This window comes from Leuciscus leuciscus (assembly GCF_965113295.1).
Source record: "Leuciscus leuciscus genome assembly, chromosome: 3".
Taxonomy (NCBI): domain Eukaryota; kingdom Metazoa; phylum Chordata; class Actinopteri; order Cypriniformes; family Leuciscidae; genus Leuciscus; species Leuciscus leuciscus.
This window is the reverse complement of record NC_138727.1, coordinates 46,929,246-47,073,424: the sequence shown is the minus strand read 5'-3', so window position 1 is coordinate 47,073,424 and position 144,179 is coordinate 46,929,246. Positions and strand designations below refer to the sequence as shown.

Here is a 144,179-nt window from a genome sequence, read left to right as displayed (position 1 = left end):
CTAAGCAGAGCCGATCCGCCCTATACGCACACTACGCAAGCTGCGTAGGGCCCCGCAAATTACTCAAGGCCCCGCCTCCCCCTCGTGTCAAAGCGCGTCAATCAAAGTTTACAACATCGTTGAGAAATGAGAAAATGAAGCGGAACTATCCTTCTGGTCACGAAGAAAGAGGAAAAAACACTATGCGAGTGAATTGTGGGAACAGCAATCAGGTAGACTGAGTTTGCTTGTTTATAAACTGCCGCTGGGAAAAGATAACCGCGTCGCACGTTAACATGCGTTCATATGCGCGTGCACGAAATGAAACGCGCACTTTCCAAAATAAACTACAATAGCGGGATGACAATCCTCATTATAGGCGTAGGCACACATACTTTTAAAACAAGACAATGATCATCTACTCTCCAAGTCAAGGTTAAGTTACAACTCTGCAATGCCAGATGGAAAACAATGTATTGGCTTTATAGTCTATATTGCAATTATATTGCGATTTTGATTGACTGGACATACTGGTCAATATGGATGCACATCCCTCAGTAAATAATAACCTTCAAGTATTAAGTATTGCTGTTATCATTTAAAATACAGTGACATGCTGTGGCAATTTTAGCTAGTTTTATTCATTCACAGCACAGGATGCATTTGTGATTTCAAGAATTCAATTTGTTGTATTTGAAGTGTGAATACTTAATATTACACATATACCTTTATTATATTACCTTTATAATATTATTACTCAGCAAGTAAACAAAAGCGTAAATATCTACGTAATAAAATACAAATTCTGATATTGGGGTTCCAATCATGCACTGAACCTTGATTAATTAACAAGGTTAATTCTTCACTGTTTTCCAGCTGTATATACAGTTTTATCATTGCTTTTGTTGTCAGGATTAGTAACTTGCCATTTTGTGACATTTGGAGTTCATTTTCTATAAAAAATCTTATTGGCATTGTGTATTGTCTACAAGTATTGAGGTCTCTGCATTCACATTATGCTTAACATCTGACATGTAGATATGGTGTCTCGCAAAACATCTATAGTATAAAGTACATGGATTTCCCAAGTAAAGCACATACCATAAATGTGTGGTATAATTTAATATTATATTGTTTGAGTGAAATGTAATGCAAAGGAAATTTCAACTAAATTGATACTACCCAACCTTTTACTAGCCAAGTTAAAATACTTTCACCTAACTTAGTTAAGTAACACTTAATTCCATATGTGAAATTAACTTAAAAAATATGCATGTGAAATAAAAAAAAAAGTAAATTTTACTTATTGTTTATTTAGTGTGAGTCAGGTAGGAGGGCCCCTTAATTTTTTTTTGCTTAGGGCCCCAGGGAGGTCAGGATCGGCTCTGGCACTAAGCATTTTAACTGTGAACAGTTCACAATGCTCGCACTCTCCTGACTCCAATGCAGCGATCGCATGCTCCTCCCCCAAACACACAAAGCAGTAAGCGTGTGTATCCAGTTCTGACATAGGACGAGAACATGGAGGGACACAGCGCTTACTTTGCTGACTCATTTCTCTTTTTGACTTTTAAACTCTTTTATTAGATCGTTCAGAGATGAGAAGGTGAACAATTCTGCAAACTGCCAGATGTAAAACTAAATAACTCCTAACCAAGATGTGTAGTAGACAGAGAGGAAATAGATGCTTGCACACCAAACACAGAGAGGTCTCTGAAAACAAAAGACCTGACGATGCACCTGTGGCTCATCTAATTATAGCCTTGTGTCGCAGGTGCGCGCCAATGACGTCACCGACCGAGGCTATATTACTTCCGGTCGATTCCATCGACGTGTTTGCACACTATATTCACAGCATGTCACGATTAAAGACGTTCCCAATGCACTAAGCAGCGTAGCATCGATAGTAGCTTTTGAAAGGGAACGCAAAGTTTCTCGGGGGACCGCAAAAGATTTGGAAAAAAATTATTCTCCCATCCTACATTTTTTTCCACCACCACGTCCCTTTAGGGGCACCGTTTGCATGATGTATCTCAACCGCAGGAAACTTTATTTAATGAAACATTCCTCATAGGGGAGACTGGGTATGGTTGTAACATGGGAAGAGTTCTAAAACCACCAATTCCATCAATCAGGGATAAGCTATGATAATTTCATTGTTTAGCCACATCCTCCCGGATCCTAAATGAATGGTTGTCAAGGCTGGAAATAGGCACATGCAGATTTAATAAATAAAAAAGTAATGCAACTTTGAAAAGTGTTAACTTACATCCATCCCCTTGCTAACAACTAAGAACAGTTTGTTTTTAATAATTTTGCAGAATGCCAAGAAAATGAAAAGAAAGACAGATAGAGGTGTGCCTGCCCACTTTTTCTTTTTTTTAAAGCAACTAATGGGGTTTCAAAGGAGGGCAGATCAGTTGTGAAGACAATGCTGAAAGCCAGTGAAGAGAATTATGAGAACGTAGACAATGAAAACTTTTGTGTTATTTGTATAGAGCCATTTGGAAGCTCAAAGCCAAAGGAAGTCTGGGTAATCCCTGCTACAGACAGTGTGATTTCAGCAATCCTGTAAGATCATTACAAATCACACTGTACGACATGGATCTAATAAACTTGGGTATGACATGCATGTAGACTGTATGATGATGACATTGAATCGTAGGCTACGACGGAAGTTACTATAGAAGAATAAAACGTCATCAGCTTGTGCTAATGGTAAAGAAATAGAGCAAGATAAATCACACTTTGGCAATTGTGATTTTTATGTGCACTGAAAAAAGAGGAGAATATGGATGCGGTCAATGCTTGGGAAAAGAGGCCAACTTGACATGGCGATTTTGCAAATGGAGCTTGAGGTAAGTAGTTTTAAGTTTTTGTGCCATGTCGCGTTGATCAATACACCATTTCATGTTGCTTTTTTATTGGCTAGTCAGTAAACGTAGGTCGTAGCAGCAAACACACTGTAAGTGCAGGCAAAATTATTGCAGGCTATCTTTGGTCGCAAGACCTCTCTCACTGTACGACCACCACTTAGGAGCCACAAATCACCACGATTGGTCATCTTTCGTCTAGGACAGCCCAAAATCTAGGCATAAAATGTGCCCTATGCAGTCTCTGGGCCCACCAAGCCTGCACGGTTAAAAACTTTCATTTGTCACCATTGTGACTGAGAATTAGAGAGTTTTTGTTAGCCCTAAAAAAACATTTCTTTACACAGGTACACTGGAGTAGAGTCTTAACTAAGCATAAATATCGTTAAGGAAGTTAGTTGTGGTAGACTAATTTACACACACACATGCACACACTCCTCAGTCAAACAGAAAGTGGATATGAGTTATGGTCAGTCATAGAGAGAGAGAGGCATTGTTTTAGATTATTCTTTTTGGATTGTTTCAATAAACCTGTTTTTGACGCATATTTCATGGTGTGGCCACTGTTTTTGCTTCTTTTGACTAATTGTTACAACTTGCCTCAGAAGTATATGTTACAACCTATACACCGGGCACGGTAGTGGGGTGGGTTGTAACAAAGGCACACCATGTATTTGACATTAACTCATAGGGGCTGTGATATTCTTACAGAGGTTTGAATTGGTGCCTTTTGTAGTAAACAATTGTGGGTACTTTGTATAAAAGTTTCAGCACTATAGCTAAAAAAAATTCTGTGAGTTAAGGATACTGAAGTAAAAAGTGTTACAACCATACCCGGTCTCCCCCTACTTTAGGTGAATTTAGTGAATTCCTTTAGTGAATTCCAGTCCGAAAAAAATTGACTGCATAACCCCAGCTCAAAAACATTAAGTGACAATTCCAACACATACCCACGCAGCAAACCATTGCAAAGATGTAGGCTTGTCAAATTTGTTGTCCTCGCTGTCATGCTCATGACGCACTTTCTTAGGAGTGGCTCTTTTTTGTTGTTTTGCAAGCGTTGACATTTCATTCAGGAAGTTCAGTTCTAAAGTATTGTTGCTGCTGTCATGTTTTAAAATAACAAGAAACTATATCAAACTTGACTAGCAGGATACTTGTATCGCTTTTATTTTTTATTAGCATATCTTTCAACTAGACTTTGAAAAGGTGATACACAGGCGCATGACTCGAATGCAATGAAGGGGTGTCCAGATTATACCAGTTAACATATAACAGTATAATTGGCCAAACAGTAAGAGATCTCAGTCTTTTTGACTTCAAGGTCCCCTCATTGTCCACAACAATATTTGATAAAATATTTTAGAGCTTAGCATAGCTTGAAAGATGTATTTATTATAAAAAAAAAAAATTCTTAGCATCACTCAGAGTTCACAATACAAGCTTAAATCATACGAAGTGCTTGTACTGAACATGATACTGTGATATCTATTTTGTTTTTAGTTCTGTCACTGTATGAACAGATCTCCTGGGCACAAATTTGCCCATTTTCTTTGAGATCATTTTAATGTTATGGTGGATGGGTGACCGCTGGAAATTCTGACCTATGGAGTTGATGTTGATATAATATAGCTATTCTGCCACAGAAAGATAATATTTCAGATCTCTACATTTTGTAACCAACCTGCAAAGGTACAGTGGCCTACTGTGAAAAGTTTCTGGCACCTGTCAAAAACGCCTTAAAGGAGATTTTTTTCTTACAGGGGCTAATATTTGCTAATGAGCATCACCTGCGTGCCACCCTAATAATTTTAATAATTTCTTAATTTATATATATATATATAAACCTGACAAAACAGTACACAGTATAACTGAGTGAATGTGTGACACATATCTTGTCCTCGCCTTAATTGTTCACAATTATTACAATAAACAATACATTACAATAAACTGGTTTCTCTTTCATTTAGAAAGATAGAATGTGTAAAATGCGAAAGGTAAACAAACCCTAATGAGCTACTTGTATTATTAAATTCAACACACAGCAACAGTAAATTGGTAGAGTCACATAAGAAATTCCCACAGTATATATATATATATATATATATATATATATATATATATTCATATACAGTAGGTGAACTGGATGAAAGATGAAATGCAAAATGTAGGCTGTTTCAAAACCTATGGTGCTCCCATACACGTAAATATTTTATGCAATGTCTATGATGCCCAAAAATCCACAGGTTTCCCCTCCAAAAACCAGCACAGAAAGATCAACCCTGTGGTTACCAGCCGTAACCACTACCCCTGGTATAGCCATATGCAGGCCAACCAAGTGACACATGACATGTCTATCAATCCCCATAACCCACAATTTAAACCATAAATTGAACAGATTGGGTGATAAATTGTTAAAGCTTCAGCTCAAACCTTAAGCAAACCCTTTCCCCATTCCACCCCAATCTGAGAGAAAACAATTATTTTATGATCTTTCAAATTTTTTTCAATTTTGTGTGGTTCTCCTAACCAACCACATAACATACAATTTTTAGAATTGAGCAAGAAGGACCACTCCTAATCATCAGTGAGTAAGCAGATTGTACAAATTCATACGAATTATCAATCACCTCCCCAAAACCTTAAATAGTTACGAATTGCCATGATAGTGTGTTGCCTATTACTGAATTTTAACAAAAATTCACATCCTACTTGATAAAATCACTGGGGTTACATAGCATTTTGATGTTTGTTTGTTTTCTTATGTGACCTTGTTTCCTGTTTGCACGTGTTCAAATAACCCACTTGGCCTTTTCTCAAATTAGCTTGAATCCGTTCCAAAAGAGGGCAGGCTTGACTTCTGTGTGATATGTAATATCACTGGTAGGAGATTAACCAAACCTAAACCTGGCAACTTGCATGAAAATGACAGCTCTTTACTTGTCTGAGCATAATTTTTACTGACATAAACACCTGTATTAATCACAATGCAGAGAAAGTCATCACAAAGAAGCTTAAATTCAAGCATCATTTCTAAGGAACTCGTAATATTACCACTGAACCTGTACCTACATTAATTTGGTGTGAAAGTGACACTATAGGTTGTGTAAAGTGATTCAACAACAGCAAAGAATGTAGCTCAGGAACCTTGTGACATTCCTTTCATCGTGACATTTGATTGTAGGCGTTCTATTTTCAACAAATTGTTACTTAAGTTCTGAATCTTTGTGCATCAGGTTGTCAACACCTTGTGATCATTTGAACTTTTATACCGCCTCTGTTCACTTAGAGATCTATAAAAAAAAATTAAAAAACGCCTTTCATAATATGCTGTATTCCCTGCAGGGTCCAAAATGAACTCTAAGTGCCAAAAGTTATTCAAATTTGCCTTTGGTGAGTAAAAAAGTAGCTATAACTTACATTACACCACTAAAACACGCATGTAAAGAAAGGTTTTTTCTTTTAGAGGCATGATGCTGTGAGTGACATAATGACAGATAAGTTGGGAGATAAGGCAAAAAAGGTCATTTTGGCATATACTGTAAAGGTGGTTTTTTTGTTTAGTTTTTTTAAGCACAAAAGTGGCTATAGATCAAATGTGACCCTGGATCATAAAACCAGTCACAAGTCGCACGGGTATATTTGTGGCAATAGCCAACAATACATTATATGGGTCAAAATGATCGATTTTTCTTTTATGCCAAAAATCATTAGGATATTAAGTAAAGATCATGTTCCATGACGATATTTTGTAAATTTCCTACTGTACATATATAAAACATTTATTTTTGTGAGTGAATGCAGCACAATCGCGAACATAAATTGACAACTTTAAAGGCGATTTTCTAAATGTTTCGATTTTTTTTGCACCCTCAGATTCCAGATTTTCAAATAGTTGTATCTCGGCCAAATATTGTCATATATAATGACAACAAACCATTCATCAATGGAAAGCTTATCTCAATTTTAAAACATTTTACCCAACTGGTTTTGTGGTACAAGTTCACAAATGAACAATCCATCAAAAGATCTGTGCTGCAACTCAAGAACATAGAAAAAAAAAAAAGTTTTGTTTGTGATGTTGCACTTCAAAGCAGGTATGTAAAGGACAGGAGTATTATCTGTCAGAGCACCTGCCACTGATCTGAATCTCAAATAGATAAGCACCTTCCCTGTTATCAGTCTCAGAGAGCATTTGGTGTATTCCAAAAAAAAAAAAGGAATACAACAAATGTTCTCTGAGACTGATAACAGGGAAGGTGTGCCAGTGAGGAAATAGATTTTGTCGGTCTGTAAAGATGCCGTGAACCCCACATGTTGGATAAAATCAGTGAAAAAATGTCTAGTCTTGTTAAACACTGAAAGTGCTGAGAGTTTAATTGTGGCTCAGTGGGTATAGCACTGTCATCTCACAGCGAGGAGGTCCTGTGTGGAGCATGTTTTCCCTCGCTGTGTCCCAATTCAAAGGCATTCTTCGAGGGCCGCATTTGAAGGCCGATTGCTTCACTATGGCGCAACGAAGGCTGTCTCTATTCAAAGGCTCCTTCCGACAAGAACAGTCCTGTGTAGGCTAGACCGTCCCATTTGACAACGCTCAGTCCGACCTTCGAAGGCGTGGCCTTTGAAGTCAGAGTACCTCTAATGATGTTGCCTTTGAATTGGGACACAGCCCATGTGTCCAGCAGCCATATCACCCTGTAGCCCAAGACTGGTTGCCCACTGAAGCTAAGCAGGGTTGAGCCTGGTCAGTACCTGGATGGGAGACTCCTGGGAAAACCAGGTTGCTGCTGGAAGAGGTGTTAGTGACACCAGTAGGGGGCGCCAGTATAGTGACAGGGACACTATACTGTCAAAAGAAAGCGAGGTCCTGACTCTCTGTGGTCATTAAAAATCCCATGGCTTTTTATAAAGAGTAGGGGTGTAACCCCCGGTACCCTGGCCACATTCCCTCCATCGGCCATTGCCAATCATGGCCTCCTAATAATCCCCATCCACTGAATTGGCTCTATCACTCTCTCTCTCCTCTCCACCTATAGCTTGTGTGTGTGTGTGTGTGTGTGTGTGTGTGTGTGTGTGTGTGTGTGTGTGTGTGTGTGTGTGTGTGTGTGTGTGTGTGTGTGTGTGTGTGTGTGTGTGTGTGTGTGTGTGTGTGTGTGTGTGTGTGTGTGGTGAGCGCACTGGCGCTGTTGTACTGTGTCTGCCGTCACATCATGTTGGTTTCCTCCGGGTTTCTCCCACAATCCAAAAACATTCAGTATAGGTGAACTGGAGACGCTCAGTTGTCCGTAAGTGTGTGTGTGTGTGTGTGTGTGTGTGTGTGTGTGTGTGTGTGTGTGTGTGTGTGTGTGTGTGTGTGTGTGTGTGTGTGTGTGTCCCAAGCCATGTAATGAGGAGGGTTGAAGAAAGACCTGGTGACCTACCTCGGAAAAATCATCACCGAGAAAATTCATGGACAGTCTCTCACGTATGGTGGGAGATGGCCCATAAAATCACCAAGAGTCAGATACAACTGAAAAGGTTCATGAATGAATATTTAATAAAGTAACTTTCATTTTATTGGCCACGGGGAGAAAATACAGTGTCGTTTTTAAAACCAAATCTGGAAAAAAAGTCATTCTCTTCATTCAAACTCCAATTTAGCATCCTCTGGCATGTGAACTTCCTGGGCTTTTTTAACAACGAGGAACATGATTCTTTTTTTCCTCTCTTATACACATCTAAAACAGCGCATGTTGGTCTTTAAACTCTAAGTGTATTTAAAAAAGCTCTTTTTAATTGTGGAAATATTAAAATAACAGCAAAGAAAGAATCCTTTGATGATTATTAAAGCTGTTAAAACAACTGACATTTATTGGATAGTAAAAAAGCACTTTACTACAGTTAACTGCTATATTAAATTTTTTTTTATTGGAGTCAGGGATTTATGGATCTTCTACTGTACATGCTTGTTTGCTCTCTCATTCAACATCTCAATTCTGATAAATGTTTTCTGACCTTAGAATTAATATGTTTTCAAAATTCAATTCATTAATACATGTTCTGAGTCTTATTTTGAGCAATTAATCGGTGTGGATCATTCCAAAGAAAATACATATCATTTTATTCTTCAATCACATTATATCTTCCTTTGCCTCAAAAATATATTTTTTTCCCATTTTTTTTTTTCCAGATGACATTATGAATCCCTCTTATTTTTTCAACACTTCTGCTCAATTCTGGTGACTCCCACTTTTTCCAGTCAATTTCAGATAGAAACAGAATCCGCGTTTCCAGTACAGATTTGCACAAAACTTTTGCTATATTTTCTAGATGTTGATAAAAAAAATATTGCGAAATGACGGATTTTCTATTAACATATGTTATGCGACTAAAACATATTTTTTTCCTCTCACGATAAGTCATTCCAAAAATCATGGCAAAGGATGTTGGTAGGTTTACGTATATACCAGTCACCGCACTAGCCATTATTTTTCATCGAAGGAGACCAGGTGTGTTTTCCAAGCTTTAATAGCAAGGAAAGCCCCTTATATCTGGGAGCGGCACGTATGAGGTGTTTCTCCCTCATGTCTGCTTCAAGGTCTTGATAAATTGTGGCATTTCTTTGTTGTTTAGAATCCAGTGTTCCCGAAATACTTTTGTCTTTTATAAGTTTAATGAAAAACTCTTTCTCGTCTTCTGTCCAAACATACCGCTCCTTCTTTAAATAATAATCATGTGACTTTTATGTATGCCAGGTGACCTGTAAATGCGAAAAAACTTGTTTCCATTGCAGTTTTGCAAAATATTCCTTTTTCTAATTGCCTGAAAAACCACCTCATGCGAGCGTAAAAACTTTTTTGCGATATATGGGAGTTTTTGCGAAATTGAGCCATTCCATTGGGCATATTTTCAATTCGCAATTTCAATTTGAAGGGTAATGGAAACGTGGCTAATGTAGTTCTAATATTTTTTGAATATCCCATTTCATTTGCAAATACAGCAGATTACAGGAGTAAAATGGTGAACAGTATTTCACATTGACTTGTGAAGTGTGTAATTTCAATACTATTTGCACTACAGCGGCGCCAAACACAAAACTAGTTAAAAAAAAACAGTGATTATTACTTTAGAAATTCTGTTTCCGCCACAGAAATTACACACTTTACCTTTAAGGTTCCAAGGTACTTTGCAAGATGTCCTGCCCCGACATGCCAATTGAAAATCCCTTTGAGTCTCTCTCTCTTTCTACTTTTCTCTCCTTCTCCTCTTTTTCTTGACTGCTACACCCATCCACTGTAATGTAATTCATGTCTTCCCTATACTTAAGGCTAACCACAGGCCTTCCATACCATGCACTGTAGAGAAGACTGGCTTTGCCACCATAGACTTCAGCTTTCATGTGCAAACACTGTGCTGAGGTCCAAGAAATACACAGTGTTTTTCAGGCAATCGCAGCAGTGCATTGAATGCTAGACACTTTTGTCTTTAAAACCTTCAAAGTCTTAAACTAATAACTAGCTGTTGTGGGTGATCCCTAAGATGCCAGAATATCCAGGTGTTGTGCAGAATAGGTAGTCCGCACTTATCTCTTCTGCATTATGAGGCAGGTGACTTTGTAAAGTTCTGCACATGTGCTGCTGTTTTTGAACCATTAGCGTGATGCGATCTGCCCTCATTCACCCTTTACCGATTGAGCACGCAGATTAAATTGTGTCAGTATAAAGTGCACAAGCTTATGCATGTGTGTTCGTGTGTATGTGCAGGCATGCAATATTGAAGAAACACCTCCCCAGCTGTGAAAACAAATGCCACATCTGGCTGAAGGTGATTAAGGACATTTGCAAAAAAAACATGCATATGATAACACTTTACAATAATGTTCACTTTGCTAACATTAGTTAATGCAATGGATTAAACAAAATAAAAAATAAACAATAGTTTTTACAAGTTCCATATTTTGATGATACCCAATGCATTAACCTGTCCCTGAAATAGAAATAAGACAACGGCAGGTTTTTGTTTCATTCTCTTGCCGTTTCTATTGTTCTTTTTACTTTCATTTCTTCAGAAAACTGCAGTGTTTGATTACAGTATGTTCGTTTGATGTTGTTTCCAGTCTCTTGTTTAAAGGGATGGTTCGGAGTAAAAATCAACCTAGGGTCCTTTGCACCATGACCTCGAGCCAAACACCCCCAGAAGCCTTTATTCCCTTGGATGAACATTATTAAAGTTAGAGCTTATTTAGAGAAATCAGCCAGATGACTACATCCTTACTCATCGCTTTCTGCCAGGACTTTTACGGGCTTTTCCCAAATCACGGAAGTGACCTCGATGTCCGGGTTAGCAGTAGCATGAGCCGCCAGGCAAGTGTTATTTAAATAAACTCCTGATGTATTTACAAACTTTCCAATGCCTCGTTTTATGAGTACAGAACCTATTTGTACTACTGTAGAAACTTGGTACCATTCCGGGCATTATTAGTGGGGTAATTTACGAGAGACAGCCTAGGATCCATTAGCGCCTGCACTAAGTCATCCGGCTGATTTCTCTAAATAAGCTCTAACTTTAATAATGTTCAACCAAGGGGAAAAAAAGCTTCTGGGGGGTTGTTTGGCTTGAGGTCATGGTGCAAAGGAACCTAGGTTGATTTTACTCCGAACCATCCCTTTAATGCCCCATCTTTGTTTTCTTTATTTGCAATTCCTTGTGTAATCGCAGACAGGGAAAGAGAACAGGTAAGAACTGCAACACTTAGTCAATTACTGTAGGCCTACATAATTTGTCCTATAAGCAGAATTCCTATACGTATGCTATCCCGTCCAAATCGACCATCAAGAATTTCGTAATGCTCGTTCACGTTTCAGTAAAGATTATTTAGGCATATTTCATCTTGTGTAAAATGGCCTTTAAAAATAACACCAGTTTGTGTTAGTCCCATGCAAACTGACATGCCATTAATAAATCAGTAAATCTGCTGTGAGTGACACATGTCCACCCTGTGACCTAGTGTTTGTCAAGTTGACTAAGTGTCTGAGGTGGACGTTGGTAATTGATTAGAATAGAAGACAAAAATATGCACTTCATAACTTGACCGCCCTGATTGGATCTGTTTGGAACTGTTTTTTCAAGTGCTTATTGGAAAGATGTAGTGTAGAGGAGGATATTTAAACTATGTGTGTGCATGTGTTGTTTCGCCCGCATTTCAGGGCATTTTTCCCGTGTTGTTATCTGTAGAATGTCAACAATTCTGTTGCATTTTGATAAATGCTCATGTTTCATAAATTAATTAGCGCTTATATTTTAATGGTAAGTTAAGTATGTGTTGTGTAACTGCAATGTGTCAATGCAGTAGATACACCCATCTCTGTCATCGGCCATATACAATACACGACCACAGTAACAATTACTTTACAAGTCCTGAAAACTAATCCTGTCTCAACGGGGCTTTACTTTGTCTTTGTTTTGGCATATTGTATACTGTAAAAATTCACTTGTCACTGAAATCGGCTATGCTGTAATACATTTCTTTATACCATTATCTTTGGGAATGTCATTGCATTCCAGTACCGAAATAATATCCTTATTGTATTCACTGCCTCTGGCTTGCTTAGTTGGGAACACTTAATATTCAACAATATTATTGATCTGACTGCACTGTAAAAAATGATGATCAAGAAGTTATTACAACATATGGTTTTACATTGCTTTAACTCATCAAAATAAGTTAAGCAATTTTCAACTTTTTTTTAATAAGTTATTCAAGATTCAACTTTTTTTTTAAAGTTAGTTTAATGTAATTCCAAGTTGATTGTACTTAAAAAATTAAAGCAGCATTTTTTTCTTTACAGTGTGAACTGAAACTGTTGTATGAGAGCTGGACGATGGCATCACTGTTTTCTGCAGAACTGCTTTATAGATGAAATGCACTAAATTAATAATTGACTATCTTTACAACGCAACTGAATCAACAGTGACTGACTTCAGCTGAACAACAGCCAAAATGCATCATTTTCCTGTTATCACTGTAAAGCTGCTTTGAAACAATCTGTATTATATAAAGCCCTATATAAATGAAGGTGACTTAACTAGACTTTTGACCTAAAGGAAAGCATTTATCCTCAGGTTATTCCTGTGAACACTGTCCCTGCATTTAGTGTTCAGTAAGTCAATGTGACTGACAAGCATCTTCTAAATGGTATCTCAAATAGATGACGCATAAACAGCCAGTTGGAGGCAAAATACCATGCCTTCAATAAATTTGACAAACCAAAAGAAGTTTTATTTTTAATCTTGTGTAACCAGTCTGACCTGTAGCAGTGCATAGCTTTGAGCGTGCGAACGATATACTGACACGCTCCGAGGTTGCCAGAGTTCAGTAGTAAAGAACTGGTTTGGCAGCTGTATATATTTTGACACGCATGATGATATCAGCTGTAACTGATTCCTCTCAGATCAGTATTGCTTATTTGAGATCTATCAAATATACTGTGTAATAATAATAAAAGCCCTTTTAAATAATTATATGGTTTGTTTTTCAACTGTTGTCTTGTTGACAGCTCTGGTATGTTTTCTGTCAGCAGGATTAAGCTTGAGCACTTGCACCACAAAATAATGATATAATTTTGTCTTGAACTATATACGCTGAGTGGAAAGGTTGCCAGGTCATCAGTCAAGCGTATGATACGTGTTTGTGGGTGGCAGCTCCCTGGTGGTCTTCCTAAAATATGTAGCCTGAAACACTTATTAATTCGTCTTCAGAACTGCCTTTTTTATCCCTCATGCAGACAATGGTTATCTCATATAGGTTTGTGTATGATAACCCAAACTGATAACCTAAACTGACAATGCTTCATTGTAATCTGGGTGGATTCTCTGGCCAATGTCTTACCAATATCTCTAATATCATGGTCCCTACACTGAAAAAAACAATAAGTAAAATTTACTTAATTTTTCTTTGGCAAGTTTTTGCACGAATATTTTTTAAGAAAATTTCACACGCATATTATCATTAATTATTCAAGGACCAGTGCATGATGGGAACACCATCAGAAAAGTTGAGTAATTTTACTTAATTTTATAACGTTGATATTTACGCTTTCATTTCTACACGCTTGAATTGAGTACTAATATAGAATTTACTTAAAGGGATAGTTCACCCAAAAATGAAAATTCTGTCATCATTTGCTCACCCTCAAGTTGTTTCAAACCTGTATGAATTTCTTTTTTCTGCTGAACACAAAAGAAGATATTTTGAAAAATGCCCATTGACTTCCCCAATGACTTCCATAGTAGGAAAAAAAAAAATACTATGGAAGTCAATGGGGAAGTCAATGGGCATTTTTCAAAATATCTTCTTTTGTGTTCAGCAGAAAAAAGAAATTCATACAGGTTTGAAACAACTTGAGGGTGAGTAAATGATGACAGAATTTTCATTTTTGGGTGAACTATCCCTTTAAGTAAATTCTATATTAGTACTCAATTCAAGCGTGTAGAAATGAAAGCGTAAATATCAACGTTATAAAATTAAGTAAAATTACTCAACTTTTCTGATGGTGTTCCCATCATGCACTGGTCCTTGAATAATTAATGATAATATGCGTGTGAAATTTTCTTAAAAAATATTCGTGCAAAAACTTGCCAAAGAAAAATTAAGTACATTTTACTTATTGTTTTTTTCAGTGTAGGGACCATGATATTAGAGATATTGGTAAGACATTGGCCAGAGAATCCACCCAGATTACAATGAAGCATTGTCAGTTTAGGTTGTCAGTTTAAAAGGTCAGTTAGGTTGTCAGGTTGTCAGTTTAGCATTGTCAGTTTAAAACAAATTACATTGTTTTTTTCTGTAGTATTTACTTTACCACAAAATCATTTGTATCAGTGTATATAAATTTCTTGTGTCTCCTTTAAATGTAAATATATGGGAATATTTGCAGATTTTTTTGTCTTGAAATGCTTGCTTAGAAAAGTAATAAAACTAAAACTCTCTATTAAAGTTCTAAATCCTCTTCTACAGTCTTAAAAATAAATCTTCCAAAAGGGGGACCATTTTTTACTTCTACTTTGACCTTTTGTCACTGTTAAGAACCTTTTGTGCGATGGAGAGGTTTTTCATGAAGCCATAGATGCCAATAAAAAAACTTTAATTTTAAGAGTGTAGGTCTAGAAAGTTTGTTGTAGACCCGTGTGATAGCATTTCCAGAATAATGCCGAGTCGATTGCAGAAAAGCCATGAAACAAGAGATTATGTATAGATAATTGCAATGCTGGGAGAGTTAGCCTGGGCTTGTTGATTTCATTGTTTTTGTAGAATCAACATGCTGTTGCCTGGAGCTAGAAGAGGTTTTGAGTCTAGAACTGTCCAGAATTGCTGTAAAGTCTTAATGATCCCGTTTTATGACATGATCGTGAGTTTGTCACGGGGGTGCTGTGGACAGAGTGTTTGGCCACTGTCAGGCAGTGTTGTTTTTAGCCTTGCTGCAGGCTCCGTAGAGTCTGGACCATAATGACACCTGTCCTGCAGCGTTAACAAGAGTAAAGATTGTCAACCAAAGTAAGAATGTGTTGCCAAAATCATCATTTTTTTGGGACAATTTCGAGACTGGCAGAAAAGCATCTGTAATTGTGAGGGCGATAGTGCATCTTTTTCACCAAAAACCCATATTTGAGCTGCACAATTCAGTGAAAAAATATATATATAAATATATAATTACTGTTCCAAACTCCAATTAAAGGGATAGTCCACCCAAAAATGAAAATTCTGTCACCGTTTACTCACCCTCAAGTCCAAACCTTAATTTCTTTCTTCTGCTTCTGTATTTATTTTTCATAATATGGTGTCCATCAACTGTTTACTGACATTCTTCATCTTCTTTTGTGTTCAGCAGAAGAAAGAAACTCATACAGGTTTGGAACAACTTGAGGGTGAGTATTTCGGGTGAGCTGTCCCTTTAAGAGTTGTGTGTATAACAAAGTAAGTCTGGTTGAATATTTTCTAATTCATAAGGGGTCCATAGAAAATTTGAGAGAAAACACTTTTCAAATCGATTTTAGAAGTTTTGGGGGGAAATCCTGACAAGATGTTTGGAGGGAGATTTTTTTGGTCAAAGTATTTAGCAGCATCTCTCTGTAAACCTAATTTAGAATAATATTTATTGTGAAATCTGAATTGAAGTAAAATAGTTTTTCTTATAGTCTACAGTAAGTAAATATAAGTAAATATTGTCCAGACAGTATTTTAATCATTTGCTTTTGTTTTATTACAACAATAAATAAAAGTCAATTATTTGTAAGTCAATTGTTGTGTTTATAATACCACTCTTGCTGTTTGTATTTCTCTGTGCCCTAGTGAAAAAAAAACTACACCAAAATGTTTTTAAAATACATTTATTTAATACTTATATTTTAAACTTATTTCAGTACAATAGTACAATTCATTAACATATTTACTGACATATCGCTTGAGACTTACTGATATAAATATAATAATCAAATTATAATTACAGTTGGTCAACTTCTTCATTGCACAATGCACATTTCTTAATATTAAGCCTAAAATGTGTTTTAATATCACTACTATTAAGGACAGTATGATCACTGTATAAAATCAGTCTTTAAATGCAAGATATTTAAAGTGTTCCTAAAGTATAGTTCAATTTTAGCACAATCAAATACAGTTACGTACATTATACCTTTAGTTGTGCCTTTTCCTTTCCAGAAAACTAAAGTGCATCAAGTACAAAATTATTTATTACAATTTAGCAGACTTTATATACAGTGGGGAGAACAAGTATTTGATACACTGCCTATTTTGCAGGTTTTCCCACTTACAAAGCATGTAGAAGTCTGTAATTTTTATCATAGGTACACTTCAACTGTGAGTGACAGAATCTAAAACAAAAATACAGAAAATCACATTGTATGACTTGTAAGTAATTAATTTGCATTTTCTTGCATGACATAAGTATTTGATACATCAGAAAAGCAGAACTTAATATTTGGTTCAGAAACCTTTGTTGGCAATTACAGAGATCATACGTTTCCTGTAGTTCTTGACCAGGTTTGCACACACTGCAGGAGGGATTTTGGCCCACTCCTCCATACAGACCTTCTCCAGATCCTTCAGGTTTCGGGGCTGTCGCTGGGCAATACGAACTTTCAGCTCCCTCCAAATATTTTCTATTGGGTTCAGGTCTGGAGACTGGCTAGGCCACTCCAGGACCTTGAGATGCTTCTTACGGAGCCACTCCTTAGTTGCCCTGGCTGTGTGTTTCGGGTCGTTGTCATGCTGTAAGACCCAGCCACGACCCATCTTCAATGCTCTTACTGAGGGAAGGAGGTTGTTGGCCAAGATCTCACGATACATGGCCCCATCCATCCTCCCCTCAATACGGTGCAGTCGTCCTGTCCCATTTGCAGAAAAGTGTCCCCAAAAAATGATGTTTCCACGTCCATGCTTCACGGTTTGGATGGTGTTCTTGGGGTTGTACTCATCCTTCTTCATCCAAACACGGCAAGTGGAGTTTAGACCAAAAAGCTCTATTTTTGTCTCATCAGACCACATGACCTTCTCCCATTCCTCCTCTGGATCATCCAGATGGTCATTGGCAAACTTCAGACAGGCCTGGACATGTGCTGGCTTGAGCAGGGGGACCTTGCGTGCGCTGCAGGATTTTAATCCATGACGGCGTTGTGTGTTACTAATGGTTTTCTTTGAGACTGTGGTCCCAGCTCTCTTCAGGTCATTGACCAGGTCCTGCCGTGTAGTTCTGGGCTGATCCCTCACCTTCCTCATGATCACTGATGCCCCATGAGGTGAGATCTTGCATGGTACCCCAGACCGAGGATGATTGACCGTCATCTTGAACTTCTTCCATTTTCTAATAATTGCGCCAACAGTTGTTGCCTTCTCACCAAGCTGCTTGCCTATTGTCCTGTAGCCCATCTCCATCTTGTGCAGGTCTACAATTTTATCCCTGATGTCCTTACACAGCTCTCTGGTCTTGGCCATCGTGGAGAGATTGGAGTCTGTTTGATTGAGTGTGTGGACAGGTGTCTTTTATACAGGTAATGAGTTCAAACAGGTGCAGTTAATACAGGTAATGAGTGGAGAACAGGAGGGCTTCTTAAAGAAAAACTAACAGGTCTATGAGAGCCGGAATTCTTACTGGTTGGTAGGTGATCAAATACTTATGTCATGCAATAAAATGCAAATTAATTATTTAAAAATCATAAAATTTTTGTTTTAGATTCCGTCTCTCACAGTTGAAGAGTACCTAAGATAAAAATTGCAGACTTCTACATGCTTTGGAAGTGGGAAAACCTGCAAAATCGGCAGTGTATCGAATACTTGTTCTCCCCACTGTACATGTATCAATTTAGTTGACCAAAAGTACAATTGCAGGGTATTTATATTATAAATATGTAAATGTATTTGTAGTATACTTAAAAAAAAAATTTGTTTATGTATTTCAAATAGATTTTGGTATATATACATATTTTTAATGTATACAAATTTACATTTCAGTATAAATGAATGTATTAAAAATATTAAACCTCAAATATGGTTAGACCTTTGCACGGGTCCCCTTCTTAAAATATAAATAACTAAGGCTATACTTTTTATTTACAAAGTTTGAAAAACCCTGGTTTATTTGTTATTTATTTTTATGTTATTGTCATATTGCTTATTTTATTGGAACTACAGTCAAACACAGTCTAAAAAGTACTTTAAAATGAATATTCTAGTGTAGTGTGTGTGTGTGTGTGTGTGTGTGTGTGTGTGTGTGTGTGTGTGTGTGTGTGTGTGTGTGTGTGTGTGTGTGTGTGTGTGTGTGTGTGTGTGTGTGTGTGTGTGTGTGTGTGTGTGTGTGTGTGTGTGTGTGTGTGTGTGTGTGTGTGTGTGTGTGTGTGTGTGTGTGTGTGTGAAACTGAGGTGATTGTGATTTGCTAAGTTTTAAGTCACCAGAGACCAGATGAAGGAACAGACTGTCTCCGCCGAGTGTGTGGCCTGCAGGACAGGTGTTGCTCACTGACTGACCTCTTCATCTCCACTGCCTATGTAGGAAAGTACATGCCATAAAAATACCCGAGATAACATTTCACTATCTCTCTTATGCAGTAAGAGCAGTGAACTTTGACCTGTTCTTTTCTTATCCGAAAATAAAACAAGCTCTCTAACTCTCATCGATTTAACAGTACTTAATGGATTTGTAACTGCTTAGGAAAGTCATAAATGCAATTTGAGGAAAAGGGGTGGGACTCGGAAGGCAGGGCGTGGATTCCCACTAAACTGGTGGGAGATGAATGGGTAACCCTGGTCACCCGAAGCTGCACGACTGCGAGACTCCAAGCCTCCAAGCCAAAGAAGTCATATCAGTTCAACAAAGAGAACATGACAAGTTATAATTCGTTATGTTACTTCTATGGATAAGACATGATCGCGCAAATATGCTGTGCATTTGATTTAGTGATTTTAATGCGTGAGTAAATCTCACTAAATGTTCAGTCTTGCAACCAAAAGTCACTCTTTTACATTTAATACGGCATGATTCCTCCGTTTAACGTGTTATGTCTTGCGAAGCAAAGACACTCATGGGATGTTGGACAACGAGTTTCGACTTCGGACACCTGAAAGCGCATTCCAAGGTGTCCGTGTTCTTTACCATGATCCTTATATTCACCTATTTATTCTACTGTCTCACTGGATACTGCGATTCCATGCCGAGTCCACTGTACGTGCATCAGAGTTTCAGAAGCAAACTTTTCCCAAAGGAAGGGAAGAAACTCCAGCCGGACGCGCACGGGAACGGCTCCGTCGTGCGCGAGCTCCTCGATCAGGACGCGCCAGACGTGGAAGATGAGAAGCGGCAGCGAGCTTCAGGCTATGACACTTACAGCAATCTTTCTGTGTCAAACAACTTCGGGACTAAAGAGTTTCCTCAGGCGATTATCATCGGCGTGAAAAAGGGGGGAACGCGCGCGCTTCTGGAGTTCCTGCGCGTTCATCCTGACGTGCGAGCAGTGGGCGCAGAGCCGCACTTCTTTGACAGGTTTTATGAGAAGGGTCTTCAGTGGTACAGGTAGGTCTGTCAATAGTGTGAATTATATTATCGCTTTATACTAGGGCTATAGTGATTATCAAAACCAATAAACGTGTCAACTTTATTATGCAGCCATGAAAGATATCACGCGCTTGTTGCATGCATGGACACTTATTACGGCACACGTGAAACATTATGAATGCAATAGGCTATAGGCTATCCAGAGTAGTGGCATTTTTCTTAAAGAAATATAGCACAAGCAAACTTATTTGCAGACTCTCTATGCTGTGTATAATACAGTGAGAAGTGTTTTGAATCACTTTACATTGAAGCATCAACGCCACTTGCATAACACATTACAGTACCATTAACTGCAAAATATGGTTTGTTTATTTATTTATCCAGCATGTAACAACTACGTAGCTACTACGTAGCAACCATTCTCCCCTTGCAACTGCATAGCAACGTGCTAACAACCGAAACCAGTGCCCTGGCAAGTGGCAACCACCCGTTCTAGTACACTGGTGCTTGAAGTGGGAGATGCAAAAAAAAAAGCTATAGATTAAAATACAAAAGTGCCAGTTCTGCATTATAAACCATCACATCTTATCACGGTCTTATCTGACTGTATAATCACTCCCTATGATTTTGATTCTTTGAGACTGCAATTTTCTTTATCCAAGTTACCCACTTAAAATGTTAAGAGTGGTAATTAAGTGAGCCACCAGATGTTTTAAGCCCAATTTTATAACAGACATTGTAATTTATCTAGATTGAAATGCATATCTGAGGCACATAAAGTTTCTGTCGTAAAGTCTTCCAGCCGAGATCATTGGTTTAATTAACTCCTCTAAAGAGTTTTCACACTGAGACTTCTTATAAAACTGCATGTTTAGACTGTCCATCAAGCAGTTATACGTGTGTCTGCATGATCAGCAGTTGATTCTTCCTCTCTATTTGAATGCCACTTGGTTCATCACCTGTCAATAACCGGCCCAGTTTAGAGTCATGTCTCATCGGCAGGACATTCAGCCCTCTGTCAATATAATGTCTGTGGATTGACTGTCTCTCTCATCTGTCTCTCATCTCATCCAACCTGAAATCAGACACATGGGAATCATATCTGAAACACGTCTTTCCTACTTTGGGCCTAAATGAAATTCTGTCATTATTTACCCACTATCCAAACTCGTATGCTGTTATATTTTTCATAGAACCTGAATGGGTTTGGAATGACATGAGGGTGTGTAAATGATGATAGTTTTATTATTTTATTATGGAGTTAATAATCATAGACATGGGCCGTTTATGATGCATTTCTTCTCTGCTGAAGACAGCTATATCTTGTGAAGCGACTTTGAGGCTTAGCCTGATGATTTCTCTCTCTTTCACGCACTTGCACACACATTTGTTCCAGCATGTGGTGACAGCCTTATGTAAACAATCTACCCATGTACGGGGTTTTTCTAACGTATAATTCAATATCAGTCTTGTCAACACCACTGTTATTCTGTGTGTGTGCAGATGTGTAATGACAGCTGAGCTATTGTGCATGCCAGCTGGAAGCCCTACATGGAGGAGTGTGTGTGTGTGTGTGTGTGTGTGTGTGTGTGTGTGTGTGAGAGAGAGAGAGAGAGAGAGAGAGAGAGTGACCAGGTCGTCATATACTTTACTCATTAAAAGGTCATGACTGTGTGAAATATTGTACATTGTACATTAAAATTGTATACATTATATACAGGTGTTTAGTCAAACATTTTATTTTCATTTACATTGTTAACTAATAGTAATCTAAAATGTCGAAATAGTCTATTTTCGTAATCGTATTTAAAAAAAATCTTCGAAAGTTTGTAAGTATTAGTTATTAATTATTAGTAGTAACAAATATTAAATCGTATTATATGCAAATCAAATCAATGTAATTATATAATAATTATAATATTTATAAATGTAATAAATTAATTATGAATTAATAACAAATTATAATATATAATTTATAAAATAACTATAATAACTGCATAATTTATTAAAGAATCGTAACTTATTTCTATAACCTGAAGATCATAAAAACCTTCTGAAAGCTGTTTCTATATTTTTTATTGCTACTTTTTTCTCATGAATTGCTAATATGTTCTGATTAACATGTCCATCCATTACATGTTCTTTAATTCTGTTCATTAATCCATAAAAATCCTTCCTCCCCCACCTGACTCTGGTAGCACCTTTTCATGGCTCCATAAATCACTGTGTGGAATAAAAGTCACCTCCCAATCAATGATGAATGCAGACGTGCTGATTATCGATTCTTCCTTAACCAACTGTATTGCACTTAGGCATAGAGACAGTTAATTAACCTGTGCATATTCAATCTTGCTGACAAACTGCTGCTGCCTTTCAGCTCTTGAGATTCTTTATGATGCTCCAAGGTGCTTGGCTATAAAGGTTTATGCTTTAAGACCTGTGTTTTAAGAGAATACTCTTTTGTGATAGATATAGGTTTACCTTTTGTCTTGTGAGTGCTGTGTCACAGAAGGCTCGTAGAAATGATGAGGAAAGATATTTATTATTTAAATGACTGAAGTTGATCCCTTAAGCAGACAAAAGTAGGTTTTAGAGTTGGTGTTGGCATTATACTTATGCTAAAAGTGGTCAAAGTAATTTGATAAAAATATTACAAAATAATTATTTGATTTAGGCTATGTATAATTATAAAATATTAATCATAAAAAAAATTGTATATATTTAAAATAGATTTATTTAATTTGTTGATTTAATTTATGTAATTTCTATTCTGTATATAATTACTTATAATTACAAATTATATATAAATAAATATATAAAATTTGTAGATTTCTATAAAATAGAATATATATGTATGTATATATATATATATATATATACATACTATTTTTATATTATATATAAAATATAATATTTTATATTATACATACTATTAATTAATTTATCAATATTTTATATTTTAAAAACGATTTATTAAATTCTATATATGTATGTATGTATGTATATATATATATATATATATATATATATACATACATACATATATACATATATTTTAATAGTAGGCCTAAACAGTTTTTAAGATATTAAACATTTATAAATAAATTAATAGTATGTATAATACAAAACAAAACAGTATTCGAATTATATATATATTATTAAATATTTCATAATTTTAGATAGAAAGATATTTATTTTGTGCAAATTTGCCATAAAATAAATTCCAGAAGAAATGCCTTAAAACAACAGTTGATATTTAGGCAGAATTCCAACAAACTGTCTTAGAAAAAGCACTCAATCTTCAGCACATGTTTCTTCTGTTAATCTGTCCCTGATGTTAATGAATACATTTACATTTTGCATTACACATTCAATTTAGATATTAAAGCCATACATTTCACAGTGTCAGAGTGCCGATTTGACAGGCTTGATTTCCCATATGACCCGGGTCTCTAACATTAAACTAGCCATTGATTGATCAGGGCTGAGGGTAGTGGTGTGGAAGAAACCATCAGCGCTGCAGAACAGAGATAGATGAGTTATCTATATCCTCAGAGTCGTAATGAAGAAGAACAGTCAGGAAGCAACTGATGAAAACCATCATGTCCCAAAACAATTTGTTGCACCAAATGCAGGGTCTCTTGATAATAATTATAGGAGATCTGTTTATATGTGGCACTAAACAATCTTAACAGATCTCAGATATAAAAAGAAATTGCATTGGAAGGGAGGCCTAGACTTATACAAAATAAAATTAAGGTTTTTTATTGGAATTGATTGTTCCCGTGAAGAATCCATGGAATCTTTCCACTCCACAAAATGTTCTTTATAGTGGGGGAAAGGTTCTTTAGATTGTTAAAATGTTCTTCACACTAAGAAAAACATAGTTCTTTTAAGAACTGCTCACTGAAAGGTTCTTTGGGTAACCACAAATGGTTCTTCTATGGGATTTCTGGGAAACCCCCTTTTTGGGAACCTTTATTTTTAAGAGCGTTTCATTAACTTAATAATGTGATAATCACAGGAAAAGGTTCGGGAAGCAATTTCAGCTGCTTTGCAAGCTTCCGCTATTTTGCTCATTTCATCGGCACGCCCTCTCTTCAAAACCCCGCCCTCCAAATGTACTTAAGCTAATCCTGTCAGCAAATCTGAATATGCAAAATCACGACTGACAGAGAGGGTTTCTGATTGGCTAGCTTAATCGACTACAGCGGCCGTTATTTTTTTCTTTCTGTGTGTCTTTCATGGACACACCTGGCTGAGTTGTAAGTCTGTGAGAAACGCATTTAGCTTTGCTTTGCTTGTGAATTTTTTTTATTTTTTTTTATTTTTTTTTATGATGTGGTTAGCAGGAGAATAATTTCCTAAGGAATAACTTGGAGTGGGTATAAGTTACAGTCTAGGCCAAGAGAAAGAAAGCTTTGGCTTGTCCCAAGTTGTTCACCAACCCACAACGGCATAGATAGTTGTTTTTGATGCGTGGCTTCTCAGAAGAAATGCCTCGTCTTCTACTGCTGAAATAAAGAGAAAAGCCCAGTATATCCCTCTTGAATACTTCCAATAAAAAAGTATGATTAATCAGGCAAAAGAAAAAGTGGTTGAAGACACTAACCTCTGAATTGTGCAGCTGCAGTTGTTCTTCTGCGACTGACTGTTAAAGCTGCTCATACGGTGGGCTGTTAACCAAGCCAGGGATGTGGTTTCCTCCAGGCCGGTCTTAAAGCTTCATTATGCTGCTACACACTCCATATTGAGTCACTTAAAATTCTGTGTGGTGCATATTTGAACAGATTTCCATTGTACAATCTGTTTTTACTTTTATATTCCTGCATGTGTGCATTGAAACGTCTATAGGAGCTACAGAGACGCTATCTGGTCACATATAAATTTACATCGGTTTACTATGTAAATGTAGTTTTGCTCTTTGGCTTTGGTTCAGTCAGCAGTTACACATTTGTCACAGAAACCGTATTCATTGCACACACCACCATAGCATATAGTTCAATGAATACACACTGTGCCAGGTCTTTTTTCCCCAGGGTCCTCCTGCCAAATTTATACTGTAAATTTATGTCAGGCGTTTGTGGGCATTTAGCAATGTCCTGATACTGGATGATCTCCAGAAAATGTGACACATCCTGAATCTCAGATGCATAAAGGATACAGTACTGCTTATACCTTTTAAGGCTAAACTTGATGCGACTAAGTTTTGTGGCTTTATTTTAGGTTTAATCTTCTGTTTGTGCAATGCTGAATGTCAATTTTCATTGTTTTTATTGACTGGTTCCTGTGGTTGCATCCAGCAATTAAAAAAAAACATTAATTTAACAACATTAAATGTATAACATAAAACCCTTATGTACTTAACTGATTAGAAAAAACTAAGAAAAACTATGAAGAAACAGTTATTTCAACAAAAAATACATCAAATGTGAAGCGTCACGCAGAGAATTGTGGGAATGTCAATTTACGTTTTTTTTTTTTTTACTTCCAAAAATCTTACATTTCACGGTATTTTACTGTAAAATTACACTAAATTAAACAGTTTTTCACTGTAGCAGTTTTACAGTCTTTTACCGTTAAAATCACGATCATTTTTTAAAGCTTTGGCCAGTTTTGCTGCCCACCAGTAACATTAGATCATCCAGCAAAAGCACATAGATTGTACTTTTAATGATATCTTATTGTGTATTGTTTTATTGTTATATGTGTATTTGTATAACTATGTTGGCCAGGACACTCCTGTAAAAGAGATTTTAATCTCAGTGAGGTTCTCTCCTGGTTAAATAAAGATTAAATAAAAAAAAGAAACATAAAAATTAAAAGCACCCACTCTGTCCACCAGTGATCTGCAGCCGAGGACTTCTTCCTCCTCGTTGTTTCCGGTGACTGATCCTTAACACAACTTCAAACACTTAATATCTAAAAAATTTCAGCCAGTCTGTTTAGATAATTAGGAGCTTCGGAAGTAGATTTAAAAAGCAGGAAGAAAAGGAAGCACATCCTGCCAGGGCTTCAAGAGACTGATCAGGAGGATAACGTTGGATTTGCAGTTCATTGTTTTGATGTTTTAGAAACGTTTGTGTCATAAATGTAAATTTATCTTCAAATTAAAAAAAGTTTTCACCCCCCACCCCCCCCCACACACACACATTCTGAGCACCATGGTATCATTGTACGAATACTTTTTGGTCCTGAGACTTTCACAGAAGATATCCATGTTTTAATATTTAGACCACTTCTTTTATTGATTGCTATCAGGATGTGAAGAGAGTTTCAATCAATATAACAAAAACTGTTTATAAAATAAATTGCCTATACACTTTTAACTAATATAAGATACATACATACATGTACACACCCGAGAAAAAAAATAAACTAAATACCAATTTTAAGTATACTCTCTCAACCCTGGCAACATAGATCAAAATGATTCAAACAATAATTAATATGTGTACAGCTCTGGTTTGTTTTAAACCAGCTTAACCACCCTTGTATAAGGCTTCATGTCATGTACTGCTTTAATTTCAGTTGGCAGCATCTTGCAGAGTTGGGAGCCCTTTTGAGAAAAGCTCTTTATATTATATAATTATATGAGTCATTACTTAAAGTAGTTCACAAAAAAAAATGTATGAGGGTTTTTGCTTTTGGGTCTGGCTGCTCATTAGATGCCACTATCTGATAAGGTAGAATCGATAGGTATTTTAGAAGGAATTTAAGAGGAGGGAGTTGACAGTGTCTTCATCTTTGGGTGTGTACGTCCTGCTACTGCTTCACAGATAAACCCACGCAAACACACACTCTCAGCAGCACCACTGATTTTCCCACATGATAGGAAGGGCAGTTAGTTTCTCTCTCTCTCTCTCTCTCTCTCTCTCTCTCTCTCTCTCCCCCCCCCCCCCCCCCCCCCCCCCTCTCTCACTCATACACACATCACATCACATCACATCACAGACACACACACTCAAACTCACACACACACACACACACACACACACACACACACACACACACACAGAACATTCTGATTTGCTGCTAGTCTGTTTCCTGTTAATGCAGGACCTTCCTCTCTCTCTCTCTCTCTCTGTCTCTCTCTCTCTTTCTCTCTCGGATGTGAGCGTTTAAACCTCGGCTTCTCCCTTGACCTGTGGCTTTCCTGCGATGCCACACATGCAGAGTCAAAACCTGATGTTTCAGCGCCCGCTGAGTGTTTCTTAAATTACAATATTTGACTGCTCCGACGTTGCTCTTTCACAGCTTAATAGAGAGCTCAGTTTGTTTCAGATGCAGCATTCCTTTGAAGAAAAGCTCAGATCATTTTTGCCTTGAGTTCATATTAAAATCATTGTCAATAGTGACACAGAAAGTCTAGAGGGGAGATGTGCGATCACTAGGAGATCTGTTCTCAGGAGATAAAACTAAGAAGTCTCTATTTCATGTAATTGATGTCTAAAAGAAACAATTGAGGCGTTTAAGAGGACTCCTCTGTCATTCCTCTTCCCTAAGGGCTTGTTTTGTCTCGTGTTTTCTGTCCGCTTGCATGTTCGTGCAGTTTAACTTGTTATTTCCAGCTGACATTTAATTGCTTCCCACAGTTTCTAGAAGCTTCCATTTGCTCTGTAATGACAAGCCTGTGTCCTGAATGCTTTCTCAATAAGAAGGTCCTGCCGTCCTCCAGCACTTAACCGAGCGCTGCAATTACATTACAACCCATTACATTTTGTTTCCTTTTTAGCATGGGCTTTTTTTGAGTTTTAATTGCTTCCCAAAAGTTACGATTTTTGTTTTAATTTTGTCAATTCAAATATATTGGACAAAAGATCCGTACTGGTTTCAGGCCCATGGTGAGCCCTTAATAGGAAGCAACTTCCTCCCAGAGACTCATTGCTGCCAGATGTGGCAGAGATCCTACGGGAACATCCCGGGTCACTGCTGCCAGACACAGGGGGGTCTTCAGTCTGGATGTTTTCCTCTGATAATGGGAGAAGGGTCATATCCGGTGGTTCATGTAAATGAGGGAGAGATGATCCCACTCTGTTATGACGTGTATAACGCAAACAGCTCAGAGGAAAAGGTAGAGTAGGAAGAGCTTGTCGTGTAATCAGGCATGACTTACCGCTCTTTGTTTATTGTCTCTTTTTTATAGTTCAACATGTTTTTGGTTCAAAAATTTATTTGAATATTTTGAAAGTAACCCACAGAAACCTAAACCAAACAGTGGTGGTCAGTCAGTATATTTATCTGGTGTCCAATATGAAACCATGTTCTTTTGTTCATCTTTTTCAGGAATATTTTGAGGTTTTTCTCAAATCAATCTATCTATCTATCTATCTATCTATCTATCTATCTATCTATCTATCTATCTATCTGTAGCTGATTATGTAGCAAAATACATGCAGTTTTGATTATCAGGTGAAATTATTTTGTTGCAAGGATCCTTAGATATGTTAGGAAAACAATGTTACAATGTAGTTTTCTTAAAATTTGTAAGACTTATTTTATAATCCAATGAACGCCAAACAAATTGAGTTTGTTGATATTTTGAGAGGCCATTTTTGCACCAGGCCACCCGCAGCCGTGCCTTCTGTACTAGTAAACAGAAATAAATTGTTGCCAGGTTCCGAGCTGATAAGCTCACATGTACACCCACATTCCCAGCCCAGATGCTAACCACTAACTCTGCGCTGGGTGTGATCAAAACAAACAGCATGGATGCTAGCCGCTTCATCGCCCTGACAACCGCACAGGTAACGGCAGCTGCTGCGAAGCCACCCGATAAAGAACAAAACACACGAGCGCACAACTGGCGAGAGATCAAAGGTTGTCGCTGGTTAGCTGCGTTTGCAAACCTGGCCAAAATGGGGGCTTTATCTTGCTGTGCTTCTTTGGATTTGAAGATCAAATGGATGGACCAGAGTGTGTGGGCCATTGGCGTGAATTTAGAAAAACCCAAACTATTCGCTGATTACCAGGTTGCTCTCCCCAACGTAAACATGATGTCAACAGACACGGCCAGTGCCATTATGGATACCATTAGCTTGATTACTCTGAATTAAACAAGCACTTAGCTGAGTGTACATAGCCAAACAGTGCTTGCACTTTAGATGCAGGGTGAGGATGACAACATTGACATTAACCATGACACTGTGAATACAAATTAAAAGGTTTGCATGCTTGTAATGCATCAAGATCACATCTCTAAAAGTTGGCACTGGGAACATGCGTCATGTAAACATACTTGAAACACTTTTAAAGAAATTTTTTTTTTTAGAGATTTTTATTCCCTATTGTGACGTATATCTGGATGAAACAGCTTCCCGAACAAGAAAAAATACAGGGTGGGACTTGATTTTGTCCATATATGTCAGAGTCTTAGGCAACTGATTGGATGGTTGTGTTTTGCTATTGGTCGATCTCATGTGAGTGACAGGTTGCCCCGCCCTCATGTCAGTAAACGCATCATCAGAGGAGAGAATTAAGGAGATTAAATAAGAATTGATTAAAGGTTACATGGACAGGAAGTTTTTTTTTAAATAAATTAAGATGTGCCCAGATAAATTATTTATAATAAATACCACGATATTCCATTAAAGATGGTGATTTTAACAGACTAAAAATTAACATTGTTTGAACAAGCGCAGCATGAAGAGTCTTCAAAAATTCTCCTTAAATAATAACAAACTTTTGGATGATATCAGAGTAGATAAATAGTGTCACAATGTGGTGATTTTTGGTGATCTGTTCCTTTAAAGAGCATTGCAGGTCAAATAATATGGCAAATCCAATTTCTCAATGTTGTCCTTCATTCTATTTCACAGTCAGCAGGCCACTGGCATAAATAACTCTGATTCTTATCTCTGTGGTAAAGCTCTCGAAGAGAAATATGATTCTTATTAGAGTTCAGTATTAGCCTCATGGCATTGAGATGATGGCCAGCCTCAGAGAGAGAGAGAGAGAGAGAGAGAGATCGCTTTCCAAACGCCATCCCAGACTAATGAAGAGTTAATCTACTACATATGTTCTCTATGGAAATAATGAGAGTTAGTGTAGAGACTTTTCCATTTGATGCTGGAGCTATTGGACATTCATCGAGGAGATTAACTGAACCTTATAATCAACAAGAACCGTAATATATTTATACTTAGTTATATTTATTTATTTTTATAAATTATATATTTTATATTGTTACTTATTACCATCTTAGAATAAATCATTATTCATTTTTATAATATATTATAGGCTACATAACTATTAACTGTATTTTACAGGCTACATGCATAATGCAAATGATTTTTGCCAAATTTGGTGTAGAAACGATTTCACTCACAAATTGCTAGAAAATTTCACATTTAATTACAAAGAAATAGCAACAATTTTGAAGTAAGCAATAATACTTGTTTTATTTACAACTTCAAACATTTATTCCACTTTGTGGTAAAGGCAAACTTTTAAACGAGGATCTCGCAAAAATCATCAAATCAGCACAAAATGTGCTCAGGCGTTCTGGGGACGAAACCCATCAGGAAATGACTGCTAAGAGCTGTTATGGTTTCGTCTTTTCTTTCTTTTATAGCAACTCACCACTCCCTTCTCGTTCATTCCACTAGGCTGGTTTTTAATAAAGTCAACTTTAATGTTTATTTAACAACACTTTGCATTACTCAGGATAGAGTGAGTAATTCAACAGTGACCTCATCAGAGAAGTGCTTGTTTTATATTTGATAATAAAATGAACATCTTTCATCATAATGAACTGAACACTTGTGACAACTTCATCCGCTGGCGAGAGCTGAAAATGGTGGCAATTATCACGTCTCCAGAGTCACTTTTAATAAAGTTTTTCATTTAGCAGAATTGCTTAAAATTGCAGTTCAATATTTAGTTTGGACGACATAGGTGAAGCTACACATAGTTTCTGTCCCAAAACCTATTTAGCTGCCTATTTAGACGACATTTATGTGCACTCCAAATGCAAATGCTGTTCTGAAAGCCAGCATAATTATGATTTTGGACAGATTCTAATGCAGCATCCCTAAAGGCACAGTTCTTTCAAACATTTAAATTCTGTCATAATTTCTTTCATGCTCATGTCATTCCAAACCAAACATGTCTTACTTTTTCAAGGTAAGTTTGAGTTACACAAAAAAAAATATATATAAAAAAAAATGTGTAAGTCATACAGGTTTGGAACAACATGAGGTTGAGTAAATAATGACAGAAAAGAAAAGACAATAAGACAATCCCATAATGCATACATATTTTTTTTATACTTGTGCCTTATTAGAGTGTAGCTTTATCAACATGCTTAAGCCAATTTTAGCGGCCTTGGTTCTGGAAGCATTTTCCCATTCATTTTTTCATTCATTCATTTATTTTCATTGTCTGGTTGGTGGAGATTTCTTTCCTGGAATAATATTTTTAAACATGATTATTATAAGTTGAAATAATGTAGACTGATGGCTTCTGCCTAAGCATATACCATCGTTTAACAACCTTGTAGCTTATAGTATGTCTGTCTCTTTAACGGTTTATAAGTTATGGTTAAAAATCAATTCCCGTATGGATAAAATGAATGGGATTTTTACTTCTGGAACCCATTTTGCACATTTCACATACTGTGGCAACTTTGGCCCGTCCTCAAAGAACATTTGTGTAAGTTGGGTATTTTTCTTCTTTTTTTTCCTTTTTTTTTTTTTTTGCTGTACGGCCAAAAAAACATGGTATGGATCAATATCAACGCCATAATAATGTTTGAATGAAACCTCAGGAGCTGAAGCTCGACACATGCTCTAAGTGGTTGACCAATTACAACAGACCGGGCAGCTGACCAATCAGAGCAGACTATGCTTTTCAGAGAGACGGCTTTAAAGAGACAGTAACTAAAACAGATCATTCAGACAGAGGGTGAAAAGAGGTGCTGCAGCAATGTATGAGAAAAATCATGTAAATGTATCTACCAGACCACAAAAATAAAGTTATAAACTTGTAAATGAGCATTATACAAACACTTTAAAACTCTAATGCATATTGGCAATATTTAGGTGTTTCAAACCATTTAGTGACCTCCATTATGACACTTTCTCTACTTTCTCTTTCTGTAGGAACCTAATGCCTCGTACTTTAGATGGCCAGATCACTATGGAGAAGACACCCAGCTACTTCATCACACGTGAAGCCCCTTCCCGAGTTTTCTCCATGAGCCGCAGCACCAAACTCATCGTGGTGGTCCGTGACCCCGTGACCCGGGCCGTGTCAGACTACACTCAGACTCTGACCAAAAACCCCGGCCTGCCATCTTTCCAGAACCTGGTCTTTAAGAACTCCACCACGGGTCTGATCGACACGTCCTGGAGCGCCGTGAGGATCGGCATCTACTCCAAACACCTGGAGAACTGGCTCAGGTATTTCCCGCTTGCGCAGCTTCTCTTCGTGAGCGGCGAGAAGCTGGTGACGGATCCGGCGGGAGAAATGGGCAGGGTGCAGGATTTCCTGGGACTCAAACGAGTGGTGACCAATAAGCACTTCTACTTTAACCAGACTAAAGGTTTCCCGTGCCTCAAAAAGCCAGAGGGGAGCAGCAGACCGCGATGCCTGGGGAAGACGAAAGGAAGACCGCATCCGCACATCCCGCCGGAGGTGCTGCACAGACTCAGGGATTTCTACAGGCCTTTCAACATGAAGTTCTACCAGATGACTGGCCAGGACTTTGGCTGGGAGTAAAGAGTTGCAGCCAGGACCCTTTTTGATAATGCAGAAAGCTATGAAACTGTCTATTGATTTTCAGCACCTTCACAGTGTGTACAGTCAAAGCTCATGGTGCATATTGTGTCCTCTGGCCCAAAAAGACAAAAGCCTCTTTCACACATACAGTCTTTACTGGTAAATTACCAGTAATAGATCGTGTGTGAACAGGACCTTTTAAAAAATACCGGTAAATTCCCTTATTTACCAGTAATACACATACTCTGTGTGAATGCAGAATGATCATTATGATCACTTACGAGAACTCTGCTTTGGCCCAATCATAAAGTTCTAATTGAGATGACGTGATTACTCAGTGATGTTTACAGTAAGCTGTTTAATAGTTTTTCTATTTAAATATGCAATCATCTTTGACCGTTGCGCCATGTCTCTGACCCGGCCTTCTTTTCTTTTCATCAGCGCTGTGGCTCTGCAGTTGGATACTATTATGTGCATCTTGTGTTTTTAAGAGCAAACATGCTTTCTGCTTGATCATCCCCTTAGGCCTTTCACTCAGACATCAACAGATAGTGAAACTAAAGCGCTTCTCCTCATGTGGGCGGATAAAGACAACTGCGCAGCGTTTAAAGATCACTTCCGATGATGACTGACATCACAGCATTTACCGGTATTTTAGTGCTGATGTGTGAATGGTCTCTTACCGGTAAAAAGCCGGAACGCCATTGCTTGTGTGAACAGCATATTTGTGTACACTGGTAAAGTCATTCTGGCAATTTTACAGTAATTTACCGGGATTGCTGTGTGAAAGGGGCTAGTAAGAAGCAAAAAGTCAAGTCACTTTTATGTATATAGCCCCTAAATGCGAGAGAACGCAAAAGCATTGAAATATATTTTTCCCTCCCAGTTCTTATTTTTTTTTCAATCACCATGTCCCTTTTAGGGGCTCGAATATAGCGCTTTATATAATACAGATTGTTTTAAAGCTGCTTCACGGTAACAGAATCAATGGTGCAAACTTCATCAAATATATATATTAAAATTCTGATGTAAAGCATCTTTACAAACTGTTAATTCAGTTCAGAAGAGATGCTTTACATCAATTTTTCATTGTAAAATGAGTTCAAATCAGCTATAAGCAGCTCAGCAGAAGACAGTGTCAATAGTGTCGTTACTCAGCTCAAGTCAGTTCAAGTTTTGTTCTCAGAATCAAATATTAAGTGTCTTTTAAACCCTAAATGAATGCATTGAAACATTTTTACTTCCTCACTCAAACACTCCTCATCATTAAATGGATTTAAAACAGGCATGTAACAAACGTTAAAGACTCTGGGAAAGAGGAGGCGGGAACCGGCGAACGTTCAACATAAACTTTAATCACCAAATAAACAAACGGAAAACTGAAAGTAAAACATAGAAACATGATAAAACACAGCATAAATGTCCCAGGCCTGGTCCTCTCTCGTCCTTCACTGTCGTCACTCGTCCCTTTATCCTTCAGGAGCTCCTCCGTGGGACTCGAGGCCGGTGTGTCGCGCAGGTGATGCTCAATAACACTCATTAAAGATCCCACGGCTCTCTGCCTCTTTTAGGCATTTTCATTTGCATTTTCCATCTAGTTTTTGTTTGCGTCTGATTCAGCTGAGTATGATCTCGAACTGACTGAACAGAATAAGGGCTCTGATGTCTACTGCCTAAACGCTCCCTTATTTCACATGCCCATAATCATACTGCTCAAAACACATTTGTTCTTTGTGATTTATTGCTGCCAAAAAGAGAAAAGCTTGGATGTTGTCATTCAACCACTGTTATGTAACAGACATGAGACATAGAGGAAAGAAAAAAGAGGGAGGGAAGCAATAGAAATGTACTATACAAACTTTTATTATTTATTTTGTGTGTTTTTAAAGAAATTGCCAGCTTCTACAAGAGATCCTGTTTTACAGTAAACAGGATTGGTTTAGATTTTGGATCATGCAATTGGTTTTATGCCATTGTTTGTTTGTTTTTTGTTTTTGTTTGTTTTTTGACAGATGATTATTCGTATATATTTCTCTTAGGATATGGTTTCACAGTGAATTAGAGCTATTTATCCCGTCTTATTTTAAATAGTTGATTTTCTCAATAATTATACAGGGACGAATACTGGACTATGCATTATTCTTAAGACAATATCTGCTGACTGAAAACAAAGATCTGCTTCTGCTGTAAATTGCTATTATTTATATTTATGAATGTAAACATTTTTTTTTGGATTTGTCAGTGTCCAAATATATATTGAAATCAATGAGCAGCTTTTTTTCTACAAACATTATAATAAATAAACATGATAGGAACAGTTTATGCACACATTTTATTCATTTTACTGTTCTCTGTGATCAAATATAGCTGAGGTTTGTAATTGCTGATTAATTTAACAGAAGTTTTACAGTTTATAGAGATAATGTACAGTAGAAAACATTTATATTCCCAAGAAGCGCACATATAAATGTGTGTGTGTGTGTGTGTGTGTGTGTGTGTGTGTGTGTGTGTGTGTGTGTGTGTGTGTGTGTGTGTGTGTGTGTGTGTGTGTGTGTGTGTGTGTGTGTGTGTGTGTGTGTGTGTGTGTGTGTGTGTGTGTGTGTGTGTGTGTGTGTGTGTGTGTGTGTGTTATATACATTTCTAAACTGTTTTCAGTGTACCAGTGACGAAAATGGAAAGAAGAAGATGTAAACGAGTGTAGCTGTCAGTGCCGGCCAGGCTAAATGTGAAGTTAACATTCTGAAGCTTTCTGATGTGTAAGCAATCAATTTGCAAGGGTCATAGAGACCTTTAGGATGGTAATCTTTGACCCTTGACTCCTGGATGACCTCCCACGCCATGCCATATTAAAGCGCTGACCACCAAAGCCGGCCACACAGACCCTTTTCTCCCACTGCATTAATGTTACCGATCGAGACACAGACTCTTCATTCCTAAAAAAATATCAAAATCAATAATTGTCTGTTTAAGTTTATAGTTCCACTGCGGTGTGCCATCATCCATTTAGTCCCCCGTCACTATGATTTAATCCAGATCGAGTGCTGCTCGCTTCCAAACACCCATAAAATGTTATTTAATGGAGGATTTACAGCATTTTCCAAATCCTGATAGATTAACGTGGCTCGTGTGGGTTTATATGAAGACGTGGAGAGCCTAAAGCATGATTTAATCTATACTGAAAAGACACACAGTTCCCTATTTAGTATTTCTTTAACATTATCTTTTATCCATGCCCCGAGCAACAAAAAAATGTTTTGAGGATTTTGGGAAAGTTTGGGGTCAGTAAGATTTTTTTTTTTTTTTTTTTTGGAGAAAAAGAAAGTAATACTTTTATTCAGCAAGTATGCATTAAATTAATGAAAAGTGACAGTTGAAACATTTATAATGTTACAAAAGATATACAGATAAATGCAGATAATTTAATCAAAGAATCCTGAAAAATAAAATGTATCATGATTTCCACAAAAATATGAAGCAGCACAACTGTTTTCAACACTGATAATAATCAGAAATGTTTCTTGATCATCAAATCATCATATTAGAATGATTTCTGAAGGATCATGTGACACTGAAGACTGTGAATGTAATGCTGAAAATTCAGCTTTGATCACAGGAATAAACTACATTTTAACATATTTTACATTAGAAAAAAGTGACAATTAACTGTAAAAATATTTCACAATGTTACTGTTTTATTCTAGGTGAAAACACATGCACTTAAATGTCTTTCATGCTTTTCATCAGTTTGAAGTTACCTGAGGTGTCTATTTATGAGAAGCAATCTGAAAGAAATGCAAACGATCATCTACTCATTTCATAAAATTGGCTAAATTATCAAAAGTTCAGGATGACAGCAGTCAATGTGTGGTCTCGGAGGATGTGACTAAACAGACACAACCATCCTGGGATCTGAAGTGACGTTCTGATGTTCTTGAGAAAGGTGAAATGCTGTTCTTTGTAAAGTTGGACGTGTAAATACAGTCAATGAAAGAGCACTTGGTTGGCTAGAGGAGAATAAAAAGAGCATCATTCAAATCAGTGGCACGGGAATCAACACCCAAGAAAAATAAAACCGCTATTTCTGCCTTGAAACATAAGCCCGGTCTTCTGTCTTTCTACTGAAATGGACTTGAGGAATGTCTTTGAGTGCTTCCCTCTTGTAAAGTCTTCTTTGTGTCCCTTTGGCCAGAACCAAATCAGCGAAAGCTGAGATGTTATCCTGTTCTGCAGCTGACTGACTGCATTCAAATGCAAACAGGCTTCGCTTCGGCCTCTTCATCTCATCAGACTCTCTCTCTCTCTCTCTCTCTGTGTGTGTGTGTGTGTGTGTGTGTGTGTGTGTGTGTGTGTGTGTGTGTGTGTGTGTGTGTGTGTGTGTGTGTGTGTGTGTGTGTGTGTGTGTGTGTGTGTGTGTGTGTGTGTGTGTGTGTGTGTGTGTGTGTGTGTTCAGCTCTCTCTTTGTGTTTCGTGATGGCTGATGTTCAGATCTTTCTGTCAGAGCTCTGGACTACAGCGAGATTAGTGCTAAAATCTCCCTCAGATTAAAACTTTTCAACTCCTTGGCATAAAAAGAACAACTGGTGACCCTGAAACTAAAGGTCAAGTATCAGCATTCAAGTGTTGGAGAGACTCTTAAGTACCTAACACACTGATATTCATGATATTCCTGTCGACAACCACACAAGAGTTCAGACTATCCATCAGTTTGTCCTTGCAAAGCAAAACTGTCGAATGTGAAAATCAGTTGGCAAATCAATTAAAAGCAGATTTATTATAGTTAAATAAAGCGAACCCCCCCCCCCGATTTTTCAGTATGCCAAGGAAAAATTTCTCATCATTTTTTTTTTTTTTTTGCTTTTCTTGATGTACTAAAATAACTAAAACAGAAATAAAAATTTATTAAATGTATATTTAGACATGTTAACAATAATAATAAAAATGACAAAAATCAGCAAAATTACTAAATGTTCAACTAAACGTTCTCATTTAGCTCTCAGAACATTTAGCCTCGTTAAATGTTCAACTAAAATGTAAAAAATTAAAAATAAATTTTTTAAACTGTTGATACTACTACTAATAGTATCTCAATTATACTAAAATAACATTGATTAAAATAACAGCCAAAATACAATTTTGTCATTACTTATTGTATATATATAGTAGTAGGCTATATAGTAATAATATAGGTAGTAGCATACTGTATGTATGTGTGTGTGTGTGTGTATATATATACACACACACACACACACACACAGTAGTAAAAATAGTAATATATAGGCATATATACACACTTTAAATATTTTATTTGTCTCGGAAAGACTTTTAAAAGCAACTACTGAAGTCAAAAAGTGATTTAAAATGGTGAAATACCGTAAAGAAATTGTGACCAGTTACTGTCCAGAGTTTAGTTACATGACCTAAAAAGGTTTCCTTTACACATATTAATATAGATGTGTATTAATATAAATTTAAACCTTATACTTTGAGGTTGAAATATAAATAAACATGTAAGAACATTGCAGAATGTGCGTTCTTCAAAAATTATTTTGTGTCCCATGAAAGAAATACCAGCATGCGGGTTTGTAGCGACATGAGGGAGAGCAAATAATGGCAGAACTACTCCTTTAAGGATATGCCATGCAGAGTAATGTACATCCGAGCCATAACACCACCCACACACAGCAGCACCTCAGTCAGCTATAGTCACGTGACCGTCCCAGAGTGTCACGGTGACCTTTGAGGTCAGGGGTGAAAGTGCATTCCTAGCCTCCACTCGCGTCCTGCTAACACTATTCTCAGAGTGACGTTCAGCTGCTCGGCTCGTGTTGGTTCACTATATATGATGGATTATTTACAGACGCCATGCGACAGCACGTTTAAGATGATGATGAGATGTTTCAGATCTCTCATATAGATGATTTAGAGACAATCACTTGTTCTAGACATGCGCAGGAGCCACAACATGGCTTTACTTCATTTTATATGATCTTAAAAATAAATACAACTTAAAAGTACAGAAACACAATAACATCTGCAACTTAACTTGAGTTGTTTGTCTGTGCAAAATTTGCTGACATGATGCCAGAATGTTCTGAATATCCTGTTAGGTGCAGATTTCAAAATGTTATCCGAATCTTCCGAGATCTTGGATTTCTGCTGTAATGATGAATAGGCTTGAGTTTGTCCAGTTGAAGCAGGCCATAGATCAGCACAAGGTCCTGCTAGTCTGAGAACGGTCCTACTGTTGACCTCTGACCCCTCTCATTAGCCGTGGCCATCAGCAGAGATTCATCTTCTCTATGTTCACATTAGAATCTCTCTCACTGCTGCTCACATGACCATGATAACTCAATTCAAGACCACTTCATTGCTCTTATCATTACACATCAATGTACACATCAACAATAAATGTTCAAGTATAACTAATAGCTTGAATATGATTTCTGTATTGTTCTGTGTTGTTTTAGTATCACTTTGTTAATATTTAGAATTAGATTTTGTTGTTATTTTCTGTATTCACTTTAATTTTAGTTATAGTTTTAATTATTATTATTTATTTATTTATTGTCTTTATACACTGTAAAAAAATAAAATACAATTATATTTATTTTAATTTTTTGCATGGGCTTTTTTCTTTTTACTTACTCCCAAAAGTTGAGATACATTTTTTTTAACTCAATTTAAATACATTGAACAAATCAATTGGATAAACACAGTATATTATGTATAGTTTATTAAAAAATTTAATTAAAGTTTTTTAATACATTTTTATTAGTGCTGTTAAATCGATTAATCTTGATTAATCACATCTAACAAAAGTTTGTGTTTATTTAATATATGTGTGTGTGTATGTATATGTGTGTGTGTGTGTGTGTGTGTGTGTGTGTGTGTGTGTGTGTGTGTGTGTGTGTGTGTGTGTGTGTGTGTGTGTGTGTGTGTGTGTGTGTGTGTGTGTGTGTGTGTGTGTGTGTGTATACAGTATGTGACACACATATATTATATAAACACAAACTTTTATGTTAGATGCTATTCATCACGATTAATCAATTTGACAGCACTATTTTAAATATATAATATATGTATGTGTGTGTGTGTGTGTGTGTGTGTGTGTGTGTGTGTGTGTGTGTGTGTGTGTGTGTGTGTGTGTGTGTGTGTGTGTGTGTGTGTGTGTGTGTGTGTGTGTGTGTGTGTGTGTGTGTGTGTGTGTGTGTGTGTGTGTGTGTGTGTGTGTGTGTGTGTACATTCATACACACACACACACACATATATTATATATTTAAAATAGTGCTGTCAAATTGATTAATCGTTTAATCGTTCTATTTTATTTTATAAAATGTTTATTTTGTTTCAAGTATATATATATTTTTTTATGGTTTTAGTTTTATTCGTAATTTTAGTTAATGATAATAACCCTGGTAATAATAATCGACTCAAATGTGTTATGATTCACCCCTTAAAGTCAATCTAATCTGAAGTATTTAAATGTGAAGTACAAAACATTGTAGGGTGAGACTTGAATTTATTAATCAGAAATCGATTAGATCTTGAAACGTGAGCTACTGATAAAGAGACTGAAAATAAAAAAATTCAACAAATGTTTTAGGTTCGGAATAATGTGGCCGAAAGAACGCGCAAAAAGCCCAGAAACATAACCAAGTTTGATTTCATGTTGACTTGAAGTTATTTCAAAGGAATAAAACACAACCATCTGCAATATTTTCCCAAATACCTCTCATAACCAAACGAGCCATATGCTTTAGCTGTTTGGTGGATCTGGCACCATAACAGACCTGAAGTAGCTGTTTCTGACAAAAGCACAAATTGTTTCCAAGATCTCTTAGTAGGAGGGTTGGTCTCCCTTCCCAACACCTAATAAAGCTCCCAGCTACGCTATGATCAAATCAGCAGAACTCCCAGTATAGGTTGGACCAGAACTGGCGTCTGGAATAGAATTTGGAACTTTTGATGATCCAGAACGGTTCCATTTCATGCCGTCTCTTCATATTTGGGCATGTGTTGGACTCCACATTCAAACAAACATCAAACAAAGGTCAGATTGTTTCGCTCACTGTAAATTTTTATAAGGTTTCCATCCAAAAATGAGTAATGTCTATAAACAAAACAAAAGAAGTTCTGGTGGGTTAGTAAACACATGCCATACCTCTGTAATTATAAAAACCTGATCACAAGAACAACCCATCATCCGTTTCTGTCACTGAAAAGGCTTTTCTGTGATGGCAAAGCTGAATGTTGCACAAGAAACATTGCTTTTTATTATCAATGTTAAAAACAGTTTTGCTGCTTAAAAATTTTGTTGAAACCAGGATGCATTTTCCAATAGAAAGTTCAAAAGATCAGCATTTATTTAAAATAGAAACGTTTTGTAATATGATAAATGTCATTACTGTCTCTATTGATCAATATAACGCAGCCTTGCATTAAGTCTGGCTACATGAGACAACTACGCTGCAAATGACTTTCCATTACCAAGTGAACGATGACGGTAAAGAGATTAAACTGAACCCATACAAGTGGACGCCATTAGAGACTCCAACCAGACACGCTGTTCGGTGATTCTGTTGCAAAGCCACTGTTGGTGTGAAGTGACCCAAAACCAGGGGTGGAGAAGCTTCTGGATGCTTTCCATGACCTCTGACCTTATATCAAAAGCCCCTTTTGGCCTGAAAGCCATGGTTTGGCTGATAACAGGAGACTACTCGGATTCATTAAAGAGCAAGCAGGCCCGGGACAATGTGTGCGTCAGAGGTTTCTGTGGTCATGCGTGAGTAGTTCAGTTCCCTAAAGACGCTCAATTCCCTGTTCTGTGGTCACTCTGTGTGTGTTTTTCCTGAATTAAACAGTGGTTCCTCTCGCTGGCCAGCTGTATCTTATCTGTGTGTCCGTTAACCCCTTTTACCCCACATCCTGCGCTCTACACCCCTCACCTTACACACACGACACCTACACCTGCCCCTGATACAGCAACACAAGAATTGGCTACAATGTTCTGTGTCATTAAGGAAATTAAAAGTTCTTTTTTTAAGGAAATTAATACTTTTATTTAGTAAGGTTGCATTAAACTGATCAAAAGGAACAGTAAATAAATGTATAATGTTACAAAATATTTCTATTTCAAATAAGAATAAAGAAATGTGTCACAGTTTCCAAACAATTATTAAGCAGCACAACTGTTTTCAACACTGATAATAATCATAAATGTTTCTTGAGCATCAAATCATCATATTGGAATGATTTCTGAAGGATCATGTGACACTGAAGACTGGAGTAATGATGCTGGAAATTCAGCTTTGATCACAGGAATAAATTACAATTTAAAATATATTAAAATAGAAGACATATATTTTAAATTGTAATAATATTTCACAATATTACTGTTTTTACTGTGTATTTGATCAAATAAATGCAGAACTGCAAACTTATTTAACCCTCCAATTGTATTCAGGTCTGTCTTGACCCGGAAAAGGTGCTTTTTTAAATCCATAAAAAAAAAAAAAATTGACACACATTTTTTTAAATGAAAATAACCATTTAAACTCGGTCGGTCCATTTTGCCCCGAAAGTGAACTGTGGCTTTACACTTGAGGTTTTGCTGTTATTATTATTATTTTTTTTACTTCAATAAGTTATAGATTTGTCTCAAATTTGTCTTCTGCAAAATTTATTTAGCCTCTTTCCTAAACTCACATATTTTTTCCTTCCCACTGGGAGTGCATTTTGTTTATAAACATGACACATTATAATTCTGAAATTAAAATAAAATGACAAACAAATTAATATATTAATGTGTTTGAAGAGCAAAAGTTAATAGACCAAATAGTCTAAATTTGAAAAAGGAAAGAGGGTAAAAAAAAAAAAAAAAAGTCCACATTTCACTTTGCTGCCACCTATTGATGAACTATTGCACCATGAATAGGAGATTCAAACTGTTTATCGTCATCATTTTTCAGATGAAAGTCTATGCAGGTAAAATTTATATATTTAGTTTGAAAACATTTCAGAGTAATATTGATGTTGTTTTGTTAGAAAAATAATTTGTAGGTTTCATACATTTTGAAATATAAAAATTCAATTTTTTTTTAAAGCATTAGGAGGGTAAAAATATTTTTTTAATATTGCAGTCTAAATTTTTAAATGGTTGGAAATGCATCTCTCAAACTGTCCGACTAGATTTAAAGTAGATCTGCCATATGGTACATAACATTTCAGCATCAATCTTCAACAACATTTGGCGTCCAAATTCACATATTTTCACTCTGGGTGTGATTCCACACACACACAACAGAGAACTATGTGGGAGTGTTTCAGGCAGCTTATGAATGTATAAAATAGAATAATGCAATGACTCATCTCATGTATGACATGATGGACATGATCAGAGCCAAATCTTGAGTTTTCCATCCTCTCTTTTCATTCCGAAGCCTGTTTTCAGAGGTTGAAGCTGTTTGCATCATACTCGCATTTAAAGGGTAGGCCTAACTCTCGCCAAAATGCACCCTAGGGTCTTTTTGTTAATCTACCCGAGGCGAACTTTCGTTTAAAAGCATAATTAGAATGGAAACTCCACATTTAAGTTTGACCGTATTTTCGTTTTCGGTCAAATTACCTTTTGAATGGGAGTGCTTGGGGCACTTCTGTGATAGCATAAAAAAAATCCCTATTTTTAAAACACTAAGAAGGCTCGACACAACATGAAACTTTGCTCGAAGTATCACCAGGGGCTCTTCACATGAACTCGAGCATTGAGAACATTGTTTGTGTACACAGAGTTTACTAAAAAGAAAGATTTTGAACATCTAAAATATCCTTTTTGCACTATAAATTACCTTTTATGGGATGGAAAGATTCCATGGATGTTAAAGGTATACTTTCTGGAACATTAAAGAAGCTTGATTACAGGGTGCACATTTATATCAGAACTCCAGGAAACAAAATGTTGGCAAAAGGTTCACCAGATAAATAATTTAGCGTTTGAAAGATTTTCAAAGTTTTGTTTGAGGTTGGCAGCAGTAAAGATGGGTTTTGAGAAACGATTCACTTAAGACATTTTCGAGAACTTGACAAAGACGAGGTGAGCCGGAAAATGAGACCTGCTGGCTTTTAGTGACGTGTTTCGGTGCTCATAAACATCACAGAGCAGATAATGACTATGTAGAGGAAACATAAGTAATAGATCGGAGAGAGTTTTGGCTTGAAGCACAATGGAGTGTTACTTTAAATGCTCCCTGGCTCGGAAACTCGACCGCTTCGAACAAAACCTGATTAGCATTTGACTTCCCTCCTCTGCAGTAAAGTGAATTCTTAACTCACCCCAGCCAGGTGTTGTATGGTAGGGATATGCCTCGTGAATGTGTGTGTGTGTGTGTGTGTGTGTGTGTGTGTGTGTGTGTGTGTGTGTGTGTGTGTGTGTGTGTGTGTGTGTGTGTGTGTGTGTGTGTGTGTGTGTAAACCCACCTGCTTTATTCTGATCAAGAAAAGGTAACAGGATAGTCCCATTCAGACTCACTCCCTCGGGTGTGTAAAAGACTCACATTCAAAATGCATCTTTCCTTCAGTTGTTTTAATGGTCCATTTCACAACTTCTTCTACTACAAGAACCCAAATTTGAAAAAATTTACAGTTATAAATTCAGCAGACACTTTTAACCTAAGCGAATTACAAATGAGGAACATTACAAGTGTTTTTATCATAAGAGCCAACAATTAGCAATAGCCTACACAAAGTTTCAAGTGTAAGCTACTTATGTAGGCTACAAAAAGTGGATCTGAAATGCAAAAAAAGAGAACTACAAATAAAACGAAAACTTTAATAAATGAAAGCTAATTCAAAATATTAATACACAATACAATAGTAGATAAATAATTGTAAAATAACACATTGGATGTCAGTGGTGATTTTAGGAAAGAAATGAAAGACTGTAGAATTCAGAAACCCTGGTTATTAGCGACACCGGTGGCCGTTAAGTGAACTGCAACCAGAAACGTGTTGCTCGTGCTCGTATTAGTGCACATCTATCGTTCAAGAGAATGAATGTTATTCTATGCCCCCTATGAACAAGGCGAAGATCTTTTTAGCTAAAAAGTACAAATAATTTGGAAATACCTTTGCAGCAATATGCTAGTGAACATCCAGATGCTGTTTAGAGCGACGGTTATAAATAACAAAATAAACACAACAAAAATGACAGCTGTGAGAAATGATGTGGAAATATTTGCACCAGCTCTGTGATTCAACGTTATCATGTCGACAGATGAGCTCATTAAAATTAGACTGTATAATGATAGTTTGGTTATAAAGTATTTGAGATTACTAGCCATTTCGATGGCTATGTGTGAGACTAGTTTGAATCAATCCCCTTTCTTTGGCCTTTCATTGACATTACAGTCCAGAATGGCTCTTTCTTCATTATCCTGAACACTGGATTCGTTTTATGAGTCGTAGAACAGAATAGAGGCTCTTGGGATCATAAACGTCGCATCCTTTTTATTTTCCCAGCAAAATTGTCCCAAATTCTTCACATAAAATCAGTCTGGCTTTCATAGACAACCTAGGAAGTCGGAGAAAGTCTCGTTTTTTAAGTTTCGTTACAAGCTGTACACACATTGGCAATAAAAAAGTGATTAATACATGAAAATTCTTACATATAGCCCCTTTAATTATTTATAGCCTATGTTTTGAAACCTGTAGGTGGCGCCATAATCACATTTCCGTGGTACTGTCCAAATAATAGCAATGATTTAGACAGTTTCAGTATGCAAAAGCTAAACAATTTAAAATAACTTCTTATTTTGAATTTTGACTTTTTTGGGAGGTTTTATCGAGTAATTTATTTTGGTGTAGAATCAAAAACAACAACAACTTGTCAACATCTAAATATAGCCTTATACAATTAAAGGGATAGTTCACCCAAAAATGAAAAGTCTGTCATCATTTACTCTCCCTCAAGTTGTTCCAAACCTGTATGATTTCCTTTCTTCTGCTAAACACAAAAGAAGATATTTTAAAGAAGGTTGGTAATTAAACAGTTGCTGGTCCCCATTGACATCCATAGTATTTTTTTTCCTACTATGGAAGTCAATGGGGTCCATCAGTCGTTTGGTTACCGACTTTCTTCAAAATATCTTCTTTTGTGTTCAGCAGAAGAAAGGAAATCATACAGGTTTGGAACAACTTGAGGGAGAGTAAATGATGACAGAATTTTCATTTTTGGGTGAACTATCCCTTTAATCTAGATGCTGTCTTGTAGCCTATATGGCCTTCTCATCATGTTTTCTGATGTGTTACACTGCGAATGTTTTGTTATAACAAATTTTCACCTGTTTCATTTCAGAAACAATCTGACTAAAGTCAACTGAGTGACTATCTGACTGAGTCAATATGAATTAAGTTGAAGAAAAAAATAAGAATTGCATTATTGACATAAAGTCAAGAAATCAGAAAAAAATAAGACATAGGCCTACAATAGATGGCCAATATATGGCCCTTGATAAATCCATCCTAGCCTAAATAATCATATAATATCTCATTTCAAAATCAGAATCAGGATTTTAGCCCATCGATCCATCTCAAACACGTCTTATTACCAACAAGACAAATGCAACGTTCATCTATCAGATCTGTCACATTAAATCTGAATCCAAGTACCTCAATACATATACATGAAGATAAACTGTTATGATGCGATATATTCTGCGGCACACATTTATAGTCAGTCGGCCACTTAATATCCAGAACGCTTGCAGAACGTCTCAGAAATCAATGAAACTGTACAGGGTTTAGTGTAATTTTCACCACAGCTGGCCAGAATAGATGCATAACTCGGGCATAGATGAGAAGAGATGGAGTATGGGATCAATACGGAGCTGAAGGAACAGGTAATAATATATTGATGGGTTTTATGTGAGGTCTGGAGGGATGGGGGCAGGATAAGACTCAAAGCGACATAAAATATACACTCTTAATTTTTTTTTAAACTATGTAGAAGCTTAAAGGGTTTTGTTTGGTGCTTCATACAGGCCTATAGAACTTATTTGGCATAAAGCGTTCTTTAAAATGGAGTCTGGAACCCTATGGGTTCTAAATAGAATTTTTCAAAGAGTGTAGCTTTCGCCATAGTGGAGATATATCTGATCTGTATCCTCTATTTCAAACTCAAATGATGATATTCAGAGCTTTATATTTAGTGGTTGGAATTTGGGAGGCTCAGCCTGTGAGGGAGATCTTATACGACAGTGATTTATTTATCAGTAATAAGCACATCTGGCCATTTATGGTCCTTCATTTCTGTCTATGAGAGCGAGCCTGAGCCAGTTGGTATGAAATCAGCTTTTGGCTCCTTGAGCATTTTCAGATGAATACAGTGCCCTTATTGTTACTGGAATCGTCTTTATGAAATTGGTACAACACGAATTATTTATTTTTTTAAATGTATAATTTCATGAAATGCCTCCATGAGACAGAATAATTGAAAACATGCTGAAAGGAAAGACGTTCATTGAATTGTGCGGACAATAAAGTATTGAACAGGGTCACATGTCCCACATTACGACACAGCTCACTGTACTCTGAATATAATGATTGCCAAATGCAAACTGTAATTCATTCTGAATGAGCTTGCCTGAAGGAGTAGCCTATGTGTAAAGACGATGACAACACACACAGTATATGGTCCAAAAGGTCCAAAACGGAGTTTTAGCATTAAAAAAAATAAAAAAAAGTAAACCAAAGAAAAATCATACAGTGGAAAAGAAATATTTCTAGTGACACTTATCGTGTGATTCTTTATTTTTATTTTATTTTTTTGTACAGGCAGTTAGATGTTCTTGCTTCCGTTGGAGCTCAAGACTATAAAATAATAAAAAATCATGTACATATTTATACTTCTCACTTCTCAAACTGTTATAACGCTTATTGGTGCATCAATATTAACTTGTAAAGGAAAAGGTGGTTTCTTAAAAAAAAAAAAAATTCACTATTTTTTCATGAATGTTTTTTAACCATTATAATAATTATATTTATTAAATATTATACAGGGCCTACCATTTTTTTTAAAGAAATCAATCATTTTAATCTGTAAGGATGCATTCAATTACTCAAAAGTTACAATAAAGACATTTATAATGTTGCAAAAGATTTAGATTTTGAATAAATGCTGCTCTTTTGAGCTTTCTATTTATCAAATACTTTTTTTATCACGGTTTCCACAGAAATATGAAGCAGCACAACTGTTTTCAAGATTGATAATAAGCATCAAATCATCATATTAGAATGATTTCTGAAGGATCATGTGACACTGAAGACTGGAGTAATGATGCTGAAAATTCAGCTTTGATCACAGGAATAAATGACATTTTACAATATATTAAAATAGAAAAGCGTTATATTAAATTGTACAATTATTTCACATTGTTTCTGTTTTTACTTTTTACTTCAATTTTGATTAAATAACTGCAGTCTTGGAGCATTAGAGACTTCGTTCAAAAACATTTAAGAAATTCTTACCAACCCCAAACTTTTGAATGGTAGTGTAATATTATTCACAACTAAACTGAACCAGAAGATGTTGAAGGCCAGACACTGTGTGAATCCCAGCTGGCTTCTCTGTCACTCAGGTTATGTTTGGTTCTAAGAGGACTTAAGTGTAAAAAAAACCTGTATTGAAATCATCAGTGACCCTTGGCCTCTGCAGAGAAGAAGAATGTCAGAGGAACATTAATATGGCCTGGAAACTATGCCTCTTTCCCACATGGCAGTCAAGGTTATGTAGTCCAAATTAGGCAGAATTTCTGGATGGGTGACTTTAGATTCCTGATGACTCGTGCCATTAGCTTTGTCTATTGTTCAAATTTGTTTTTGGACTTGTGAAATAAAGTTTCAGAGAATTAGTCAAACAGCTTTTCTTGTCTGAAAGACGATACCTGTTAAAGCTATGTCAAGCCTATATTCGTGGAGCAACAATCTTTCATTGTTCCAAACCTGTTTTAAAGCCACAGCAGGATTACTTAATATTTTACCCTGTCTTATGCTGATAATAACCATATGTTACAGGATGGAATAAGAAACCCATAGTGATTTAAACAGTTGACATCTGAAGAAATTACCTGTACTCCATTATTTGACCAATGTATGTATGCATGGCACGGATATGACTTTTCAAATGGTAGTATGCAGCATTGTTATCGACTGACCTCACTGACATTGCATGTTTTAATTCAATTATCGTTTCAGAAATAACGTGACAATTTAATGTTTAAAAAAAAGGTATGCCTTTTCATTATTTTTCCAGAAAAATTATAATTACAAACAGCTTGTGCTTCTGTTTAATGTTATGGGATGCCATTATATGTGGCCCTGCTGCAACTTGGGTTTTGCGGGACAGAAAATGGCGCCTCCTTTTGGTGAACAGCACAATTGCAGTGTTAATATCATTTAATGGCATAGAGCAACTAAGAGGTGGACAAAGTACACAACTTCCTTACTTGAGTGAAAGTACAGATACTGGTCAAATATTACTTTGTAAAGATCTATTTTTACTTAAGTAAATGTACAGATGTAGGCTACTCGTTTTTAAAAGTAGGCCTACTTAAGAATAAAAAATTAAAAGTAAATGTCAATGCATTGTTTTATTATTGTTGCATTGTTGTATGTAATACTTACCGTATCTTATGCCTCTGAATCTATGCCTGCCTACCTACCCTTATATCAATATCAAATTTATTTCTAACACAGTTCCAGTTGTGGGATTGAATGTGAGATTGAGTAAGTGCACTCAATAACGTCCACAATGGTTCGGGAAAATAGTGACAAATATTCCCTCAAATAGTGCCCTATTTAAAGTTGTTTGGCTTTTAGTATGAATATGTTAGCCTTACTGTTATCTATAAGCTAGTGTGCTAAATAACAAAATTCGCATTTAGAAGACCAAACCCAACGTTGAAAATGAAAATCAGGTTGATGTCAGAATCCAACGTCAGAATGACATTAATCTCCAACGTTGGACAGACGTTGTATTGTGTTTGAAAATGAAAATAGAGTTGGCATCAGAAACCAACATCAGTCGTGTAATGACGTTAACCCGACTTTAATTTCCAACGAAAATCATCCACTGACTGACGTTACTAGCCTACTTTCTACTCAAGGACCTTGACAGAAATGTAGTGGACTAAAAAGTACGATATTTGTCTTTCAAATGTAGTGAAGTTGAAGTAAAAGGTTAATAGGCTACGGAAGTAAAAAACAATACTCAAGTAAAGTAGGCCACAGATACTCAAAATGTATACTTAAGAACAGTCCAGAAGTAAATGTATTTAGTTACTGTCCACCTCTGAAGAGCTAATGACGGGGTAGCCAAGATGTTTATAGTTTTCATTAATAGAAAAAAAAAAAGTCTGTTTGAGTACATAATCTCCTCAAATTCCCTCTGAAAAGCACGTAGGCTATGGCCCATGTTGTCAACCTCTTTGAGTATGTCATAGGTTTATGGTCACGCTGCCATCTAGTGGAAATGTATGGTTATTACAGGGACAAATGCACTTTTCAACTCACTTGTTTATAATTAAAATGTACATGCACATTTGTACTAATTGCTAAACCAAATGAAATTATGTCCATTTGAACTAAAGGGAACTATCAGAGCAGCTATTATTCTAAGGCATCTTATGCGGTCAGAATTCTAGTATTCCTAATCTTAGGCATTTTACCTGATCTATTCATCTATCCGTCTCGATATGTACTGCTGCAAGAAACCAAGCAATGAAATTGATTATGATTAGATCATCCCAGTGTTTAACCAGAAGCCCCTTGCAAAGGTGCAAAGGTCATGCAAAGGTAAGTGCAAACATAGTGTATAGTTAAAGTTAAAATATTCTAAACATTAATTCATATAGTCGCTGTTCAGCAAAAACCTCATATCTCAAAATTTCGTCGATTTTATTTATTTCATAAATCATTACTATTGGTCACCCTTTACGTCTCTCTGTGTGTTTTGAAATATTTAACCAATGAAAAGTATTAAAAAGCGCTTGTGACTAAACCTCGCAACTCCATTGGATCATCAGACTGTCAGTCAAACCTTAGAGCTGGTAAGTCCCGCCCATCCGTAAAACCCCAAGTGGACCTCTAGGTTGAAAAATCGTCAATGCAAGTGAATGGGAGAAAATAATTATTTTCTGGTCCCGTTTGAATTGTGCCATGAATGTGAACATATGTTGTCTGTGAATTTTTTATATAATTTTTCATGTTACGAGTTTGACAGTATTCTTCGGCTAGCAGTTGTGGAAAAGACATAACGAGAAAGACTACATGTCGCCTATGTGACGTCACCCCATAAAGTTGACTTACCCGTGGTTTTCGCCAACCTCAACGATTTTGTCCTCTCCGTGAAAGAAGGCGGTGAAGTTCCCCAAAGACACAGCCATATTTAGCGGGATCCGTGAGCTAGTGTCCGTGTGCGAGTGGTGGTGACGTTTCAAACGCGTCGAAAGCAGCGAAGAGTTACGTCCACAAAGTGCTTTCACACAAAGTCTAACCGTATCAAACTTCTACCCGCTAAATTGTAGCATTCTTTACACGAAAAATTATATAAAAAATTCACAGACAACATATGTTCACATTCATGGCACAATTCAAACGGGACCAGAAAATAATTATTTTCTCCCATTCACTTGCATTGACGATTTTTCAACCTAGAGGTCCAGTGGGGTTAGCGGAAGGGGCGGGACTTACCAGCTCTATACGCTGATTTCACGCAGCCGCCATTTTGAAATCGAAAGTGAGGCTCCGGTGGGAAGAACCCAGGGGGGCAGGGTTTCATATTATTTAGAAGTTTCCCCGGGCGCCGCCATTGGCTAGCGGACCATCACCTGCTGTTAGCATCCCATTGACTCCCATTCATTTTGGCGTCACTTTGACAGCGAATAACTTTATATCTGAGGCGTTTAAAGACTCCATTTGTCCATTATTTATTTATTTATTATCCACCCAGTTTCTCTTGGTACAGCTACTAGTAGATAGACGGGTTGCTCACGTCACATCTACGTCGTCAAGCTCAGTTTGAGTCTGCGCAGTACGCTCAGCCATCAGGAAGTAAGTGCTTCTAATTGACTTCACTTGTCTCCGTTGAATCCAAGCGGGAAGGAAGTCGACCGGAAGTTGAAGCCGGCCGCGTGCCACCATCTTGTAGCAGAACTTCACCTGCTGTTAGCATCCCATTGACTCCCATTCATTTTGGCGTCATTTTGACAGCGAATAACTTCACATCTGAGGCGTTTAAAGACTCCATTTGTCCATTATTTATTTCTAAAGAAACACGACAATGTATAAAATGCTCCATTACCTTGTAGCTTATGTTATGGCCCCGTAGAAGCAGTTTTTGTAAAAGTAGGCTAACGATTGCGTCATAACCACGCGACTCTCTGTCGCACAGTAGAGAGATTATCGTATGGACAGGAGGAGAAGCTCGCGGGCAATCGGGGAGACGTGGAGGCAAAATGACAAAATAATTCATCAGAATACCTAGCAAAAGTTTCTCCTGCTCCTAGCTCATGGACACCTCCTACTCTGTCTCTGCAAGATTCGGAAGGGAATGATTCAGATTTCTCTTGGCACAGCTACTAGAAGACAGACGGGTTGCTCACGTCACATCTACGTCGTCAAGCTCGGTTTGAGTCTGCGCGTCAGGAACGGAAGTCCTAAAAAATCGCTAAAAATGGGCTTCACTTGTCTCAATTGAGTTCCAATGAGATGGCTCTGTCCACTTCTTATACTGTCTATGGTTGAATCCAATGGGGTCGCTGTGTCCAGTTTATATACTGTCTATGGAAGAACCCCGGAAGTTAAGATAACTTAGAATACTTAGTTACTGGATTTTTGACTTTTTGACCAACAGACCCCAGAATGTTCGATCAGGCTCCAACTGCTCCACGTCCATCACACTCAACACTGGTGTACCACAGGGCTGTGTGCTAAGCCCGTTTCTCTACTCCCTCTTCACCTCCGACTGCAAGCCTGTGTATGGATCTAATTCCATCGTCAAGTTTGCGGACGACACTACGGTGATTGGTCTCATCAGCAACAACGATGAAACTGCCTATAGGGAGGAGATCAATCACCTGGCCACATGGTGCACTGAAAATAACCAGCTCCTCAACATCACCAAAACGAAGGAGCTCATCGTGGACTTCAGGAAAGTGTCAAGAGGCACACACGACACCATCCACATCAATGGAATGGCTGTTGAGCGTGTCTCCAGTTTCAAGTTCCTGGGGACCCACATCTCGGCGGACATGACCTGGACTACCAACACCTCCAGCCTGGTCAAGAAGGCTCACCAGCGCCTTTTCTTCCTGAGGACACTGAGGAAGAATCAGCTTTCCTCCACTATCCTGGTGAACTTCTATCGCTGTGCAATTGAAAGCATCCTGACCAACTGTTCTACAGTGTGGTATGGGAGCTGTTCTGTTGCAGAGCGCAAGGCACTGCAGCGGGTGGTGAAAACCGCCCAGTGCATCACTGGGACTCCACTACCTGCCATCGAGCACATCCAGAGGAAACGCTGTCTGCATCGAGCTCGCAGCATCCTTAAGGACTCCTCTCACCCAGCCCACAGACTGTTTTCTCTCCTGCCCTCCGGCAGGCGTTTCAAGTGCCTCCGGACCAGGACCAGCAGACTAAAGAACAGTTTTTTCCCCAGAGCTGTCTCTTTATTAAACTCTAACCCTCATTGATCCCACTCCCCTCATATACTGATTGACTCTCCTCTCCCTCCTCACACCTGCCTCCATTTTGTTATTTGCAATACTATAATGTTCATTTGCACTGCTGACTGTTATTATAGTAACAACTGTTTACATATGCATCTTGCACTACTACCTTGACTGGAATATGCTCAATTTGCACTGCCGACTGTTTATTTACAGTACCGACTGTTTACATATACATTTGCAATACCGTACTTTAACTGTAATATGCAATTACTTTCCACTGCACTTTCACTCGGATAGCTTCTGTCCAAACTTTATTTGCACTACTTTAAATCCATTGTTATACTGCTCATTTTAGCCTAACTTATACATATATCTATTTGTAAAATTCTGTTTATAGTAATAGCCATCTGTATATTATTCTCACTTCTGTTTAAAGTAACAGCCATCTGTATATATATTCATAGTACATATCTATCTGTAAAATTCTGTTTATAGTAACAGCCATCTGTATATTATATTCAGTACATATCTATCTGTAAAAATTCTGTTTATAGTAATAGCCATCTGTATATTATATTCAGTACATATCTAGCTGTAAATTCTGTTCACAGTAATAGTTATCTGTATATTATATTCATAGGACAAATCTATCTGTAAATTTTTGTTTATAATAGTATTCAACTCTATATTTATTCAGTACTTATCCATGTTCTGCACTTATGGAACCACTGTATATCCTGCACTTGCTGCTATTGCACTTCTGGTTAGACCTAAACTGCATTTCGTTGCCTTGTACCTGTACTTGTGTAATGACAATAAAGTTGAATCTAATCTAATCTAATCTAATAAACAACAATGCCTTGGATTACCAACCTGAAGCTGCTGCCGCGATTTACACTATTGGATGTTAATATTCAATATAGGATATGTATATAGTTCATTCCTGCTTCTTTTTTTACATTCTGAATTATATATAAAAAATATATTTTATTTATAAATGAATTTCAATGTATATAGTCTAAAGTATGAAAGAAATGTATGTACATTTTTAGAATTGACACAACATCATTAAACACAACAATACGCCATCGCATTCACGACTCTCCTGTGATTAAAGGCGACACTTCCGGTTTTCTTCCCACCGGAGCCTCGCTTTCGATTTCAAAATAACGGCTGCGTGAAATCAGCGTATTGTGAATGAAATGCTGCACGTAATTTGGAGCGAGATTTCTTCTTGTTCACAATATTAGGGTAAATAAATAACTGTTTTTTATATGCATAAGTACAGCGTTTTCTTTACTTAAGAAACACTATATAAAAACTAATGTTTTATGTATGTGAGGAGCGAAGAAGAGTGTCTTGTCATCGAGTCAAAGTCTGTAATAGCCTGTGTGTAGCTGCACTTCATTTTTTCCAAATGTCCAGGGAAAAACCCTGAGTGCCCGCATAGCTACAAACTTTATAACCTGTATAGAAGAATCATTCCCTCAGAAATGTTTACTTCTGCCTTCAAAGACAATTAAATAACAGTCCAATTGCATGCGTAATATAGGCTTGTCAGGCTTGGTACATCAGAGTGTGTAGAAATGGTTTCTTGAAAATGAACTGTCAGCTATTCACTTATGTGAGATGAATATCTGCTATGGTGTTAAGCATGAACGTCAAGTGGAATTGTACACTAAGAATTAATGAGTCACAAATGAGCCACCAAATGAAGAGAAGAGGAATCTATAGCAGTACTTGTTTTAATAAACACAAAACAATGGAGATAATCTACACTGGAGAACACATTGTGCAATGCAAGACAAAGAACTGAATAAACTGAGTGCTATATATAAACAGGCAAACAAAGGGAGCTAAATGAAACACAGGTGAACTTAATTAGGGACTAACAGACTATTATGGTTGTAGCTCAACAAGAGTTCCTAAAAGAGCAGCCAAAAGAGTGTGATTTTTTTTTTTCATGCTTTAAAAAGAAGAGTACATATTATTGAAAATAAACCTATAAAAAATATACTTAAGTGGAAGAATGTAATGTTTTCAGACTTAATTTTCAAACTAATCTGGTTGTGCTATTTTACTTAATGCAACTTCCATTCTCAAAGCTCCCTGCAACAAAGCTTTGACATTTTATCAAAAATATTACATTCTTAAACCAAACGGCATGATTTCACTGAATCCACTCTTCATTGTAGGCTTTAAAGATCAACATGGAGAAAATCATCCTAATATTCCCTCTGATATTGCTGGCGCTGCATATACAAGGAGGAGAGTTCTCCAAAAATCCAGTTTGTTTGTCTGCTGAAGCTCCACAGCCGGAAGTCGTGGAGTTCGACAACACAATCTATGCCACTTGTGAAGTAACTCCCAGCCCCAATTTGCCACGTAACCAGCCAAAGATCTTTGGGGTAAATCCTCTTCAAGCAGCTCTTCCCCAATGGAGATTTAGAAGTCAAAATCAACCTCCGTGGTTTGCCTGCCAGCGATCGTCAAGAGCATGCCATGCACATCCATCAGTATGGAGACCTCAGTCAAGGCTGCATCACTGTTGGTCCTCATTATAATCCAAACGGTGTTGACCACCCTCATCATCCTGGAGACCTGGGCAACTTTGCTTCCGAGCAAGGAGTTATAAGGCAGTTCCTGACGCTTCCAGACGCCAAGCTCTTTGGGCCTTTTTCCATTCTGGGACGTGCGGTGGTGGTTCATGAGAAGGAGGATGATCTGGGAATGGGTTCAGATGAGGAGAGTAAACTCAGTGGGAATGCTGGAACGCTTATGCGTCATCAACCTACACCTTTGTTATTATAAGAGTTTAGTAAGCCTGGTTAGTACCTGGATGGGAGACCTCCTGAGAAAACCAGGTTGCTGCTGGAAGAGGTGTTAGTGAGGCCAGCAGGGGGTGCTCACCCTTGGTCTATGTGGGTCCTTATGCCCCAGTGTAGTGATCGGGACACTATCCACCTTATTCTGCTCTAAACAATGCGCGCTGCCATGACGACGACTCCGGTTGCCTACTTCCGGTTCGTAGCGCTCGACCGTACTAGTAGCGAGAGAATGAGTTCAGGATCCACATGTGCTGTTGTTGGTTGTTTTAACAATTCAAAGAAGATTTCAAACTTTTTAGAAACTGAGTGATTCGAGCATAATATAAGAAGGAGAGAATGCCCATGTCCGGTTCCATATCAGATACATTCAATGCCAGAGAGTAGACGTTTAGAGTGGTTATCTGCGTTAAAACTGAAGAATCCACCGAAAAAGGTATATGTCTGTTCGCACCATTTTGTTGACAAACGCCCCACGGATGACCATCCCAACCCGGAATTATACCTTGGATATGACAGACCAGTGGTGAAGAAGAGACGTGCAATTGTTCGTGTCGAATCGACAGGTGAGCCACTTTTCATGTTGAATTGTGTAACTTAGCTGGTTAGCGATAGCACCACTTCACAGCTAACCTAGTTAGCTAACTTACCTCCGATTGTTTACATTTTTACGAGCTCCACCGGCCTGCTACAAAAATGTTCGTGTTGTCTGTGGGCAGTCTAACCTACATTTTTATGAACAATAAGCCCATTATGAGTAAATGTGTTAAAAAAAACATGGCCATTAATGCCTTTGTCCACTGAATGTTACTGTAGGTTTAGTGCTATGAACTCCACTGAGGGCTATCGTAGAGCTAGCTGCTATCGTTATGTGGGCCAGGTAGTTGTTAGCCTGAGCGAGGAAGAGCTTCCATCACCATTATCATAAGCTTTTACTGTAATGTTGTCAGTGTGAGAAACATGGACAGAAACTGTAGAGTTTAACTGTTGAGTGTGTTGTGAAACACACATTGTCCTGTTTACTTGTATTTGTGCCATGTTTTATTTTTATTTTTGCTTGTTTGTTTTTTTATATATTCTTGTGTTTTTATTTTGTACAGCGACCTTGAGTGTCCAGAAAGGCGCTTTTAAATAAAATACATTATTATTATTATTATTATTATTATTAACATGTAGCCTATGTGCTCTCTTTTTACAGATACAGCAGAAGTGACAGACCAGGAGGATGAGGGCATACCTGAGGTGCCACAATCATCATACAGCACTATTTCCACCCAGTGGGAAGATCCATCGCTTTGGGACCACAACTATGGTGAACAGCAGGGTGTTGACGAGACGGCCAAAGATGCCACAACACAAACTGAAGATTTCAGCTACTCCATGCTTCAGAGTGATGCTGATTCGTTCCTCTACACTGGAGTCTCACTGGAAACCTTCAACTCTCTTGTTTCCACCTTAGATGGATTTGCTGAAAGGGCTTTTGTTTTGTCAGTGCGTGACCAGATACTAATGACACTGATCAAATTGAAATTAAATCGTGTGCTGGGTGACCTTGGTAGGCAGTTTCATGTGTCTCAGAGTGTTGCCAGTAAGGTTATCTCATTCTGGATTGATAAAATGGAGGAGGTCTTGCGCCCTCTTATTATCTGGCTCCCAAAAGAAACCATTAAGGTCACTATGCCAACTGCATTCAAGGAGTGTTTTCCCAACACTACCTGTGTCATTGACTGCAGCAAAAGTTTGTTACAGAAGGCGAAAAATCTTGATTCTAGAGGGGAGTCCTACAGCCATTACTACTCGCACAACACAATCAAATACCTTGTTGCTGTTGCACCATGTGGATTAATCATGTTTATCTCAACTGGATATGGAGGACGTGCCAGTGACAAATATATCACTATGAACTCTGGTATCTTGGACTATTTAAAGCCTGGAGACGAAGTCATGGCAGATCGTGGGTTCTTGATTCGTGATTTACTCTTTGAAAAAAGGGTCAAATTGGTTCTTCCTGCTTTCACTAGAGGGGGTGCGCAGCTAACTGAGGAACAAGTCACAGCAACTCGCAGGATTGCAAATGTACGGATTTATGTTGAGAGGGCAATCAGGCGACTTAAAGTATACAAGATCTATCTCAAGTGATACCAATAAACATGAGCCCCAAAATTGAAAAAATCCTCAGAATCTGTGCGGCCCTCGCCAACTTAAGGGGTGATCTCATCCGTGAGTGATAAGTGACAACAGTGATGTTCTGAGGTTGAAGTTGCATCTGCGCACACACACACACACACACACACACACACACACACACACACACACACACACACACACACACACACACACACACACACACACACACACACACACACACACACACACACACACACACACACACACCCTTTACACATCTATATAAATTGCTCCTGTATATTTCATATTGACACTCGCTGCCTTTTTTTTCTGTTTATATTTACTTTGTATAATATTTTTTTGTTATTCTTTGAGTTTTTGTACAATAGATTTGATCAGATTTGCATTAACAACAAATTGTAAAATTTTACATGAACAACATTCTATATTTGTAAATATTCACTTATGTACAACAATACTTATGCTCAGCATTTTTAAATATATGTAATTGATTGTGTAAAAAATGAGTTTTAATACTGTTAACAGCAGCAGCACTTTACAGTTGTTTTGTGATTTGAATAAAATGTTTCTGAGCGATATTTTCTATGAATTCATTATGCTCATGTATCTGTTCTGCAGTTTCAGTCGCTGACCAACAAATTCATCCACAAGCTGGGGCAACATTGTTGAGAAATAAAATCTCTCCAGATATCCTACCCTCTCCAGAACATAGGGCTCATCAAATGGTACAGTGAACATAACTGTGTCATTTGGGCTCCAGATAAACAACTTGGCCATCTTCAGACCGGCACAAAACATGCCTAATTGTACCTGCATGTAATATCCTCGGCTACCTGTTTTCTGAAGTTGTGGTACTCCATCTACTAGCTTGATATCACTGCAGTTATGGTCAAGTTGATCCAAGAGGGTAGAATGGAGTTTACTTGGGATGGGATATTTATTTCAAGTAGGACAGATGAGTCAATTACCCCATTTGGGCTGGCTGACAACCATGGCTCTGTGACACTAACAACGATGCCGCTATGTGTAATACTCATGCCTTGCTCTCGAAGTGCATTACCAGCAACCACCTCATTCTCCTTACATAATTTGTGGCATAGTTGCCACGAAAGGAGGGGTACAGGTGCTCTGCCATAAACTTATCAGGATTGGTGGATGCTCTAGAAGGAACCTTTTTAGCTGAACTTGCAGTTATTCTCAATTTTCTTGCATTGTGCCACAAATCAGAAAAACTCTGCTCTCTTGTTTCAGATTCTAAAGTAGAAGCCTGTGCACTGCTCACTTGAACATACAACTCATAGAAACTTGTACATGTCTCACATGTGAGATCAGAACCGGCATGAGTTTGATGGGGTCTTAAAAATCTTGCATCTACTGCAGTATTTGCAAGGCTACAGGGTTGCACTACTGGTTTTGCACTGTAACACTTGCCCAATAGACTGTTTTTTAACAGGAAAAGTGGCTTTGTTGGGTCTTTGTCTACATTGTTTATAAATTCTGCATGTGACATATATTGTGGAGTGTTTGGTAGTGGCTGAGCATCTGACACCCTAATGCTAATTTCATCCCCTGCCCTGTGGTGGCTGAAGTTTATGTCCCTCAGTCGTTTTGGCTCAATGTTCCTGACTGTCCCTGTATTCCACCTGCACTGCTCATCTGTACATGCAAGCCCTGTCTTCCCGGTAACTGCATTTTCAACCTGTCATGAGCACATTCACCTAATACGTTACCAGAGTCTGATCTATATCCATTTGCCATGTGTTTCGTATTGTGTCAACCCCACATTGCTAAAAAAAAAAAAAAAAAAAAAAAAAACATTCATCAAAAATGATCTGATCACGTTATTTTTATTACATCACAGATAAAAACAAAATGAATTTTTCTTTTCTTCATACCTTCCAAAGGATAGCTGCTGCATGACTGCACGATCTCCCTAATCCAGCAATACATGAACATCCGACAGTCTCTATCACCCCCGACTGCTGCAGCATAACCCAAGCAATAAGTTTAGGCTGGTTAGCACTTTGACTCCTGTCTCTACCTCTGCTTTTAAAAAGACATAGTCTTCGTGCTTCAGTAAAGAAATGCGCCCGACTTTATTACTAAAGAAGTAATTGAAGGCCTCAGTGCTTTTGTAATTGCGCATCTCCTCACGATCTACACCCTCCGAAAAGATAAAATAATTAATAATGTCAATATGGCTAACTCCTGGCCATAGCTTCATGTCATCCACCCAACCTGTCAATTTTGAGGGGTGTGGCACTCTGATACGGTCGCCTTCACAATCTTTAGAGATTTATTTTTTACAAATTTTTTATAAGTATAATCGCTTGTAGAGACTTCCGATATTTTCTAATCCTCTTGGGTGGGTGGGTGGGGGGAGGGGTTTGGGGTGGTGGTTACTCTGTTGTTGCTGTGGTTCTTTTTCTTTTTTCTTTCCTCATTTAGTTATATGTTGGAAAGGAATGTGTAAAAGATAAAAGTGCAGACAAAGTTTTCTCTTTTATGCTTGTCTCTTTAATGATTTAATGTACACTCTCTTTTTTTTTGTCTGTTTAATACAAATTGTTATTAATATATATATATATATATATATATATAAATCCCAGGATGTCCTTCGAAAAAGAGTAGGGGTGTAACCCCGCCATCCTGGCCAAATTTGCCCCTTGGCCTCTGTCCATCATGGCCTCCTAATCATCCCCATATACTTATTGGCTTCACCACTGTCTCCTCTCCACCATTAAGCTGGTGTGTGGTGGGCGTTCTGGCCCAATATGCCTGCTGTCGCATCATCCAGGTGGATGCTGCACGTTGGTGGTGGTTGAGGATATTCCCCCTTCCATGTAAAGCGCGTTGACTGCCCAGAAAAGCACTATATAAATGTAACAAATTATTATTATTATTATTAAAATGTAGATGCAGAATATAACGCTTTAAAATATGGAGACAATTTAAGTTCATTTACAGTGTTTAGAGAAAACAGACAGAAAAAAAGTTTTACAATATGGTTACCATTTTAAATTTTCCTCTTATTGAATTTTTGTTAGCCTATTTGTTGTTGCATGTGTTGTAGTTCCATTGTAATATGTTGTAGAGTTCATTAAGATATCTGATATTCAAATTTCGTAACATTTCATGTCAACATAACATGTTCTAGTTGTTTTGAACTTTACACATGCATTGAGTGAACTGATGAGTATTACTCATCATAGCCAATCTATGTGCTTTTGGGTCTGTTAAATATGCTGTGGAATATGTTTGTGTGATGTGTTAATAAATCATGTGTTTTTAAGATCCAGGATCATTTTTGATAAATTAGGGATGGGTCACATTACCTGAAAAGAAATTTGTCTGTGCATGATCTCAAAATGTTTATTGGTATATACCTTGCAAATAACACATATCAACTGTATTCAAAATGAAATATTAAAGTCGGACCTTAAAGTTAACAAAAGTAATAAAAAGAAATAAACATCTATGTACAGTATCTAAATGACACGTTTAACAAAAAGTGTCCCACCTTACCGGCATTCAGTCTACTAAAAGGGGATTTTAACATCGATGCCATGTATGTTAATGACGGACAAATCATGCATCTCTGATATTCTCCGAAATTCGGTAGTCAAAATCCTGTTAACTCAATTTGGCCTTGATTTTGGTAAAATGTTTATACTGTATAGTGACACGTGCAAGTGTCTGACCTTATATAAATTCACTCATTCATGTAGGTTCTTTCTTATTTGCTGTTTTGTAGCTTTGAACTTGAAACTGTTGTGTTTCTCCCCTGATATTTTGGCACCATGTTTTATGAAGGCCCACTGGTTTGAACATTTCTGGTCTCGCCCCTGGTTGAGATTCACTTTGAATTCTTTCTGTTATAAATGTCTACAAACACACGACATCTGTAGGACCATCATGACCAAATAAAGCGCTCAAATTCCATCCGTCTCCTTTGCTTCTCTCTCTCTCTCTCTCCATATCCAGCATCCTCTCCTTGCCCTTCTTGCTTAATTTGTTATTATTACTTAAAAAAAGTGTAGGTTTGGTCTTAAAAATAGTGAAATTTGGGCAGAAAATACAAACATGCTTAACATGCTCTTTTGAATTAAACCAAATGCAGCAAAGAACACTTCTAAAACCTGAACACTAGTTTGGACCGACATAAGAGAGAGACAATAATTCACATTTTTGTTATACTATTCCTTTAGAGCTCTTCTGACCCCTGCCAGCAGTACATTCACGCTCATGATTGGTCAGACAGTAAAGAGGCCTCAGCCAATGAGCAGCAGACGTGTACAGTATGACACACAAGGACAGAGGGGCATTTAAAAGATGGAGGGGGTCAGAGCCGAACTCCTGCATCACAGGACTCAACTCTACAGCAGAGACCATGAGCACCCAGTTCAGCAAAGGACCCACATTCGGACTCTCTGCTGATGTCAGGAATAAGGTATGTGCCAGCGTACAATGTTCTTCTGTGTTAAATTAGACATTGTTGTTCATCAACTTTGCCCAACATAGTTTATTTATTTGAATGCATTTAAAACAATACAATTGTATGTATGCATGAGTAACCCAAATAAAATTATATTTCATGTGTTCAGAAGAAATCCAATATTCTATTGGAGAGGGCAAGTGTAATAATAATAGTAAAGCTTTTAGAACAACATTGAAGTGTAAATGATAATGATTCATTCAATCAGAGTCACAAAGGGAATTTCCAGTCCAAATGTATTGATTCATAAAAGAGGCATGAATTTAATTAGACGTTAATCTATTAATTTAAGAATAAAAAAAACTTCCCATTTTGGTACTGAGTTGCATAACAGCAATATCTCCCAAATATGTATGTTTTTGTTACTGAAGAATATCTAATGTCTGAATACCTAATGGGAAAAATGTGTCATTAGAAGATGATTCATATATGGTTCAGTGACAACATCTATTTACTGATGTCATGGACAATAATATCTACATTATAGTTGTTGCTGTTATTATTATTATGGTAAAGTATATGGACAAATTCTGAAGGGCAAAACTGTTACCTTAGTCTAATAATGCATAAATAACTTTTTCCCCCCGCAAACATGCATAACATGCTTGCATACATAATGTTAGAAAAGCATTAGGTTAGCAACAAATAAAATAGTTAAAAAGCACTTATTTTACCTTTTCATCGCTTGAATGGCAGCTGGCACAGAAGTACGACCCTCAGACGGAGGAGGCTCTGAGGACGTGGATCCATGAGGTCACAGGTCGAACGCTTCCTCAAGACTTCATGCAGGGACTGAAGGACGGTGTGATCCTGTGCGAGTGAGTTTCAGCAGTCAAAGATAGTTAGTAAGCTTTATTTTAAGGAGTTATGAAGACTCAGTGGCCTGGTTTCACAGACAGGGTTTAGATTAAGCCAGGATTAGGCCTTAGTTCAATTAGGACATTTAAGAAGCTTTTATAAACATGCCTTTGAAGAAAACATTGCTGGTTTGTATCTTGAGACAAAACAATGGCACTGACATATTTTAAGATATTTTAAGCTCAAACATGCATTTTAGTCTGGGACTAGGCTGTGAAACTGGGGGATTGGGAAAAATTCCTTTGCCAGGAAAGCAGAAAAGAATAAACATGTCACAAAAAGAGGTTAATTATCACACAAAAAAACCACATAATTATAAATAATAATTGAGATGGATTAAACAGAAACAACAAAAGCCAAAACTTAAGTTGATATATTAGGTCAAGGGTAAAAATGCAAGGGTCACACTGCACTCATAACATTTTTGAGCTTGGCATAATTGCTCTTATATGGTGTTCGTCCACTAGGCTGATCAACAAACTGCAGCCTGGATCCGTTCCGAAGGTCAATCATTCAGCCCTGAACTGGCACAAGGTAGTGTGTATATCTGCAATGTTTGAATCTTGAGGCATCTCTTGCATTTGCTCCTAGTCATAATTGTGTGCATACTATGTTTGAGGGTGACTTCTTGGCTTTCATGTTATGAAATGAAATGGAAACTACTTGCCAAATTTTTTGCCATTTTAAGAATGCGTTATGTACTGTTTAACTCGGAGAAATGCAGAGAATGTAGACACTGTATGAGTGTACGGAAGTGATTTACTCTCTGCTACAGTCTGGCTTTCTCTTTCGTACTGTCAAAGTGGTTATTGATTTACAGCGCAAATAGTTACAGTAGATACAAGAAACATGCAATTAAGAGTAGTCTGCATTAACAAGGAATGCAACTCAAGAGTCAAACTCATCTAATGAATGGACTGTTTTACCTCATTAACTCTAGTCTGTTTATAGTACTTCAACTGTAGAGCTGACCTACAAATACTATATTTCCAGACATGGCATAGTAGTTTCTATGAGACAAGAAGATTTGGGAGAAATTTGGACTTTTCCCAGAGATGAATCCATCCCTAACTTGCTTTTATTTCCATCATTTTTATCTATCCCCTCAATCTCTCTTAGTTGGAGAATATTACTCACTTTGTGCGAGCCATTGGTGAATACGGCCTGAAACCATATGACATGTTTGAGGCCAACGACCTTTTTGAGGACATGAACCACACCCAGGTCCAGGGCACCCTCATCACTTTGGCTGGAGTGGTGAGAAAAACTAATAAAACTCTTGCACCTCATAAATTCTACTATGGTTTCGGTCACCACAACAATTGGCTGTCCCCTCAAACAGTGCCCAAATTGTAGGGTATAGGGGTGTATACTGGGGTATTGGTACTGTATGTAGGGTACAGTACCAATTTAAGGGTGTAGGGGTGTAGGGGTATAGGGGTGATTTTGGACACAGCCCTTAGACATAGCTCTCAATTTAGTTAAGCTGGTTAAGCTGGTAAGCTGGTAAGCTGGTATATAATACTCATACTTAAAAATATTTAATACTCTTTCTGCCTTTCTGTCTTTTTCCATGTTCTCTTTTCTTCCAGGCCAAGACTAAAGGCTTCTACACAAAAAGTGACATCGGTGTGAAGTATGCTGCAAAAAAGCAAAGGAAATTCAATCCTGACAAGATGAAAGGAGGGGAAAGCATTATCAGCCAACAGGTCACATGACAAATACTTTGAAAAAGACGTAACGTAAACGTAACATCCAATTACACAGAAATGGAAATTAGTCTAAACTTGACAAATATCAAGAGTATGTAAATTAACTATTTGAATTACAGTTGCATTTGATTTAAATGTATGGCCCGGTCCTGCAGCTACTGTACGTAAGACACAATAAACAAATAGGTAACAGTTTATTTCAATAGTCCACTTCAGACATTCTAACTAAAAGTAACTTTGCAACTACATGTCAACTAACTATCATTAGAGTATTAGTAGACTGTCTGCTTAATATCTGCTAACGCTTTATTTTGGTGCTCCCCAACAGACATTCTCCTGACTATAAGTAACTTTGCAACTACATGTCAACTTATTCTCCTAACCTGAACCCACCTAACCCTTACCTAACAGTCTACTAGAGTCGACATGTAGTTGCAAAGTTAATTGTAGTAGTTAGTACTGTAAAATGTCTGGAATCATTTAGTGAATATGTGTTTATGAATATATCAGTTTTCAATATATATATATATTTTTTTTTTTTTTTGCTGTGATGGCAAAGCTGAATCTTCAGCAGTGTCACAAGATCCTTCAGAAATCATTTTAAAATGCTGATCAAAAAACATTTCTTATATATAAAACATTTCTTAATATTTTTGTGGAATCCATGATACATTTTTTCAGGAAATTGATGATTTGAAAGTTTAAAAAAAAAAAATTTATTTGAAATAGAATAACTTTTTTAATGTCTTTTCTGTCTCTTTTGATTAATTTAACGGATCCTTGCAATATAAAAGTATAAAAAATGTTTAAACATCTTACGGACCCCAAACTTTAGAACAGTAGCCTACTAAATATACTATTTCTCATCTGATTCACAGATGGGCTCCAATAAATTTGCCAGCCAAAAGGGCATGACCTCCTATGGAACCAGACGTCATCTCTATGATCCCAATATGGGCATGGAGAAACCAGCGGATCGATCCACTATAAACCTCCAAATGGGCACAAACAAATGCGCCAGTATGGTGAGGGCACATTCTGCATTAATGCCAAAATCACTGCAATTATGAGATGAGCACTCCGTTCATGTCCTCCTTTGATATTATGAGTGCCAACACTCATCACAGCTAAATTAAATACATGTGTGGCTTTATTGCTGATGGCAGTAAAATACTTTAATCACACTATTAATTCACCTCTTGAAAAATGCGGAGGAATTCAGAAAGCAACATTGGCTATAGTAAAATAGTATGTCTTGAAAGTTCATTTCAGAACTGTTGCAATTGCAATATATTTAATATATTATTAACTACACCTTTGTCCTGTTGTAGGCTGGAATGTTCGCTCTTGGCACGGCAAGACAAGTGACGGAAAAGAACGTGAATCTAGACCCGGTGGACTCGACCACAGTGTCTCTGCAGATGGGAACCAACAAAGTGGCGTCTCAGAGCGGCCAAACTCCGATGGGAGGCTCACGTCTAGTGTACGACCGCAAATACTGCGCCAAGCCGAATGAACAAGACGCCATTGACTTCCTCAATTAATGCACTTTGCTATTCAGCATTGGTAGAGAATGTGCCTTTCTCCTGATCTCAGACCAGCTTAACTAAATTAAACGATCATCTTTACGTGGATGATGTAGGGATACATTTTCTCTCCTTAATTAGAAAAACATTTAAGCTGCTCTCTTGATTAGTTTAAAGGGGATCAGCTTTAAACCCCTTTAGGGGATCTACCACACAAAATCTTCTAAATTCCAAATCAACTTGTTTAGGTGCTTCATTATGGATCAGACTTAGTTCTTTATATTCCTTAAAATTGTATGTAATTGGTCTTTAGTCTCAGAATATACTGGATCAGAAAAAGTAAAAAAAGTTGATGGCGATTGAAAATAAACAAAAGACGATCAGTCAGTGCCTATAGGTGGGAAAAAGACTAAGTCTTAAACAACAACGAAGATGTTGATGCAAAGGTAATGAAAGTATAAAATGGTTATGTTATTGTTAATGTTCTGAAGTAGGGTCAGGACAAGACCTTCTCCTCTACATTTGGTGCCTTGTCATCAGTTATTAATTTACATTCTTTAGGATCATTAAAGGTACACTATGTTATTTTTCTCCATCTAACGGTTAAAAAAAATGCATGCATTTGTGGAAGAACATTGTTTTGGTTGTGCTTCGGCTCTGTGTGACTTCACAAAAGATAACGCTTTACAATGAACTCTGTTAGAGAGAATTTATCTGTTCACTAAAATACATTACCTGTCCAGTAATAAAAACACCATTATCTCCATGTCGATTTTAAAACATTTAAAATCCCTCAGTTCTCACCATGTCCGAAAAGCCAAGCCAATGTTGATTCTGGTTTTATTACGAGCTCTGTCGCGTTCTCTTATTGCCAGCAGACTCTCCTCTGTTCAGCCATGGTTCAGCTTTTTTTTTTTTACGGGCGATTCCCCGGTGGTTTGAGATTTATCTGCTCCATGTCAACCTTTCTGGCTCGTTGTAACAACCTCTGCCACTCCCACATTATGCAGCAAAGTAGCCGGAGCAACTTTTCTCTATTTATGGCTATGACGAGACGTATGTATGCAACCTCCTGTGAAAACCATCCCTTCGGGTCTAAAATATAAACACTTATGCGTTCCAGACAGCTCAGAATTAGGATTTTCCCCATCTCATTATTGGAAATAAAGCCTCTCAAAGTCGGACACTCGACCTGTGAACTCGAGGTCCATCGTTCAGGCCCGACCTCAGTGAGACGTCATTTGACATCACTTCCAAGATGTCGGCAAGCCCTGCTTTCAATGAGCATAAACATAAAAAACAAACTTTAACATTAGACTTTAAGTTTATGTAATAATACCATCTGTGATTAATACCTTATTTTTGGCTTTTCGTCAGCTTTTTCAAAGCGATTTTGTGTTGTTTTTAGTTCTGTTTTGCCATAATTAACACAAAACATGCTCTGTTGAATCGTGGCGACATCATGTGGTCAACATGTGAACGTGACGTCTGGTTGCCTGGAATTCACTGAGGTCTGAAGTGGGACATTTGATTTGGGATATTCCCATGTCCAACCTCGTCTGGGACGCAGCATTATAATAGGCTTAACATTTAAGGGGGAGACAGAAACACGTTTCTGAAGGATTGATGATCTATGGACTCATTTGTTGTTAATTGTTTTTAAAGTTGCATAGTGTACCTTTAGAGAAAACATTTTTAATCATTCACACTGATGTCTGTTCAGATATATGTTCAGAATATACACCATTGTGTAAGTATTAAGTAAGTGATGCAATGTTCAGAGGAAAGTGTGAAAGCATTTGATATTTGATACACTTTTGATCTTTTCAACCTGTGCTCGCTTGTCTGCTTATGTGAATTGAATCTGTTTATTATTTAGTGTTTAAAATGTCTCAGCAGAAAGAAACCAAGATGTCTTGGCAACTGCATATATGTTTTGTTTTTTGTTTTTGTCACAAAAAAATGCTTATGAAATAGAACAGCATTAAAGAGAAATATTTGGCCTACTTTCTGGGTAACGGATATTTCATTAATATTTTCATTAACAGATGCAAAAACATCTGTGTCTTAGTCCTATACTGTTTTATATAAAGGTATCCTTAAAAGATCTACTGACAAGTACATGATACAGTGTTTGATATGGTACCATAATATTGAATGATATTGGACAATGGCATCCTGTTACTCCAAGGCTCTTCAGTAGGCCTACAATGGAATTGCCTTAGTAAGTAAGCTATGTCCATATGGTACCATCTCCAAAGAACAAAGTAATTATATGGTACTTTTTTGTCAATTTTCTTTAGAATTCTCTCAAATTTCCCTCTTCTGCATTTTGAATATAAAACATATTTTATAATAGATAATAAACATTTGAGCAAATGAATGTGTCCTCTATTTTTACTCTGTGAAAATCAGTGAATTTGTTGTGTCATAAATCTTCACTAGTAAGGACAACCACTGACGTTAAAAGTCTCTGCAAGGGGCGGGAACAAATTTGCCCATTTTGTGATGGGAGGTCCGACTCGTTCATCAGTTTAAAAGAACCACATACAAATTCAGTGAATCGTTTACGCCGTGACATCACCACATGTTCACCGCTTGTTCACGTGACACTGCCGTGTAGGTATTGTGGCTGGCATTTTACGACCTAGACTTTTAATAAACATTGGAGCATAGCTGCTGTTTAGCCCTATAGACCTTTCCCCCCTTAAGTTGATAACATAAAATAGAACTCAAATAGCCTACAGCCAATTTTGTATTTACATCAAACAATATGGGCTACTAAAATGTCTTTACATATTTTAAGTGAAAAAGGTCTTGCTCGGTGCAGTAAACAGTAAAATTATATTTATTAAAACCAACGCGTTTCGAGACATTTTTTTAAATTAAAGTAGCCTAATAAAACGCCGGTTAAATCATAAATTCAATCCAATATGCAGTACTAGTCGTACATTTTCGCTCTTTGAAAACATGTTGGAAAGGAGTGTCTGTAAGTTGTTTTATTCGAGAACCTCGCGAGCCGATTCGAAGCGATTAGTCCGAACGTGTTGAACCGATTCATTGAAAAGATCCAACTCACAAGAACCGAATTTGCATGTGATTTGCTTTAGGATTCAGTGTCACTTGAGCTCGGCAGACATGTACCAGCAGGTATTATATCAAAACATTCACACATTTTGTGCTATAAATGTCTTTTCGTTCCTGGATAAATGACAAATATGCTAACAAGTACAAGTTTAATTGATCATATTAGTCGTTTTTCTCAATCGCGACCACGAGCGTCAAAGTGTAAGAGAATCCGTGTTTGCAGTTAGCTTTCAGACAGTTAACGTTACGTTAAACATTAAACAACACTGAAACGCGTTATTGTACATTCCTTGGACATTTATGGCAATTATATGAAAGCCACAATTCAATATTTAATTGTTACATTTTGGAGATTAGCATAAACCTGCAAGAATGATCATTGAATTATTAATTAGCCTAACGCTTCAAATTATTACACAACCCTGTGGAATACTTGCTTCTCATTGGTCACTCACGTCAATCTGTGGTCTAATATTTTTGTTGAATGAACTATTATTGTCACTGGTAACGGACTTCTCATATAACGTGTCTATCTATTAAAATACATAAATTGACATGACAAATTCTCGCATAAATATTGTTGAGTTGAATTATTTAATTAGACAGAATGTTGCCATTGACCAATTACAAACAATTATTCCAGTGTAATAATTTGTAATAATTAATTATCCATGGGTCAAAATTTGTGTTGGTGGGCACCGTCCATGCAGGGTCTGTCCCCCCTGATGAGAGGGCCCTGATTTGCAACAATGACTGGCTGGTTGTTTATGATCCCAACTGAAACGGTAGAACAAAAAGTTCAGGAATGTACCGTCTTTATTACTTTTTTTGTTCCTAAAGTGTAATACAATGCTGCTTTACTTTTCTAATCCGTTCTTACTCTGTGTGTATTCTCAGATGTCATTTAAAGAGCTGGTGAAAGTATTAGGGCTGGGAGCCGTAGCTGTCGTTCTGGGTGTGGAGTGGTTAGACTGGCTGACGCGGCGTCTGAGAGTCTCTCGCGGGCCCCTGAAAGAAGTTCTGTTCTTTCCTTCACCCCATGTCTGTGTCGAGCACCTGTTCACACGCCATAGACGCTTCCCCTGGTAGTTTGGTCCACTTTTTCCTAATCTAAATGTATAATAATGTGTAAAACAACTAATTTCTCTTGCTTCTTTCGGCCCTCAGTGCATGTCCCCTCCCGCATGGCATTGAGACGTCCTTCTCCAGGCTCCTCGAGCATCTCCTGTCCGCACGTGCGTCACTGGACCTGTGTGTGTTCTCCTTCTCTCACATGGAGCTGAGTAGGGGGATTCTCCTCCTGCACAAACAGGGAGTCATTGTACGAGTCGTTACGGACAGAGACTACATGACCATCACTGGATCTCAGATCGGCACCCTCCGTAAGGCAGGTGTGTGTATAAAGAGAAATGCATAAATCCCGTAGCAGTTCATGGCGGGTGGAGCTGGGGAGGTAGAGGGGTTTAGAGAAACACTGATGGCTCGCTGCTGAACCAGTTTACAGCAAACACTGAACCAGACTATTTAAATGTTGAGCAATCAGTCTCATTGGCTTCAGGATCCGCAGAGGCCAATCAGTTTGTGTCGTGTATTTAACTAATGTAATTGCCTGCAGATTGCATGTAAAGGACCTATCAGACTGCTAGAAGTTAGTATACACAGTATATATGTCTGTGTGTAAATAATCTTCAAGCCAAAGAGTTATTTTAGTCCTGAGCATTACTAAAAAATGTAAACAAATGTCTCTGACTTTTTAAGAGTTTATTCATTTTCATTACTCTCCCAGGCTAAAAAGATACCAGAAATGTTCAAATTCCCTCATATTTCCAGGTTTTTAGTGACTAAGTGAACCTCATTATTTTATTTAGCATGGGCCTGACCTCACAACTGTGGTATGCAGTATGAAATTATTTATAGTCAGAACTTGTACGACTGTTGCAAAGTGGTAAAACTGTCATTCATACCTAGATTACAACACCAGCACAGCTTGCACATGTTCTGTCTGGCTCAACCTTTGTTATTTCAGTACACACACTGCTGTAACTTCTGCAAGCTCTCACACCCAGGCTACTGCGGACTGTGAGACTCACGGCCTGACGCATTAGTGCCGAATTAAAGGAGCTCTAGATGATTCACACACGGCGGGTTTGACAGATGTTTATAAATCGCATCTGTCGTTAATTTGCAAGTGGATTTGGAGCTAATTGATAGTTTCCCATCTGTTTGTTTTCACCTCTGTTACAGGCATCTGTGTGAGGCACGAGATGAGCACAGCTGTTCATATGCATCATAAGTTTGCATTAGTGGATGGCAAGAAATTGATCACTGGCTCCCTCAACTGGACCCTAACCGCAGTCCAGAGCAACAAAGAAAACGTCATGATTACAGAGGAGCCGGCGCTCGTCCAGCCCTATCAGCAGGAGTTTCAGAGGCTGTGGGAAGCCAATGATCCGACCAATCACAAACCTCAGACCAAGTTGAAACCTAGTTTTGTGATTTCTGACTGACTGACTTGTTTTATGAAAAATGTTGTTGTTTTTTTGTTTTTTTTAAATAGCAATTTTCATATTTGGTTCAATATGATTACTTTACATTTTTTTCAAAGATGTGCCCTAATTAAAAACTAGTTAAAATAAAATCTGCTCAAATAATCCAGAGCTCTGCTTCTAAACACCTAGTGTGTAAAACAAGCTGAAACCTGTGAGTGTGTTTCATAGCCATGCTTTTGATTGCTCAATTCCAGATGGCGCTCGCCTTTGTGTTCCTCTTTTGTGACTAGATTTTAGATAAGCTTGTTTCTGTACCTACTGTATGTACATATCACACAAAATAATAAATATCTTTAAATTAAAAATGTTCTGAAGGATTTATTTAAATAAATAATAATTTACTCTATTTGTGTTAGCTTGTAATTGAGTTCAAGCCGCTCATAAATTGTTGATACTTTTACATTTATATATATATACACACACAAAAATGCTTAAATCACTAACATGATGAGATTTTATACTAAAAAGAACATTAATTACATTGTTAATTTAAAAATTCAAAACAATTGTAGTTTTATATATAATATATATATTTATGTAGCCTAACGTAAAGTAATATTTTAACCAGGAAAATGTGGCAACATTAAGTGTAACTGGGACAGGAATTTACATTTGATTTATTTAAAAAATATGTGTTAAACATGTTAAAGTCTCCTATTTCCTCAGTAAATGTATGTTTTATGTTTGTCAGTTGCCGTTATTTTGTATAGTAGCCTAGTAAATAAGTGTAAATTTAAAGTAAATTTGTAAGTCTATCAGCGTTAAATTCTCTTTCTTAAATGGACATCGTGTAGATTCATAACAAATTGTGTTAATAAACCTTACAACTGTCGATCCTGTTACTTTTTTCCCCATTTTGTGAGACTGCTAAGGGCAGCCGTTTAACAGAATGACCCGTATGTAAGTGGCAGATAATAATGCTGAGTGTGTCTGACTGACTGGAGACCTGTTGATTGGCTGCTCGTGGACGCTCGCCAGGGCCACTAGCTGATCTGGGAACAGCCATCGCCTTTTCGACGAGCCGTCAGCACAAATAAAAACTGGTCGACAGCCAGGTCTCTGCAGACATCAAGCTTCTGGGTTCGCAACGCCCCTCTGAAGGGAAGGGAATACTCGGCTTTTAAACCGACACGGCGAGTGAGTGAGCGGACCATTTCCAGTGTGTTTTGCTGGAAAAGTGAAACTGGATCTGCGAAGACTGGATGTGCGAAACCAGCTGAGCAAACGCGCAACATCAACTTTATAAAGAAAAATAAACACCTCTAAGAAGAGACAAATAAGGTTAGTCACCATATTATATTTGTGCCCGAAGGATACGCATTTTTCATTAATCGTTTACAGTAGTAGAGAGATATATGAAGATGTCCATATGGGAGCAAGACTGGAACTGTTTCAAATATCTCTATTTATTCCCTTTCAACCTCAGAATTGAGTTATTGATGACATGATCATATTGATATTTTCTGAGTGTGTAAGCTGATGTTGTGTTTGACAGATCTGTAGATTTCATAGTTTAGGGTGTGTGATGCTGTCTGTGTCAGCCAGCATCAGATCAAATCTAACTTGTCATTTGATCTTGATCGTAATCTTAATCTTAGCCTGCATGCGCTACAGGGCTTACATGTAATTTTATTTCAAATTGCAGTGGCACAGCAGCATTGTGTTCATTCATGTGTGTAAGGTGTGTCATATCCTGGTAACTCCCTCTTCAGGTAATTTACAGGTGTTAATGTGATCACCTCTTTCTCATATGCTTGAGCAGGATGTTAATACTTGATCAGGAAGGTCTCTGTCGTTTTTCTTATAAGCAAATGGGTGTTTATGGGAATAATTTAGGGTGAATTCAGGTTGATTGGGACACTTTTCAAAGTCATCTCAATGGCTAAAAGTGTCCAAATCACCCTGAATTCACCACATGTCATTATTTACTCATCATAATGTTGTTCAAAAACTGTATGGTGTTGTTTTTGTCTGTGGAACAAAAATGTAAGGCTTTTCGAAGAGTCTTAAAGTGTTTATGTCTGTCAAGCTCAAAAGGGGCCATAAAAAGACCATAAAATACTATAAAAGTAATCCTTAGGGTTTATTAATTTGTATTTCAAGTCTTCTGAAGTGATACAACAAAGTTTTCTGTGACAAAGAGGCTGAAATTTAAGTAGTAAGTTATTCACAGAAAATCTTCAGTTATACATACCAGTTTGTTGTTAACTTACTAAGTAAAACTATAGTGAAAATCGTTTTTGTTCATTGAAATGAAGCTAAAATAAAATAAAATTATATAATATACAAATATAAAAAAAACTTAATTTTAAGTTTAAAAATTAGAACTGAAAATAAGTATAAGTTGAAGCACTAAAATGACTAAAACTGAAATAAATCTAATTTATAAATGTCAATATAAATCTAAATTAAAGCTAAATTGGACAAAAAACTAATAAAAAATGAAAAAAAGCACATAAAATGTCAAATAACTGCATCATACAGTATCACAGGATATCTACACAATAATGATAGAATCTGTATTTTCGGGTGAACTCTTTCCCCTATTCTTATTATGTGCTTCCCACTTTAAGCACTGGTTTCTGTCCAGAATGAATTGTGCTGAGCTGGTCTCTTCTGTAATGGCTCTGAATCAAGGAAAGATCCTCACTCAGCATGTCTGATGCGCAAAGAAAGAAAGAGAGAGATAGATGACAGTGCAAAAAGAATACTTTAACTACATGACAGAGAGTATCAATGGGGCTTTAGATAATGCCAGGTACACACTGCACGATTTAGCCCCAATTTTAACAGTTTTGTGGATTTTACTGGTTCAGTTTTGCTTGGGGTCCCCCATTGGTTTAAATTTCTTTTAATAGGTAGGCCTACTCTCTTTAGCGACTGATTACAATTCCTCCAATTCCTACATTATAACGACCATTTACAGTATATCTCTATTCGTTAGCTTATATACTAGCATAGCATATAGATAAGTGATTAGCCTGATAGCTTAGTTTATACATGCATTTGCACTTAGCATACATATATTCTTAATCATCTTTAATGTAATTAGGAGTTAAATTAAGTGTTAAATGTCCAAATATTTCAGTTATAAATCAAACAAATTAATGATGTTCAATTATTCACTTGATAGGCTATTATTATTATTATTATTATTTATTTTATTTATTTATTTATAGAAATTACTTTCAATTGGTTCTATTGTGCACTAATGTGTTTTCATACGCATTATATAGTAAGCTATGCGAATTGTAAATTAATATCATTCATATACTTAGGATAATCATTAACTAACTGTTTGGGGAGACCTGATTTCGAGGAAGGACCCGATTTGTCATGACACCGGCTAGTTTCGTCTTCTCTATGACATCACGCACGTCGACGGCAAGCAACGATTGGTTGGGAAGAAATGTGTTTTCCGACATGTTTCTTGTCCACGACACGACAAGCGTTTAGGAGTCAAGATCGCCTAATCTGACACCGTGACTACTGTAAGTAATATACAAATATTGTGTAGTCTGAACCCGTCATTAACGGCAGTACGAACTGACGCCGATATCTATGTACTTTTAAGGTGACCAGCTAAACTAGCTAGTTATTTTTATTGTTGGCATTTTAATTAGATTTAAATGTTGTAAATGTTAGTGAGAAGAAAAAGAAAAAAACTTTTAGATATCAATCTGCATATGCGATAGACATCAGTTATGTTCGCGTCTTTGAAGGTATCTTTAAGGTATCTTTAGTAAAACAGCTCTATATTTAACGAAGCACATATAAAAGACCTGAACCGGAAGCGATGCAAGCTGTTTTACAAAATATGGAAGTTTGTTGCACAAAACTCCCATTGGCGACATCAGCGACGACTTACAGCCAATGAAATTTCAGGGGGAGGAGTCACAGACCTGCAAAAAAGCATCAGCAAACACGACTTCTGCAAGCAACCAACCTCTCCTTCATATTCCTCCTTTTTCTTTTTCACTGCAAATCAGCGCACAGACAACTTGGATTGCAAGCTTCTCGTGGGATACCGATTTTAACAGGAATAAATCCAGTCTCGCACGAGAGTTTGTAGACCAGACAGCCAGCATAAATAAGCAAAAGGGTCACAGCATTCTCAGGGCCCAACATATGAAGGTGGTTTTCTTCTGGTTAGATTTGCTGGAGGGTTAGACAACCGTCATTATTAACCTTCAATGAAATTGGTGATGACATAGCTTGTCTCTCTTACATTTTGACTTTTCCTCCGCCCCTCTAGATGGCGTCGGCCAACGATACCCGTAATCAGACGCAGGTGCAGAAGGATGTGGCCGATCAGAATTTTGACTACATGTTCAAGCTCCTCATCATTGGCAACAGCAGTGTTGGAAAAACTAGTTTTCTGTTCCGTTACGCTGACGACTCCTTCACCTCTGCGTTCGTCAGCACGGTCGGCATCGACTTCAAAGTCAAAACGGTTTACCGCAATGAGAAGCGAGTCAAACTGCAGATATGGGTGAGTGTGGAAGATGAGACATTAGAGTCGTTTATGTAGCTTACATGAGGATGGTGGGTAGTACCTATATTTCTTAATTTAAAGTCTAGACAAAAAATGGTGTGCCATATTTTGAATTAGTTTTTTTTCTTCAATGGCATATTATTGTGGTATCAACTATTTTAGATTTACCTGCCCCTTAAATGACACATAAAAACAAAACAAATTGTGACTGGATGTTTTAAACATTGCTCTGGTATTTTTTTCTCTCTCTAAGTGGCCAGTTTTGGGTCAGAATAAGCTTTAAAGTAGACCAGACTTCCAAGTGCATTAGTGTCTCCCACAGTGGCATTGGTTTTGGAAGTCTTTTTTCCATAGGAGTTATGGTTACTTAAAAAGGCCAGTAGATGGCGATGCCACTTTGTAAAGAAACACTATAGACTGAACAAGTCATAGATATCCATATAAGGCTAGATGTCTTAAGGCGGAGTCCGGCGGCCATCTTGCCACAGGGAAGCTTTCTGGCGAGCTCTGTGGTATCTGATGTAAGGTGAGTGATCAGCACGAACACAAATCCTCTTATCTCGCTGAAATCTTGACGGATTTACAAACGGTTTGGTTTCTTATAAACGTTATTAACGTGGCTATAATTCCGAATGCTTGAACATGTATGTTATAATTGTTCATATGTAGCCTATGCAGTGTCATAACTACATCTCTGACGTTTATAACAAACCAAACCGTTTGAAAATCGGTAGAAAATTGAGCAAGTTATGGTTATTTAAAAGTACATGCACCATTAAAACACAATGTTACGAGTGAGCGAGCTCCCTGTGGCAAGATGGCCGCTGTGTGCTGACGTCGACCTCCATTGGCCAGCAGCACGGACGAGACATCTAGCCTTTATTATATGATATCTATGGAACAAGTAATACGCAAGCACATGACATCACCGGGGTTTTTTTACAAATTCGTGTTTTTGTAGTTTACACAAAGTTGATAACGGTATCGTTTTCAAAAACGTGCACTTTGAATCCCGTTTTCAAAAGTTTGCATTTTCAGGCCCCCAAAATGGCGTTGTTGTGAAATGAACGGCAAAAATGCATACATTTTTTTTATTTGAAAACGGTATCATGTAAACGGCCCTTAAAAACTAAGATACTAAAGGCCCGTTCACACCAAGGACGATAACTATAAAGACATCGTTCTAAAAAAAAATCTCAATATTAAAAAATAGCAAAGTTCACAACAGCTATAACGATAACGGCACAGAGAAACGATATCGTTGGAATCACATTCAGAACGATTTTATCCAGCTGATGAACGACAAAAACATAGACAGCCATTCAGAATCCATCCTGCTGTAACGAGCTCGAGCATTTAAAGTGACAGAATAAACGCGTTGAATAAACAGAACAATATCGTCTGCTGGTGTGGACGCTAATATAGTTATCTTTGTAGTTATCCTTCATGGTGTGAACGGGCCTTAAAGGCTTTAGTGAGGGCACAATCCCATGAAGCATTGCAAATGACATAATTGAATTGAAACGACAGATAAATATAAAAAACTATTAATTTAAAGATGTTGCTTGTGTTTATAGAAACTTATAGAAAACAAATTTTCAAAATACGTATACGTCATTCACAGTAATTCGTGGGAGTGAGCGAGCAGCCGAGCACTAAAGAGTTTTTTTTTGCCGGATTTGCTAATTCTGACTGGTGGAGATTTCTCTGCAGAATTATGGGTATTGTAGTTTTTCACCAGCAAATCCCACCATTATACATAATTATTTTAACAATAAGTTGAAATAATGTGGACTGATGAAAAAAATTGTATACCATCAATTGACTACCTCATATAGCTCTCAGTAGGGCTGTCTTTAAAGGTTTTTAAGTTATCGTTACAAATAAATTCCCCTATGGAGAAAATGAATGGGATTTTTTCTTCCGAAGCCCGACTGTTGCACTTTAGTCTGGCTATATGAGTCTTTGGTGCAATGCTTTTAGTTGCCAGAGTTTAAATGCATGCAGTTGCAGTTTCATTGCAGGTATATTGGAAGAATAATGTCAGTGCTTTAAAATCTGTTATTATTTATATTTACAGTTTGAGCCAGAAAAGAAAGACTTGTTATTGCCAAAGTCGAATGTTGTGAAAAGAGGATCCACTAACCACGTGTCAGTATGACTTAGTAATACTTTGATCAAGATAATCTAGGTGGTGTTTGTGTGTTTGTGAGTGTGTGTGTGTGTGTGTGTGTGTGTGTGTGTGTGTGTGTGTGTGTGTGTGTGTGTGTGTGTGTGTGTGTGTGTGTGTGTGTGGGAGAGAGAGAGAGTGAGAGCAATGATGGTTAATATTACAAAACATTCAGACCAACCCAAACCAGATGGCCCCATCATTTGATGCTTTATTTGTGGGACACACACACACACACACACACACACACACACACACACACACACACACACACACACACACATACACAGGGCTAAATCCATTTTGAGGGAACCTTTAGAAAATAAAAGCCATAAAATCTAATTGGTTGTGCTTTTTGACCGTCCAGACCAGCATCCATCTGCCTTCTGCACTGAATCACTAAATCAATACTGAGACCCAGTGCTGCCAAATAATTATGATCTGGTGTGTGTTTTTGTGGCTGCATGAGTGTTTTAGGTCTGTTTGTTCAATTCTGTAAATTCCGATGTTTTGATACAGTAAGTTTAGTTGTTATCGTTGTTGTTCGGCAGTTCACAGCCGCAGCCTTCCTCGACAGAGGAAGCGACAGTACTTTCTGTTGATGAAAGGAAGTGGGTGAGAACGTCTCAAGAGGTGTTGAGTAGCATTTTCCCAGAATGCACTTGTGTGCTGATAACCCACCATAGAACAACTCAGCTCTGCTTCCAGTAATCTGAAATTGACTAGAATAGAACTAGAATAGACTGTAATCTAGATTTACATTACATGTGCAAAAACTTGTGGACACAATGCTAGGATTGTGGGTAAGTTGCCAGGACGTTGCTATGTGGTTTCTTGGGTTTTCTAGGTAGTTGCTAGGGGGTTGCTTGCTTGCCCAAGTTAGAGTCCACCATCAAGTCAGATGATATTCTGCCTTCCCAGGTATTAATAAAAAATGTATAATACAGCAAGTGAAAATTGTAAGTATGATTGATTAGAAAAGCCGAAGGAAAATGATGTCATGTCAAGGCTGATGGCACAATCCCAATTGTTGAATCAGATTGCGCTGATGCTTTTATCATACATTAGACCAGAGGTTCTCAACTGGTTTTGCTTCAGGACGCATATTTTACATTGGATATCAAGTGGTGAACCCAATGTGCTACCAAAAGTATTTACCGTACAAAAATTCATTTGCATTGCATGAAAATGTGATTAACTGAGAATTCATACTGTCTCGTCGCCGGTTCAGCAGCCAATCAATCGCTTCTTACGATCTACTCTCGCATTTATTGGGTCCTCCTCCTCCCCAGCACCACCTGACTAGATCTGCCACAGGGTCTCTTTTGTCTTGCAGCAGCACATTTTACTATCATATAACCTTAAGGTTTAAGCAGTAGCAGCATGATTTCTTCTCTGTATTTCTTTTGGGAGCAGATCATTTTGGGAGCATCGCACTTTTTCCCAGCGCTACCTGTAGCGAACCACTGGTTTCAGTAAAGGCCATCTTCTGTCGTCAAGATCCCAGAGCGTAGTCCAAGCCTTGTGATGTGTACATGTGTGTGTGGTGTATTTAGTGGGTGCGGAGGAGCCACATTGCTCTTTACTAAGTGTTTGGAAATGTTTAGTTAATAATCAGTCATGTTTTATTGACTATATTTCTATAGCAGTGAGTAAGAAGTAAACTAATCAAATGGTATTTGTGTTGTATCATCTCCATACACGTTTATTAGACTTTCGGTTACAATTTAGACATTCTACTAGTACTAACTATAAGTAACTTTACAATTACATGTCAAATAACTCTCATTAGAGTATTTGGAGACTGTTGGGTTAGGGGTTAGGGTTAGTATAAGTTGACAGGTACTTGCAAAGTGACTTATAGTCAGCAGAATGTCTGTTGGGGAGCATCAAAATAAAGTGTCAGCAGATACCAAGCAGACAGTCTACTAATACTCGAATGACTGGCAGTTGACATGACAGGTAGTTACTTATAGTTAGCAGAATGTCTAAAGTGGATTACCAAAATAAATGATCCATTTAACAGCCAAAATAATCTCATTCTTTCATGAACTTCAGGAGACAGTTCAGAGTTCAGGTCAAGACCTCTGAGATGGAACAACAAGCCTAAATCCTTATTTTAAGAGCTTAGGGGTGTTCAAAACTAGCATCTTTTCATGCAATATTTATTGTATGCTATATAATAGTTTGCCATAACATTCTGTAGCAGTCACCAAGAAAAGAAAAAAAACCTTGGGGATTTGGGATTTTTTTATTATTATCTTTTATTATAAACTCTTGGGACACTAAAGTGTACCATATATTTGTTGAAAGTACCATATACAGTATGTGCGTGTTCTCATTTGCATGTACTCTCTCTCTCTTGTTTACTTTAAGGAGGAGTCCATCATTTAAAGGCAAGGGCGAATGTAATTTGAGGCATTTCGCTATGAAGGAAGAGCAAATATTACGCATTACATTGGGTTAGTCATCACAGTGTTCTGTAGATTTAACTGCTGTATTGACACAGTCATGGACATTGAAGAATCATTTTCTGACTTTAAAGGTTGCTTTCGGATCAGAATGAAGCGTGTAAGATTGCATAGGCAGAAATGGTTCAGTTGTCTTTGTTATAAAGTTAGTCGTGTGTGTGTGTGTGTGTGTGTGTGTGTGTGTGTGTGTGTGTGTGTGTGTGTGTGTGTGTGTGTGTGTGTGTGTGTGTGTGTGTGTGTGTGTGTGTGTGTGTGTGTGTGTGTGTGTGTGTGTGTGTGTGTGTGTGTGTGTGTGTGTGTGTGTGTGTGTGTGTGTGTGTGTGTGTGTGTGTGTGTGTGTGTGTGTGTGTGTGTGAGAATTGCAGCTAGCACATCTTATCTCTGTTGAAAGAAGGGGCTGAGGCTTTTGTTAAGCTCCCATTAGTTTGAATTCAGTTCATCCCTTAAATACAATACATGCATATATACAACCCTCTAACAGCTGCCCAAACCAAGAGTTGCCATGGGAACCTACATAGGTGAGGTCAGAGCACTCTAAATCAAGTCAAGGCTTTTCAGTATCATGGAAACTAATCAAACGTTGCCTAGTTACCAGATTAACATGACTGTTAACCTCTAAACCCCCTGAGTCTGTTTCATTTGCATTGCATTTACTTGAATAATTAAGTTTCTTTTTTTACTTGCACTTAGACATGCATTAACAGAAATGATCAAATATTTAAGATATGTTTGCATTAATGGGTTGGTTCACCCAAAAATGAAAATTATCCCATAATTTACTCACCCTCAAGCCATTGTAGGTGTATATGACTTTCACTTTTAATAAGTTATATTAAAAAAAAAATGTGGGCCCTTCCAAGCTTTATAATGGGAGTGAATATTAGTAACTGAGATTTTGAAGCCCCAAAAAGCACATCCATCCATCATAAAAGTAAGCTTTGCTGCCAATATAAAATTATCTAACATTGTCAATATCGCTGTGATTTTTAATGTTTAATTTTATTTGCCCATTAAGTTTACTAAAGATGTAATTAGAGTAGCTGTGTCAGTAATTGAGCATTAAAACTATTATTAAACACATAATTTGCTTCATCACTCAAAATTCTTTACATAAGTTTTACATAATTTTACATGTAATAAAGTGTTTTATTAAGTATGAATGTATATATATATATGTGTATGTGTGTGTTTATATATATATATATATATATATATATATATATATATATATATATATATATATACACAATCACGTCACACACACACACACATCCTATTTATTTGAAGTCTTTCAGCACTCTGCTGAAATATTACATTCTTTTAGCAAGAAATAACAGCAACCAACCATAGAGAAAAAATTACTCGTAAAGTTGACAGACTCAATGATGCATATAAAGCAATGGATGGTTTCTGCAATCTATATGGTTTCTGCTATACGGTGTTTTAGTTGTTTAATGGCTATATTTAGGATGCTTGTATGTTGTTTCTCAGGACACAGCAGGGCAGGAGAGGTACCGAACCATAACCACAGCGTATTACAGGGGGGCCATGGGCTTCCTGCTAATGTATGACATCACTAACCAAGAATCCTTCTATGCCGTGCAGGACTGGTGAGTTTACTTTATTTATAGTCTTACATGGATGCTAAGGTCCCAGAGTAATAATAATTATTTTACTTAAAACCAATCTGCTATGTCTCTAGGTAGTAACTCAAAGTGAGAGTGACTGAAATGTTGTGTGTTTCTTGTTGAAGATCCACACATTTTATAACGGCCACAAAGGCGCTCATGAGCATGTCAGTTCAAAATTGACTGTGTGTGTGTGTGTTTTCCAGGGCAACTCAAATTAAAACGTACTCGTGGGACAACGCTCAGGTGATTCTGGTGGGGAACAAATGTGATCTGGAGGACGACAGGCTGGTGGCCACAGAGGACGGGCAAAGACTGGCTAATGAGCTAGGCATGTTACAGGATAAAAGACAAGCATTGGACACACACACACACACACACACACACATGAGCCTATAAATAAAGAATTGAGCATGCAAGGGTCCAGAATTGACCTATCGGTAAGCCCCTCCCCTCAAACGCAGATGAGCCAATGGCAGTTGAGTATCAGTTGCAAGGGGCCGGAACTCGGACATCTTTAGGTTTCAGCGCTATAGAGAAACATTGGAAGATCCAAAGCTCTCATCGGTTTTATGGTGTTTATGCTACGAAAATGGTAAAACGATGTGCCTGGGGTACTTGTGACACTGATTCCAGGTATCCTGAGAGGATGGGCATGGGTATTCATGTATGGAATCACTGTACTGTGCGTGCATTCGCCAGCGCATTTAAAAGTATGATAAGAATTACGCGAACGGACTGCGAACAATTATCTGCGCAATAAGACAAGCGTGGTTTATTTATAATATCAATGATGTGAGCACAGTAACCTGGATCCCTAAGGATTCAACCCCAATCCCAAATGAAGACAAAAACTTTCATTTTCTGGTTGTCATATACTCTCATTAAGTTACAATTAAAGTTAGTGAGTCCATGCTAACGTACAAACCTACAAACCTAAAAAACATGAACAGTAGGTCAAAAACAGCCATCAGCGATCGTGACGACCGTAACATGAGGCTTCTCCCGCTTGCATTGTGATCTGTAAACCCATTAATCCAAATTAATCGTGTTACGTACCATATTTATTTTCAAATCTTGTATATATCCCTCCATGGCATGAATGAATGCTCCTCGACTAGAGGTGGTCCTTTTGTGTCCAAAATCAAACAAAAACATCTTGGGACAAGGTTTTCACACTGATGGCCGTCATTGTAAAACAGTTAGCAACTCTGTTTGTTTGTCCGAGATAGCAACAGTAACTAAGGAGGGCGGGGCTTACCAATAAGTCAATTATGTTTTGTTTGCAATCCCTCCCAATGAATTGATGGATGAATTTTACTGGCTAAACAAATATTTCAAACTTGCTATGCCATTATGCATTATTTTTTTTATATATATGACATTTTGTTGCAAATACATTTACATATACAAAAATACATTTTTCTTTTTTCACATAAAAAATAAAATAAAAATCATACAGGTTTGGAATGACATGTTCACTTGCATAATGACAGAATTGTAAGTTTTGGAGGCGAACCATTTTAAAGCCAAGTTCTACTCTCTTTCGGCGCTTGGCGTGTGTTAATTTTGGACCCTGTGCATGGCTCGTCACCCTCTGAATTTCCTCTGTGCTGCACAGCCTTATTTGGACAAAAGAAAAGACAGGAAGAAATGCTATGAATGATGCAGGCCTTTCAAAGTACAGAAAGTAAATGTGTTGCTCAGAGGGTGTACACTGACATTTATTTCTCAATAGATGTTAGATATAATGAGTTATGACATATGTAGTGGATGACTATTATAGATTTGATGGCGGATATAAAACACACACATGCACAATTGGATCATAACTGCAGTAATTTTTTTGTTTCTAGCATGTTATATGTGTAGCAACAGTTCTTCTAACCCTACTTGATGGATTGTGAAGCTTTCATTTCTTAAACAAACGTGAAGGAAGACACATCATGCTCATATTCCAGGATGACAATGTCAAGATTAATCAGGCTAAGATCAAATCGGCTCCTCTGAGTCCAGACCTTAAATTCATTGGTAGTCTTTGGGATGTGCTGGAGGAGACTTTACAGAGTGCTGGACCCTTGCTTTGTCAATACAAGATCTTGACCAAAAACTGATGCACCTCTTGATGGAAATAAATGTTATGATGTTATGAGGTACATACATTTTTGGTACACACTCCATCAATTAGAGTTCGAAGAACTTTTGCCAAACATATAACATGCTAGAAATAATAATCACTGCAATAATGATCCAATCATTGACGCTTAAAGGGATACTTCATGATTTAGCATTAAGCTTTGTATTAGTAGAAAACCTGTAGTATTTTCGAATTACCGTGCTTTCCACCCTCATATGAATGAATGAGGCATTTATATATCACACGTCTCATCCGAAGGACTCATATCCCCCTGAGACGAGAGATTTATGCATTTTTTGTCTGGAAAAAATCCTCCGATGACGTAAAAATCGTCATTTTGCGTCATCGGAGGATTTTCTGGCCAGAGGGTAAAGACTACAGCCAGAAGGAGGGGCTGTCCCGCATGTTCTCAACCCGCCCATAGAGGGTGGGATCTCACTCACAGAATGTGCACAGTATCAGCCGTCTTTCTTTGGAAGCTAAGCTAGCAGGCTCTTGTTCTGTGGAGAAAGCTGAGTAGTAGGAGAAAGCTGAGTAGTGGGGGTTACCATCCTCTTTTTCCCGGACATGTCCGGCCGTCGAGATCGTCCAGAATGTCCGGGATTCGGCTTTTGCTTTCTGCAGTCGCCATTCATTGTTTACATGCACACCTTTTGTTTCAGTCTAACTGAATTCATTCCGATTTGTGAATCTGAATGTAGTGTTTACATGAACGCATAACAAGTGATCGGTCAATGTGCGTTTTAACATTGCTAAGAAAATTCCCGCTCCTCCGTGAGAGATACGAGACCGGTGCGTCTCAGTAATGATGCCACCGGCCTCGTGCCGTTCTCCCGCGCCCCTCAGCCTCGTCCTGCTCACCACAGTAAACATAATGAATGGCGACTGTAGAACGCAAAAGCCGAATCCCGGACATTTTGGGCGATCTTGATATCCCGGGCAAACTCGTCACGGACACTCACTAGTAGCCTAACCTTGTTGTTTTCAACTGCGCTCTCTAACCGGGAGGTGTGGCCTCGTAGAGCAGCGAATCAAGTGCATTCTGGGAGTTGTTGTCTTTCATCCACATAAGCCAAAAATACATTTTCTGGCTTTTCTCAGTCTAGAAAACTCCAAATTCAAAAATTTCTTCACATTTCTTCTACATAAATGACCTATTTTAAATACACATTCATCTTTTCAGAGGTGAAGTATCCCTTTGAGCATTTGCAAGGGCAGTGTGTGTGTATATATATATATACATAAAATAAACACATTATACTTTATATAGAAACATTGATTTTGTAACACTAGAAGATCTAACAGCTGTATTTGCAGATGTTTGTGAGGTTTGTTGGCATTTAATGTTTTAAAAATCAATTATATAAAAGCTTATAACTGACAGTATATGGGAAAAAAAAGTATTATAGAATTTGCGTTTCGTTTATTAGAACTGTTGAAGTCGGTATGAAACAGAATTTTTCTACAGTATTTCGCCAAAAAATAAGAATAGTTTATTTTTATTTCATGGTGACTTTAAACAAAGGCAGTAAACTAATGAAGATGGAGAATGGGAAGCTCCTCTGCGTCTGTCAAAATAAAAGTCCCACTTCAGATTCTTAAAAGGCCAAACAAAACTTTAATGGCAAAAATCAGCTGGCCACTAATTATATGTGTAGAATGTTTTTATTCTACTTGTAAAAATTATATTCTTAGGTTAATAAACTATACAATTTTATTCAAATCTGATTTTATTTCATATTTTGTGTATAACTCGAGATACCTCCTCTTCTGTTTCTCTCTTTCTCTGCCGTCTGTTTGCAGGCTTCCAGTTTTTCGAGGCAAGTGCAAAGGATAACATTAACGTCAAGCAGGTGTTTGAGCGGCTGGTCGACATCATCTGCGACAAAATGAACGAGAGCTTGGACGGAGACCCCAGCATATTAACCAATCACAAAGGCCCAGTTCTTCAAGACACGCCCCCTGATGGACAGAGCGGCTGTGGATGTTAATGATCCTCTCTCAACAAACACTCATACTTGAAGGCAAACATTCACACACATGCACACACTCCCTCTCTCTGTCTCTCTCTTACTCACACGTACACCGGAAGAAAAACTATTTTAAGCCAGTATATAGTATGAAATGCCAACCAAGCAGTAAGAATCCAGCATAAGCCCTTTAAAATGAATAATCAACATTTCAGTTACATGAACAGGCCCCTCAGGGATTGAATGAAATGGGACGGGTTTCCCTTTGCGTTATATGTGGCTGCTAATACATTGAACTGTGATGAGAAAAGCTGGGAAAATACTGCATGAAACTGCAGAACAGGATTTAGAAATTCACATGCCAAAGTTTCAAACTACACCAGTGTCTGTTTACATCATGCTCAGATAAAAAGCATTTGGTCGTCAGTGTGTGAAGTAGCTTTGAAACGTATATGGATTATTTTAATGGATGCAAGGTTATGTTTTACTTTAATATAGGTGATAAAACATTTTAGGACTGCTCTGGAAATATCCAGTCAATATGATATCCAAACTTCATAGTTTTTGTTACTTGTTTCAAAGAATGTCCTCAACTCAGATTATATTTGTCTTTGGCATTTGCTTTGAATGCAATAAATTTGCTTCGCTGTGGACACTAAAAGAGACCCTGAAATTACTAATCACTTGATCCTCTGATTAAACCTGGATTCTAGTCGGTAAAGGGTCATGCTTAGGTCAGGAAAGTTAACTAAGTCACACAAGTTGGTTAAAATAGGTTACGAAAAGTTAATAATTGTGTGTGTGTGTCTATATATAGACACACACACACTCCTGGGACAAAAAATTAGCCAAATTTAAGCAAATGTACTTTTTTAAAAGCCATTGCTGTCTCAGAAAAACATCAGAGACTAAATAAAGTTTTTGGGAGAATATGGGAAGTTGTGTGTGGAGCAATAAATCACAATAAAACAAGAGTTGCATGGTGATGCTCAAGAGCGGTGTGTTCGTAAATCTGCTGAGAAATATAATAATAACTGTATCTCTACCGCACAGTGAAGCATGGAGAAAGATGTCATTGTGTCATTAAGTCAGTGCTCCTGCCCAAACTGCAAAGACAACCCAGAAGTGGCTTGAGAACGAGTCCATCAGGCTCATGTTTTGTCTAGATTTGAACCCTACACTGTAAAAATAAAAGGTGCCTGGAGGAACCTTTTGGGGTTCTTCACTTTGCCACACCGGCGGAACCGTCTGTAGATCCTCTAGGCACCCTTTAAAAAGGGGCGGTTCTCTAAGGAACCACACAGGTTTCCTGAGGAACTCTTATATAAGGCACTGTGTGGAACCACTCTGGGTGCCTCCAGGAACCAAATTTCAATTTTATTTTATTTTATTTGTATTAAATTAATTTCATGTTGTTACTATGGTTACCACCATTAACTTCTATTATAATAAACAAACTGAACCAAATACAAAATAAGAATAGTTTATTACATATTTTAGATCCATTTTAATACATACACTTCCATGCACTTGAAAAAAAAAGCTAGTAATAGATTAATATCAATGAATACACACACAAAAAAAAATAGTATAAAACATAAGTAACATGAATAATCAACCATGTGTATACAATAGGCTACACAAGAAAAGACATCTCAACAAAATGCATGGAAAACACATGTTCCATGTAATAAATCAATGTAAAAAATTACAATTTTGACTAATTAAAAATGTCCATCTTCACTTAATTTTAAAACATGTGTTTCAATCCGCTTGTTAAGTCTGACGTCACTGTTTCCAAGTCCAAAAGCTCTATCAGATGCCAAAAACAAACAACAAACAGTGCTAATATACACTCATTGTGCTGTAATATTCCTGAAAATTAGGATCCTAACCTTTATCTCTATTCCGAAATCTCAGATGGTTAGTTATTCAGCTATTTTGAATCATAAAATGTTGAAGTCTGGGATGCCGTGAGACTGGAGACTGTAATGTACACTATGCCTTTTGAAAAGCTTAAATGTGTGACTTGAATCAACAGTTCCCATAAATAGTTGTTGAGTATTCTCAATATCTAGAAACAAGATAGAGAAAGTAGAAGTAGAGGCTTCGACCCGGAAACAGTATTCCTTATGTCACAACAAGCAGAAAACATTTTCCATTTTAACAGAGTTAAGGTGCAGTAAAATGATCTGTTGTTCTGTGAATGTTCACTGGTGAATTCAGTCATTTCAATAAGAATCCACACGATCAGCAATTTTGTCTTTTTGCCTGTGTAATTTCACGAAATTCACAAATGTGATGCACCTTTACTCGCTGCAACATAAAATGCAATCAATTATAAAATCTTCACAAGGGACACGTGAGGTACTTAACGAGTTAGAAAAGTGAAAAGGTGCATCAGCTTCATTTTCTGTTTGTTTTTCTTCTTTTCTGGTGGATGGTCCAGGCACTTCAGTGATTTTCAGGTCTACAGGAGGATTTTTATTCTTGATCAAACTTGTATTTCAGCTTACCGAGATCCCTGCAAAGTACAAAATTTACTGTTAGTAAGGTTATTAAAGTTATTAAATAATTTCCTCAGCCTTGTGACGTTCCAAACCTGTTTGACTTTCTGTCTGTGGAACCCGAAAGCAGATCTCAGGCATAATGCAACCCGTCACCATTCAATATCACTGCATGAAACACAAGCATAAATTTTTTTTGTAATTCATTCAAACTATTCTTATGTACACTTGTCTAGTTCAATTCAATGCAACAATTTATGTAAAAATTGTTAAGCTCCAAAAATGTCCCAGAAAAGATCCTAAAAATAGTCAATGAGTTCACAACTCATGTGTTATGGGTTGTGTTGTAAGTCTTCTGAAGTCATATAATAGCTTTTTTCTTTTTTTTGTCGAAAAAGACTAAACTTTAAGTTATAATTCAGGGTTCAAATGTCTTATATTCAAATGCATATGATTAAGGTATAGCCTATAAAAAAATGCATAGCATTATTAGCTCCAAACCTGTGATATTATTTTTCTGAGTAACATGAATGAGATTTGAGAGCATGAGGGAAGATTTTCAGAGAATAACTTATTAAAAAAGTACACAGTCAAACAATACAATTTTACACAGAGAAAGTTCATAGTAATAAAGTACCTGCATGTGGTGTACAGGTAACTTACTGTAATTCAATGTTGCCTCTGAAATGTTCAGATTATTTTAGAAATGTACTGGTTGTTCTGGGGAAACAAAAGAACAAAGCTGATTATTCACAACATAATATTTATTGACCAGTAAATGGCTTTAAAATGGTATTTGAGAGAATGAGGGCACCTGTAGTAAGTAAAGTTAGGCTAAACAAAAACAGACCAAACTATATTAACCTGATTTTGTTATTCATAACAAACGCCAATGACGACAGCAGGAATCAGCTAAATTAGTTAGGCTATATCAGAAATTTGAAGACACAGTTTTACAGAATATGTTGAATTGAATGACTAAATCAATCTAAGACAATAAGTCAATAATTTCCATTTGTTCATTAACTTACGTTAGATCAACGTAGTTAGCATCGCGGCTAAAACCTTCATACCAGATACTGTGCAATAAACGAGTGGTAAACACTGTAAAAAAGTAGTAATGTTTAATCAATTTAGTTTATATATGTGTGTTTGAATATATAGTGAGTAGACTCTGTATTTATATTTATTTGGCGAGTTTACAAACCTTGTAACGGAGAGCCGATCAAACGTCGGAAGCTTTGATGAGAGGACGGAGCCGTTACCCGATGACGTCGATCAGCTGAGCTTTGTTGCGCGCGAGCAGCGCGAGGATCACTGAAGCGACGACAGCAGAGGAATAGCAGCAGTTTCGTGACAGAATAAAACTTTTCTCCTCCTAGTTCTTCTTCTTCAAATAATAATTTATGAAGAAGTAGGTAAAAATTATTATTTTATTACTATTATTTATTCAATAATAATTAATGAATTCTTCTTATTAATATTATTATAATTTAGTGTTGTTGTTTAAGGTTTAAATTAATCAACAAAATAGGCCTATAGATACTAAATAAATGTAAGCTACCCAGGTGAAAAAGACGTAGGCTACTGTTAAATGTATTAAAAATGCATTAAAGTATATTTGTATTGTAGGCCTACTAAAAACACACTCAAGTACATTTTTAATAGTACGTCTTTTTTCACCTGGGTATGTAGGCTATACTGAATCAAACTTAAGTAGCCTATAATAATAATAATAGGATAATTTTCTCATTTTGGCCTCACAGAACCATTGGGTTCCTCCAGATGCTGGCTTTAACATAAGAGATCTTCCAGGAACCACTTAAATGTTAAAAGATCTTCCAATAACCCTTTTATCGCATTCAAGTTCCTCTATTTTCCCCCAAAGCACTTCGAGGTCTCATGGTAATGAAAAGGTGACTCCAGAACCTCTGAACTAAATACAAAGTGCTTAAAGGATCCCATAAGTTCCAGCAAGAACCTCAAAGAATGCCAATGCTCCTCCAGTAACCCTACTATAGGAGAAAGAGCTTTGAGGCACTTAAATTACATTTTGAAGTTCCTTGAGTATCCGACAGGATATTTGAGGCTCCTTTAGTTTTTACAGTGTATAGAGAATATTTGGTCTCAAATTAAACTCATACGAACTGGGAGACATCTTTCAACTACTTTTTTAATCCATTAGCATGGAGTGGAACAACACTGACTCTTCTTCCTGTAAAACGCTGTCTGCAAGTTGAAGAAAGCTATTCTGTGCCAAGTTACTTTATCTTCAGTATTTGTGCAATTCTTGCTAATTTCCTGACCAGCGATTTGTGATTAAAAAGATTAAGACCATTAAAAGACCACTAAATATTTTGCCTTGTTTGGCTTGTCCCTTTTTTTCTTTGCCCATACACACACACACAAACAAACAACACACATTGATTAATTACAATAAAGCACGTATATACACACATATATATGTACACACACTCACACAGACATATATATACACACAAACCACACGCATTGATTAATACCAATAAAGCACATATATACACGACACATACACACACATATATATGTGTGTATATCTATATATATATATATGTGTGTGTGTGTATATATATGCTTTATTGTTATTAGTTTAAAAAATGTGGCCTCTTAAAATTTTGCATTTCATCACATATCCAAAATACCAAACCAGGTAGCAACAAATGATGCATGTGTCCTTCAGTGTAGTTTGTGGTAGACTTTTCCCCTACACACCAGGCTTAAGTTTACCTGGGTCGTCTCCTGATCGAGGTTTAATAATATTTGTCCTCTAGCGCATCTCCTAACTCACGTCGGCTGAGTTGGTCAACGTCTTGACCCCTACGAACACTATCACTTGAGAATATAGATCTCTAGAGAGTTTCAGAGAGAATCCCTCCGACAAAAAGAGTACAACAGTTTTTATTGAATAGATGCATGGAAAAGGTGACATGATTCATTACATCATTTTTCTACAATATGATTGGTGCTTCATATATATAATTCAGCAAACCCTTCTGTTACTAGGTAGAAGTAAATCTGGATTTCTTAATTACTCAAAATCTTTTATAATTTTAGATTCATCTGTCTAGTTTAATTTCCCCTTTTGTTATATTCGGACATGATTCAGACGCACACCCTGACTTTGGCCAAAGTGTTGGGGACATTTAGGTTTCAAAAGCATATCATTGCTAATCCTGCAAAAAAATAAATGTTAGTTATAATTAATTAAATCATAGGTTTTTTTATATATATATATAGTTCATTATTGTTGTTCATTAATATATGAGTTTGACAACCAGAAATAGGTTTTGTCTACATTTTGACCAATAAATGTAACAATACATCATATTTTGAAACCTGAAAAACTTTGTTGTCAAATGTTTAGATTGAAAAGTGTGCTTGTGCTATTTTTCTATTTTAAAATAAACAGCTTGGTTATATTTTTTTTAGATATAATGCAAGATATAGCATGTGCATTTTTTATTGTGCCTTAGGTGACCAAACACTTGTTGTGGCTCCTGTATATGTACTGTGTCTGCTTGCATGCACAAATGTGAGAGATCACAGATACATGTTCTTCTGATGATCACTCCTAATAGTTCACATACATCAAGTAAATCATTTATGAGGGTAAATATCAGATGAAGAATACAGTCCATTTATCTACATTTGCTGTTGACCTGCCTGTTTTTGGGTCAAAGACGAAAAGGGTGTTTCAAGTATCAATTCTTGGTGTAAACGGGCTTTAAGAGTCCCGTCCTAGCTGGGTCTGCATTTACTTTTGGGCTTTTTGCCATTTTACAGTCCATTTTATTCTCTATTCAGTTTAAGAATATACTGTATAAAGATATACTGAATATCCTATTCAGGATTCAGTATAATGGATGACACTTTGCTGTAACAGAATTTGCATTACACTGAATGACAAAAACTTTACTCTGAATGACGAAACTTATACTTTAGCTTATATTGCAGGCCATCAACTGGCCACCTATATCAAACAGTGAGCTTGACCAGTAAAGTTAGTCACATTATTACACAGCCAAATATATTTTTTTAACTTGGTATTTTATATGTGTATTTAAAGATGTAATGGCAAAATCAAAGTCCGGACCATTACACTACAAAGTTCACAGAAGTTATTTGAAATATTAAAGTAGACACTTGCATTTAACTTGGTTTTTATGTATCTAAAATTACTTTTGTAAATTTAATTTGATGCGGACATCAAAATGGTGACGTCTTTGTACCTTTGTGGTTACTGTGAGTGCAACAGAATTTCCTTTGCATGAACCTTGTTCATTGTTGGTGGTGAGCACTTAACACTTCTAGAAGAAATGTGTGTTTGCGTGAGTGTTGCATGAGTATAAAAACTCTATGAGGGTGGATGTGGTGAGAATGTTTGAGAGCCGCTAGAACAAACACATCTATCCTAACATCATCTGGAACTGTTTGATACTGCTGAAGGTCCGTCAAGCCGCATCCCATTGATGTGAGTATGTCTTTCTGCCTGTATAAAAAGTTTGGATCCTATAAGGTCCCTCAAATGAGAGTTCCCTTGACAGAAAAGGAATTTCTTTGCCTGGATTTGACATATATGTGAACATTATTTTGTTGTATTTTATTTTACATTATTTATATATATATATATATATATATATATATATATATATACAGTATATATACAGTATATATATATATATATACACAGCAGGAATATGTAGGCGAACTGAAAAAAGGTGGGAAAAAAATAGCAGTTCGCCTACTTGTTCCTGCGGTGTGAAAAACGACTTTTTTTAGAAGTACAAAATGTCCATGTTGTCTCAATTAATATGAGCCTATAAACATCTCCATGTATTATAATCATAAAGGATGGATGGATGAAACATTTTTTTAATTGTGTTAGAATTAGTTTCTGATGTGTAAAATCACTGAAGGAAACTGATTGACTTATGTCAATTACCCTAAAGATGATCAGAAATCCACCTAAGAAAATACAAAGAACACCAGGGGAATAGCTTAAAATCTGTAAATGAGAGCTAGTTCTGACTTGAGTAAAGCTGAGCTGAACTGAATATGGCATTTTTTTGGTAAAAATTAACAAATTGAATGTACTAAACTAAACTAACATAAGATGTTCTTGTAAATTAGTTTCTGATTAATGGAGGGGAACTGAGATTTCTTATTCAACTATCAAACCTTAAAAGATGGCTGAAGGTGCCAAGGAGGAGGAAGAAATCTTGTGAAACATAATCACAGACTGAAATGTCAACAGGAAGACAATGGGTTAGTTAGTCAAAGGGCATGTGGCGCTCCACTTACCCATCACGACGTCCACACCAACGCCAGCCGACTCTGCGGTGGGCCTGTGTTTAATAAAGTCATGATGACTGATTTAACGGAGTAAATGCACACTTGAGTTTTGTTTATTAACCAATTAGACTATAAAATGTATTTGTTAGAAAACCGCCCAAATGACCCCAAAACAGCCCAGATTTTGCTCAACCGCCCAGGGTTGCCAGGTACCAGAAAAATTTCCAGCCCAAAGCCGACTCAAACCCGCCCAAAAGGAATGAAAACTGGTGTGAGTTCATTATAGAATGCGGTTGTCACTCCCGTAAATAGCCGAACTGTGTGTGAACGTTACCGTATTCGAATACAGGACTGACAGCCGTATTCTGCTGCTGTGTGAATGTGACCAGCTTCTCCACTGCAAGTAAATGTCATCTTAAAGGGATAGTTCACTTTGAAATTAAATTTTGGTATGTTTTAGCTTATCTCAAGGGCATCCAAGATGTAGGTGTCTTTTTTTCCGCAGTAGTTTCAATTTTGATATTTTTAGGTCAAACCGTTCTTGTCTGTCAGTCATATAATGCAGGTCTATGGTCACTACCTCAAAGAGCATGCACAGAGTCCAAATTAAAACAATTCCCCGTCGTCCAAATTAAACAATTCCCTATCGTAAGTACACATTGATGGCCTAAGACACGAAACGAGCGGTTTGTGTGAGAAAACGAACAGTATTTATATCGTTTTTACCTCTTGAACACAGCCACGTCCAAGTGATCTGAGTGTGCGCTCGCATCCTGCTGTGTGACGTGTGCATAGATATATACATATATAGATATCGCCTTGGCTACGGTTTCCAATGAACTGCAGTAGCCAAGGCGACATCTAGTGTATATATCTATGCACCAGTCTGCGTACACGTGACGTCACACAGCAGGATGCGCCCGCGCCCTCAGATCACTTGGACGTGACTGTGTTCAAGAGGTAAAAACGATATAAATACTGTTCGTTTTCTCACACAAACCGCTCGTTTCGTGTCTTAGGCCATCAATGTGTACTTACGATAGGGAATTGTTTAATTTGGACGATGGGGAATTGTTTTAATTTGGACTCTGTGCATACTCTTTGAGATAATGACCATAGACCTGCATTATATGACTGACAGACAAGAACGGTTTGACCTAAAAATATAAAAATTGAAACTACTGCGGAAAAAAAGACACCTACATCTTGGATGCCCTTGAGGTAAGCTAAAACATACCAAAATTTTATTTCAAAGTGAACTATCCCTTTAAGGAGGAACATGTGAGGTGTGATAGCAATACAAAATATATCTTGTTGTAATATCATTCTATAATCGATCTATCGTTCTATCTGTCAAGCTTCAAAGGTTTCTAAACTTTGAAACAACATGCAAAGTTTGTCTAGTTTTAACTGACACTTTTTTTTTGTACCACAGACCAACAAAAACAAAACCATGAAGGTGACAGGATGTTTAAAGCTGGCTTCCACCTTCTACGGGTTCCTCACTGTAAGTACGGTGGATATTTAATGGTTGATTCACTGGAGGGACCATAGTTGGGGACATACTTTATATTTTTAATCCACAGATGGAGAAATCTGGTGATGAATGAGCACTTCCGAATAAACAATTTCTTTTTCTCTTTCGCACACTGTAGTTGAGTGGAGGCGGGACTGTAGGACTCGGTATATGGTCACAAATGAAGAAGAGCAAGACTGACTTGTTTAAAACGATTGATGTTGCTACTCTTGCCACGATCATGTCGATGGGCGGCCCGATGCTGATCGCTCTGGGATGCGTCCTCGCTCTGATGGGTGTGGTTGGTTGTTTTGGCACTTTGAAGAAAAAAAGATGGATGCTCTTGGTTGTGAGTGTTTTAAAGTGTCAAGCCATTTTTCTGACTGACAATTTTCAGAAAACAAAAGGTATTGTAGAGATTCAATTTCTTGACGTAATTTGTCTGTTCTTTTTCAGTTTTTCGTCATTGTGCTCATCATCTTCATTCTCCAGGTCCCCATGGCAGTGTTTATCCTCCTCCCCAAGAATGTGGTGAGAGCAAATGAGACACAATTTTCAATGAAGGCTGGCAAAACATTATTAATTGTGACTGTGAATCAAGAAGACAAACACATTTCACTTTTTAAAAAAACCAAATTCAGATTTGAAGCAGAAATGAACCCTGTGCCAACCACCCAGCAAACACAGAAAAACACAGTATTTGGTTCCCGTTTGGTAATTTTTCTGGTTATTACGTTCAAGGAACGTCCTTTTTAAGTTTTCTTTTTTTGCAACCACAACATAACGTCCCCAGAACGTTTCAGGGTGGTTATTTTTAAATAGTTAACATAACTTGAGAGTAAATATGATTTCAGATATATTTAACACCCTTATTAAAGAGAACATGATGTTAATCAAGTGTTTGTTACAGACCAAAAGAAGGACAATTCAGTGGTAAAAATGTACTGATATACTACTTTAAGTCAAATGATTTTCTGTAAAAAAAAAAAAAAAATCATATTTTAAAAATCATAGATTGTGTTATATGGTGCGAAAGAAACTTAAACTCGGGGCAACCTGTCTTATGCATAATGTTCCCATAAGGAACGTCTATATTCAAATGCTTCCTTTGCTCGTTAACAGAAAGAAAAATCTTTGAGCAGCTTAGAGGACAAATTCGTTACAAGCCTTCAGAAGAACTATAATCAAGACCTTTCGATCACCAGCATATGGAATGAAACTATGACCAAGGTAAGACAGTCATGCATGTCAGCTGTGTGTTCCGTCTAATATTACAATGTTCATATTTACAAATTTTAGATGAAATGCTGTGGATACAAAGGCTATGATGACTTCACAAATTCAACCTTTGTAATGAAGCAGTCATTATATCCCACACAATGCTGTGGTCAATATTCACCATGTGGAAAAGATAAAGCTGCGAACGAGGTACTGCCTATCATGACCAATTACACAGCAAAAAGTTTACAAATACATCATTTTCACGAAACTCCTTCATTCCTGTTTTAGAATGTAAAAGGCTGCATTTATGTGCTGCTGAATGAAAATGTACCCATTTCCGGAGCTTTGTCCTTTCTGATCGGCATTATAGAGGTAATATGTGACCCTTGACCTTCCCAAACTTTGAACAATTAGAAAGTGGGAAATGGTCCACTGCAGAATTTTTTTATTAGTTTATAACCGATTTGCATGATTCGATTCAAAGATTGAAATTGCGATTGTATTTTTAGTTTGTTTTCTGAGAGTTTTTAATCAGGCATCTTGTAGGCCTATATTAGTATATATAGTATATATCAGCTGGGATGAGTGTTTTAAGAGAGCATTGTACTCAAAACAGCAATCAATTATTGATCATAAATGATATTTATATTCAACTTCAACCCTGTTTTCCAGATCGTTGCCCTGATAGTTTCCCTGAAAGTCTACCAATGCTTGGGACACGTACCTGCCGTCTTTGAAGATAATCTGTGATAAACTGCTTTTTATAAATGTATATTTTTGTTTTATTATTTCATTTATAATACAGTTCCTTCAGACAAAAATGACATTTTGTGTGAAAACAAAGAATTTGTTTTTCTTAAAAATATTACTAACAATCATCTACAGAAACTTAGTTTCAGTTTTACAATGTCTAACAAATATATATAAAAAATTTGCATCGCTTATTTTGCTTTAAAAAATGCTTATTTCATTTAATAAACTGTTTCTTCATTGTTTGTAACTTGACAATATAATGCTATTACAAAGAACAGCTGTTAATACTTTCCTTTTAATAAAAATGATTAATAAACTTGATAATGAGCTCATAAAACCCTGTTGTGCAGTAATTCCTGGTAAACAATTATATTAATAACTTCATTATTAAGAGATATTTCTGTTCCTAAAGTAAGCCTACAAATCTTTCTGCTGCTTTAACGTTTATTCATTCTGTAGTAAACTATATACTGTAAATATAAAAACTGGTTTATGTTTACTGCATATTTGTATTTGCTGTTGTTTCTTTTGCATTACACTTTATTTTAATATATATAATCACCAGTCTTACAATGCAGCAATACTCATAAGGATTATTTCCAACAGTTCAAATCAACATCAAACCTAATAATCATCTGAACGCTATTATTCATATTCATAAGAGAGTTGCCTGTGTCATTCTTTCACATTATTTTCATATTTTCAAAACAGAAAACTAAGTCTTATTTACCACATGTTGCTATTTTATGTAGACATTCACTCTATTTTCAAGAAACTAGGAAAACTAGATCAGTTTCAGTGCTGATTATCATTGTTCTGTCACATGATTACTTTATCATAGCATTCACTTTCAGAAGAATCTAAAAATACATTTTTTAAATAATCTGCCAAGTATTATAATCCAACAAATTACAGACAAGTGCATCCAAACCTTCTGGTTGCATGTATCAATATGAAATAACACAAAAGCGATCATGTTACTCAAATATTTGGTCACTCCTTGACCTTACTCGACCCTGTGACCTCTGACCCTACACTCACACACTGACTTTGACCATTAGAAGGCAGCCATTATAGCATCTGCTCTCTTACTGAATTCTCCGGAAATGCTGAGACTTCAAGCGACGGGACAGTCAGTAAAGACACTGCTTCTACTTTGCTATTGGGTGGATTGGGTTTTGGTGTCATGACCTTTGCCGGGTCACGGATAGGCTGGAAAGAGTACAAGTCGGGTACAGAGCGGTTGGTGGTGTTTGAGGAACAGAAATGAGAATTGACTCGTCCCAGAGCGAGAGGACTCTTCCTCCCTGCTGACGCCTGCGCTGTGGGCGGTGGGATTTTTGGCACTAGTGAGTCTTTCTCCAGCATCCTCTCGTTTTTCTCCTCACCTCTTCCATCTTGCTGGAGGAACTCCACACCTGAGAGCGGAGGACAGGTGCTGACGGGTCCTCCAAAGCTGCAGATGGTGCTCTCTGTGGTGTCCAACCCGAGTCCAGACGGCACGGAGCCGGCCGTTCCCGCGCTCTCCTCTTCCTCATCCTCATCCTCAGCGTCGGAGAAGGAGGGGTCCGGACTGACGGAGCGGGTCAAACGGTGCAGCTGGGCGGAGGTGCGGCGTAAGGCTCCGCTCATGAAGCCTGTGGGAGACGGGGAGCCGAGGAGCCGGTTGAAGAGGGCGAGGTTGTGGGTCCTCGTCACGGATTCCTCCAGGTTCTCGGAAATCTCCTTCAGAGGCTGGAAATGCATCTCCTCTTTAGGAATTCTGGGGGATTTGAAATGTACAAATTATTTATTTCAACAAAATTGTCAACAAAATATTTCTAACAAACAAATTTAGTTTTTGAAAGAAGTCTCTTCTGCTCACCAAGGCTGCATTTATTTGATTAAAAATACAGTAAAACAGTAATATTGTGCAAATTTGATGACAATTAAAAATATTTTGTATTCCTGTGATCATTACTCCAGTCTTCAGTATTCAGGATTATTATCAATGTTGAAAACAGTTGTGCTGCTTATTTTTTCAGGATTCTTTGATGAATAGAATGCTCAAAAGAACAGATTATTTTTCTTTACAGTCACTTTCGATCAATTTAATCCATCCTTGCTGAATAAAAGTATTCATTTAAAAGAAAAAAAAATTTGTCTAGTGTAATGCAACAAAAAATGCACCGTAAATATATAAACCAGCATTGGATTATTTTTTTTTTTCACTTTTTTTTTTTTTTTTTGTGCAAACTATTCCTTTCAAAATCATAGTTAAATGAGTAGCAGCTATTTATGACTGTAATCCACCATGTTATATTTTCACACAGCAATCCCGGTAAATTACCGTAAAATGAACGGTAATGACTTTACCAGTAAATTTACACGATTTCACACAAGCAACGGCGTTTTGGCTTTTCACCGGTTAGAGACCATTCTCACATCAGCACTAAAATACCGGTAAATTCTGTGATGTCAGTCATCGGAAATGATCTTTAAACGCTTTAAACGCAGTTGTCTTCATCCGCCCACATGAGGAGAAGCGCTTTAGTTTCACTATCTGTTCAATTTGACAAAAAATTTACGTCTAAGTGAAAGGCGTAAGGGGAAGATCAAACAGAAAGCGTGTTTGCTCTTAAAAACATGAGATGCACATAATAGTATCCAAAAGAACCGCAGAACTGATGGAAGGAAAAGAAGGCCGGGTCTCGAGTGCAACAGGTTGAAAAAGCTCAGAGACGTGGCGCAACGGTCAAAAATGTTCATTTAGCGCATATGTACATAGAAAAACGATTAAAAAGCAGCAGAGCTTACTGTAAACAGCACTGAGTAATCACGTTATCTCCATAAGAGCTCTCTGATTGGCCCAAAGCAAACTTCTTATATCAGCACGTTCTGACTTCGTACTCATACCGGTAATCTTCATTCTGCGTTCACACACAGCATCATACCGATAATTTACAGGTAATTTTACAACATCCCTTACTGTTAAATTGCCATAACTGATCTACCGATATTTTTTGAAACGGTCCTGTTCACACACAGGTTGACGATCTCTTAACCGCCGGTAATTTACCAGTAAAGACTGTATGTGTGAAAGGGGCTATTGTTTGCAGTCGTGATGAGGGGTACAGTAAACTGTCTGGCCTGAAAAGATGAGTGTATCTGTGTTTGGTGAGCACTGACGCCATGTCGAAGGTGGAGCCTTGGAAAGAGGGTTTGCGCAGCACGAAGAGCGTAGCGGCGGTGTACGGCGGACGAGGATTCGAATCATTCCAGTAACGATCTCGCTCCATCACGGGCAAATCTCCATACATCTCATCCACCGCCATCATGGACACCTTTTAAACGCATACAGAGAGAATATCTCAATAGTGACTGTGTGTGAAACGAATATATAATTTGATGTACTGTAAACAGCAAGTAGCACCTGGAAGTTTCTATCTATCAACCAGTTGGACTCAAAGTCATCATCATCCTCTCCAAATGGATTTATGAGCTGCTCTGCCACCTGAGAAATAATTACACAATGACACAAACAAATATTGATTCAATTAGTCATGGAATGATACTGGGTTCATGTTTACACTTGTGGGCGGGGTCATATATGAAAAGGGAGGGGCATCTAGTTAATATTTAAATTATATTAGGGATTCTGATTCCTGACCTTCAACCAGCCAGCATAGAAAAAGAACTGCAGAAGGGTGAAGATGGGGACGTAAAGGTCAAGGTCGTGACCCGGGTAACCCTGACCCGGGTCCAGAAACTGACGGCCAATCAGACACACCAGGAAGAAACTGTACACTGCCAGACTCACAACCTGCGGTGGAAAAAAATATCAATTATTCCATTACATGCCATGAAAACCCTTTCAGTCTCTCTCATCTGAAGCATGTCTCTGACCTGTGTGTAGACCAATGGTATGCTGATCATGTCATAGTGAAAAAGCATGCTGCACTTCCCTCTGAAATTGTTCAGCTCCTACAAAAACAACATTGAAAAAAATGTGATTTATCCTTTCAAACATGCACTTCGCTTTTACACTAGGCATCGAATCTTTTGATTTGAATGTTCTTACTTTGGTAAATACTGTCATGTAAAACCTGCAAAGATCTTTTGAACGTAGTTACCTCCAGTAGAAGTTTATAAGTATTATCATCTTTGATTCTGCCGTCACAGCGGGCGACTGCGGCCAGGTTAGTGAACCACACACACGGGACCCAGTACTTGTTATAGGGAGAGTGTAAACTCTCAAACTTCTTACGCTCTTCTCTTGTCATGAAACCTAGAAACAGACAGATGTTATTCAATGTCAGGTTTCTATGGAGGTCAGTTTCTGCCGGAGGATGAAAATATAAAAAAGGTAATTAAGATCTTTTTTTAAACTCACAATTTTGACTATTTCCCACAATTCCAAGTTTATATCTGGCAGTTTTTCCATCTTGAAATTCTGGGTATTATTTTTTTTCTGAAATCAGACTTTTTTTCTCTCAGAAATGCACGTTTATAATGCACAATTCTGATTTAAAGGTATAGCGGAGGATGTTTTACTTCCTGGTGGGTAGTCTAAACTATTGGTCCTCCTAATTGTCAATCATTCTGGTGAATCAATCAAACTTTTCAAAAAGTGGAGAGGGCGGGTCTTATCTAAAATTTGGAAAGATCCTCCGCTATACCTTTAATTTCTCACTATTCTGAATTTATACCTGCCAATTTTGAGTTAATTCTGAAATATTATGTTTTAATGTTTAATGTTTAATATTACGTTTTTGTGTGTGTGTGAGATATTAACTATGGAAGCTTGTTTCTGCCACGGAATAAAACAATTTAAAAGGAAATTGCGACTTTTTATCTTACAATTCTGACATTTTTATTCTCAGAATTGTGAGATATAAACTTGCCATTGGGTGTTAAGTCATAATTGCGAGATAAAAAGTCACAATTACCTTTATTTATTTATTCTGTGGCAGAAACAAGCAATTCTGCCATTTTTACTCAGAATTCTTCATTTATTTCTCATAATTCTGACTTTATTTCTTGCAATTCCAAGTTTATCTCAACTCAATTTTGAGTTAACATCTTGCAATTCAGAAATTATTTTCTCTGAATTCAGATTTTTTCCTCAAAAAACGTGTTTATAATGCACAATTCTTATTTAATTTCTCACAATTCTGATTTATACCTGCCAATTTTGAGTTAACATCTTGCAATTCAGAAATTATTTTCTCTGAATTCAGATTTTTTCCTCAAAAAACGTGTTTATAATGCACAATTCTTATTTAATTTCTCACAATTCTGATTTATACCTGCCAATTTTGAGTTAACATCTTGCAATTCTGACCAATTTTTGGATGTATTATCTTGTAAGGGTCTTGTAATCTGTCTGTATCACACAATTCATACTTCCGGTGCACTCAGTGTCTGAATTCACTCACTCGTTTTCATTCACTCCTTCAGGTGGACTATATTAGTGGACTCATGTAGGGAATAGTGAATGAGGGTATAGGGGGCGATTTTGAACACACAACAATACTTGTTATCATTGGTGTCTAAGAACTTTTTGATAAAAGTCACAGCGACTACAAAAACATTGACAAAAAATATGTTCTGTGGTAATTTAGGAATTGCTGAGAAAATGGGAATCGATGGTGAGTTTAATATCTTGTTTAAAGGGTTAGTTCACCCAAAAATGAAAATTCTGTCAGTAATTACTCACCCTCATGTTGTTCAAACCCCGTAAGACCTTCGTTCATCTTCGGAACACAAATTAAGATATTTTTGATGAAATCTGAGAGCTGATCACTTCTCCATAGACTGCTAGGTGGCCCAAACTCGTAGTGTTTTTGCGCTGTGCGTCTGTGTTATACGTCATCATGCATCACACACATGACTACCGTCGGCCAATAGTGAGCCTACGTGGTGACGTGTAACACAGACGCACTGCGCAAAAACACTACGAGGCCCAGAGAGAAGGAAATAAATAGTGGAATAAAGTCGTTATTTTTGTTTGTTTTTGCGCACAAAAAGTATTCTCGTCGCTTGATATACTTAAGATTGAGCCACTGTAGTCACTTGGACTATATTAACGATCTCTTTAATAACTTTTCTGGGCCAGCAAGTTTGGGCCACCTAGCAGTCTATGGAGAAGTGATCAGCTCTCAGATTTCATCAAAAATATCTTAATTTGTGTTCCGAAGATGAACGAAGGTCTTACGCGGTTGGAACAACATGAGGGTGAGTAATTACTGACAGAATTTTCATTTTTGGGTGAACTAACCCTTTAATATCTTTTTCTGGGCTTCTTAACAGTTTGTGGCCGTGCGATATGCAGCAACATTTATGTTCTTCTTAAATGGTACCACTAGTTCTTCTCAGTGGTCAGAGACAACAGGCCGATCAGCTGAATAATGGTGGGTTGCGCCACCTAGTGTGCAGGTGTAAAATGCAGTCTTGGTCTCTCTATAGGCAGTTACTACTGTGTTGTTAGAGTGTTGTAAACTCATGTTACCTGCTTCAACTACGTGATCCATGGTGGGGAATCTCTTGAACACGGCAGTGCTGACGGAGCGCAGGATCAGGAGCGCGGACAGACTGGTGTAGCGCATCAGCGTGCGTCTCAGAAGCCGGCCGTGCTCGTCCCCGCCCTGCACGCCCCCGGAGAGCGTGCACATGATCCTGTCCGGCAGCGGGATGGAGGTGTACTGACTCCACCAGCGGTTCACTATTAATGTCACGTAAAACCCTGCGTGTGATATAAAAAGTTTTTTTTTATTTTTTATGCATGCTTGTCATCTGCTAAAATCCCTGTAACTTGTTGACATCATCCTCATATTTTTTGTTGGGAAAACAACATCTGTGATCACTGATGAATTCTGTGATTTCAGTAAGATTAGGCTATTTTTGAAGAAATGAACACTTATTCAGCAATGATGCATTAAATTGATAGTAAAGGCTTTACAATGTTACAAAAGATTCCTACTTCAAATAAATGCTGTTCTTCTGAACTTTCCATTTAAGAATACTGGGGGGAAATGTATCAGTTATGATCATATTAGAATGATTTCTGAAGGTTTCCAGACCTTTAATTCATTGAAAGTCTTTGGGATGTGCTGGAGGAGACTTTACATAGTTTCGGACTTGCATTGACAACATCAACAATGGATGCACATCTTGATGGAAATTAATGTTGTAATGTTATTTCCATCAAGAGGTCCATCAGTTTTTCACTCAGAAATACATATTTCAACCTGCAATAATATTTCACAATATTACCGTTTTTACGGCATGAATAAATGCAGCCTTGGTGAGCAGAAGAGACAAAAACATTTTAAAAAAGGTATCAATCTCAGTAAGTTTTGAACGGTAGTGTAAATTACTGACTGAATTTAGTGGTTATGCTGTCCCAGGACGTGCGTACCTAATACGAAAGACATCGGGATGAGACTGGCGTAGTTGTTGCAGTAAATGGAAAGCTTTTCAAAGTATCTCTTCTGATCGTCCACAAGGAAGAATCTGGAGAAGAAAATGATGTAGATAAAATGTGACTCGATCAAAGCATCAGATGAGGACATTAACACATGCACACACACACACACACACACACACACACACACACACACACACACACACACACACACACACCTGTATGTGATGCTGATTGCGGTGTACATGGCGAAGAAAGCCAGGAACTCTTTGTACAGGACTTTATAGATGCTTCCCCTCCAGGCCAGCAGGAGTTTGGAGAAGCCGCAGAAGCGCGCGTTTGCCACTCTGGCGGTGTAAGTGACCGTCATCACTCAAACTCAGTGTGTCACAGCGTACTGGAGAACAACTAGGCTTAAAGAGAAGATTAAAGTCTCCAGAAACACGCCGCAGGAAAGTCAAGATACATTTTTGATCAGACTTTATATTAGGGTGTTAATATATTACGCAAACCTGGCAACCCTGGTCAGCAGTGTAATTACTAATGTAATTACTGAAATTACGCAAGCTTTAATTACATGCAGGTATTATTTAAATATAAGTACAATGTAAAACATGTATGTGCACAATAAAGCATTGTTTCAAATTATTCATTTAAATGTTAGTATATAATCCTGAACCATATTTATACACACATACTTAAGCACTTTATTCTTTTTTTTCTTTTTTCTTTGTTGTCTACCTTTTTTTAATTAAATTGCTTGTTCTATGTGTCATGTGTATGACTGTGTACAGTTGTACAGTATGTTTTTATTTATTCCTGTAGCCTTTTGGTCAGGTCATGTTTGTAAATAAGAAGTGGTTCTCAAACAGTTTACCTGGATAAATAAAGGTTAAATAAAAATAAAAATAAATAAAAATAGTTAGACACTTTTTGTAAAAAGAAATGTATATGATACACAATTTTAAATGCATTACAAAAAACAAAGAAAGCAAGGATAGATTTTAAAAGAATAAAATAATGTAATACTTAACAGATTCAGCATTATATTGTTATTAAGCATGTAGCTCAAGCTCATTCATATGTGAATATATACTGTATTAATGAACATATTTGAATGAGTTTCATGCCATTTTAACCATTTTATTATTATACTTTGTTATTATAAGCATTTATTATAGGCCACAAAAATGTAATACATTTGAAATAAGTCATAATAATTCAATATCCAATACATTTAAAATAATAAGAAATTTTATTTCTAAATACTCTTATTTTTTTCTTCCTAAGGAAACCTTTTTTCTTTTTTCTGTATTAGCAAATATGAATTTTTTTATTGAAACAAATAAAGTTTACATATATATACATATACACACCTTATATAAACTAAAATCAAATATATAAAATTTCATTTTATATATATATATATATATATATATATATATATATATATATATATATATATATAAAATGAAATTTTATATATTTGATTTTTGTTTACATAATGTAGATATTATTAAAGTCTTTAAATAAAAAAATAACTATTAGCCAACTGTATGGTCATAATGATAGTTTTGTTTGGGATGGGGCGTCTCTGCCTCCTTCAGTCCAATAAGGGCTCTGTGACATAAAATTGTTCTTTTTGAGTTTTTATTTATTTAGTTGAGGATCAACGTATGTCTGATATCCTGCTGTGGATCCCATGGGACAAGCGCTTTGTCATCTAAAAGAGGCAGAGGCACAGATGCAGGTAAATGTGGGTATAAACGCGCCATTCCCGGGAAAACATGCTGAACTGCACAGGTGTTTATTTTTCCACGAGATTTCGCATGAGAAACAAACACACAAGCATTTCTGCCACAGTCTGTTATTCGATTTCCAACACATTTCCTTTTTTATTTTTTACAATATTGTATACTCAGTATTGCAATAAATGTATTACAATAAATAATAATAGTAACAATAAATGACTCTATTCTATAAACTTTATGTAAGACAATGTCTAAATGAAACTACACGTGTTCTTACCTTTTCTCCTCAGCCTCAGAGGAGTAAAATATTTCACTGCATAATTTCCCAAGATGTTCCAGTGGAGCTTGCGTGTGTTTCTGTCGTTTCTTATGTTCTGACAGGAGTGTGAGGTCCTGCATCGGGTCAAACGCACCTCCTCCGTCAGGAGGTGGGACTTTAGGTGAGGAATCATCTCTGCATCTCTCCCAGACGTCTACCATTATATCCAGACACACAAATAACATTCAAACACAGTATTTCCTCTCTGCAAAAAGTCAGCAACAGTTTACATACAGTATGTGTGAATGTGCAGGCAAGAATGGGGCAAGTTGTCACATGGGCTTACTAACGATCAGGTTTTGAGTCATATGTCCAATTGCACAAATGTGTTTAAAAAATATATATTTCAAAAACTGTCTCTAAGCATTTTTGTATTATAGCCTATTTTTTTATTTTATATATATATATATATATATATATATATATATATCTGGGGTACAAGCGAAAGGTTATTTATAACTGAAAGTTGTCTGGTGTTTATATGTATATTGTAGTTTTATACAATTCATTACAGGCCAAACCGTTTTGATATTTTGTATGTTATATTTTCACAAAAGCTGCAGCCTATACAATATTTTAATAAAGATCTGTTGTGGAAGAGGGATTTTGTTACCTTTATAGTTAACTTTTTTATTATTTCATATTTCAAACAAAGTTTTTGTTGTTGTGAATTATGTCCTCAAATCAAAATTTTCTCTGAGGTAACAAGTTAAATGTTAATCATAACTGAAAGGTAATTTTATTTTATTTTTTACACAAGTTGTCTCATGTGTTATATATTTTGTAATTTTACACAATTCGTTACAACAGGCCAGACCAATGTTTGTGTTCTTGCTGTTTCATTAATTTATACAATTGTTTGACTATTTAATTAAAAAGCCTTTAAACAGCCAATAAATATTTAAAATGTATATGGAATATTTTTTTGTGGAAGAACTTTTGCCAACTTCATATTCATCATTACTTCATTCATACATCAAACAAATGCATTTCTTTTCAAATAATTGCACGCTCCTTTTGTGACATGACTCACACTATAAGCAAAATTAACTTCAGGAACACAATAACTCTAAGGAATATTCACTAAACCAGAAAGTGTGACAACAAGCCCCGGCCTCCCCCAATATTGTTTGGCGTTGTTATTGCACAAAGACAGCCATAACATGCGTGTTCCTCCAGCGGTGTGCTGGACTGCAGCGGTCCGGGCTCCGGGTTCACTCCGAGCCCTGCTCATTAGTGAAGACTCCCGTTGAGACTCGCGGCCCTGATGGATTGAGGGCGACAGGCAGGCATTTCACACAGCCTCGACCAAACACTTCCAGAAAGTAACACGCTAATGCATTAATGCAGAACATAGGTTCATCTTGCCATAATACGTCAACGACCCTTCTGAATTTCCCGGAATGTGAAGTTAGGTGGTGACGCGTCATAAACAGCAGATAGTCCGTCTTCTCTCTCTTGTAATCTTCTGGACACCTGTGACATAAACCATTGTTCTGGCACTATGGGGGTCTTGTTTGTGCCGGTTAAGGTCCAGGATGAAAGGAGGCCGCTGTGGCCTCTGTACAGAAACCGTGCCAACACGTGTATCTAGAGACTACGAGTGCTTAAGGTAACTATGCAATCAAATTGGACATTCTTCTTCTTCTTTTTCTTTTAATGGAATATTTTTTATGGAGTATTTATTATAAATGATTTCTGCTTGCGCATTATTATTATTATTTTTAATTAATGTGCCTCGTAATCTTTAACTTTTTCTCCCTCTTGCAGCGACATATCTTCTCTGATGACGTGTTTACTGGCGTGAGGGCGGAGCAACCTGTCACTCACATGAGATTGACCAATAGCAAATCACAACCATCCAATCAATTCCCCATGGACAAAATCAAGCGGCGCCCAACTTTTGTTCTTGTTTGAGAAGCCGTTCACTCGGATAGGCTATACATCACAGTAGGGAAGAAAAGACTATTGCATCTTCTGTTTCATGCCAACTTTTGAAAGCATTCTCCAGATTATGATAGTGGTTCTTATGTGGAATGAAAAATAAGTTATTTTGCAGATTGCCCATGCTGCTTTTTTCCGCATGTCAGGCTGTTGATAGGCACAGAATACCACTAAAATCACCATAAATGTATATTGCTAGTATTTTTTTAAGCGAGGCACTTCAAAAGAGTCCGCACACTCCACAAAAGCGAAGGACGTCAAAAAGTGAGATAATATCAAGTGCTTTTACTGAGAAAAAATATTTCCAAAAGTTTATGGTCGATAAAAGTTTATTTTTATTTATTTATTTTTTTAAGAAATGAGTACTTTAGTTCAGCAAGGATGTATTAAATTGAACAGTGAAAAACATTTATACACTACAAACAAAATTTGGTTTCAAATAAATGCTGTTTTTTCATCAAAGAATCCCCCCAAAAAATTATCAGAATGATTCCTGAAGGATCATGTGACACTGAAGACTGGAGTAATGATGGTGAAAATTCAGCTTTGATCGAAGGAAAAAATTACATTTAAAAAAATATTCAAATAGAAAACAATAATTTTAAATAGTAATGTTTTATAATAAAGAGGTTTAAAAAACAAAACAAATAAAAAATATCTTGCATACCCCAAACTTTTGAACGGTAGTGTAAATAAACTGTTGTCATTGAAGGTTTTGTGTTAACTTTTATGAAATAAATGTATACCAGTTTAAAATTAAAAATCATAACCGTCAAGCAGTTCATAGAATAGTGCTTTCAGTGTACGACTGCTGCAGTGTTTGACCCTGTAACAGTCCTGCATTTTCCACTCAAGAGGTTTAGTTGCGATGTATAACATTTGCATGAACATGTAGCCTTGGTAGACACAAAAATAAAAACGTATTCACATAAATAACTGGACAGAAACACCAGCTGCAGTAGATGGAGAATAGTGTTTTATTTGCTTTGAAACTTGGTGTGCTTCTACAAAAAGTCAGAAGCCAAACTTTGGAAAGGCAGTAACAAGTCATAAGAGAATGAAGAAACTTCAGGAAAACTGATAAAAGATTCCAATCTCTCGGTCTGATAAACTATCAGGTTTGTGAGTTCTTGCCCCTGCTTCTCATGAACTAAGGAGCCCACATGCTGTGAAATCACCGGATGATAAAAGAAGGAAAACACACTTAATGTGGTCATAACCAGCGCGGTGTATACTGTGATGTTGTTGTCTTGGCTGACAGGTTACAGTGTTTTTGCAGCAGGTTTAAACGAGCATCTGACCTCCTTGTAGGGTGTAAGTGTGTTCCTGTTCTGATGCATGCGGACATTACTGCCAAATGAAAGGAGGAGAAGAACAAGAGAATGGAGAGCATCTTCATGTTGTGCTTCAACAATCAGACATTGCTGAAATAAATGTTATAGAAGATCTGAACAGAAAATATCTTAATCATTACAAGTCTATATAAATACATCACTTTAACTAACGGCAAAAATTAAATTAGAATTGAATCACAAGGTTTGTACACGGTAATTACAATCTTGGTTCACTGCAAATAGAAGTTTAAAAGGATAGTTCATCCAGAAATGAAAACTCAGTCATTATTATTTACACATCCTTGTTGTAATAAACTCATATGCTGTCCACATTTTGTCCATGCAATACCAAAAGAAAAATTTGAAGAATAATCACGTGTCTCATTTCCATACATAATCAAATAATGCTTCAAAATTTCTCCCCGTTATAAAAAAAAAATATGAACGAAATGAGGGTGATTAAATGATGACAATTCTACTTTTTGGGTGAACTAACCCCTTAACAACCTCGCTAAAATATATATCATCTCCTTAAGTTGGACCCTCTCAATTAACACCACTACTAACCAGTTCAGGAACCAAAATAAAGTCAATTAAGACTGAGCAGAATCTCAAACAAAGGTTTGTTTTGTCCTTCACTGATCCTAAATCAGATGTGCCCGGTTAAACTGAACTAGTGACAGACATTTGCACTGATACTACTCCTGTTCAACCTCTGAATCAGAGTCCTGATGTACATTCCTTCAATCTGAACACACATCAGGAATGAGTGTTTTTCTTATGCTTATATACAAACACCATCATCACAAAGCAACGTAAACCATCAAGATCGTTTTATGTTTCTAAGCAGAGGCTGCTGAACTCTCGGCCGACATTCGTGACGGATCGTTGGAGGAACACAGCAAGATCGGCTAATACACCATCAGAAAACCAGAGAGAGTGGAGGGGGCAAATGAAGATGTGAACACCAGAGGGATGCATGTATCAGAGACAAGCAGAGGACCAGGGTGTGTTTGATCCGTGGAAATCATTTAAGTCACTTCTTGGGGGGGCTGTAGGGCTCCAGCAGCTGCTTGGAGAAAGTGTTGACCTTGTCCGCTCCTCGAACCTCGTGAGGCAGCAGAGGCAACTTTATTATATGGAAATCTTCATATAAATCCTCCATCTGAGAGAGAGAGAGAGAGAGAGAGAGAGAGAGAGAGAGAGAGAGAGAGAGAGAGAGAGAGAGAGAGAGAGAGAGAGAGAGAGAGAGAGAGAGAGAGAGAGAGAGAGAGAGAGAGAGAAAGGAAAGGAAAACGGGAGGGAAAAAAACAGAGGAAAAGGATGAAGACAAAGAACCACAAAAGGAGGAAGAGGAAAGAAATGCAAAGAAAAAGAGGAAAAGACAGAGGAAGAGAAAAGGAAAAGAGATACAACATTAAGTATTGAGGAAAAACAGGAAAAAAATGTAGAAGGGGGAAATTGGGAAGGAGAAAGAAAGAGAAAAGGAGAAGTAAGGTTCGAAAATGAGAAGATGAAAAGTATAAAAGAAACAGGAAGAAAACAAAGATGGAAGGGGAAAATAGAGAGGAAGTAAAAGTAAAAGTATAGATAGAAGAATGAATAAGTAGTAAGGAAAAGAAGTGGGAAAGGAAGGAGAAGAAAATGAGAAAAAGAAAAAACAAAGGAAAGAGGAAGAAACCAAAGGCGGAAGGGGAAAATAGAGAGAAGGGAAAAATTGAAATAATTAAGAAAAGGATAAAGAATAAGGAAGAGGAAAAAGGAAGGAGAAGACAAGAGAACAGGAAAAGTAAGGTCAGGTACAAAAATGTAAAAAAGGGAAAAGGAAAAGCACAAAAGAAAGAGGAAGAAAACGAAGATGGAAGGGGAAAAGGAAAACAAAGGAAAGTTGAGACAGAACAAGAGAAGAAAAGAATAAGTATTAAGGAAAAAAGAGGAAAAGAGAAAAGTTAAGAGGATGAGTAAAGACAAAAAGAAATGTATACAGGAAAAAGAAGAAGAAAATAAAGTGGGAAGCAAAAGGAAAGAAATAAAATGGAACAAGAAAAAAATGGGGGGGGGGAAGCATGAAAGAAAAAGAAAAAATAAGATGGAAAGGAAAAAATCAGGAGAAGGTAAAGAAAGGAATTGATTTACATTTATTCATTTAGCTGACGCTTTTATCCAAAGCGACTTACAATTGCTATATATGTCAGAGGTCGCACGCCTCTGGAGCAACTAGGGGTTAAGTGTCTTGCTCAGGGACACATTGGTGTCTCACAGTGGATTCGAACCCGGGTCTCTCACACCAAAGGCATGTGTCTTATCCATTGCGCCACCACCACCATCTTAATCATATCAAGTCTATAGAAATGCATCACTTTAACTGCACATATTAAATTAGATAAATTGGCAACACCACAATAAGGTTCATTTGTTAACATTAATAACCCATTACCAAACATGAACTAACAATGAGCAATACATTTTTACACCATTAATTAATCTTTATTAATGTTAGTTCATGTTATTTCAGTGCATTCATTTGATCTTAATAATGTACAAGTAAACGCTGAGATTAACATGAACTAGGATTAATAAATGCTCTAAAAAGTGTTGTTCATTAGTTCATGTTAACTAATGTTAACAAATGAAACCTTACTGTAAAGCGTTCCGAATAAACTGAATCTAGTCAGGGCTTTCATCATGTGTGATTTGTCATAAGTTGTCCCACCTGGTCCAGATACTTGGACTGGATCTTGTGTCGGGCTTCACACATCTTGCAGGGTCTGTCGCTGTCGGGGAAAACCAGCTGGTTGACGATAATGTTGTGCGTGTCGATGCGACACTTGGCCAGCTCCTGAATCAAGCGCTCCGTCTCGTACAGAGACAGGAACTCAGCGATACACACGCAGATAAACGTCGTCTGCTCCTGTGGGCATCATGACAGGAGTCAACATTACACGTCGGCCTTTTGGATTGTTTTATAACAAATCTGTCCAGGCATTGCCAGGACACTCACCGGGTCCTTAAACTGCTCGCTGACTGAGCGGATCACGGGCAGCGTCTCCTCCAGTTTAGAAGCCAGCTGATCTGCATTCATGTCTCCCAGGCCCAACATGTTACACATCTGCAACGGTCAGACAGAACTACACTTAATCAAAGCAAGAAAGTTCTCTACGTTTCATTACAACATTTTCTAATGCTATTTTACATATATTCCATTTCCCAGAATGCAATGCTGACACCTGTGAGATGAAGGGGCTGATCTGGTTCTTGATCTGCATGAGGCGGCCCAGTCCTCGCTCCACGATGGTGGGGAAGTTGAGCAGACGCAGAGTGTGTCCCGTCGGGGCCGTGTCAAACACCACCACTGAAAAATTCATGCCTTTCACTAACCTACAGAAGAAGAAGAAAATTACACACATGAGAATGAAATCAATTAATTTCTTAGTTATTTAAAACATTTTATTATTATTAATAATGATTAATCATATTATTATTGATAATATATATATATATATATATATATATATATATATATATATATAAAACATTTTATTTTTAATAATGATTTCTTATTTTATTTATCTTTATTAATATTAAAATTAATAGATAAAAAATTTTTAAATAAAATTAAGAACATTTTAGATGACCAGATAAATAGATCGATTAATAAGTTGTTTTATTAGTAAAAAGTATATCTATATTTCTATCTATCTATTTTTTTTTTTATTCAGAAAGGCTTTTATGTGCTGATTGTTTTTATTATTTTGTAGTTATTGTCGTTGTCCTGTGTAGCACTTTGAGATTCTTCGGAATGAAAAGTCAAGTCAAGTCAAGTCAAGTATATTTGTATAGCGCTTTTCACAATACAGATTGTATCAAAGCAGCTTCACAGTATTAAATTAAAATAATACAACAAGGTTTGTTTCAAGTGGAATTTATTGATTGATAAAATTAAATTAAATATCCCCAAAATATCCCCAACTGAGCAAGCCAAAGGCAACAGTGGCAAGGAACCGAAAAACTCCATCAGGTGACCTAATGGTGTCCTAATGGTGCGTTCACACCGGACGCGAATAGCGCGTCAGGCGCGAGTGATTTCAATGTTAAGTCAATGCAAAGACGCGTTACGGGCGTAAAAAATTCCTGCGGCGCGAATGAGGCGTAGAGCGCGGCGCGGTAGACGCGAATACGCCTCGTTCGCGCGAATAGCGCGAATTGAGCGTCTGGCGCGTTAAGCGCGTTACGCGCGAATGATTTTATTAGTGCTATTTGTGCATTCACGGGTTTGATGCGAATTCGCGTCTGCCGCCCGAGTTGAAAAATCTGAACTTCTGCGTGAATTCGCGCCGCGTTAACCAATCAGGAGCCTGCTTGCTGCTGTCACGTGGTGAAGTGACAGTTTATAATGTTATTTTATGTTTGGCCTCAATAAATTATTTTGTAATATGACTCAAATGCACAACAAAGCAAATCTTTCACATAAAAACTCGATTTCAATATATGAGAGATACTCATTTTGTATTGAATGCTATTTATTCCATATCTATTCTAGATTATATGAAACATTATTATTCTAATGTAAAGACAACAAACACAATTTAGTGTATAAAAACAAAAATCACAGGACAGGTTTCACTTTTGGAGGCTGGCTCCATTTATTATCAAAACAAAAATAAATGACAGATTAGGTGGGTGCGGGCGAGGGTGAACCTCGCGCCGGGCTGTAGAGCGCGGGCTCGACAGGCAGCGACCACTCGAGGCCGAGGCCGAGGCCTTATACGGCCTACGCTGTCCTCGTCAGCGTCCTCACCGTTATGTCCACCAAACCTAGCTCCTGGAGCAAATTGTGAAACTCCTGAAACCCTCCGGAGGGTCTGGTGGATCCGAGTACAGCGACGATGTCCCCTACGCAGCTGTTTCTGCTCTCCAGAGCATATACGAGCGGTGACTCTCTCGATTAATGCTAACGCTAATGCTCGATAAACATCTAAAAAAGATGGCCGCCAAAACTTTCACCTCTGACGCGCGTAAATTTCGCTTCAAACTTTTGTTTTTACGCGCGTTAGACACGCGAATTAACACAAAGTGGTCAAGCGTCAAACTAGACGCGGCAGGCGCGAATTTGACGCTCTATTCGCGTCCGGTGTGAACGCAGCATAAAACTCCATCAAGTGACCTAATGATGTCCTAAAACTCCATCAGGTGACCTAATGATGTCCTAAAACTCCATCAGGTGACCTAATGGTGTCCTAAAACTCCATCAAGTGACCTAATGATGTCCTAAAACTCCATCAGGTGACCTAATGGTGTCCTAAAACTCCATCAGGTGACCTAATGATGTCCTAAAACTCCATCAAGTGACCTAATGATGTCCTAAAACTCCATCAGGTGACCTAATGGTGTCCTAAAACTCCATCAGGTGACCTAATGATGTCCTAAAACTCCATCAGGTGACCTAATGATGTCCTAAAACTCCATCAGGTGACCTAATGGTGTCCTAAAACTCCATCAAGTGACCTAATGATGTCCTAAAACTCCATCAGGTGACCTAATGGAGAAAAAAAAACCTTGGGAGAACCCAGGCTCAGTCGGGGGCCAGTTCTCCTCTGGCATTTATGAGCTAGAGGCCGGATTGTAGTTTGAACTATAGGATTATATGAATGCCTGGCTGAAGAGATGCGACTTTAATCTAGTTTTAAACTGGGAGAGCGAGTCTGAGCAACGAACAGTATCAGGAAGACTATTCCAGAGTTTTGGAGCCAAATGTGAAAATGCTCTCCCTCCTTTGGTGGTTTTGGATATCCTAGGTATGACCAAAAGCCTTGAATTTAGTGATCTTAAAGAGCGCGATGGATTATAGGGCGATAGAAGATCCGTTAAATAGACTGGAGCTAAGCCGTTTAGGGCTTTATAAGTCAGTAGCAATACCTTGTAATTAATACGGAACTTTATAGGTAACCAATGCAGTGATGATAAAATCGGTGTTATATGATCATATTTTCTTGATCTCGTAAGAACTCTAGCGGCGGCATTTTGGACTAACTGTAGCTTGTTTATTGAGGATGCAGGACAACCAGCTAGTAAAGCATTACAGTAATCCAGTCTCGAGGTCATGAATGCATGAACTAACTTTTCTGCATCAGAAACTGATAGCATATTACGTAGTTTAGCAATGTTTCTAAGGTGGAAAAAGGCTGTTTTTGTAACATATGAAATATGATTTTCAAAAGACAGGTTGCAATCGAGTATAACACCCAGGTCTTTTACTGTAGAGGATAAAGTAACAGGACATCCTATGATGTTAAAGTTGTATTGTGCGAGGTTTTGTGGGCGGTTTTTTGAACCGATAAGTATTACCTCTGTCTTGTCTGGATTTAAAGGTATAGCGGAAGATGTTTTACTTCCTGGTGGGTAACCTATACTATTGGTCCTCCTAATTGTCAATCATTCTGGTGAATCAATCAAACTTTTCAAAAAGTGGAGAGGGCGGGTCTTATCTAAAATTTGGAAAGATCCTCCGCTATACCTTTAATAAAAGAAAATTACGCGTCATCCAATCTTTTATATCTTTAACACACTGTCAATTTGGAAAATTTAGCGTTTTCATCCGGCCGTGATGAAATATATATTTGAGTGTCACACAGAGTGTGTTAAAGATATAAAAGATTGGATGACGCGTAATTTTCTTTTATTAAATCCAGACAAGACAGAGGTAATACTTATCGGTTCAAAAAAAAAAAAAGTGCGTTATAATAAAATCTTCTATTATTATTATTATTAATATATATATATATATATATATATATATATATATATATATATATATATATATATATATATACACAATTTTATTTTTAATAATATAAAAATGATTTATTATTTTATTTATCTTTATCTATTAATAATACAATTTTAGATGATAGATAAATAGATAGATTCATATTTATTTTATTAGTGTAGAATTAAAATAATAAAAACATTTTAAATATACAGGGATCTATTGAATAGTGTATGCCATCTAGATGTGAAACAATAGTACTGCATAAAAAGGCCACCATAAAGAGTTTTATATCGTTGTTTATTGAATTATGTAATTCACAGTACTTCCTTCCCTCATGAAAGACAATAAGTGCACACTTTCACCTTTACCTGGTTTTCAGATTTTCAAACACTGTTTTGCTTTGAAGTATTTGTGATTCATTTTGGAGATTGTTTTTCATTCATGACTTTCAATGCTCTATTGAAGAACTGTTTGAAATGCAGATGCTGGAGAAAATGAAAGCTAAATCACATCTGGTCTAAATAACCTCATGACAAGAGCTTTTCAAAACACGCTTTTGAAAGATTTAGACTACATTTTGAGGTCATTACAGTGGAATAAGTTCAACTCATCTGACCTCATGACCTCTGCGTAGCTCATGGCCTCATCGATGCCGGGGAAAGCACTCATGGCTTCCTGCATCATCTTCTTCCCCATACTGAGCATGTTGTCCTCCTCAAAGAACTCATCGGGCAGCTCTGCCACACCCAGACTGGGGTCGATCTCCTACAGAGACAGAGCACAGTCTCATCTCATGCATTTCATCATCTAAATACAGTTATATTCAATTCATTTTAAACAGGCATGTTTAACTAAATCTCAAACAACAAGGGCCATTAAACCAGATAATAACACATGGTTTCTGTAAAGCAATCCCGGTTTCATATCACTCTTTCTTTTTTTCTTCACGGCCACTTTGTGTTTGTGTGAGGCAAGAACAGCACAAGTTCTTGATGTGAATCACACACACGTTTAAGCATGTCCTACGTGTCTCAACTTAATTTTACTAAAATGCGATGTAGGGCTGGGCAAGACTAGTTAGTAAAACTAACCAGTTTAAAAATGCAGCTTTTTGTGTGACACACTGCTTTAAAGGGATAGTTCACCCTAAAATTAAATGTTATCATTTACCCTCATGTTGTTCCAAACCATAGACTGTAAAAAAAAAAAAGATGGACGACACCCCTTCACTCTCTTCCATTGGTGAAAGCCGAAGCTCCAAACTCCAAAATTTGGACTAAACCACTCGATTCATATGCATTTATTTTACGATCTCCTTAAGAACGTTTTGAAGTGTGAATAGACTTTCAATGCAGGGACAGAAATCTTTTAGATTCCATTGAAAATATCTTCATTTGTGTTCTGAAGATGAGCGAAAGCCTTATGGGTTTGTAACGACATGAGGGTGAGTAAATTATGACAACTTCATTTTTGGGTGAACTGTCCCTTTAAAGGGGAACTGAAATGAACAAAATATAATGATAATAATGTTGGTTATTAAAATTGTAAACAACTTAATTCAAAAATAATATTAAAAACAAAACATGAGGTTTTTCCCAATACTGAAATTTACATTTGTTGTTAACAGAGCGCAGCTGTGTTCGATGATGTCACTGGCATGGTACCACTATAGGCTACTAACGTTATGTCAGGCTCATGGTCAGGCTACTCTACTGCTACTCTGACTGATTTTGGTATTTGGTAAACATTCAAGTAAGAAATTGAACCATCAAATGAAATAATAAAACTGCATATTGTTCACTGTATGAATCATAGACTGTAAAAAAAGATGGATGGCGCCCCTTCGCTCTCTTCCATTGATGAGAACTGAAGCCGCCAGTGTCCCGATATGGCGCTGACATATTGGAACTTGAGTCTGCGCAGTAGCGATCTCGGGAGCAGACCTGCGCAGCAGTGAACAGGAAGTAAAGCCGTGAAATCAACGCTCCGCCCTCACTCTCGCAGAATGCACTCAGGGAGAGTGCATTCTGCACACTTTTTAAAAAATTGATTGCAGTACGACAAGAGGCTTGTTAAAATAAAGTAAACAGAATCTCCTCATGCCGCCTTCACACTGGCAGTTGAAATCAGCTCCGTAAGGCCGGTGACACACTGGCTGCGTGGCGTGAGCGTGGCGTTTCTGTTGCGTGTTAGCTTGCGTGGTGGCTACGTGGCGTTTTCCATGTCTTAGCACACCAGAAACGTGTCTGACGCGGCGCTGCTGCTGCTATGTGACATATGATAAGCCTCATTGGTGATATATTCGACATATGGGGAGAGAGTTGTGGAAGGCCTATACTTCATGTTAAACATAAATATATAGCAGCAAAGACAACGTCGGCAGTATTGACACAAAATAGGCTATTGACAGGTGCAATATTTGAAAAAAAAAAAATATATTTTTTAATTACATTTATATCTGCTATTATGTCAAAACCTAGAGACTTTCAAACATCAAAATGTTATTTATTAATATGTATTCATGTCAAAATGACATATGGGACCCAAGAATAGACTTTTGTCCACTGTAGTGGACATTATATTTTAGTGAATTTCTCTGACATCATACATGTCACATGACACAACCTGGGTGTCCTGTAAAGAGCACATTCAGGGCTTTTCAGAGATACCAAATGTTTGGAGGTTTCACCATGAAAACAACTTCTCCTTGGTCTTTAAAAATGTCTGACATTAATTTAGTGATCAAATGTAGCAATCTTATGGAAATATGATAATATATTGTAATTATAATTTAAATTGGACTACTTTTCAAATTGTATTTCATAAAACAACATCTCAGGAAAATGTTATGGGTTTCAAATAAAAAAATTACTTTCTGTTACAGAACAGGGCATTGATTTCAAACGTGTCCACTGTAGAGGACATCAGGACTTAAATCGTCTTTATCAGGCATTTTAAGTGAATATGGAAATAAATTATACATCAATATTCCTATGAAATATTAGATATTATTATTAAAATGTTGCCAATTATTACTCCAATTATTACACTTCTTTTTTCATTGAATGTTGCTCCAAGAACACTTTAATGTGCAAATTAGATACAGTGTATAGATACATTGCATTGAATGGGAATATTAATTTACGGCCATTTATACCACATATTGCATAAAGTAAAATGGTGTATCAATTCATTCCGTTATTTCTTTCATAACATAGTTGAGAATAATCTTTATACACATTTTGGTTGAAAAAATCCTGAAACCTCAAAATGTATTGGTGATTGAAAAAAAATCCCATTGTTTTTGGCTATACATATCATTTCTTGTCATTTTATTTTTTAAACAACTTAGTCCTGGCGTCCACTACAGAGGACATAGCATAACGTATGAATAAAATATTATTTTTCAAAAACGTTTTTTTACCCTTTGTTTATTGTGCTCTAAACAGTGTAATGACATGGAAAAAACAATTCAAAACCTTTTTTTTTCTGGGTCTCAGGAGGATAAACATCTTTTCCTATTTTGCCTGGAATGTCGCGTGAAAAATAGGCGTCGGTTCTATTTCTAGCATGCACGCGTTTTCCGCGCAGCTCGAGCCGCGCGTGTCACGCAGGCAGTGTGCAACCTGTTAACATGGGAGCCGAAATAAAAACGGACACGCCACGCAGCCAGTGTGTCACCGGCCCACGCAATACGCGGACAGCGGACGTCGTACTACACCGCTGAAAAGTGTCGGAAGCTTCGGAAGCGAGTAGAACAAAAATGGCGGAGAGATTAGAACGGTTGATTTTGTCAGTGTCAGAATGTACAATATAATTGTAGTAACTGCCCTAATAACGTTAGAAAATCATGAAAATAAAAAAAATGACATGACAACTTATCGTTAGAAAATCATTATTTATTGCAGTGGTTCCCAACCTTTTTCCTTGGGGCCCCCCCTATGTACATATTTAACAATCCGTGACTGAATCGCCACTGAAGTAATAACATCGCTGCGAGATCTAGTGAGAAACATGCACATTTCTCTGTTATTAACGGATCAAACAGCGCTGACGTGGAAACCAGGAAGAAACCTAGTGCCATGAATGAACTGGCCGGTGTCCACAGATCAACAACATTCACCGTGGAATGGATTTGCTGTAGTAACACTAAGGTATGGAAGTTTGTCAGGAATAGTGGGCTATAATGCTTTCAAGTAACATTATGTCTGTTTTATTTTGACATTATGAATACAATTGCTGCCCTCAAATGTTAATCTGAACTAAAATAAACCTTTGTTTATAACTAGCCTACTCCTACAATATTACATTTCATTTTGTCCAAGGAGCTGTTTTGTTTTATATGCTCATAAGAAGAGTCAAGTATAGCTCCATTATTGCTCATTAAAAAAAGCAACAAAAAAAATAAATAAAAAATAAATCATACTTTATGATGTTAGTTTCATTAAATAAAATAATAATAATAAAAAATGTATTCAAGGAAATTTCTCTGGCATTTATTTATTTTTGCTGTTGCCTATGGAAAACGTACCGAACCGTGACACAAGTGTATCGTATCGAACCGAACCGTGAATTTTGTGAACCGTTACACCCCTAATATATATACATATATATATATATTAGGGGTGTAACGGTTCACGAAATTCACGGTTCGGTTCGATATGATACACTTGTGTCACGGTTCGGTACGTTTTTGATACAGCAAAAAGAAAGAAATGCCAGAGAAATTTGTAAACTTTTTTATATTAAAACTAACATCATAAAGTATGATATTTTTTTACTTTGAGCAATTCTAGAGCTATAATTCACTCTTCTTATGAGCATATAAAACAAAACAGCTCCTTGGAAAAAATTTAATGTAATATTGTAGTAGTTATAAACAAAGGTTTATTTTATTTCAGATTAACATTTGAGGGCAGCAATTGTATTCATAATGTAAAAATAAAACTGACGTAATGTTACTTGAAGGCATTATAGCCTACTATTCCTGCCAAACTTCCATGGGTGCAGTTAGTGTTACTACAGTAAATCCACGGTGAATGTTGCTGATCTGTGGACACCGGCCAGTTCATTCATGGCACAATGTTTCTTCCTGGTTTCCACGTCAGCGCTGTTTGATCCGTTAATAACAGAGAAATGTGCATGTTTCTCACTAGATCTCGCAGCGATGTTACTTCAGTGGCGAATTCAAATGCTTTCTTTACTGGATCTCTTAGCGCTGTGTAGTAACAGTGTCGCATGATCACGATCGGCTCGCGCTGCACTGGTCCAAACTGATAAACGGTCCTTCAACCACACAATAACGAGCAGTTTCGTTCCGCTTGCATTACGTTTGCCATTTGATGTTGGGCAATGTTGTGGTCACGCCGGCGTCTCTTACATTATGAGCGCGCTTGCCACGCGCAACGCGCCTACATTTGAAATAACGAAATTGTAATTGAAATCGGCATTGTAAGCATATGATTTTTTTAAAACTTTGAAAAAATATTTTTATATAAAATTATTAGTGGAACATTTTATGCATCTTTATTCACCTCAAAGCATATCCGCTCCCGCGCCCCCCCTGTGAACTCTTGGGAACCAATGATTTATTGTATTAAAAGTTAAGAATTCAGGTTTGTTTATCAGTACCATAGCAACGCTAACGCCGCCTACACTGGCAGTTGAAATCAGCTCCGATACGGCTACGAAACGACCGGAAGTCATTCATTTCCTATGGAGATTCACAGACCGCATGCGAATGGGTGCGAACCGGGTCCGAACGAGTGCGGTGCGAAAAAAATCGTGTCCGTTGGTCATCCGGATGCGTTCAAAAAATTGAACTCTTGCGAAAGGCTACGGACGGTTCCTATCCGACAATTCCAGCGGAAGTTAGCGTTGCTATGGTACTGATAAACAAAACTGAATTCTCAACTTTTAATAAAATAAATAATGATTTTATAACGATAAGTTGTCATGTAATTTTTTTATTTTCATGATTTTCTAATGTTATTAGGGCAGTTAATACAATTAAAAGCCCTATATACCAATATCACATTTAGCCGACCTGACATATCAACGTCCTGGGGAACTTTCCTCCACGCAGCAGCCTTCCGATTAATGTCTCTATAACCCTCATCAGAGAGATCATACAGAATTGTACATTCTGACACTGACAAAATCAACCGTTAATCTCTCCGCCATTTTTGTTCTACTCGCTTCCGAAGCTTTTCAACGGTGTAGTACGACGTCCGCTGGGGGCGTATTGCGTATTACGGAGCTGATTTCAACTGCCAGTGTGAAGGCGGCGTAACGGATAGGAACCGTCCGTAGCCTTTCGCAAGAGTTAATTTTTTTTTAACTCATCCGGATGACCAACTGACACGATTTTTTTCGCACCGCACTCGTTCGGACCCGGTTCGGACCCATTCGCACGCGGTCTGCGAATCTCCATAGGAAATGAATGACTTCCGGTCGTTTCGAAGCCGTATCGGAGGTGATTTCAACTGCCATTGTGAAGGCGGCGTCAGTCCTCCGAAGATCCCGAAAAAAATGTCCGTTGGTGCTTCAGTGACTACTTCACTCAGAGAACCTGTCAATCACAGCTGTCAATCATGACCGTTACACCACCGCATCACATAACTAACTTATTTTTGAAACAGACACTTGAACTTACATCAGCGTGATAAAAACGACAGCAAATGAAAGAAACCACCTTTGGAAAAAAGATATTTGAAGTGTAATTTAATTGTTTAGTTGGTCTCACGTCCCGTTGAATAACACCGGGAGGCGGGGCTTATGACCTCAACTAGGACCAGTCACCGGGGGGCGATCGAGACGTTTTGGCTTCACTTTTCAGGGCTTGTGCGGCACGCTTGGTATGAATGAAACGTATACTGATTCTTATATAGGCTGCTGTCACTTTAAGAACTACAGTAATGGGATCTAGAATATACTGATACACATAGAACCTTGTGTTTTTGACACTTTAAATGCAATAAGACGATAAAGAGAATTTAGCAAGGTGATCTGCGGTGAAGGTGAACATCACGATAACAACTATGGGGTGAGTGGAACTTGTTTACAGGACCTGCCGTGGTCACATTTATGCCAGTCATTTTGCAAACAGGTTATTCGGCCCTTGATGGCATCGGAGGTGTTATATTCGCTTTTTGGACAGATCACAATTAGGGCTGGGCAAAAAAATCGATTTTTCGATTAATCGTTTTTTTAAATGTGGTCGATTCAAGATCGATTCTCAAACGCCAAGAATCGATTTTTTTCCATCTTTATGTATTCGTTTTCCTCCACTGTTCATAGGCTTGCAAACTCAATTTTATAGCTAATGCTGTGAGATTTTATGGTAGTTTTATCTAAATCATAAAATAACCTCAATTAGTGCTGCACGTTTAATCATATCGCAATCGCTATGACAAGCCTATACGCAATTAGGCTATATGACCAAAATGCTGTCGTGACTGTGACAGAAAAACTTGCCATGATATCGTGCGTGCGCACAAGACAGCACAGAATAGAATTATCTTTCGCGCTTGAACGAAGAACACACACAATTATGCCAAAATGTATTTTTGTCGAGTATCTTTATAACATAAGAGCAGTCTTATGACGAACGTGAAGAGTTGTGCCTCGTGAGAGAATGAGTCCGCGTGTGAGTTCCGCGTCTCTGTCAACAGCGGCTGGTCTTAAAGGGACAGTACACTGTAGCCACTAATTATCTCTGTCATTTAAGTTAATCAAAGAACAAAGAGAACAGAGAAAAACACTCACTGCTCTTGAATAAAGAACTTTTGTAACTTTGATTAGTCAATATATAATTTATAATTAATGCAACACAGACTGTTTGATAATTTTATTCAATTTCTGTATGGCCTAGCTGTTAGACAGGAAGGGCACATATTATATTATATGCAACGTTTTTATATGTGGGTTTATGTGAGGATTGTTAACCTGTTTGATCAAGACATGCGACTGTTCTGACTTGTCCAATTTTCAGCATCAATTTTTCATCTTGCATCAAAATCCTGTCTATTAATTGTATGCATTTGAAATATAGAGTTGGGTTCTGTTTTAATGTACCCAAATGTACCTAAAATAAAAAGAGTTTAATATACAGGTTTGTAGCTCTTAATTTCTTTTTATTAATTAAACAGTTGAAAACTTGTTCACTTTTTTTTCTTTTCTTTTTCTTTTTTTAATAAATATAGGATTTGTATTTAATATTCATTGAGTGAGTCGAATCGAAATTAATTTAGAATCGAAATTGGAAAAATCGAATCGAGAATCGAAATCGAAAATCGAATCGAGAATCGAAATCGAATCGAATTAGAGCTTGCGAATCGAAATCGAATCGAATTGTAACATCTGAATCGATACCCAGCCCTAATCACAATTCTGCAATGCAAGTTGCAAAGCAATTTTTGCAATGCAGTAAGACCCCCCTCTCAATCTGTTATGCTCTTGAGATGCCATTTTGCTGGAGCTGTCAAGGTAGCCTATCAAGCCAGTGACGTCACGGACCGTTGAAGCTCAAGATGGCTGCGCCCTAGTAACAAAACAACAAACTAACATCTGTTTATATCACCTTTACTTCCTATTTCGGTTCAGTTCCCCTTTAATAAGGTTGTGTATATGGACTAATATACTGGTGATGCTGGTGAATTTAGAGCTGTTGTTTGAAGTGTACACACGATATTTAGTGAAAACAGTGTGTGTCATTGATAACGCACCATAGCAAAGAGGTTGTCGTAGCCCTTGACTTTGGTGGGCACCTTGGAGAACTTCTGGTCGAAGGCATCTGAGATGTTGTGTGCTGGATCTGTGGATATGATGAGGACGCTCTCTCTCACCGCTGCCAACTGAACCGCCAGACTGCAGCTGTGACACAAGCCAAAAACAACACTTATTCTTGATCATTTATAATTCACATCAAGAGAAGAATTGGCTTGACAAGCCTTGGCTGTATTTTTTCAGCAAAACAGTATGCTTTCTTTATCAAGCCAACACAAAAACGACAAGTGAACTTAATTATTTATGGTCAATAAGAAAAATCTAGGAAATAAGAACAGTTTGTGAATCATGCCATTTATAAACACCAGTTGCTGTGAAATCACATATCATATTATGATTAAAGTGGCTCTATAGGTGGCAGAGGTTTTCAGACAGAAATGTAAATATGAGTTGTTTAGATGGCTAATACCACCCCCTTTATCATCTATTTGTCTATCTGTGATAGTTTAATAAATTCTAATGAATTATTATGAATAAGAATAATTATTCACAAGGAAAGAGATTTTAAAAACTACTCGCACGTGACGTGTTTTTCAAACATTTCAGAAATGACTATTTCGACGTAGGTTAGGTTGCAGGTAGATTATATTTAGAGATGTATTTGTTTTTAGTTTTTAGAGTGTTTTAACCTGTATTTTAATACAGTAAAACAGCAAATATGTATGAATAATCTTCTGTGATGTGTTGCAGCTAAAGCAGCACTGACAGCTAACAGCCTCTCAACAGCATAACACTATCGTCGGTTCACCCACCTGCATGTTGTCTTGCCCACGCCACCTTTACCCCCGACAAAGATCCATTTGAGTGATTTCTGCTCTATAATATTCTTCAATGTCGGCTCTAAAGGCTCTACATCAGGCGCATCTTCAAACTCGTCTTCCACCGAAGCTGCCATCTTGCTCTCAAGTCAGATGGAATACACCAAAGCGGCAGCTGCACACTCCGCCATTTTGGCTCCGCAGCGGCAGAAACAACGCACTTTAACGGACGGGCATTAGATCCAAAATGGCCAGGGAACGGTGAACAGTGACGAACGGAAGTGTTGCTGATTACTCTGATGACTCAGCCGGACTGCACCAACTACTTTCATTGAATAAGAATATTCTAGAAGTGGTCATTTAGATTTATTTCTTATTTTAATGAAATGTAAATTCACTTCTAATAGTTATATCACATTTTGGGCGAGTATAGTAGCTTGAAATGTTTAATATTTCTCTCATGCATTGTTCATTTGCGAATGGAAGACAGAATCACACAAAACTTTGAAGAATTTGGCAACCTTTATTGTGTTATAATCCTATTCTTGTGCCATTATTGCACATGAACAAAACAGATATTTGAATAGCATGTCTGTTATCTTTTGTTGGCAAATGTACATTTATATGGCACCAAGCAACTCTTTTTTAAAAATTAAATTCATTTTATTGTGAAACAAAATATAATGTGATGATTGTACTTCACATATTTATTACATCTTTTTTTTTTACATTTGTGTTGTGCTAGAGCTACGTTTCAATTCTGAATCGAACAACGGGGAAGAAAATTAAGAACAGTAACTCATCCAATACGATATCTAAGAGCAGTATACGTTGATTTCAAGATTTTCAGATGCTGTTTTTGGAATTCAATCACATTTTAAGTCACAATGATTCAGTACAAAGATACAAAGGGAGGCTTGAGCAGAATGGGATATTTTGTGAATATAGTCTGAGGCCAAACATGGGGTTTTTAACACTGTTCAGTCCGATTAACATGATTAAGCCAGCACGATAACTGAGCAAACAAAACAACAAAGATGAAAATCTTCCTTTTTGCACAAGCAGTTCAAACTGACAGGTATAAGGTCATATATTCAGCTAACATACAGAAAAGACAGTTTGAACAGTATCAAAACTGACTGAAACATGTACTAATTTTTTTTATTTCAGTTTGCACGAATCAGGAAAACAACAAGAAACAACTTTAAAGCCTTCACTGTAAATGTCGACTTTCAGTCAGCAACATTTGAAAGGTGCACAAAGTTTGGTGATTGTATCATTATTATTCTCTTCAAACAATAAAGAAAGGAAAACGACTAAATACGGTCCCCACAGTTCTATCCAAACAGACAAGGCAAGGTCAAGGCAAAGCTAAATGGGGACATACAGGATCCAACATGTAACCAAAAAACAAGCATTTAGAGTAAAGATGATCCAAAAACCAGTGTAAAAAGGCAACTTACATCCCAGAACCTGGAAAACAGCAGCTGACAAGGCAAAACTCAGAGTCTACCAATAAACAACCTCATCACCGACCCCGTTATGAACACAAAACGATGCATCACGACACACTGGTCATTTATTAAGCTATTTGGGTGCATCTATCCGTAGTGATCAGGGACAGAGAACGGATAAAATCCTGGAAAAAATATGTAAAACTACCACCTCAAACACCTGTTAGTGCATCACGAGCTAGCAGGTAAAAACAAAAACATCATCATGGCACAAAGTTCTATTGTAAATCAGGTTTGCTCATGTAATTAAGTTTTTTCAGCATTTTAATGTCAGAGCCTTTAACAGGCACATTCACAGCTAGCAGAAATAAAACTCCGCCCAACGGACTCAAATTCAGAAAGGGACAATCTCATTGGTGGACTGGGCGGGTTTCATATCCAATCAGAGGGACGCGATTGCACACTTCATGAATTCGATTAGAAGAAAAAAGAATAAAGTACACAATTGATTCATTCAAACCCTAAATGGCTCTTTAAATCGGCCCTTAAAACACTCTATCTTCATTAGAGTTGCTTCAGTGTTTTTTTCATTTTGCGAAACTTGTACACATGTATATGTGTTCGAAAAGCGCTTTGACATGCAAGTGACAGGCCTCTTAAATGTAACACTGGATCCTGTTTTTACAGTCTGTCAGCACACACACACACACACACACACAGTCACGCCACCTTCATTTGTTCATTATACTGTCCCCAGCGTGTTCATTGCATTATCATTGGCATGTCCCTCGGGATGCGCAGGCACTCTCAGTTGGTCTCGTAGGAAGACAGCAGTGCGGCGTCGACCGGCTCCATACAGGAAGGGCAGGTGAAGGAGCGCATGAGCCAGGCGTCAATGCAGTCCACGTGATAGATGTGCATGCAGGGCAGGAACCGGATCGGGTCGCCATACTCAAAGTCCATCATGCAGATCACACACCTGGGGGCAGATGTCATGAAGTAACATTTTACTTCATACACACTAAAAACAGTTTCCACACATATTAGGATCAGTGTTGGGGGTAACTCATTACAAGTAACTCGAGTTACGTAATCAGATTACTTTTTCAAGTAACTAGTAAAGTAACGCATTACTTTTAAAATTTACAACAACATATGTGAGTTACTTTTTCATATAAGTAACACAAGTTATTTTGTTTTCCCATGTACTGACTGACAGCTCTCTCGTCCCCATGTTGAGACAAATCGAAGTGCAGAGGCGTGTGTGTAAACATGATGGTTATTGTAGTTCTAGACTAAATGTGAGCGTGCATTTACTCATCTCACTTGCACAAAAAAAAAAGATTCAATATTCCTCAAAATTAATAAAATCAGTGAAATGCAGAATCAGAATACTATGTAAACCTCCAATAACTAAATAGGTTACATAAAACATATTAATCTCACTTTATTGACCAATGTATTTGCTTCTGACCTTCGATGATTCAGTTAAACCATAATCAAAAATGACTATATATTTCTTTGTTTTTATCGCTAAAGTGTTAAACCTTTTTCTCCTGCATCCTATTGTTGTGTTCTCCAGAACAGCGGCTGAAAGGTTTGCTTGAGCGGCGCCCTCTACTGTACACACGTGAATTTGCATTTCTTCAGCCTGAGGCTTATTCATTTCACTTTTGGTGTGAAAGGGTCTTTACATTTGCCCAAAAATACAACTTTTTTTGTTATAAAAAACAAGCCCAGCCCAGGTGAGAAAAAGTAACGCAAAAGTAAGGTAACGCATTACTTTTCTAAAAAAGTACCTAAGCAACACAATTAGTTACTTTTTAAGGGATGAAGGCAATATTGTAATGCATCACTTCTCAAAGTAACTTTCCCCCAACACTGCCCTGGATACCACGTACTCTTTGATCTTCTTGTCGGACGGTTCTGAGCCCGGGTCGAAGATCCCACGGGGCAGGTGTTGGATGAGGCCGATGCGCTGAGCGATACGGACCTGCTCCTCCTCCGTCAGCTGAGTGGCCAGGCGTGTCTGACTGGGCGTGGGATGGTACACTGGCACCTGCACCTGCTCCTGGGGGTCACGAGCGTTTGATCACATCGTTAATAAAGCCCTCGTGTGGTTAGAGCGCACAGGACGGGTTATTAGAAACAGGAGGAATGGATCAGGGACATGTCTTTGAGGCAGCTTCATTCAAAGCATTGCAAACACTCTAGAGAAAGTTTGGTCCTAGAGAGCCATTGTCCTGCAGAGTTTATCTCCAACCCTAATCAAACTCACATGAACCAGCTAATCAATGTCTTCAGGATTACTAAGGCTACAGGAAGGTGATGGGTTTTTTCAGGACAGTGGCTCTCCAGGGCCGAACTTGCCTACCTCTACTCAAGAGTGTAACAAAATAAAGGAAATGACATAAACATATTCATAGATATTAGTCTCTGAATGCAACCATTAGTAGATATCTTCATACCATATGTGATGATTTTTTTATTTTTTTATTGCCCTTTCTCTCTAATTTTAGATTAACTTTAAAATGAGCAAGATAGAACATTTTTTAAAAGCTTTAGTGTCATGTGACATTTTACTTTATTTACAAATCCCAAACTTTTCTGAAAAATTAAATTAAATCATTAATCTTTTAATTCCTTTAGCAAAATTTTACAGGGTCAATATATTTACTCATAAACACTCATATACTGATTGAATTTATTTTAATTGAGCGGTTTAGTCCAAATTTTCTGAAGAGACACGATTGCTTTATATGATGAACAGATTTATTTTAAGCTTTTATTCACATATAAACATTCATCAACGCACACAACAATTATTATAAACGTAAGCTCAGGCATGTTTACTTGACGTGCGAGAACCAATGAGGTTCATTCTAGTGTTACGCGGCACGTTTGAGCTTCAGCAAGAACCAATGAGGTTCATTCTAGCGTTACGCAGCACGTTTGAGCTTCAGCAAGAACCAATGAGGTTCATTCTAGTGTTACGCGGCACGGTTGAGCTTCAGCAAGAACCATTGAGGTTCATTCTAGCGTTACGCAGCACGTTTGAGCTTCAGCAAGAACCAATGAGGTTCATTCTAGCGTTACGCAGCACGTTTGAGCTTCAGCAAGAACCAATGAGGTTCATTCTTGTGTTACGCAGCACGTTTGAGCTTCAGCAAGAACCAATGAGGTTCATTCTAGTGTTACGCAGCACGTTTGAGCTTCAGCAAGAACCAATGAGGTTCATTCTAGTGTTACGCAGCACGTTTGAGCTTCAGCAAGAACCAATGAGGTTCATTCTAGTGTTACGCAGCACGTTTGAGCTTCAGCAAGAACCAATGAGGTTCATTCTAGTGTTACGCGGCACGGTTGAGCTTCAGCAAGAACCAATGAGGTTCATTCTAGCGTTACGCAGCACGTTTGAGCTTCAGCAAGAACCAATGAGGTTCATTCTAGCGTTACGCAGCACGTTTGAGCTTCAGCAAGAACCAATGAGGTTCATTCTTGTGTTACGCAGCACGTTTGAGCTTCAGCAAGAACCAATGAGGTTCATTCTAGTGTTACGCAGCACGTTTGAGCTTCAGCAAGAACCAATGAGGTTCATTCTAGTGTTACGCAGCACGTTTGAGCTTCAGCAAGAACCAATGAGGTTCATTCTTGTGTTACGCAGCACGTTTGAGCTTCAGCAAGAACCAATGAGGTTCATTCTAGTGTTACGCAGCACGTTTGAGCTTCAGCAAGAACCAATGAGGTTCATTCTAGCGTTACGCAGCACGTTTGAGCTTCAGCAAGAACCAATGAGGTTCATTCTAGCGTTACGCAGCACGTTTGAGCTTCAGCAAGAACCAATGAGGTTCATTCTAGTGTTACGCAGCACGTTTGAGCTTCAGCAAGAACCAATGAGGTTCATTCTAGCGTTACGCAGCACGTTTGAGCTTCAGCAAGAACCAATGAGGTTCATTCTAGCGTTACGCAGCACGTTTGAGCTTCAGCAAGAACCAATGAGGTTCATTCTTGTGTTACGCATCACATCTGAGAACCAGTGAGCTTTGTTCTAGCACATCAAGCAGGTTCGGTTAAGCTTCTGTTTATGTTTGTCATATTCTTTTATCATATAAAGTGATTGTGTCTCTTCAGAAAATTCTAACCAAACCGTTCAATTCATATGGATTAGTTTTATGATCTCTTTTTGGACTTTTTGAAGCATCAAAGTGGTAGTTGCGTAGACTGTCAATGGAGGGACAGAAAGCTCTTTTTCGATGACCGATCACTTTAAGATGTGCTCTGAAGACCTTTTAAACATCAGAACAAAAAACAAGAAACTTTTGAAACAATAAAAAAAAAATCTAAAGTTTTTCATGTAACTTCCAAAACACTAACTTTTTTGTTTGTTCGTTTTTTTTACATGTTCACTCTGTTATATTATTGTTGTTGTTTTTTGTTCTTTTGTCTTGTTTCAGGGTAATAATTATACATTTAAGTACTGAGTAAAATCAATAACAACAGGGTTGTGTTTAGGGTTAACTGCAAGTAAGTATGCATAATTCACTGTTATCACTTCAATAAGTACATGTAATATATGTAAGAAGGACTCTAAAATAAAGGGTTACCTATTTTTTAATTGAATGTAACAAAGTAAATACAATTTAAAAAACTACAGAGTAAATTAGTCATGTAAATGTCATAACAATTACGTTGTGTCGCAAGTTTTGTAGTTCTAATGAAATGAGTATAGATGTGTTGCACTTAAAGGGATACTCCACCGAAAAATGAAAATTCTGTCATCATATACTCACCCTCATGTTGTTTCAAACCTGTATGAATTTCTTTCTTCTGCTGAACAGAAAGGAAGATATCTAGAAGAATGTGAGTAACCAGACAGTTTTAGATACCATTGACTTCCATAGTATATTTTTTTCCTACTATGGAAGTCAATGGTATCTAAAACGGTCTGGTTACTCACATTCTTCTAGATATCTTCCTTTCTGTTCAGCAGAAGAAAGAAATTCATACAGGTTTGAAACAACATGAGGGTGAGTAAATGATGACAGGTGGAGTATCCCTTTAAAGGAAGTATTTCTTCAAAATGTAAAGCAGGCTTTCAAAAAAAAAATTCTGGCAAAGCTCAGACACTTTATTTCTTTTACTTCTTTTTATCATATATTAAACATATGTCATAACAATTATGATATGTCTTTATTTATTTAAATTTTTTAACAATATCTTAATATGGTATTTATATCCTAGAATGCCTTAGTAGTACCAAAGCGTCCATAACAATCACAATGGTGGTCAATTTTTCACAGTCAGAGGTCCCAATCAATACAACCTGCTAAAGATACTGTGGTATGACCAACTGCTTTTCTCAAAACCCTGCCAAGTGCCAACAGAAAACTTTACCTACGACCATACATAACAGTTAGGCTATACCAAACAATCTGAGCTTGTCTGCAGTCAGACAGTATTGTGAGCAGCTGAATGTCTGTCGCTCGGACAGAGCTGTGGTTGTTTCTCTCTCTCTCACACACACACACACACACACACACACACACACACACACACCTGGTAGGGTGGCGGAGGCTCTCCGGGCAGACTCGCCCCCTCGGACTCGTTCAGCAAGGACAGATCATCAGCGCCTTGAGAAGACAGACAGTTCCCCATTGAGCTGACCCTAAACGGCACAACAGACCCTTCAAATTCAGGCCTATGTGGCCTTTAAAAGACTCTGTTCTGTTCGCGGGTCGTCCTTTCTGAAGCCCGTTGTGTCTGATGTCTGTCTATCTATGTAGAAAAACAAACGCCTCGCCAGCCAACGGTTTCGATTTTCACACACACACAAAAAAAATGTTTTAAAAAGCCGTAATCCTGGTAAATGTTCAGTTCCCGGTTGGTTTAATCCTCACGGGTGTGCCCGCTTTGCGTGACATATAATATGCAGTTATTATGGCCAGTGCAGGGCAATATTTTTAGGTGAGACCTCTTGACGAGTCCATATCTCCTTTCATTGTTTACAAACTCTTGGACCGGAAGTCGGTTGATCTGTGGATTGTGGGTAATGTAGTTTTTGCACAGAAAGCTGCCATTGAAACCAAATAATTTGGAACATAAGGAAGCCCATTTCGCTTTTGCATATCTAACACTATACTAGAAATACATTTGAAAATCTTCATGATATATAAATATCTTTATTTTCCGTTCTTTTTTTTCTTTTTTTTTGAATTGTTTTTATTATGAAAGTACAAAGAAAAACAGGGAAATAGAGCAACATTCAACCTGGTCAACCTGGCTTTCCATCCAAGTATTAACCAATACTAAACAATATCCTCTGTACAATAGGGGAGAAAAAAAGAAAGAGAAAAAAAAACACAATGCACATTCCCCTTCACTTTATACATACAGCACTCTTTTCTTTTTCTTTTTTTTTCTTGCATTATTCCACAACTTAATTCAAACTGTCGTTCCCCTAAATTCCGAAGGGTGTCAGTGTGTTTCAGAACTCCTTCTTCAGCGCCGCCTGGCTTTTCAAACCGTCACCGAAGAAGATGACGCAGCGCACCTGACAGGCGTGTTTTTAGCTTGTTAGCTAGAGAGCTACATTTCTAATCGCTTATTAACTGTCCCTCGCTTTCAAAACCAAAAATTTCCTTGGGATATAAAAGTGTATAAAGGTCCCGAATCAAGAAGAAAGAAGACGGCAGAGGCAGAGCAGTCATGCAGATCACACTGAAGACTTTGCAGCAGCAGACCATTCAAATAGACATCGACGATGACCAGACGGTATTCACGCGTTTATTTACGCGCATTTAAACACGTTAACAGCGAGTAAAAGTACTCTGAGTGAATGAATATCCATGACAGCAGTGTATTTCGAGTGAAGAAGGATGTGAAGGGGTCAATTCAAGACGTTAATTCATTTATGATTCATTGGGGATCAGCTGGGCGATAGATAGATGATAAGAAATATGTCGGTATATTTAAAGTGTAAATTAAATTAATTTGTCAGGTTGGTATTTTACAGTATAGTAGAGGATTTAAGATTTATATATACGCCTAGTATAAATATGTTGTTATAATAATTTTATGACAGGATGTTTGGTTGCTTAAAATACAGTGTATTCTTTTCCTTTGACGTAAATGTATCCTCAGGTGAAGGCATTGAAAGAGAAGATCGAGGCTGAGAAGGGCCGAGACAGTTTTCCCGTAGCAGGACAGAAGCTCATCTATGCAGGGAAAATCCTGCAGGATGACACGCCCATCAAGGAGTACAAAATCGATGAGAAGAACTTCGTGGTGGTGATGGTGTCAAAGGTCAGATGTCAGAAATGTTTTTGACCATCAGAATTGGAAGTGAATCACGCAGTTAAAAAGATCAGACTAATTTAATTTGCTTGTTTTTTCTCCATCCAGACGAAAGCAGCAGGATCAGCCGCCCCACCCTCAGAACCACCCAAATCTGACGCAGCGTCTTCCTCTTCCTCGTCTCCTCCTCCTCCTCCTCCTCCTCCGGCCCCTGCAGCCATCCCAATCCCGAGTGACGAGCGTTCAGACGACCCGCCTGCAACCGTCTCACCTGTACAGAGTCCCGAAGAGTGAGACTAAACTATGATTCCTTGCAGAAATTATATATTTTTCAATAGTATTTATCCCGCATATATTTGCTTGAATGGGCACGACTGCTTTACATTATTTTCATGTGAGAGCGAAAATATGTTTCCCTAACAAGTTAATGAATCATAAGTAATCTTAGATTTTGGTCCATCAAGGCATCTGAAATATCAAACTTAAGTGTTGTCAAAAATATCGATATTTGATTCATATCGATATTGAAATATCTGAAACACTTTTAATACTTATTTTCCACAGGACAGATACACGATGCCAGCTGCGATACAAACCCGCCTCCTCTCACTCACTCGTTTCATTTGCTCCGGATGAATAGTGTTGCTGTTACAGGGCTTGAATTTCGCCGTAGGATTGCACATATTGCGCATAATTTGACTAATTTCCACAGATTTTGTGATCTCACCCAAAGTGCGGCACATAAAGCCACCTCTCAGTTATAAAATGAGTTATTTTTCGCTGCTTATTGTTCTTAAACAGTAAAATACACACAAAATAATGTCAAAATGCCAGTCTTGGCAAGTATTCACGTAAACACAGTCATTTATGTTTTAAGTGAACGTAAACAGTTGAGAAAGAAAACGCATGTGTAACAGTATAACGGATCCGTGCGTCAGGTCTTAAAGTTAAACAGCCTAATATTCCTGCTGCCAAATTATGAGATAATATTTAAAATATCTATATGGCAGTTTTTCCCCATGGTATCGATGTCAAAATTGTGGCCAGTGAAAATTCTGAGTGGCTAGTAACTTTGGGAAACCACTAGCCACAGTGGCTGGTGAGCAAAAAAAGTTTGTCATGCCCTGATTTAATGATCTAAAATGGAAAAACTAAATTTTTTTAATTTTATTTTTAGATAAACCATTATATAAAATTACCCTCAATGCTAGTTAAAATTAAAGTTGGTATGAATCAAGTTGAGAGAGACTTTTCTTGTCTATTGTAACATAAAAAAGCTTCTCGAAACAAGATCAAATGTTGGGCGGGGCTTGATTTTGTCCATAGGGAATTGATTGGATGGTTGTGGTTTGCTATTGGTCGATCTCATGTGAGTGACAGGTAGCCCCGCCCTCACGCCAGTAAGCACGTCATCAGAGAAGTGAAGACGCTGCAAGAGGGAGGGGAAGTTACTTTGATTAAAGGTTATGAGGCACATGACCAAAAATATAAATTGCCGATTTTGATTTCATGGTGACTTTAATGTTTGTCGCTGAGCATTTGTACTATACGAACAGCACCCTCAATCATATAAAGTATTAATTATAATGCAAGTTTGTGTGTTTTGCAGTCGCACAGGTCAGGTGGCTGATGGGGAAGATGCGTCTTCAACATTAGGTAATTAGAAAATCAAGCTGAGACCATTGCCTTCATCAGCTTTTCTTTAAAAAAACCTTTTATGGATGGTTAATTTGCAGCAAATGTGTAAAGAAGCATTCATTAACAAACATACAGTTGGGAAAATCCAGTCTCTCACTCTCAGATGTTCTTGCATGTGTGGTTTTGTAGTTACAGGTCAAGAGTACGACGCCATGCTCACAAATATCATGTCTATGGGCTATGAGAGAGATAAAGTGGTGGCTGCGCTCAAGGCCAGTTATAACAACCCTCACCGCGCTGTGGAGTATCTGCTCAACGTGAGTGTGGCTTTCTTTCCTAATGCATTTATAACGCCAGGCACATGTTCTCAGTTTTATTCTTGTGCATGTTTTACCAACACTACATGATTGTGAATCTGAGTGTGTTGTTTCAGGGGATCCCTACTGTCCCGGTGCAGGAGACCCGTCCTGCTCGACGCCGTCTCCCCACTGACACACAGCCCACTGAAGGTGAGCTGCTAACTCACACACATGTGCTTTCTTTACAATCAGAGGAACCATCATTTCAACACTTTTACAAGTTTGGGGGATTTTTTAAAATCTTCTTATCAATGGTGAAAACAGTCGCTTAATACAGGGTTTCTGTGCGTCTTGACCCCGGTTTCACAGACGAGGCTTAAATTACTCTAGTCTCAGACTAAAATGCATGTTTGATCTGTTTTAACTGAAAGCAACTTGCACTGATTTATCTTCAAATATGTCAGTGCCATTGTTTTGTCTCAAGATGCACACCAGTAATGTTTATTTTTTTAAGGGACGTTTATAAAAGCTGCTTAAATGTCCTAATTTAACTAAGGCCTAATCCTGACTTAATCTAAACCCTGTCTGTGAAACCAGGCTTTTAAGTCTTAAAACATCTTAATTCATCCTTACACAAACGAAGACCTTTGAAAGGGTTTAAATCAGAGCAGAAATATGGCATGGCATTAAATGTTGCGTGCAATTTTGTCCGGTCTTCCAATACAAATATCTCAGCATCTTTACATGAAGATGCATTTATCTGAGATGCAATTGTTAAAGGGATAGTTCACTTTGAAATTAAATTTTGGTATGTTTTAGCTTACCTCAAGGGCATCCAAGATGTAGGTGTCTTTTTTTCCGCAGTAGTTTCAATTTTGATATTTTTAGGTCAAACCGTTCTTGTCTGTCAGTCATATAATGCAGGTCTATGGTCACGGTCTCAAAACACAAGCACAGAGTCCAAATTAAAACAATTCCCCGTCGTCCAAATTAAACAATTCCCCATCGTAAGTACACATTGATGGCCTAAGACACGAAACGAGCGGTTTGTGTGAGAAAACGAACAGTATTTATATAGTTTTTACCTCTTGAACACAGCCACGTCCAAGTGATCTGATCTGACGTGTACGCAGACTGGTGCATAGATATATACACTAGATGTCGCCTTGTCTACGGCAGTTCATTGGAACGAATGTCTTTAAGGCGACATCTAGTGTATATATCTATATCCGCCCGCGCTCTCAGATCACTTGGACGTGGCTGAGTTCAAGAGGTAAAAACGATATAAATACTGTTCGTTTTCTCACACAAACCGCTCGTTTCGTGTCTTGGGCCATCAATGTGTACTTACGATGGGGAATTGTTTAATTTGGACGACGGGGAATTGTTTTAATTTGGACTCTGTGCATGCTCTTTGAGATAATGACCATAGACCTGCATTATATGACTGACAGACAAGAACGGTTTGACCTAAAAATATAAAAATTGAAACTACTGTGGAAAAAAAGACACCTACATCTTGGATGCCCTTGAGGTAAGCTAAAACATACCAAAAATTAATTTCAAAGTGAACTATCCCTTTAACATGATGTCTTGGAAAAATGAACAAAATTAAGTGAGTCTATGCTTAAAAAAACCAAAACAAATATGTCATTGAGTTATCAAAACTTCCCTTTGAATTAAGTTGATTTTTCTGAGCCCATTGGCAGATGTTTGTTCTTGTTTTAATCATAAACGTGAACGTGCTTCACAGTAAACAAGACTGTTTTTTGCAGTTGGAGAGTAAAAGCTTTTTTTTGTTTGTTAAATGAATTAAAAAGTGATGGAGATCTGCTGGGAGTTGCTAATAAAACTCATTGTGTTTCTCCCTAGACATTTACATTTAGAGAACATATTAACGTATTGTGTTCCAACTTACTCCTCATCCTTATTTGGTCTTTAAAAAAGTCTTACATTTACCTTCATAAAACCTGCAGAAAAAAACCTGTTAATATTTTTGTGGAAACCACAATACTTTTTTTTTGTTCAATAGAAAGTTCAAAAGAACAGCATTTATTTGAAATAGAAACTTTTGAATGGTTTTGTACATTAAGCAAAAATAATCAAGGCAAATTTCCACACGGTTCTTTAATAAGTTAGCACAAAAAGAACATGTAATAATTTGTACATGAATGCAATATGTAATATATGTTACATTTTATTCAATAGAAGAAAATTCACGCTGAGACTTTCATGACTATTGAGTGATGACGCAAGCAAATTTACAAGTTTGAATTATAGTTGAAAATGAATCAATGCAAACTTACAAACTTTGTATCCATTTTTACTGCTGAATTTAAAAGTTGGGTAACACTTTATTGTAAGGTGACGTAGTTACACATTACTACATGCACTTACTATAGTAATAACAGTAACTCACCCTAAAACAAACCCTAGCCATAACTCTATAGTAAGTACAGTAGTTAATTAATATTACTCAGTACTTATTTGAGTAAGTACAATGTAACTACATCACCTTAAAATAAAGTGTAACCAAAAGTAGAGTTTTGAAAACATGTCTTGGTTGTAAAGAACCAATTGTAAAACTTTTAATGGGGATTTAATGATTTTAATCAAATAAAATGCACATTCAAATCATTGCAATATTACAGTCATTGCACATATTTTCAGTATCTGTTATTTATCAGTAGTATCATTGAGTAGTATCAATTTGTTATATTTTTCATTTTAAAGTTTCAGTAATTTTGTTTTGTCATTTTTATACATTGTTTTTTAAAATTCTATTTTAGTTTAGTTTATTTTTTTTAATTCAGTTATTATTTTTAGTACATCAAGTTAAACTAGCTGAAAATAAAATTTTGCTTTGGCAACCAGCTAAAAATATTATTTTTTTTACAATTTATTTATATATTTTCTTTTCTTTTAGATAGTTTTATTTCAAGCAACAGAAAGTGTTCTGTTGTTGTGGTTGTAGCTTCAGTGAACTCTATTGTTTCTGCAGGCGAGAACCCCCTGGAGTTCCTGCGCTCTCAGCCTCAGTTCCAGAGCATGAGGCAGGTGATCCAGCAGAACCCGTCTCTACTGCCGGCCCTCCTGCAGCAGCTGGGACAGGAGAACCCCGAACTACTGCAGGTGACGAGAACACTCCCCTCAGCCTGTGTGTGTGTGTGTGTACGTGTGTGTGAAGCCTTTTACTCACGGTGTGATCATGTGTCACTGACCGCAGCAAATCAGCCAGCATCAGGAGCGCTTCATCCAGATGCTGAACGCACCGGTGGGCGAGGGCGAGGGCGAGGGTGGAGAGGGGGCAGATTTTGGAGATCTGGGTGCGATCGGTGACGAGGCAACGCCCGAGAGTTACATCCAAGTGACGCAACAGGAGAAAGAAGCCATCGAGAGGGTGAGTGAACGCCATGGAGTCAGATAATAATGAACCGCTTTATTGATTGCTAATGGTGAGTTTGAATGCAATCCCCCTGAAATAACCTGAATAGATTAGATATTAACTTCCATTCATTTCTGCTGCTTAGTTTGTGATGCGTCACACCAGTGTTATTTTAGTATCGTTTTAGATGATACTATTATAGTTTTTATTAATATTTTAATTTTTTTTTATTTAAAAATATATACTTTTTATTTTGTTGTTTTTTGCTAGTTTTATTTATTTTTAATATGTCAGTATATAGTCGGTAAGATTTTTTACATTCTTTTGAAAGAAGTCTTTTCTGCTCACCATGGCTGTATTTATTTGATTAGACATACAGTGAAGACTGTAAAATTGTGAAATATTATTACAGTTTAAAATAGCTGTTTTCTATTTGAATATATTAAAAATGTCATTTATTATTGTGGTGCAAAGCTGAATTTTCAGCATCATTTATAATAATCAGAACTGTTTCTTGAGCATCAAATCATCATATTAGAATGATTTCTGAAGGATCATGTGACTCTGAAGACTGGAGTAATGATGCTGAAAATTCAGCTTTGATCACAGGAATAAATTACATTTGACAATATATTCAAATAGAAAAGTTATTTTAAATGGTAATGATATCACACAATGTTACTGTTTTACTGTATTTGTTATCAAATAAATACAGCCTGCAACTTATTCCAAAATTATTCCCATAGTATAGTTTTTATTAATTTGTAATTAATTTCAGTTCTAGCTTTACAACTAAATCAACTAAATGAAAATGAGAAATGTTTCCTTGCCAACTAGCTGAAATAAAACAGTTTAAGGTTTACATTTTATTTCACCTTATTTTTTTATGGTTTTATGATCTGTAATATCCCTGCGTCATACAGACGGGAAGTGAATAATCTCGAGTTTCCGTGTGTCTCTTTCAGTTAAAAGCTCTGGGATTTTCAGAAGCTCTGGCGGTCCAGGCTTACTTCGCCTGCGAGAAGAACGAGAACCTGGCCGCCAACTTCCTGCTCAATCAGAATTTCGAGGACGAATGAGAGTCGTGGAGAGCCCATGTGCCCCTTCCCCCGCCACCACACAAGCACTGCATCTACTCGGGACATTATTTCTTTGAGTTTACAAGTCGAGGGGAGACTGGCAGACCGGTCGGGGACGGGGCGGATGCAATCACACGGTGAACAAATTCCAATGGAATTGACGGCATTTGGGTTGAATGCACTCTAGCATGTTGAAGGTGTGTGCTTGCACGTGTGTGTGTGTGTGTGTGTGTGTGTGCGCGTGTGTTCCCTTAGGGAATATTTGACTAAATCAGCATCAATCGAAAGCAAGCGCTCTCATAGTAGTATTATGGGCTCTGAGGTTGTTAGAGGTAGGCATACGCATTTGCTTGTTTTTAGTTGGGGAAAAGGACTAATAATATGTGTCTAATGGAGGATTTTATATATTTCTCTAAAACCCAGAGCTATTTCTGTATTTCTCCCAGCACACACCTCTAAAGAATGTGTTAATAACATTAAAATATATGAAACAAGTAGTGCAACCGATAGCATTTCTATAACATTATCAGCAACACAAATGACCTGAATTGATGCTGTTTTGTAAATGAATCCATATCGTGTAGAATATCATAACCTGAGTGATGAATGTACACTGATGGAGGATGTCGTGAAATACAAGACTGTCCTAATACTAAATTTGTCTGTTTTATTTAAAGTCAACATGAAATGGCTGTTGCAAACTCTTTCCCTTCTGTAATCTGATGAGTTTGCAAGTTAAAGGGATAGTTCACTTTGAAATTAAATTTTGGTATGTTTTAGCTTACCTCAAGGGCATCCAAGATGTAGGTGTCTTTTTTTCCGCAGTAGTTTCAATTTTGATATTTTTAGGTCAAACCGTTCTTGTCTGTCAGTCATATAATGCAGGTCTATGGTCACGGTCTCAAAACACAAGCACAGAGTCCAAATTAAAACAATTCCCCGTCGTCCAAATGAAACAATTCCCCATCGTAAGTACACATTGATGGCCTAAGACACGAAACGAGCGGTTTGTGTGAGAAAACGAACAGTATTTATATCGTTTTTACCTCTTGTACACAGCCACGTCCAAGTGATCTGAGAGCGCGGACGGGTATAGAGATATACAATAGAAGTCACCTTGGCTACGGCAGTTCATTGGAACGAAACCGTAGCCAAGGCGACATCTAGTGTATATATCTATACCCACCCGCTCGTTTCGTGTCTTGGGCCATCAATGTGTACTTGCGATGGGGAA

The 144,179-nt window shown here is 37.4% G+C and overlaps 10 protein-coding genes and 1 long non-coding RNA gene across 12 annotated transcripts; 7 read left to right on the top strand and 4 right to left on the bottom strand.

The window, feature by feature from the left end:
- Positions 1-19,140: 19,140 nt before the first annotated feature.
- Positions 19,141-33,159, top strand: LOC309495091 (heparan sulfate glucosamine 3-O-sulfotransferase 6). The gene is made up of 2 exons (XM_082164638.1): positions 19,141-19,912; positions 31,996-33,159. The coding sequence occupies exons 1-2, from the start codon at positions 19,401-19,403 to the stop codon at positions 32,612-32,614; spliced, it is 1,131 nt and encodes a 376-aa protein (XP_082020764.1). The 5' UTR covers positions 19,141-19,400; the 3' UTR covers positions 32,615-33,159.
- A 23,242-nt stretch (positions 33,160-56,401) lies between these two features.
- Positions 56,402-58,544, top strand: LOC309493568 (uncharacterized protein). The gene is made up of 2 exons (XM_082162698.1): positions 56,402-56,725; positions 57,358-58,544. The coding sequence occupies exons 1-2, from the start codon at positions 56,533-56,535 to the stop codon at positions 58,296-58,298; spliced, it is 1,134 nt and encodes a 377-aa protein (XP_082018824.1). The 5' UTR covers positions 56,402-56,532; the 3' UTR covers positions 58,299-58,544.
- Positions 58,545-62,631: 4,087 nt separating this feature from the next.
- On the top strand, positions 62,632-66,916 carry cnn1a (calponin 1, basic, smooth muscle, a; the record flags this gene model as incomplete). Its single annotated transcript, XM_082163296.1, has 7 exons — positions 62,632-62,757; positions 63,499-63,620; positions 64,128-64,194; positions 64,780-64,917; positions 65,253-65,369; positions 66,251-66,397; positions 66,704-66,916. The coding sequence occupies exons 1-7, from the start codon at positions 62,698-62,700 to the stop codon at positions 66,914-66,916; spliced, it is 864 nt and encodes a 287-aa protein (XP_082019422.1). The 5' UTR covers positions 62,632-62,697.
- A 3,083-nt stretch (positions 66,917-69,999) lies between these two features.
- Positions 70,000-72,797, top strand: pld6 (phospholipase D family, member 6). Its single transcript, XM_082164964.1, has 4 exons — positions 70,000-70,048; positions 70,883-71,070; positions 71,153-71,376; positions 72,230-72,797. The coding sequence occupies exons 1-4, from the start codon at positions 70,037-70,039 to the stop codon at positions 72,490-72,492; spliced, it is 687 nt and encodes a 228-aa protein (XP_082021090.1). The 5' UTR covers positions 70,000-70,036; the 3' UTR covers positions 72,493-72,797.
- Positions 72,798-73,572: 775 nt separating this feature from the next.
- rab3da (RAB3D, member RAS oncogene family, a) lies at positions 73,573-88,337 on the top strand. Its single transcript, XM_082164257.1, has 5 exons — positions 73,573-73,815; positions 76,790-77,026; positions 83,162-83,280; positions 83,505-83,629; positions 87,239-88,337. The coding sequence occupies exons 2-5, from the start codon at positions 76,790-76,792 to the stop codon at positions 87,424-87,426; spliced, it is 669 nt and encodes a 222-aa protein (XP_082020383.1). The 5' UTR covers positions 73,573-73,815; the 3' UTR covers positions 87,427-88,337.
- Positions 88,338-88,445: 108 nt separating this feature from the next.
- Positions 88,446-92,915, bottom strand: LOC309494824. The gene is made up of 3 exons (XR_014204437.1): positions 92,842-92,915; positions 92,018-92,655; positions 88,446-88,580 (listed from the first exon to the last, which is right to left on the bottom strand). It is a non-coding gene; the product is annotated as an uncharacterized lncRNA (long non-coding RNA).
- Positions 92,916-94,183: 1,268 nt separating this feature from the next.
- LOC309494815 (tetraspanin-1-like) lies at positions 94,184-99,606 on the top strand. 2 transcript variants are annotated; one of them, XM_082164255.1, is made up of 8 exons: positions 94,184-94,422; positions 96,679-96,750; positions 96,899-97,108; positions 97,216-97,290; positions 97,882-97,989; positions 98,059-98,187; positions 98,269-98,352; positions 98,653-99,606. In XM_082164255.1, exons 2-8 carry the CDS (start codon positions 96,697-96,699, stop codon positions 98,728-98,730), a joined length of 738 nt encoding a protein of 245 aa, XP_082020381.1. In that variant the 5' UTR covers positions 94,184-94,422; positions 96,679-96,696; the 3' UTR covers positions 98,731-99,606. The 2 variants fall into 2 exon arrangements, with proteins under 2 accessions (XP_082020381.1, XP_082020382.1); XM_082164256.1 differs by lacking the exon at positions 94,184-94,422 and adding an exon at positions 94,759-95,646 and having other exon boundaries at positions 96,499-96,750.
- Positions 99,607-99,704: 98 nt separating this feature from the next.
- best2 (bestrophin 2) lies at positions 99,705-108,280 on the bottom strand. Its single transcript, XM_082164214.1, has 10 exons — positions 108,167-108,280; positions 106,357-106,551; positions 106,133-106,227; positions 105,224-105,457; positions 102,846-103,000; positions 102,619-102,696; positions 102,383-102,535; positions 102,146-102,226; positions 101,902-102,056; positions 99,705-100,495 (listed from the first exon to the last, which is right to left on the bottom strand). Exons 2-10 carry the CDS (start codon positions 106,506-106,508, stop codon positions 99,805-99,807), a joined length of 1,794 nt encoding a protein of 597 aa, XP_082020340.1. The 5' UTR covers positions 106,509-106,551; positions 108,167-108,280; the 3' UTR covers positions 99,705-99,804.
- A 2,826-nt stretch (positions 108,281-111,106) lies between these two features.
- On the bottom strand, positions 111,107-128,000 carry get3 (guided entry of tail-anchored proteins factor 3, ATPase). Its single transcript, XM_082163718.1, has 7 exons — positions 127,795-128,000; positions 126,982-127,129; positions 118,872-119,020; positions 114,714-114,864; positions 114,488-114,595; positions 114,200-114,397; positions 111,107-112,651 (listed from the first exon to the last, which is right to left on the bottom strand). Exons 1-7 carry the CDS (start codon positions 127,935-127,937, stop codon positions 112,523-112,525), a joined length of 1,026 nt encoding a protein of 341 aa, XP_082019844.1. The 5' UTR covers positions 127,938-128,000; the 3' UTR covers positions 111,107-112,522.
- A 303-nt stretch (positions 128,001-128,303) lies between these two features.
- rnf11a (ring finger protein 11a) lies at positions 128,304-135,287 on the bottom strand. Its single transcript, XM_082163719.1, has 3 exons — positions 134,808-135,287; positions 131,156-131,325; positions 128,304-130,233 (listed from the first exon to the last, which is right to left on the bottom strand). Exons 1-3 carry the CDS (start codon positions 134,904-134,906, stop codon positions 130,062-130,064), a joined length of 441 nt encoding a protein of 146 aa, XP_082019845.1. The 5' UTR covers positions 134,907-135,287; the 3' UTR covers positions 128,304-130,061.
- A 480-nt stretch (positions 135,288-135,767) lies between these two features.
- On the top strand, positions 135,768-143,602 carry rad23aa (RAD23 homolog A, nucleotide excision repair protein a). Its single transcript, XM_082164248.1, has 9 exons — positions 135,768-136,022; positions 136,392-136,553; positions 136,653-136,834; positions 138,154-138,200; positions 138,372-138,499; positions 138,616-138,691; positions 141,483-141,613; positions 141,708-141,881; positions 142,832-143,602. The coding sequence occupies exons 1-9, from the start codon at positions 135,957-135,959 to the stop codon at positions 142,943-142,945; spliced, it is 1,080 nt and encodes a 359-aa protein (XP_082020374.1). The 5' UTR covers positions 135,768-135,956; the 3' UTR covers positions 142,946-143,602.
- The last annotated feature ends 577 nt before the right edge of the window (positions 143,603-144,179 follow it).

Excerpts from the sequence above, each read along its gene's own strand:
- LOC309495091 (XM_082164638.1), top strand. The coding sequence starts at position 19,401 with ATGTCTTGCGAAGCAAAGACACTCATGGGATGTTGGACAACGAGTTTC. Across the intron at positions 19,913-31,995 it reads AAGGGTCTTCAGTGGTACAG|GAACCTAATGCCTCGTACTT; the intron begins GTAGGTCTGTCA and ends CTCTTTCTGTAG.
- LOC309493568 (XM_082162698.1), top strand. The coding sequence starts at position 56,533 with ATGCCAGAGAGTAGACGTTTAGAGTGGTTATCTGCGTTAAAACTGAAG. Across the intron at positions 56,726-57,357 it reads TGTTCGTGTCGAATCGACAG|ATACAGCAGAAGTGACAGAC; the intron begins GTGAGCCACTTT and ends CTCTTTTTACAG.
- pld6 (XM_082164964.1), top strand. Across the intron at positions 71,071-71,152 it reads CGCCATAGACGCTTCCCCTG|TGCATGTCCCCTCCCGCATG; the intron begins GTAGTTTGGTCC and ends TTCGGCCCTCAG. Across the intron at positions 71,377-72,229 it reads CGGCACCCTCCGTAAGGCAG|GCATCTGTGTGAGGCACGAG; the intron begins GTGTGTGTATAA and ends CCTCTGTTACAG.
- rab3da (XM_082164257.1), top strand. The coding sequence starts at position 76,790 with ATGGCGTCGGCCAACGATACCCGTAATCAGACGCAGGTGCAGAAGGAT. Across the intron at positions 77,027-83,161 it reads GAGTCAAACTGCAGATATGG|GACACAGCAGGGCAGGAGAG; the intron begins GTGAGTGTGGAA and ends GTTGTTTCTCAG. Across the intron at positions 83,281-83,504 it reads TTCTATGCCGTGCAGGACTG|GGCAACTCAAATTAAAACGT; the intron begins GTGAGTTTACTT and ends TGTGTTTTCCAG.
- LOC309494815 (XM_082164255.1), top strand. The coding sequence starts at position 96,697 with ATGAAGGTGACAGGATGTTTAAAGCTGGCTTCCACCTTCTACGGGTTC. Across the intron at positions 97,291-97,881 it reads TCCTCCTCCCCAAGAATGTG|AAAGAAAAATCTTTGAGCAG; the intron begins GTGAGAGCAAAT and ends GCTCGTTAACAG. Across the intron at positions 98,188-98,268 it reads AAGATAAAGCTGCGAACGAG|AATGTAAAAGGCTGCATTTA; the intron begins GTACTGCCTATC and ends TTCCTGTTTTAG.
- best2 (XM_082164214.1), bottom strand. The coding sequence starts at position 106,508 with ATGACGGTCACTTACACCGCCAGAGTGGCAAACGCGCGCTTCTGCGGC. Across the intron at positions 102,697-102,845 it reads CTTATAAACTTCTACTGGAG|GAGCTGAACAATTTCAGAGG; the intron begins GTAACTACGTTC and ends TTGTTTTTGTAG. Across the intron at positions 100,496-101,901 it reads GGCTCCACCTTCGACATGGC|AATTCCTAAAGAGGAGATGC; the intron begins GTCAGTGCTCAC and ends CAAATCCCCCAG.
- get3 (XM_082163718.1), bottom strand. The coding sequence starts at position 127,937 with ATGGCAGCTTCGGTGGAAGACGAGTTTGAAGATGCGCCTGATGTAGAG. Across the intron at positions 114,865-118,871 it reads AGCTACGCAGAGGTCATGAG|GTTAGTGAAAGGCATGAATT; the intron begins GTCAGATGAGTT and ends CTTCTTCTGTAG. Across the intron at positions 114,596-114,713 it reads TCAGCCCCTTCATCTCACAG|ATGTGTAACATGTTGGGCCT; the intron begins GTGTCAGCATTG and ends TGACCGTTGCAG.
- rnf11a (XM_082163719.1), bottom strand. The coding sequence starts at position 134,906 with ATGGGGAACTGTCTGTCTTCTCAAGGCGCTGATGATCTGTCCTTGCTG. Across the intron at positions 131,326-134,807 it reads AGCCTCCGCCACCCTACCAG|GAGCAGGTGCAGGTGCCAGT; the intron begins GTGTGTGTGTGT and ends CGTGACCCCCAG. Across the intron at positions 130,234-131,155 it reads TCCGACAAGAAGATCAAAGA|GTGTGTGATCTGCATGATGG; the intron begins GTACGTGGTATC and ends ATCTGCCCCCAG.
- rad23aa (XM_082164248.1), top strand. The coding sequence starts at position 135,957 with ATGCAGATCACACTGAAGACTTTGCAGCAGCAGACCATTCAAATAGAC. Across the intron at positions 136,554-136,652 it reads TGGTGGTGATGGTGTCAAAG|ACGAAAGCAGCAGGATCAGC; the intron begins GTCAGATGTCAG and ends TTCTCCATCCAG. Across the intron at positions 136,835-138,153 it reads CCTGTACAGAGTCCCGAAGA|TCGCACAGGTCAGGTGGCTG; the intron begins GTGAGACTAAAC and ends TGTGTTTTGCAG.